Raw genomic sequence first — 108,303 nt, 5'->3', positions numbered from 1 at the left:
AAGATTCAAGAGAGATTGCCTAAGACTGCTAGACCTAATTGCAAAACTAGTAATTTATGCCCTGAATGTTCAAAGTTGTCACTGGCAAACAGCTAGACAGAAAAGTTGGACATGCTCAGATACAAAATGTATGTTGTGCGTTTTTTTCATATTGGTTTTATATTGTACACTCCCTGTGAACTTCAGTTGTAAGCAAGTTCCTGAGAATGGAGTGAAGTATTTGAAGAACTGAGATTTTTTGTTGGAACTGGCATGAAATCAGTGAGGGATGTTAGGAATTTTAATTCAATAATATCTGGAAGGCCATAGGTTCTGCAACTTTGGCCTAAAATAAAGCAAATTTATTTGATTTTTGACACTATTGTATTTCTTAGCCTTTGCCTTCATAGGAAAATTTGGAAAAATGATTTGTTAAGAATACATAGATGGCTAAATGTATGTCTCTTTTAAAAACACACTGATAAAAACGATGCTTCTTGAGCATCACAATACTAAAAAATACTGTCATGATTTTTAGAGCAAAATCCTCTAAATAAAAGTATATAAGACTCATACATGGAACATGATATAATACAAGGGGACTTTTTAAATGCAGACTTAATTTTCAGATTCTTTTTTAAATAAATATGTACTCAAGGAATCAATGGTTACTTTCATAGTTACCATGATTTCATAATTCATGTCATTTGTGTAATTATCTCATGACAATGTTATTAAGGCTTGTACCAATCACCTATGTTCTCCATAATGAAGAATCATTTGGTGGTACTAACCAGGTAATTAAAAAGTTATGGATTTTAATTTTTTCTGTGCCAATGGAAACAATGGGGGGAAAAGTCCTCCAGAAGCTGCAAACTGAATGTTAATTTGTAAATACAATTTTTTTAAAACTGTGAAAAAGTTTTAATGTGCAGTAGAATAAATTTTATTTACAAACTTGTAAAGGATCTGGAAAAATAATGGTTCAGCTTTTTTCCTTTTGGGTTGGGAGTTGGAAATAAAGGCTTTAATCACAGGCATTAAAGATACAATTAAAAATGTAAATGGACATTAAAGGAAGGACACGCAATAATCTTGGGAACAAATCCAATAATAGTAGGGAGGAACAATAGAGGCAACAATAAGGATGCTTTCAAGATCTGAAGAATATGTTGAGAAATGGTTACTTGAAAAATGGTTATTTTTAAAGTTTTACTATTTTGAAATCTTATTTTTAAAATTAAAATATTATAAAGGTCTGATAAGATTTATTACATTCTTTTGAATTTTGAATTGTGTAATAATACTCATTCTCACACAGCCCGTCTAATGGCAATGATGTTCAGGCATAGATTGATGAGTCAGAACCAAAGCCCTATGCAGAACTATGCCAAGACTATTTGCCACTTGAAACAGACCTAGATAATATCTGTGATTCACTAAACCATAAAACTAGTCCAATACAGCATATTAGTTAACTTTGGGTAGTAAATTTGTGGGAACAAAATCAGCACTTCAATCATTAGAATCTGATTCTTTAAACTGGATACAGGTAGCCCTCAATTTAAGATCATAATCAAACCCAGAATTTATGATGCTAAGTGAGAAATCTGTTAAATGAATTTTGCCCCATTTTCTTGCCACATTTGTTAAGTGAATCACTGCAGTTGTTAAATCAGTGCACTATAGACACATTCACAAGAACCCTTATTAAACTTTGTACACATTTGTTAATTTTGATCAAATTCTCTTGGAAATTATTAGAAATATTTAGAAATTATTAATAATATTAGAAATATTTGGAGTGGCATCTACTGTCAGCATCTTCTCCAGATATTTTTATAAACAACAAAACAACAACTTATAAAAGTGGGGGAAAATACAATAATTTCTCAACTAAATTAAGAGGGGATAGTCTACATTGTCAGCACTGAAACTGATATGGGGCTTAAATTACTCTATTTAGCCTTTTTTATTCTCTATTATAGGAGGAGATATCTATGGCAACAAAAAGTCATAAGTGGTCTGGTAGTTCCTTTTCTAATTCACAAATTAAAAGCTTATGTTTTTAAACAAAATTTTGTTAATCATAAAAGTTGCTACAAGACTCCTGATTTTTCTCTCATTTATTTATTGCAAAGGGGTCATTTGCATTAAGAAATGGATTGATCTAAATGGTCACAAAAGAAAGGGACTGTTTTCAGAAAATATATTCAATCAAATTAAAATAACTGCTGAATATTGTAGAAATGCACTAGTGCCATCTCATGGGGAAAAATGGGATTGTAAATTATGTAAATATCTATGGAGATTCTCAGTCATCCAGGTCACAGGTTTGTCCCAAAGGTGTTTTCAAGAGGCAGCTGGACTTTCTGGTTTTTCTTTGAAGACATTTCGCTTCTCATCCAAGAAGCTTCTTCAGCTCTGTAAATTATGTACTTTCAGTCCCTAATACTTGTAATAAAAATACATAATGCAGCTGTTCTGTCTGTCCCCTTTTATAGTACAGTAGAATCAGTCCTGTTTTTAGCAAGATGGCAGCAAGATAGCAGGCAACCTGGGCAATGGGTGAACTTCAACTTCCAGAATTCCTCAGCCACGTCACCCACGCAAGTAAAACAAGATCTAATTTGGTGTACAGTAAGGGCTACAAAGAATTGCAGTAGAATCTGTTGCTCTTTCTCCCTACTATAAATCTAGTACCGGTATGGTTTTCAGAACTTCAGTTTGTACAGTTTGGCAAGAGGATCTTAAGACAAAATCAAAAAGGAACAATGACGTGTACTTGGCATCTACCTCAGTTTACATTTTACCAGGCAAAGACATACCAAGACCAGATTAAACTCTGTATAGCTCCTAGACATCTCTATTTTGTATGATCTTTATGCCATCCCTTCAAGGCCAGGAAACAGACATCAGATATGCACTTTACAGGGCATAACAGAATCTGAAAGTGACAAAAAAATTCTTTCTTCTTATACGAAAGTGGGGCAGCCTCACCTTTTTCATTCATTCTCTCCTTCAGGGCTAAACTGAAGGATTGTGCAAATTGTATGATGCACTGTTGCTCTACTTTCATGACAAAGGATGTGACAGATTTGAGGATTTGGCTATAATGTGCAGACAGCCATTGCACAAAACAGGAAATGATTTGTTGGTGGAACTGGGCCCGATTTCAGCGTAGATCATTCAAGTGACAGGTTCCAATGATTCTTTCCCATCACAGATCAATTTATTCTAGAGATGTGCCAGAGTAACCAATTTAGTTTCCTTGTAATAATAATAATAATAATAATAATAATAATAATAATAATAATAATAATAATAATAATAATAATTTATTAATTTTATTTCTATACCGCCCTTCTCCCGAAGGACTCAGGGCAGTGTACAGCCTATTAAAAGCACAAAGACAGACATCAATTAAAAATAATTAAAATTATTAGTTTCGGCTCAAATTTAAAACCCCCAAAATTTAAAACTCCTAATTTAAAATCATTACAGATAGCTCGGCCTGGCGGAACAGTAGGGTCTTGAGGGCACAGCGAAATACACGGAGGTCGGAGATCTTACGCATTTCCGGGGCCAGTTCATTCCACAGGGCAGGGGCTCCCACACAGAAGGCCCTCCCCCTGGGTGTCGCCAGCCGACATAACTTGGCCGATGGCACCTTGAGGAGACCCTCTCTGTGGGAGCGGACTGCCTGGTGGGAGGCTATTGATGGCAGAAGTCGGTCTTGAAGGTACCCGGGTCCTATGCCATGGAGCGCTTTAAAGGTGGTAACCAGCACCTTGAATCGCACCCGAAAGACCACTGGGAGCCAGTGCTGCTCGCGCAGGAGGGGTGTCACGTGGGCACAATGGGTTGTGCCCATAACCACCCACGCGGCCGCATTCTGGACCAGTTGGAGCCTCCGAGTGCTCTTCAAGGGGAGCCCCATGTAGGGAGCATTACAGTAGTCCAGCTGGGAGGTGACAAGGGTATGAGTTACTGTGCGCAAGGCGTCCCAGTTGTTGTTGTTGTTGTTATTATTATTATTATTATTATATTTTATTCAAATACTTATTATTTTGGAAACTCTGGATCAAGCACTCTAAAATAGATGCTTTTAACAAAACAAAACAAAAAAAAACTGGCAGAGTTTGCACCTTACACAATTATAAATGAAGGCTCTCCACTCTGAATTTTCTAGGATTTGGTTTTGTTTATTCTGCAGAAAACTCAACTCATTGCAGACTAAAATGAAATCATACAGTGCGGTCTCACATATTCGCCTACTGCAGTTCACTACAATCAAACCATAAACACAGGAACTCACTCTTAAGAGATTTAAACTTTGAATGCTCAATCTTTTCCGCCTGTTTTTCTACGTCGACAGGTATTCTGTTGCCCTTGTGGTAGGCAGCTACACAGACCTATGTTAACATGATTCTCTTATATCTGAAAACCACCGGATCCTTTTCTTAACCAATTTCAAAGCTCCCATCAAGTGAACAAATTCAGTATGTAAATAAACGAATAAAATGTACATTAGACCCGCGATCAATATAACTTAATTCTACGTGGACAAGCGTGTTTACTGAACAGGGAAATATTTAGAAACTGGTTGGATTATCCCCAAATGCAATTATTAGCGTTCTCGTTGTCATAGCTATAAACGAGACACTTATAATAAACAGAATTAGAAGAAGCCGCGAGGAATCCTGGGAAACCCATTAGGCTTTCCATTCGCTTCAGGAGAGACACGCCTCCTCAGGTTTCCCGCCCTCATTAATATTAAAGAAAGTAATGGCTCGCTCTTCCTATGAAAGGAAGAGTAGTAGGGGGGAAGAGGCGGGAACGTCACTATCCCCGCCTTCTTACGCCTCCACATACCGAGTCTGTGTGACCGTCGCCCTCCGTGACGTCATCGGTCGGGGCCGCGGCCTTTTGCACAAGGGGGAGGGAAACTTGGGAGTAGGATGGCGGCGGGGCCGACGCGGCCCCCTCGGCCCCGGAAGGAGCCGCAGCCGCTGGTCATTCCCCGGAGTGCCGCAGAGGAGCAGCGCCTCAAGCTAGAGAGGCTAATGAGAAATCCGGTGAGGGGGCGGGGTATGTGTTGGTGGGCGTGGCTACCTGCCCCTTGGCTTTCCCCAGCTTTTTGGCGGTTGAGAAATGAGACCTGGCTGCTTTCATTCCCTCAGCTGAGGGCACTTGGGTCCTTGTTACAATCATCAAACTAGAGGGCTGAAGAGGGAGATTTCTCCCCGTCATCCAAATCAGTCCTGGGGTTTTTTTCCTCAAGTTTGTGGCTTGACATCCTCTCCTTCAGCTACTTCTATTACGTCCCTGAGTAGAGGAGTTAAGCTTCCCCTTCCTCAGCATAAAGATTAGGGAGCTCAACCAATCTCATTGTACATATGTTGTGCACTGACAATAAAGATTTGAATTAGTGTCACTGATCCTGATCGTTTCGCTGCTGGTTGGTGGAATATAGGATTGGATCTATCAAGGCAGTCTGATGTTTATGCATTCCAGTATTGTGATACTTTGGTTCCACAATGTGTAGTCAAGCATGGAATATCTACATAAGTTAAAATCAGTCGTGATTTCTCTCCACTGTTAGAATCTGTATGCAATTTAATTACAGCTCTAAATAATGACTCCCATTGGAAGCATCAGAGTGTTGCTTATTTTTCACTGCAGGATAAAACAGTTCCAATTCCTGAAAAGCTGAATGAATGGGCACCCCGCCCACCTCCAGAATTCGTCAGAGATGTTATGGGTAAGTTGTGGGGGGGTCTTTTAAGTAGTTTCTTGGGTTTTGTTCGTTACTTTTAGAGAAAAGGAGGAAAAACAGGAGTTTTGAAGAGTAAAATTGATGGTGTCAAGGACAAGTTTGAAACTTGTTTCAGAGGCAATTTTTGGTCCAATTTGGCACTTTGATATTAGCCTTAACAAACTCTTCAAATTCCTCTGATCCATGGATGTTATTGTAGTGAGATATTTACAACTCTGAATCCCCTGATTCTTAAATAATGTTTCAATTTTATAACTGTAAATGGAGAGATTTTGAACAGTGACTTATACCTCTGTTTGTTGTGAGATATTGCAGAGAAAATCTGAGATTTTGGTGGCCAGGGATGTGAATTTATAGTATGATTTTAACAAGGAGCTGCTTTCTCAAAATCTTGCCCTTTACTTAAAAGCAAAGGTAAAGTAACTCTTATGGCATAGATAATGAGAAATGCCTGCACTGTGCACAATCAAAGATATTTGCTGAATAAGATGACTGGGGCTTTGCTTTGCATGATTTACTTGAATGCTTCACGTAATTGATCTTCATATCTAACAAATTTAGGATAAGTTATACAAAATAATTTATAAAATGTGTGAGTTTACATTATTTAATGGACAGTCCTCTACTTGTAACAAACTTAAAACTTTTTCCATTCATCCTTGGGAATATTAACAGTCTTTGTCAAGACAAAGGGTGTTATTACACCAAACCAAGGAACATAACTGATCACATTTGCCCTTTTTAGCTAGAGGAGGGAAATTCATATTAGCAAAATGAAAAATAACTCTCATATTTGCATTTGTATTTAATTTTTCATAAAGTAGCATATGCTTCATAGAAGATCTCATATGAAAAGGTCATAAGGTTCACATGACTGTTTTATTCAGTCTCTAAGTAATTTCAAATTCATAATATGTAATGAATTCATTTTTCTAAGTTGCCATTGGGATTACTGTAGGTGACAATGAATATGGGAACATGTACCATTGGCAGTGGGGTCTAGCAAGTAGAGTGATCATACAAGTGAGCCTAGCCAGGATTTTATTTTTTTTTCTCCTGAATTTTGAGCTCTTTTATTTTCAATTATACTTGGTCTGTTATATTGGGGTTATATTGAAATGTTCATGTATTTCCTATGCCAAAATGGTGTTAAACCACATCACTGATTCTTGGCAGTTAGATTTGGGGTAAGCTATGTGGAATGAAATAATTTTCATTGTTTCAGATCCAACTTGTTTCTTCTAAACGGTAACAACTTTTCAAAGATTTAAAGAGAGACTTTACCGAACTCAGCTATTTGGGACTCTTAAACTGTTGGAGATTAAGATGGAATATTTTGCTTCAGCCCTATATATTTTTGCCTTTTCTTTTTCGACAGGTTCCAGTGCTGGGGCTGGAAGTGGGGAATTTCATGTCTATCGACATCTTCGGCGGCGGGAATATCAGAGGCAAGATTTTATGGATGCCATGGCTGAGAAGGTAAAATGACTTTCCCTCAAAAGCTTTGATATTGATTACCTCGAGAATCCTTGCTGTTCTGTAAACTACAAAAAGGTCTACTTTCTCCCCTCTCTCCCCTTCCCTCTTTGATTCTCTCCAAGAACAAAATATTAAATACTGATGCAGGTGTTTGTACGTTTTCTTTCTCTTTCATTTTCCTTTGTTTGCTCTTTTCTTCCCATCAGAAAACTTTACTAATATTTTTTTTCCTTTTAGCCCATTTTTCCTTCCCTTCAATATGTATTAAACTTATATTTACAAGCTAGTTGTTTCCTGGGTACTCATCTTCTGAGTGTGCAGAAAAATATAGTTTCTTATTTTTGGATGACCATGTTGTTAAATAACACATGTGGCGTTCTATTCCCAATACATCCAGCTATGTGTCTGGGAAGTCCAGAACCAGGACATGAATCAATAACATTTGTATATTCAAAGATACTTTAGGCAAATCCATTTAGCATTATGGTAAATAAGGTGGCTTTTTGGAAATGTGAATTTTTGGTAAATTGTATAAATATACTTTCTTTTTTTTTTTTTAATTGAAAAGTTTTACAGAAAAAAAGAATTTCCCCCCCCCAATATTCCCCCCACCCTTTCCCACCCTCCCCCCAGACTTCCCAGAGCAAAATACAAGGTATTTCAGTTAATAATCATAAGCTAAATTAACCTACCTATCCTCAGACTACTAACTCCCCCCCTGAAACCTTAACTCCACTATAGATAACATAATACTTCTAATACTTAACATTCATTCATAAGCAATTTGATATTTTCTTGTCTGATACTTATTTTGAATATAATCAATCCATCTTCTCCATTCCGATATGTATATTTCTTGTGTATAGTCCTTCAAATACACTGAGATTTTCGCCATTTCTGCTAAATTCGTTACTTTCAGTATCCACTCTTCAATAGTAGGCAAAGAGTCCTTCTTCCAGTATTGCACTACCAACAACCGAGCTGCTGATATTAAGTTCAAAATCAATTTAGTCTCTAATACTGTACAATCCGTCGTTATACCCAGTAGAAACAATTGAGGAGTAAATTTCAATCTTCTTTTCAAAATGTTCTGCATCACCCACCAAATTTTTATCCAAAATGCCTTGATTTTCTTACAAGTCCACCATATATGATAATAGGTTGCATCATCACATTCACATCTCCAACATTTAGCTTGCAAATTCGAGTACATACATGATAATTTTTTAGGATCTAAGTGCCATCTATAAAACATTTTATAAAAATTCTCTCTCAAATTTTGTGCTTGCGTAAATTTAACATTTCTAACCCAAATCTTTTCCCACATTTCCATCATCACTGGTTCCTGAAAGTTTTGTGCCCATTTTATCATACAATCCTTAACCAATTCCGTTTCTGAATCTATTTCCAATAAAGCATTATACAACCTTTTAATATGCATCTGACTTTGATCTCTAATCTGTTTCACCAGATTTTCCTCATTTTGCGTAACACCAATTTTTTGATCTTCCCTCCATCTATCTTGAAGCTGACCGTACTGAAACCAAGTGTAAATTATTCCTTCTTCTTTTAATACATCTAAAGATTTCAGTTGCAGCATACCCCTTTCCAAAAGAAGAAGCTCTTTATACGTAATCACCTCTGTTTTTTGCTCTATACTTATATTTTCTATTGCATGTCTGGGATTTGCCCATACGGGTATCTTATAATTTAGCTTATATTGATACTTTTTCCAGACCCTCGATTTCTTTTTTGTGGTGAGTTTAGGCCATTAACATTCCAAGATAGGAATTTAGTTGCCATCTTTAGCCTTTCGAAGCCTCATGAGCATCAGCTGAAGATTCTCCTCCACCTTAGTCTTTGGCCTAGCGCCCCCCCCTCCCCCCCGCTTCTGTTTTCTGGACTTCTTGAGATAAATCTTGAGATTGTTGCATTTTTGATTGTTGTTCTTGAAGTTTATAAGTTGATCGGGTCAGTCGTTGTGCTTACGGCTCTCCCTTCTTAGATGGTTCCAAAGTTGGGGGTAGGCCCCCAAGATCCAGATCTTCTTCCATGATAGTTCGTCCAGCTGCAACCTCCGCATAAGTTTGTATCTGCTTTCCATCTTTTTTTTTCTTTTTTTTTTATTGAAAAAGTTTTCAAATACAAATTTTTTCTCCCATTTTTCTCCCCCCCTCCTCCCTAACCCCCCCTCACCACCCATCCCCCCCTGTGACTTCTTCACAACAAAAACCTAATTCATAACAGATTATATAATATTTTACCATCCCCTTACTCCCTCCTCTAAATACTGACCCTTACTTGCTAATAATATTAATATTATTACTTCCCCCTTTTACCATACATTTCAAAATGACATTCTACTATAACATTGTATAATAACTTCTAATTTAGCATAATATTATTATAACTCCCAATTTAGCAATAATCTGCCCTTTTTCTCCTCCCCCATACTTATATCTGTATATTAATACAACATTTCAAAACAACCTTCCACTTTAAAACTATATAATAAATCCTACTTTAACATTTGATCTTTTGTGTATATTAATATAATATTTCAAAGCAGCCTTCCCCATAAATCCTAATTTTACATTTATTCAACTCTATCCATTTCCTCCACTCCCCTAAATATATCACTTAAACATCCCTTTTCTTAAACTAAACAATCAGTAAACTAACCTATTTCCACCCACTTTCCTACAAAATTGCCATGCACAACAATTCTTAGTATCTTTAATCCACTGCCCGCCCTGCTAAAAAAAAAAATATTCCATTATATAGAAAAAATCAATGACTTTAAATTTATAATCTTATCTAGATCCGTTCCAGTCGGGTTTCAGGTCTGGGCACAGCACAGAAACGGCATTGGTCGCGTTGGTTGATGATCTCTGGAGGGCTCGGGACAGGGGTTGTTCCTCTGTTCTGGTCCTGTTAGACCTCTCAGCGGCTTTTGATACCATCGACCATGGTATCATGCTGCACCGGCTGGAAGAGTTGGGGGTGGGAGGCACCGTGTTGCGGTGGTTCTCCTCCTTTCTCTCTGACCGGTCGCAGTTTGTGTTGGCAGAGGGGCAGAGGTCGACCTCGAGGCCTCTCATTTGTGGAGTGCCGCAGGGATCGGTCCTCTCGCCTCTCCTGTTCAACATTTATGTGAAGCCACTGGGTGAGATCATCCGTGGCTTTGGGGTGAGATACCACCAGTACGCTGATGACACCCAGCTGTACATCTCCACCCCAGGCCACCCCAACGATGCCCTTGAAGTGATGTCCCAGTGCCTGGAGGCTGTACGGATCTGGATGGGGAGGAACAGGCTCAAGCTCAACCCTTCCAAGACTGAGTGGCTGTGGCTCCCGGCATCCCGATATAGTCAGTTGACTCCATCACTGACTATTGGGGGCGAGTCATTGGCCCCCACAGAGAGGGCTCGCAATCTGGGAGTCCTCCTGGATATGCAGCTGTCCTTGGAGGAACATCGGACGGCTGTAACCAGGGGGACCTTTTGTCAGGTTCGCCTGATTCGCCAGTTGCGGCCCTTTCTTGATCGGGATTCCCTGTGCACAGTCACTCACGCCCTCGTCACCTCTCGCCTTGACTATTGCAACGCTCTCTACATGGGGCTCCCCTTGAGGAGCACCCGGAGGCTCCAGCTGGTCCAGAACGCAGCAGCGCGGGTAGTGACGGGAGCAGCATGGCGCTCCCATGTAACACCGCTCCTGCGCGAGCTGCACTGGCTCCCAGTTGTCTTCCGGGTGCGCTTCAAGGTGTTGGTTATCACCTTTAAAGCGCTCCATGGCATAGGGCCTAGCTATCTTCGAGACCGCCTGCTGCTACCAACGACCTCCCATCGACCCGTGCGCTCCCACAGAGAGGGCCTCCTCGGGGTGCCATCAGCCAGACAATGTAGGCTGGTGACCCCCAGGGGGAGAGCCTTCTCTGTGGGGGCACCTACCCTCTGGAATCAGCTCCCCCCAGAGATAAGGAGAATCCAAGACCTCAGTGCCTTCCGTCGCGCCCTTAAAACCCATTTATTTAAACAAGCCGGGCTGGCTTAAGATGAAATTTTTAACTGTTTTTTAAATGTTTTAAACGTTTTTAATTGGTAAATGAGTTTTAATTGGGCCAAATTTATATATCTTCTAATTGTTTTTAATATTTGTTCTGCATGTTTTTTAATCTGGCTGTACACCACCCTGAGTCCTCAGGGAGAAGGGTGGTATAGAAATCCAATATAAAATAAAATAAATAAAAAATAATCCATATAATATCTTCTTTGATGTCTTTCCACTGGATTGTTGAGTCCATCATCCATATTAGGGTAACATAGCATCCTGGTTGCAACAGTTTGTTCAAAATCCTCAGTCATCGTCTGCCCCCATCAGTAATGAATATCCTCATATATATATAAAAGAAGAAAACAACCACCCGAGTGACATTATAATTATATTCCATATAATTGTAATTGTGGCTTTCATCAGGATTATTAATTCCCATCATCATAATGGGTAACAACCAGATCTTCTGCGTGCCCCAGCATAGCTCTCTTGCCTTATAGCTCAAGATAAATATAATATATTTATCAATAAAAAAAAGAAATCCAGAATAGATAATTCCAATCCAACAATTTAAGGCTCTTTTCACGTCCCAAAATTACGGCATTGCAGAGGTCTGTCACTCTCCTCAGGATAATATTGACCAATACTTCGCCTCAACTATCTTTTCATATATTCATTCATTTTTTTAAAATAACTGGCTTCACTGTTGCTTAATTTAGAAATTTTTATTTTTGTGAGACCTATTTCTTTTTTTCTTTTCTTTTTGTGGGTTTGATCTCCATCCTGGTTTCCTTTCATCAAGTTGTATATCAACTGATCGGTTTTCATTCTGCTTTATGACTTGATCTTGTTGGTTTTGTTTTTGTGTCTCATATTTCTTTTTTATCAATTGTGTATCAGCTAATTGGTTTCCATACTTGTCTGTGACTTGGTGAATCATCACGTTAGAGTCCGATGCCACTTCTCTCATATTTGTAGATAATCCAGCTGAGATGTCTAAAGAATCCAAAGGCAATTTGTCCACAGCAGCCTCTATAATTCGATGTTTTCCCTTTATTTCCAACTCCTTCTGCTTATCCTTTATTGTGCCTAAAGATGTTAAGTTCATTTTCAAAATTTTTTGATAAAATTCTTCCGCTTTTTCAACAGTATTTAGTTGGTATCTTTCTCCTTGATATCTCAATATTATACCAACTGGAGCATCCCACCTGAATAGAATATTTCTTTTTTTAAGCTCAGTCACCAGAAAACCAAATTTCTTCCTTTCTGATAACATCTTGGGCGGGAGCTCTTTGTAAATCCAAATCTTTCTTCCAAACAATTGCAAAGTAGAGTTGAAGGAATTTTGCACAATATTATTTCTTATTTCTTTATCTGTAAAATAAATCACCACATCTCTAGGCAATTGCCTTTGCTTTGCAATCCAGGAATTTATTCTATAAACTCTATCAATCCTACAAAATACTTCCTCAGGTTGAACCTTTAAGATCCCAGCCAGAATTTCAGAAGATATTTTCCTTAAATCATCTCTGTTATTTTCCTGCAATCCTCAGTCTAATCGCATATTCAGTAAAATTATATTGCATCATTAAAACTTCTCTTTCAATCCGTTGTTGTATGTTTTCTGCATTATGCTTTCCATCTTTTTCTTGTTATCTTGCCAGCCAGGAATTAACCCTGTAGATTTTATCAATTCGGCTTGCCACATCTTCTGGTCTTTCTTTAATTATCTCTGCAATAGCATCAGCACAAATGTCCTTTAAATTTTCTTTGCTGTTTTCTTTCAGGCCTCTCAATCTCAAAGCAAACTCCATGGACCTGTATTGTAACATTACCAATTCATCATCCACTTTCTCTGTTTTGGTCATGACATCTCCCATTTTGCTTTCCAAATTTAAATTGGCTTCATTAATTTCTTCCACTTTCTCATCCAGCTGGATAACAAGTTTTGACAATCCTGATACAGCATAAACAATATCATCTCTTATTTTATCGTGTTTTATTGCAACCACCTCTTTAATTGACTTTATATCCTCCTCCACTTTCTTTAATTTCCCTTCCACAAGTACTGTTAAGTTATTCATTGCTGTGGCTTGATTAATCATAGCTTCTTTCATTGCTGTGGCTTGATTATTCATGGCTTCTTTCATAAATTCTTTAAAATCATTAAGAGCAGCCTCCTGACTCTGTGAATCAGCCAGAAGTTGTGCTTTCTGTGTCACCACTGACACAACTGGAGAACTTCCCCCTCCTTTAGCAACTCCTGGCTTAACTTGTTTAGAAGCCATCTTTTTTTTTTCTCCTTTTAAAAAGATTTTTTTTTTCCAAAGCCACAAAGTCCCTTGAACAACTTTAAAATGCTTGTAATTTATAGTCTCTAATTTATCAGGCAAAATAGTCTTTTGTCCACAAGATCTCACTTCCCAGCAGCTTTAATCCACTCTCCCAGCGCAAAGTTCTCAATAAGCACTTTCGTTTCTGACTTTCACTTTCAAAACCATAACAAAGGCGCCATCTTCAGCCTCCAGCTCAAAGAAATTCAGTTTGAAACGAAGTAACTCCAGAGTTAAGCTCTGTTACTTTTAAGGCTTGTTCTCCTGTTTCCACTCTGCCTGCGCTTGTAATCAATCAGACTCACTTTTTGGTAGCAGGATCGGATCGCGGCTTCTGGCTCTGTTTACACAGAGTCGTCCCGGCTTCGGAGCTTCATGGCGGGCTGACTGGGGAGCTCTCACCCTCCAAGCCTCTGGAATTATTCCAGAGGACTTTCAGGGAGCTCTACTCTCACCCACCGGCTCTCCTCTCCTTCTTTTCCCGAAGGGGAGGTTTTTCAGCCACCAGACAACCAATTTGCACTGTCAAAGCGGCTTTTACGAAGTCACAGGGCTGGCGGTCTGAGGAGACAGTCCACGAAGCCTGCGGTGCCAACCGGAAGTCCCTGTATAAATATACTTTCATTGAATTGTTTACAATTTCAGATTTAATTTATTGCATCTATTTCTTTTAGCAAAAATTAGATGAAGAATATCAGAAGAAGCTTGAAAAGAATAAGATGGTTGCAGAAAAACAGACAGCCAAACGTAGAAAGAAGCGGTAAGGTCAAGCTGTTCTTGGTGGCTGATACAAAAACTCTAAAGGGCTTCTGTATTAGCCATAGCAGAACTATTTTTTAATTCCAATTTTTCCATTTAATTTAATAAATTTAATAACTAAATTTGATCTCATGTATTATCTCATTAGTTTCAGCATTGCCCTAATTGAGGGTTATATCATGAGCTTTATATCATGCTTGTCTTTTCTTTATTTTTGACCAGGAATATGAGTTTCTTAAGTTCCAAATTAAACTTGGCTCATCTCCTTCACTTAAAATTAGTAATGAAAATGAAGATGTTAGCAAAAAAAATGACGATTTAAGAACAAAAAGATTTGATGAAAAATACTGTTTTAAAATTGAGGAAAAGGTAAAATACTACATTTGGGTATTAGTATAACTAATATGAATTGTATGTTATTTCAAAACAACTATGTTAAAACATAAAATGAAATTAAGAAGGATATGCTAAGATGAGAGAAATTACTGTTGCTATTGCTGAGAATTTTTGTGATAAAATGAGTATTGCTTAGAACAGTAATGGCTAACTTTTTCCAGACCAAGTGCCCAAAGCGCAAGCACGTGTCCTAACCCCCACACATGCATGGCAGAGACCCAAAGACCAGCTGGCTGGTGGGACATGCGCACGCATGCACAGCAGAGCTCAACTGGGGCGACGGCTTGCGTGCCCACAGAGGGCACTGTGTGCCACCTCTGGCACGTGTGCCATAGGTTCGCTGTCACGGGCTTAGAATCATGTTTTTGTTTTAATACCTATTTGGACAACTGATATACCATTTAAGCAATGGCAGAAAGATACATCTTAGTTTTTAAGGGAAAAAGGCAAGGATTAAATATGAAGTGTTCTAAAATGCAAAGGAACAAGGAGGATTGGGGCTGACTGATTCAAAACGGTATTTTGCAATCTTCTCTGGTTTGGATGAAAGAGTGGATGATGCTGAGAAAAAAAAGAATTCTGAGAGAAAAAGAAAGGCATGGCTGAAGATTTTGATAGCATGGATTTCTGTGATACAATAAAGTTAAATTTAATGTAGCTTTTAAAAATCACTATAATAGAAGTGTCTTGTTGAGAATATGGAAAATCCAAATTGTGTCCGAAAATGCCTTTATCAGTCTCAGTCTAAGAAGGTTTTTATAGGAAAGAGCTGGCAAAGTGAGATAGTTAACCTAGTGAGAGTTGTTACAAGAGCAAGGTGAAAATAAGACGAAATCAAGAAATCAATTGACTACGGAAGAATTTATTTTTCAATGATTTTATATGCACTTAAAGAGAAAGATTTAAGGTAGATAACAAGACGTTTGGAATTGAACAGCACAAGACATAAGTTGAACTTGGTACAGATGATGATCATGAAATTGAAGTGGAAGATAATGTTGAAATGAGCTAAGAACTTTGGACATGATATATTGATGGAACAATGGGAAAATATGTGGCTGAAAGGATTGAAATTTATATTATGCTATCATTTAAAAGAGATGATACAAATTATGTGATGCAATTCATATATTTATCTGTAGGTGGCCACAGATCTTTCCAAGCTACTGGAAACAGCAGTTTATTTATAGCCCAGTTTTCCCAGTCCAGCATCATGTAAAGAATAAGATGAATAAGATAAACCCAATATTTTGGATTTTGAGCCAGAGTAAAAGAGATGGAAAATATTTAAGAGCTATTTTCATCTATTTCAATTAAATAGGAATTTCTTTGCAAATTAAAGGTTATATTTAAACCTTACATCTTTATTAAGATTGGAGTAAAAAAAACTGCAAAGTGTGAAAAGAGTTGTCCATTTAATCAGTATTTAATTTCTCTTTTGCTTTTTTTGCAGTCAGAAATTGAAAGAGAAGAAATTGCTGGCAAAGAAAAATAAAGTTGAGCAAAAGAATGAAGATGCAGGTAACTCAAAAAGTTGTAATCTTGAGGTCAGCCTAAAAGAAAATGTATTTTGTCAATCCCAGAAAGCTCATTTCTGTCCAATTCAGCAGAAATTGTATGTCTGCAGGAACAACATGCCACATAAATTAGTGTGGGTGTCTTTTAAAGTGGCCTTCCCCAGCCAAGAGCCCTGTTCAGGTAGTCCTCGATTTAGGACTGTAATGGAGTCTGCCCAATACAGTTGCAAGTGGTGATAGTCATTAAGCAAGATTGCCTCACTTAACAATACTCCACTCATTGCTCTCCCTGATGTGGTTGTTAAACGCAGCAGGAATGACGGAGGCTGGGGAGGCATAGCACAGGCCCAGGTCTGCATTCCCGGGCCTCCCAAGGCCTCCTGCACTTCCTAACGCACCTCATGATCCACTTCCTGCCCTTCAGGGTCCTATGAGCCTGCTCCCCGTTCCCCTATTGGGTCCCTGCTGGCCTTGGGCCTGCTTCCCACTCCACTGGGCCCCAAACCCTCCTTGCTTACCTTTTATAGATCTCCAGAGCTCAGGAGGTTGGGTTAAGGTAAGGAGGGCAGGCCTTTATGTTGTTGAGCCACATGGTATAATCCTGGAAGCTATTTTCCAAGAAGCTGCATTAAATTCTGGCTATCTGAAAAATGGGGCCGTTTCTAGAATTGAACCCTGTGGGCCAACAACAAAATTGCTTGCTTTGTGTTGGTAATGTAAGCTCTTGGCATTCCACAGTGTCAGAACGCAGCAGAACTCCCATTAGTGAAGCAAAGCAAGGCATTCTATTGTTGGACTGCATGGTGCACCTCCATTTTCTGAATGGCCACAATTCACTGCAGCCTGGTAGTTGCTTCCATTTCTCCCAGTGAGGGAAAGAAGACAAAGTGATCATGGAAATATAATTCCATTAAGGTCGTAAGAACTGCAGTTCATGTTTGCAGCTTGAAGCAGCGGAAGAAAAAGATTTTCCATAATATGAAAAGTAGGCTGTTCATTCACACAAGAAGAACATATTTACATGATGTTGTCTGGTGGTAGAGCTAGGGAGATAGGAGGTTCCCCTCCCTCTGTGGATACAGCAAGGGGGAAAAGAACAGTTCTTTATTAACTCATTCTTCCCTAACCTGATGCCCTTGGAAGAGATAGGACTAACTCCCAGAAGCCAAGCTGCCAGGAAGGGGAGGGAGATTGACTACATCCAAGCCTGCCAACTTGAGGAAGAAAGACTAATCCAATTTGAGGAAGACTGGGGACTAGATCTAAGAAGTCTGCAGAGATTTCCAGTATTTTTACATCATCATCATCATCATCATCATCATCATTATTATTATTATTATTATTATTATTACTACTACTATTATAATTATTATTATTAGTTAATCTTTAGTGAGATTCACAGCCTTTGAGACTGATTAATAGCTCAGCAGCTCGAGTCCTAACCAAGGACCTAGGAACTGTTAAGGTATCATTGCGGGATGTAAGCTGTTCCGAGTAAGGTGGTGGTGGTGGTGGTGGTGGTGGTGGTGGTGGTGGTGGTGGTGGTGGTGGTAGTGGTGGTTATTATTATTAATTAAATTTCTACTCTTCCCATCTTAAATAAGTGATTCTGGATGGTTTACAGCAACATAATAAAACCAGAAGCCTAAATGGTTAACGAGGTAGTCAAGCCACTGCCACCTCCAGGGTGGCATCATAATCTTAGACTAACATAAAAAGAACAGCCTTTTCTTCTTTCAGATGCTATCTGTTTCTGAATGTTCTGCTTGGTTCTGATAGTAATGAATGCCAGTATATTAAACTTCCATAACTTTAATCAGACCTTCTTTTCTCTTATACTTGCGTTTGTAGCTGCGGATTCTGATCATTCCCCCAAACAGCAGACCAGTGAAGATGAAACTTCCGAGGAAGAAGAGAAAGATGACGGGAAGGAACCCAACTTTGTGATGAAGAGATGATGGTCTTGCTGCTGCTCTACTGTAGTTAATAGCCAGCTAGCATTGAGCTAAAACTGAATTGAACAAGAGGGGTTTTCTGCTCTTTTGGACTTCATTGTGGCACTGTTGATATGGCCATAACAGTCCCATGGAATATCATTGCTGGATCCAAATCTATTGAAAGTTGATTTCAAACTTTCTTGTATAACTGCTGTGCAGGGTTTCAGGGAAAAGTGTCAGCATCATGTAACTCTAATTCCTCTGCTATTGCTCCAAAGTGACATTTCTTCATCAGCTTATGTCTGTAAGCAGATCTTCTCCTGAGAGACTTAAATATACAAAATGGAAAATGTGGCTGGACTTGACTTTGACGCAGGAAATAGTCTCTATTTCCTGGAGGAAAAAAAGTTAATTTTTTGAGGAGTCTCTATTAAATTAGCCTTTATTCCTTGCATTTCTGCTGCAAGATAAGATTTCCCAACAACTAAGAAGATCTAGTGTTTCACTTCAAAAGTGTGTTGTTCATTTTTATTATAAACATTTCTGAATAAAAGAGGACATCCAAGTGTTTTTGTTTTCCTGCCTCTGAAGGATACACACTGTGCATTTGGACTTTTCATCCATGAATTTGCCTGCCAAAAACATAAAGCCATTTAAGATAAATAGATCTTCCATATTCACTGCACTATACATTTCAGCACCGTTAAGTAACAGTTCATGAGTTTCCTAGGGTTATTTGGCTGATCAGTGTGGGAAAAAAGATACTCAAACATTTCATTCTCAGTTTTTAATTTTGGTATAATCTTTAAATGGGTCTTCCGTCTTGAAATACAGTTGCCACATTCCTATGCAGTGGTAAATCAACTATGTTTATATACACGGTCTGCCACAGTGGTGAAATCCTATTTTTTTTTCTACCAGTTCTGTGGGCATGGCTTGGTGGACGTGGTGTGGCAGGGGAAGGATACTGCAAAATCTCCATTCCCACCCCACTCCTGGGGTCACCTGGAGGTGGTATTTGTCAGTTCTCCAAACTCAAAATTTCCGCTACTGATTCTCCAGAACCTGCTGGATTTCATCCCTGGTCTGCCAAAATCAAAAATTGTGTTTTCACCTATTGTGTGAATTTTGCAGCTGAAGCCTATGCAAAAATAGGAACTTCTCTGTGACTCCCATTTTACTTGATTTGTCTACAAAATTGTAATATAAAAAAGTGATACTGATAAAAAAGTCTAATAAAGACTTTAACTTTGCAACAGAACACGTCCTAGTATAATTGATTCCTGTCTGATGAAATTGTTTTGTGACTCAGGTGTGTGTTGGTGTAGAAACTGATTACCAGGAAGTTAAAATCCTTTCTGCACTGAAGAGAGAAATCAAATGCCTTTCTGCAACCTTCAGTTTATAGGCCAACTATGCCTAAGTTGAATGTTGGTTATAGTTTGTATATAAATAAATCTGTTCAAGCCAGAACTGGGTTCCTTTGAGACAGAATTAGCTATGAACCTTTAGGGACAGGTTCTGTGGAAAAAGCAAAATAAATGGTATTACTTGGGAACAGAGATCTTTGGGGACCAATTCATGCCAATTTTAGAATAGTTGTGCATTTCTCCAAAAAAATAAGACTGTGTGTTGTTGAAATTGGATTAAATAAATGTTGACTGGTTTGAGGGAGGGAATGTTATTGTTTCAGGTTTAATTTTAGGTCAGAGTCCATTTTTTAAATTCAAAATGAGACCGTTTCCCACATGCTCCGATTAATATAAGGCCCGTATCTTTAGAAAGCAAGTGGCAAACCACCACTTTTCTGAGAAAAAGGGACAGAATTTGCTGGTTAAGGCAGTGAAGGGGGAAAAAAACCTGCCTGTCCACTGAGAAAAAGGACAGATAATCGAAAAACTCAAAAATATTCAGGTCCAACTGGTGAAAAGAACCGACTCAAAACGAACTTATTTCCCAGTTTAGTTTATCTATCTATCTATCTATCTATCTATCTATCTATCTATCTATCTATCTATCTATCTATCTATCTATCTATCTATCTAGTGTGTGTGTGTGTGTGTGTGTGTGTGTATGTATGTATGTATGTATGTATGTATGTGCAATGCAGAGTTAGAGTGTGCGGCCCCTTCGGCCATCTCATTTCCCCCGAACGGTTCAGCGGGAGAAAAGTCTTACGCCGGAGAAGGAAAAGCGAGCGAATCCCTCCGTCACATGTTTGCTACTATCGCGAGGTCACGTGACAAGGCCTTGCCGTTGCCTTGGCAGCACCGCAGGCGACGACACTGGCGTTCCTGCAGCCGCCGCCGCCGCAGCTGCCCGTCGTCCATGGGGTAAGTCGGCGGGGGGGCTGGTGGAGGTGGGTGCCTACTTTGCATATTCGCATATTCATAGGTGCACAAAGAGGTAGGTAAGAGCGGGTGGGAGGCTCTGTCCGCCACGACGCAAAAAAAAAGTGAGGCTTTGGCAAGGCGTGGGAGGGTTCGGAAGAGCTTCCTCCCCTTTGCACCGAGGTCCTCCTGTTCGCTGGACACGTTTAACCAGCTGAAGCAAAGGCTTGGCAGGCGGCAAAATGTGCTGAAACTTGGATGAGCATTGAGCCTGCTTCTGTGTTTCCTGGCTTAGTGGGTGCCGCGAATCCAGAACCCACTTGTGTTCAGTGTATTGTGTGGACAGAGGTTAACCTAGAAACCGTGTTTTGCAAACGGAGTCATAAAATCTGAACTGTAAGCTTGTATCTAGAGGTCGGCCTGCAAGGAACGTTATTTCTACTGCAATGCAACAAATAATTTGATAAATAAAATTTGATAAATAAATAATTGATAATAAAGTACCGTAAAATTATTATTTTTTTAATAAACTGCCTTGCCTGCAAGAATCTACATACCGATAGATATCACAACCGCCTACTTTACTTTCTGGGAATACTTTTCACTGCCTCCACAATTTGTTAATAAGTAAAGGCATTTCCGCAGTATTATTAATCTGCTATTGAATTCATTTTCTGGGCTTGCTGAAGACAGTTAAGTAGACTGGATTTACTTTTACAGAAGATATTAAAGTACTGGGAACTTAACAAAAGTTAACACTCACCAAACTTAATATATGGTGCAAATATAGCTGTAGCTCTTTAAAAGATGGGGTGCAGGGGGAGAAGTTACATTGTAGTGTTATAGTGGATTCCTACATTAGGCAGAGGGTTGGACTAGATGATCACTAATGTCCCTTTCAACCCTTATCTCCCATAATTCTATAAAACCATTCTACTCCCCAAAATCTGAAATATATACTGTATGTTTGCAGGAGTAGAGGAACACAGTTTGTGTATTTTGTGGCAGCAATCCAATTTTTCCTGTCTTGATTGTGTGTTTTGAAGGATTCAGATCAAATTCTTTTCAACCCTATGGGAAAAAGTGGGTTTGAATTTGACAGGGCTCTGGCTTATTGCCAACATACTGCCATTTACTTCCACCTCTGACTTCACCATAAAGTTGTAAGCTTCTGTTTTGGTTTATCTAATCTCTAAGACTGCATTGCTGTATACATATGAACATATTTTTCTGTCATTTTTAAGGGCCAGCAATATACCGTGCTCTTTTATAAAGTTTTATAGGGAAAAGGAGCGGTCCATATATGCTAAAAGCTTACTATCTGAAATTGGCAATGAGGAAGCAATATTGAGTGGGGAATGTTAAGAATATTCAGCATTTGCAGTAGGAGCCAGCTGAGGGCCAGCATCAAAAATGGACTTGAAAGAAAGAAGCAGCTCCCAGTGGCAGGAAGTATCTGGAGTGAGTATCTTTTAAAAGCTAGAAGCACAGGAGCCCCTCTCTTCGTGGTATAGGGTGTGCACGCGCGTGTGCCTGGAAGATCTCAGATCAGCCTAACACAATGCAGATGTGAGCTCCGTTTGAGAATTATGGATTTCAATAGGTAAGTGTTTAATACTTAAGATGAGATGCTCAGATATTTTCTGCTGAAATCTCTAAAAATCATGTTTTAGCTGGATCAGGCTGCCCCCAAAGGGTTTCTGATAAAATATATTGGGCGATATTAGCTGCTGAGAGAGGATGGAGTAGTTATCCAATCCAGATTGGGGAAAGCTGCTGTAATTTTAATGGAAAAGAATATATTTTCTGGCAGGGGTGTGCATGGAATATGTGCATGTATATGTGTGTCTGTGCATATGTTTTCTCTATCTTTTACTGAGTATGTACCGTATTATTAGTCTTCCAATTCAACTTCAACATGTGCTTGTAAGCATTGCATTAAATATTCTCTCTCTTTGTTTTCTTGTTTGCTGGCTTTTGGGTGGCATAAAAGTGAGAGAATAGCCATGAGATTTATTCCTAGGCAGGTCAGTATAGACTTAGGATGCCTGATTTGTAAGGCACATCATATTTTCTGCATGAAATCAGCATGTTGTGAGAATGTTTGCACACAAGCAAGATGCCCCACCCAGAAGTGCTCTGGTATTGACAGAATAAGGAGTCCAACGCAAGAATTTACAACACAGGGACAGATAGCTAAAAGCAGAAGGTAATATTAATCACAATAACTCCACCAGGGAAAGGTGGAAACAGAAGAATCTATTTGTCACTTGATTATTTGCATCTGTCTAGTGGAGTAATTTCCATAGCTATATGTGGGCAGCATATTGATTGGTGTATTCCTAGCAAGAAAAAACAGTGCTCCGTTTCAGATTGATTGATTATGTGCCATCGTCCATGGTGACTCCTGGCGACTGCATAGATTTTCTCCATGATAGTCTTCCCTAACCTGGTCTTTCAAGTCTCCCAATGGAGCACTCATCACCATTGTAATTGAGTCCACCCACATTGCTGCTGGTCGTTGTCTTATTCTCTTTCCTTCCACCTTTCTCAGCCTCGGAGCCTTCTCCAGAAAGCTGGCTCTTCACATAATGTGTCCAAAGCAGGACACATGTGTGCCTTAAATAAGAACTCTTGAGTTGATGTGTTTGATGATCCGTTGGTTTCTTTTCTGGACTGTCCACAGTATTCTCGGGAGTGAGACACTGGAATAAACAAATTTCTTTGCCTGAAGGGAAGTGGAGTTACAAATTTTCAGTGGGGGTACATGATGGTGGCAAAATAATGCAGAATTCTCTTCTTGGTCACCTAATGGTCAGTTATTTGCAGTCCAGCTATGTAAATCCTGGAATAGTTACCTCAATTGAATAAATATATTGTGTCAAAAGAAAAATAATCCTGCACATGTGAAGCATCCTATGAAGATATTAGAATAAGACTGACAGTCTAACAGATTGGGCATACTGCAGATCCTGTCAGCCACAGAGTGATGACTGGTAGGAACTAGAAAATGGGCTTTTTCTGCTGCAGCCTCTGCCTAATGGAATATTCTCCCTTTAGGGATTAAAATGGTCCCAACCCTGTTGGCTTTTCCCAAAGTTTTAAAAACCTGACTATGTACCAGGGCCTGGGGCTCGGAAAGCATTAAAGGCCCTGTTATTTGACTTTACTATTAGTTCACAGCTGCTGTTTATTCATTTTGTGGATATTTTTTATTGTTTTATTGTTTTTTTTTTTCACTGTTTTATAATTTTAGAATTGTAAGCTGCCCAGAATCACTTGGTTCAGTTGGGTGGCTAGAGAAATGAAATAAATAGTCCTCAACATTTGCTCCGAAATAAAAAAGGAATTGGTCTCCGATGGCAAGTGTGAGTGTGAAGACAGGGGAGGGAAAAGCTTTCTCATGTGGTGGTAAATGCTTTCAGATAAGAAACCCATTGAGTATCCTTGGAGAAATGCCACCTTTTAGTCTCTCCTTTCCTTCTTTTCAGTAATTGTGCAAATTGGGAGGGTGTTAGAAAAAATTTACTTTGAGGAAATAATAACACAGCATTATCTGTTTCTCAAGCTTGGCAGGGTTGAGATATGTGGACTCCAATTCCCAGAATTCCGCAACTGGGAAAGGTTGGGTAATGAAGATGTTTTCTTCCATTCTTTGTGTGAACCTTTACACCATGTTCCCCTTCTGCCTTTAAAGCAGAGATATCAACTACAACCATACCCAGCTTCAAGTGCTTTGGTGTTCTCAAAATGCTTTCCATCTCTAGAGAGGCTTGTTGGCGTGACTTGTGGCAAAACCAAATGGACTCTCCCAGGCAAAACTCATGAAGCCAGAGACCCAGAGGTGAAATGCTCCTGGTTTGGACTGGATCACCCAATCCGGTAGTGATGGCGATGGGTGATTTGGAGAACCAGTAGCAAAAATCCCTGCCCCACCCCCCTTGCCCAACTGAGCCGCATGATCATCAGAGGCTGGTTTTTTTACTTTTAAAAGCATTTTTTCTACAACCTCTTCGGCCGAAAAAATGCTTTTAAAAGTAAAAAAAAAAGCCTCTGATGATCGTGCGGCTCAGCTGGGATCGTCAGAGGCTTTTAAAAGCATTTTTTCTACAACCTCTTCGGCCAAACAGGTTGTAGAAAAAAAAATGCCTTTAAAAGCCTCTGGTGATCCCAGCTGAGCTGCCTAATCGTCAGAGGCTTTTAAAAGCATTTTTTTCTGCAAAAAATGCTTTTAAAAGTTAAAAGGAAAAAAAAAAGTGGCCACGCCCACCCAGTCACATTACCCCTCCCACCAAGCCACGCCCACAGAACCGGTAGTAACAAATTTTAAATTTCAGCCCTGCAGAGACCTACCTCAACTGCTACATCCTCAAGATCTCATTAAGCTGTTATTGCAAGTTATTTTGCAGTTAGGAAGAAATGATTGGCTTCTCAATCTCTCTTCTTTCTCTCTCCCAAAGGTTTAAAATCTGTATTTGGAAAGTCAATAAAGAGGAAGGAATGTTTCCATTCAATATAATTATGGTCCAAGAATTAATGCCAATGTTATTGAATTTGATTATTAATGCAGCCCATGGACAGAATCTAAATTATCTGAGTTGTAATAAATTTAAGGCAAGTGGGTATAAACTGCTTGAACTAGGCATGCCTATCTCCAATATGTGGGCAAGACCAAGATAAAGAGATAGTTGCATACGACAGTGGTGAATATTGACGTAGATTGTAGATGTAGAAGATTGTGGTATTTAATTGACCTTAAATTTAATTTATATAGAATCAATTACATGCAATAAATAAGATTTCTTTTCATGTATTTATGAATCTCTCTTTTCAAACATGTTAAAATTTTAAATTTTGGAAAGGCTCTAAAGGCCTCCCACCAAAGTTGTTGGGAAGAACATGTAGTCCTGTGGCTGCAGATTGGACTTGGTCTGTAAAGAATTAGGACAGGTTATATTGGGTTTTTTTTTTTAATTGCTCCTGAAAGAGGAGAGAAAGTTAGTGATTGGCCTAATCTTTAAAGGCAAGAAGCTAGGAGATAGGACAATATTATTAATACAATTGAAGGTTGTTATTAGCACCTATAATTCCTCCAAATATATGTACTTGTTAAATCAGCTTAGTGGCCTCCTTAAGTGATAGACTGATGAAGATTCTTTTGCTGGGCTTCCTGTCAGTTGAGAGGACCCCATTATAAAATGTTAACACATTGTGTTATGCTGTTACAGATATTTTAAGAAGAGATTGGACAACCACTTGTCTGAAATGGTGTAAGCCAAGGTTTCCTGCTTTTGAGAGGGGCGGGGTTGAACTCCAAGGTCCCTTCCCAATCTTATTCGGTTATTCTGTTTGTTTCTCTGAAAAAAACTGAACTAGTATCTCAAGGGATAATGTTGCCCCACAATTGGTCAAAGAGGTACAGAAACATTTTGGTGCCAAGACACCTAATCACGTATGGGATTGTAGCAATCCTGTAATTGGAAATTACACTTTTGAGTATTCATTTCCAACCGAAACATAGCCTGCAAATTAAGTACAGTAAATAAAAATATCTTGCCCAATGCAGATAATTACAGCATCTATTTCTTATAGGTACTATAAGAACTATGTTGAAATCATAGTAAAAGGTTACATTCTGGATTTCTTTTAACAGCATAGAGCACGGGTGTCAAACTCAATGTTTTTTGCCTTTGCAGAGCCGGGGTGGGCGTCAGTGGTGGGTTTCAAATTTTTTTCCTACCGGTTCTGTGGGTGTGGCTTGGTGAGCGTGGTGTGGCTTGGTGGGCATGTCTTGGTGGGCATGGCAGAGGAAGGATATTGTAAAAGGACTAAAGCACTGTAATTAACATCTTGCTGCTTGCAAATCTCACCAGGCTCAAGGTTGATTCAGCCTTCCATCCTTTCAAAGATAGGTAAAATGAGGACCCAGATTGTGGGGGCAATAAGCTGACTTTGAATAAATATACAAAAGTATGAAGGCTATTCTTAAAGCATTGTAAGCCGCCCTGAGTCACCGGAGAAGGGCGGCATATAAATTAAAGCAAAAAAAAAAAAAATCTCCATTCCCTCCCCACTCCAGGGGAAGGTTACTGCAAAATCCCCATTTCCTCCCGATCAGTTGTGACTCGGGAGGCAGAGAATAGATGGGTCGAGGCCAGTCACAGGTGGTATTTACCGGTTCTCCGAACTACTCAAAATTTCCACTACCGGTTCTCCAGAACTGGTCAGAACCTGCTGAAACCCACCTCCGGTGGGCGTGCTTGCATGTGATGCATCCAGTCTACTGGCCACCAGTTTGACACCACTAGCATAGAGGAATGATGGACTGAAAGTGGATGATATTCATCAGTTCCCTTCTCACAGTCCATTTTTGTTGGCATTTTGACTGTGCAGGGCTGAAGGACTAAGTTTACACGTATAGGCAGTCTCCTTTATCGACTGTTCACTGTTCAATTACTGTTTCATCCCATATAAATGGGATTAAAACCATAACTTCGTGACCAGTCTATAAACCAAAGGAAAGCTGAAATAAAAATGTGATGTTTCATTTAGCAATTGCCTTGCTTAATGACTAAATTGCTAGTCCCAATTGTCATTAATAAAGGGACTAACTGTGTCCCCTTGACATCTCATTTCATGTATTGTTAGATTGCAGAATCTGGAGCACTATCATACTTGTATAATTTTTAAATAAGTGAGATTTGTCAAAGTATTCAGTGGCTGCCATAGGAGCCTGGCTGTTCTGTAGCATTTTAATTGATACTACTACAGTGTCAGTTACAGGTTCACCAATCACAAAAAGGAACTGGAATTTCTGTCATAGGTCATTGCATGATAAGTTGAGTCAGCATGGAATCAACCTGATTTAACAAATATTTTTACCTCAGTCGTAAATCAAGTCACCTTGCAGTCGTAAATCAATTCATATGGTTTTAAGTACAAATTCACTTTCCTCAGTGGCGTTTTTAACAAGAAACTGACAAAAAAAATGGCAATTCACAATTACATGACTGTGAGCCACAGGTTGTAAATGTGAGCCAATTGTCAAGCATCCTAATTACGATCACGTGACTGTAGGGGGAGGTTAGTGCAGTGTTTTGTGACAGTTGGAAATGCTTTACAGACCTTGAAGTCCGAGGCTATTATTTATTCGAACTGTCATTAGACAAATGGTCAGAAGTTGAGGACTGGAAGTATTAGAAATGAGGAAAGGCAGGGGGCAATTACAAAATCAAGTCCATTTCTCTTGTGGCTCCCAGTTTATTAAACAATCTTTCTGGGAATGGAAATACTTACATTGTATATTGTTGCTTTCTTTGTTGTTGTTGTTAGTTGTGAAGTCGTGTCCGACCCATCGTTGTCCCCCCCATGGACAACGTTCCTCCAGGCCTTCCTGTCCTCTACCATCCTCTGGAGTCCATCCAGTTGCTTTCTTTAGGGCACCACATATCTTCCTATCTGGTCCATCAACTTCTGATTTAGATGTTGGCAGCTGCTGGTTATATTCTAACAGGGAGCTATTGAATTTTCCAGATTACTGTAGTTCAGTTCTTTGAATCTTCAACTACTAAGCAAACCAGACTTTCCCTGTATACTAAGCCATGTATTGAGCAAATGCAAACACCAGCCCTTTAATAGATCTAGTTGTGTATTCTCTGTGAGTGTGGCTGTAAAATGTAGGCGGTCCTTGTGGTTGATTTCCATTTCTCTTTGTTTAAAACGAGAAGAGAAAGTGACACAACAGTAAGATGCAGAACCATAGTCAGCAGAGTATATCAGTGACCTAGAAACTGTGCTTGCAGCCTTGCAAGCTGCCAGAAGATCGTGGCACATCAGTCACTTGTTGTTGTTTGAATGGTGTGATGCACACTCAGAACAGTGGCTTGGGTAGTATAGCAGGTAAGCTCCAAATCAACCAGTAAAAAAGTGGCTTGCAATGAGCCTGGCTCTCAGTCAGCCTTTTGGGTGCTGCAAGGATCTGTTTTATATTAGCATTTGACATTATTGTCTTTATTGTCCGTTGGATCCAGATGTGGTCAAACGCCAAGTACAACATTCACTGGAATCAATGGAAATTTCTTAAGACAAAAATTGCCGACATCCCATTTGATTGATTTCTGACAATATAAATGGATCCAACCAGGTGGTTTATTTGGGTGAAATGTTTTAAATTTTCTTTAGTTGAATAAATAAATGCATGGCCTAAGACTGACTGCCGGCTGCCAGCAATTCGGCAGTTCAAATCTCACCAGGCTCAAAGTTGACTCAGCCTTCCATCCTTCCGAGGTGGGTAAATGAGGACCCAGATTGTTGGGGGCCATATGCTGACTCTGTAAAACTGCTTAGAGAGGGCTGTGAAGCGGTATATCAGTCTAAGTGCTATTGCTGTAAGTGGCCTGTGACTGAGTACAAGGTTATTCTTGCACAGTGGCCTCTTAAGTAAGAAAAAAACAGTCATAATTCTAAGTTGGAAATGCAGATAGGATTTTTTTTTTTTTTTGCATCTCCTCTGGGAATGCTTTTTCATATTCTGCAAAATCAGTCGCAGTGCATCCTTCCAGTTATTGAAATCCTAACTGTCCTGTAAAAATAATTGATTTATTGTGAACAATTTAATTTTGTATAATAAAAACTATACTTTTTACTGTATGTTTTGTTTCCCTAAAATGCTGTTCTTCAGAGGTTTTTGCCTTTATTTTCTCAGGCGAGAGAGACAGACAGACAGACCAAGTTCCTTCTTTTCCTTTCGCTTCTCTCCATCCCTTTTTAGGAAACAATTGGAGAATGTTAACAACTTCTGTTTTCTTTGAGGATTTACTAATTTAGAACCTTTAGGTCAAATATTGATATATTTAGGACCAAACATCACATTTTTAAATATTCAACAGTACACAGTGATGCAAGATGGAGATCAATAGTCTTTGTTCTAGAATTGTATTGCTAGGCGATTTGAGATTTTCCATAGCTGGAATAAAATGGAGAAGAAGAACAGCGCTGGAGAGTTTTACCCAGAAATCTGAGGTTTTAATAAGCTGTCTCTGTTTCTCTTTTATGGCTCTTTCCTGCCTCACTTTCTGTTTTCAGAGTAAATTATGCAAGAGTGCATAATTTCACTCAGAGCCGTGTTTACATCCTGTAGGGCTTGCAAAAAATGTGAGTGTGTTTGGCTGCTCTATGTGACTCAGGAACCATGAAAGAAAAAAGGGTATAGTTGACAAGGAACGAGACACAGCTGCAAAGAATCAGATGAAAGGTAAGATAGCCAGGGAGGTTGAGAGAGATTGTGAAGTTCTGAGCAGAAAAATTGCTGCCTTTTTTTTTTGTGTGTGGATTGCTTCTGTGTTAGATCATGACCATTGCTGGATCTGACCACTAAAGCCAGATAAGAAAACATGCTTCACTTAACCATAAACTCTTGGGAAAACTGTAATTTCCCATTACTTTGGAAGTCTGGTCACCAAAGTTTGGATTCCACATTCTCAAAATATATATTAAATAGAATAACAGAGTTGGAAGGGACCGTGGAGGTCTTCTAGTCCAACGCTCTGCTTAGGCAGGAAACCCTACACCACTTCAGACAAATGGTTATCCAGCATTGGAACTACAGGTAATCCTTGATTTACGAGCACAGTTGAACCCAAATTTTCTGTTAAGCAAGCCAGTTGTTCCGGAGACTCAGGGCGGCTTACAATGCATTAAGCAATAGCCGTCATACTTTTGTATATACCTGCTTAGTAGGGCTTTCGGGCCCCCCCCCAAGCGGTGTTCTTTTATATACAAAGTCAGCTTATTGCCCCCACAATCCGGGTCCTCATTTTACCTACCTTGGAAGGATGGAAGGCTGAATCAACCTTGAGCCTGGTGAGATTTGAACTTGCAGTAATTGCAGGCAGCTGGCAGCTAAGGGCTATTTAACAGCACTTTAGTCCACTGCACCACCAAGGCTGCACATGAACCCTAAGACAGTGCAGTTGTCATAAATACATGCTAGTTGTGAAGGGCCTGAATTTGATCCTGTGACCATGGGGATGCTACAACAGTTGTAAGTGTGAAAAACAGTTGTAGCCATTGTAACTTCCAACTTTTTGTAAGTCAAGGACCCATCCTTTCTCTGCTGTGATTTCTTTTCATGGAGATGGAGAAATTAAAATCACAAATGGCTACTAACTTGACCCTTGGTGAAACTGGGGAATGGAGTCAAGATGCCGAAACACCAAGCCCCAAGTGGGTGGGGGAAATCTCAGCAGGCAGGAGATGGAAGGAGATAGGAATTTCCCTTAATGGGAATACCCCATCCTGTAATTTCAAAGAAATTACAAAACAGTCTTTGCCAAATTTCCTGTGAAGCCTAAATTAAGCCATTAAGTTAATCAGCTCAGCTTTCCAAGCCTCCTAGGAACTCTGCAACATTGTGGTGGCACTATATATCTCAGATCAGTTCAGGTGACAAACTCGGTACTATAGCTTAATCTTCTTTTCCTTCTTGTGCCATGTCCGTCATCGGACGTTGGCGATCATGTTGGCAATCCTATTTTTGTCAACAGTCGTAGCTTAATGGAGAACTTAATTAAGTGAAGATAATCATTTATCAAGTAATCATTTATAATCATTTATCAGGTAATCATAATCATTTATCAGGGATACGGTGGCTCAGTGGCTAAGACGCTGAGCTTGTCGATCAAAAGGTCGGCAGTTCAGTAGTTCGAATCCCTAGTGCCGCGTAATGGGGTGAGCTCCCGTTACTTGTCCCAGCTTCTGCCAACCTAGCAGTTCGAAAGCACGTAAAAAATGCAAGTAGAAAAATAGGGACCACCTTTGGTGGGAAGGTAACAGCGTTCCATGCGCCTTTGGCATTTAGTCATGCCAGCCACATGACCACAGAGACGTCTTTGGATAGCGCTGGCTCTTCGGCTTTGAAACGAAGATGAGCATCACCCCCTAGAGTCAGGAACGACTAGCATATATGTGCGAGGGGAACCTTTACCTTTACCTTTAATCATTTATCAGGCTGGAGTACCACCTGAAATAAAAGATACAGGATTTATGTTTTGCTCTGAATTGTTACTTGCTTTTTTCTCTCTTTCAACCGGAAATATCTTTTGGTTTCTGACGAAGTTATGAGTTTATCTTTCATCCTGTTCTTTGTTCTCAAGCTCCCAATTTGCATTGTTGATTTGGTTTTTCTTACACGTACAAAATTCAAATTTCAGGAAATTGTGGTGGAAGAACTTGGAATATATACAATGCTTGCTTTTAAACACTTTTTACAAATATGAAGTTACACTATTATTTTGCAAAATGTATTGTGTATTACTTTATTTGTCCATAAAACTATATTTTGTGCATAATAGCAAAAAATGTACTTGAAGGCAATAATTATGGCCTTATTGTTTAAATTTAATATACTATTGTTTGATGCCAATGAAACTGCAAATCTATCATCTTTTATGCTTGTTTAGACGAAGTAGACAGGCCAAAAGGTAAATTTGAAAACAGAAGAAGTAAGTATTATATTAAACGACACGAACCCAAAAAAATTATCAATCAAGCAGCTTCAACAAGCATTACTTTCTTGGAAAGAAGCTAAAGTGGGTGGGGAGGGACCAAGGCACAAAATGTACATTTTGCTATATCAGTCATTGCTGAATGTAATAAGCATTGTTGTATAATCCATTTTAAAAAAAATACAACATATCTGTTGAAAAGGTGCTTGATACTAGTATGTAAATACAGATAATCCTCAACGTACGACCACACTTGAGCCCAAAATTTATTTTGCTAAGTGAAGCAATTGTTAAGTGAGTTTTGCCCCATTTCACAACTTTTCTTGCCACATTTGTTAAGTGAATCGCTGCAGTTGTTAAATTAATAACACAGGTGTTAGATGAATTTGGCTTCTCCGTTGACTTTGCTTGACAGAAGGTCACAAAAGAGATCACATGACTTTGGGACACTGCAACCATCATACATGTGAGTCAGTTGTCAAGCATCTGTAAATCATGTGACCATGGGGATGCTGCAATGGTCATAAGTGTGAAAAATGGTCATAAGTAACTTTTTTCAGTGCCGTTGTAACTTTGAACGGACACTAAATGAACTGTTAGAAGTCAAGGACTACCTGGATGCTATTCAGCTAGCCTAATTACAATATTCTTATGCGCTTTTTCCATTACTTCACTTTTCTATCAACTAACTTGTGCAATTTCATCTTTTGCTTCATTTTTCTTCCCAGGGCTTCAAACGGCTGTAAGCTACATAAGTTTTATGCAGTGTTTTTGTTGCATCATTTTAACTGACTCTAATTCCGAAGAGGAGTGACAAACAATGACTATGCTACAGTATTGTTAAAGAGCAATACTGGAAATTGCCTTTGAGAACAATGGCTATATTCAGAAAAAGTCAAATTTTACTTAACAATAATTCCTATTCCTACATGCCTCAGAGGCGCCTTCTTTCAGAATATTGCTGATTTTGCAAATTAACAGCATTTTAATAGTACACATATGTTTTGATAACTACATATTGGTCAGCTTTGCTCTCTCATCAGGGGTGCATTCACTTGTATTCCTTTTATCCTACATTTTCAGCAGTTTCTTTTCATTTGGTTTTAAAGCTCGCCATTTCAAGGTATGCAGATTGACTTTTCCTTGCCAGCCTAGGCCCATTCCTAAGTATTAATTTTAATCCTGTAATTGTCATGCCAACTGACCTCTTTTCCATATTTCCCTTCTATGTTACTTTAGTTTTTAGTTTTGCTTTTTTCTGCCTCCTGCAGCTGAAATGCTTGTGCTGCATTAAAATGCACTAATCAGTACATTTCTGCAGGTTGCATTGGGAATTCATTAAATAAATGCTTTTATTTAATCACTTGCAATCAGTGAATATATATCTGTGTGTGTATACAAATTAGTATATGTAAAGTAAATGTAGGAACACTAATTCTCCTTGCCTAAATCATTGTGTAGGTGTTTGGTCAACCCTAGCTTATAATTTATTTATAAACAGTTGCTAATGGTTGGATTTTTAAAAATTTCTGTAGCTTGACTTTCATCATGAGTTCCGAGTTAAATGTCCCGGTAGACCCTCCTTCTTCTACCTGTTGTGCTGAGCCCACCGGCAAAGGCATGGATTACCGGGACTGGGTCCGTCGTAGTTACCTGGAGCTGGTCACCTCCAATCATCACTCTGTTCAGGCCCTTTCATGGAGGAAATTATACTTGAGTCGAGCCAAGTTGAAAGCTTCCAGCCGGACCTCTGCCCTCCTCTCTGGATTTGCCATGGTATGTTTTTATAGCTGCTAGACTATCACGAGTTTTCAGATCTGTGATCTGCGATTATTACTGTGGAACTGAGTTCCTTGAGATCTTCACTGGGTTCTCTAATACAGGTAGACCTTGACTTACAACCATAACTGAGCCCAAAGTTTCTGTTGCTGAGTGAGATATTTGTTAAGTGAGTTCTGCCCCATTTAACTGCCTTTCTTGCCACAAGTGAATCTGGCTTCCCCATTGATTTTGCTGGTCAGAAGCTTGCAAAAGGTGATCACATGACCCCAGGACACTGCAACCGTCATAAATATGAGTCCGTTGCCAAGCATCTGAATTTTGATCACGTGACCATTGGGATGCTGCAGCGGTTGTAAATGTGAAAAACGGGATAACGTCACTTTTTTCAGCGCTGTTGTAACTTTGAATGGTCACTAAACAAACTGTTGTAAGTTGAGGACTACCTGTATTCAGATGTAACAAAGCTAACCTGCGATCAGAAGTATCCAGAGGAGCATTAAAAGTTTGCAATATAAGCATAAAGCCAATCTTTTCATGCAGAATTATGATAAGCAAATGCTCATTTTTAAATGATAAATGAGCTTCTCCATTCCATTGCTTTCACATCCTGTTTGTCAATTTTCTTTTCAGTAAAAAGTACAAAGCGTGCATGTCCAGTTCCTTTGTGGGAGGTACTTTTAAAACTCTCTAAGAACTGTCACATAGATGTAGATTTAGGGTATACTGTATTCTGGGCTCTCTTTTCACTGCATGTGCTCAGAAGCTATACAATTGTTTGGATTCATTTGTATTGGTTCCTTTTGTGCAGCAAGTTGTACTTGGTGGCTTAAACGGCCACTTTCATGATTCCTGTTACATCGGAGGTGGCAACTTATAAACTATGTGACTTCCCAGCCTTCAGAATCCTGAAGCTGTCTGGTATCACAGCACTAACATTTACCAGCAGAGATAATTTCTTGATTTTAGAAAAGATATAAAGATAAAAATAGATGTTATTTATCATAGTTACATGGCTGCCCACCTCATAAAATGTGACTCTGGGTGGCGAAGGAAGGAAAAGAAGGAAGGAAGGAAGGAAATAAATTTTGGCTTTGCACCATTTAATATGCTTAGTGACATCATTGTGTTATTACCTTATGGATTGGGGGGGAAATGCAACCCTTAGGTGCAAAAAACTTATGCCATTGTTCTACACCTTACCTTGCCTTGCCATCAGGGGTGAAATCCAGCAGGTTCTGACAGGTTCTGGAGAACTGGTAGTGGAAATTTTGAGCAGTTCAGAGAACCAGTAGCGGAAATTTCCCTCCCCAGGAGTGGGGAGGGAATGGGAATTTTGCAGTATCCTTCCCCTGCCACACCCACCAAGCCACACCATGCCCACCAAGCCAGGCCCACAGAACCGGTAGTAAAAAATTGGATTTCACCACTGCTTTGCCATGCCGTGCCATGTTTAGGAACCTTCCTTCCCGAAACATAAAACCATGTTAGCAACAGAGTCATGGATTAAAACAAATTTCAATACAATTAGGTTTAAAGTGTAGGAATCTGCAATCTGCATATGTGCAGGGATTTTCCTATCTTGGATGGCAAACCTCAGATAAGGAAGGTTACTTGCATGTAAGCGCCAGGAAATTATATTAGAAGATAAGACCCTAATTCTGTAAACAAGAGGAACAGGAGGAGAGGAAGTGGGATGTGTGTTAGATTTTAATGATAGCCAAATATTAGAAGTGCTTAAGCCAGCAGTAATGATTAATCTATGATTTAAGTTACCTGGAAGATTCTGTGAGCCAATGATATTCTGCCAAGTATGCTGTAACTTGAAAGTAACAAACTATATAATGTCACTATGTAAGACAATAAAGTTACCACATACATCCTCAACCTTTGTGTGTGTGTGGTCTCTACAATTTAAAGGTACTTAAAAAGATAGCATTAAGAAGAATAGAATAGAATAGAATAGAATAGAATAGAATAGAATAGAATAGAATAGAATAGAATAGAATAGAATAGAATAGAATAGAATAGAATTCTTTATTGGCCAAGTGTGATTGGACACACAAGGAATTTGTCTTGGTGCATATGCTCTCAGTGTACATAAAAGAAAAGATACATTCATCAAGAATGTATACAACACTTAATGATAGTCATAGGGTACAAATAAGCAATCAGGAAACAATATCAATATAAATTGTAAGGATACAAGCAACAAAATTACATAAGTGGATGACTTCTTTTCATTTGACTGCTTTCACTTCTATCCTGGCAACATGCTTATGTAATTGGTTATCTCCAATGGAACTCCAATCTAAACCCAATCAAATTGACTGGTTATGTGCCATCAGATAAGTGTTGATCTCTTAGCAACTAGGTAGATACATTTTCTCCATGATGATCTGTCCTTAACCTGGTCTTTCAGGTCAAGCAAATAGTCACCTCTTAATATGTTATTTTGCAGGTGGCAATGGTTGAAGTCCAGCTTGAGATGCAGTACCAGTATCCCCAAATGCTGCTGATTGCCTTTAGTGCTTGCACCACCATTTTAGTTGCTGTCCATCTCTTTGCTCTACTTATCAGCACTTGCATCTTGCCTAACGTGGAAGCAGTGAGTAACATCCACAACCTGAACTCCATCAGTGAGTCTCCCCACGAACGTATGCATCCATACATAGAGTTGGCATGGGGGTTTTCCACTGTCTTGGGCATCCTTCTCTTCCTTGCCGAGGTTGTCCTCCTATGCTGGATCAAATTTCTGCCAGTGGACTCTGTGTTGAGAAATGATAGTACTGTTATCCAGAAGACCAGCCAGCATACAGGCTGGCATGCAGCCCTCGTCTCTACTATAATTATGGTTCCTGTGGGGATCATCTTCGTTGTCTTCACCATCCATTTCTACCGGTCGCTTGTCCGCCACAAAACAGAACGCCACAACCGAGAGATTGAAGAGCTCCACAAACTGAAAGTGCAGCTAGATGGGCATGACAGGGGTTTGCAAGTTGTGTGACAAACAGATGCTTTTTTGTTCCTAAATTCATGTTCAGCTGAGGGTTTTTTTAGCAGCAGAAGAAAGGCATGATAGGCTGTTTAGAATCCTATCTTTCTCTGATGCCAAAAATTTGGCTGCTTTTCATTGAGGCCCAGATCAACTTCCCTTTGGTTCTTCATACTACAACCAACATAACCATGTTTATAAAATTGAAGGCTACTTACATTTGGGCAGTTATTCTTTCCACTTCCATAACTTGAAAACGGTCTATATAGCTGGGTGGTTGTGATGCATTTTAATTGCTGCTACTTGTAGTATTTTTTGAGGAAATGCATGGAGTAAGGAAAAACTCTGTTTGCCACTGCTCTCTCTTACTGGCAAGGTTTACAAGCATGACTTTGGGAGTGAGTTTGTACATCATCACATGCAAATAGACGCTATGGAAATTGTGAAATGTGTCTGCTTTGCGATTTCACACCCAGGAAGTATTTCTGGATTACCGACAAGGATAGATTCAGTTTGAGCCAATAATTTTTACTCTGCCTGCCTTTTTCTTTCTTTCTTTATTATTTCATATTGCTTCTATAAAGTATTTTTTTCCCCATTGAAAAAAGAAAAAAACAGCTCTTAGCCCAGAAATCCCCATGTTTTTGGTTAATGAGAATTTTTGGGAAACTACTGCGGTACTTTTTTCTCTAAATGCTAATTATAAAAGAAAGATTTAAAAGAGGAATATACAGTATGTTAAATTTAGAAATCTCTCTTGATTGCACAACAGAATTGTATGCGTAAGGTTGTAATTTTAAAACATCACAGCCCTGGTGACACAATTTGTTACGTTGCAGAAGACCTCCAAGCTGATACCATTCTCCAATATCAGAAGACAGCTGGAATGTGAAGTACAAATTCTGATTGATGCGCAAAGTTATTTTATGATATAGAAATACTGTAGTAGTGTCATGATGTGGATAGTATTTGGAAAAGGCCTTTTTGCAAGTCCAAGAATCCGTGTTCAAACCACAGTTCTATATGTTCAAAGAATTCTAGCTCAGCAAAATGTGGATTATTTCATTTAGCTCTATTTAGTCTGGGAAAATTAAATTTTACCTTATGCATTTTAATTTAATAATAAGAGTTGATCCTATGAATAAACAGGCATCTTTCAAAACATGTGCCCTACTATTTACATGAGACATCAATGTCCTATTTCACAGATCTTACAGTATATATAATCAAAAATTACTGTATTTTGCAAATAAGAGAATAATTGTATGATGAATTACAAATACATTTCCCCAAACTTTTTTCTTACGCAAAATTAGGGATACTTTGAAAAGGAAAAATAGAATATAATCATATAATATAATCTCTGCTGGTAAATTGTTCAAAGGTAATACCTCATCCCTTATTTTCAGTGGTTTGCTTGCCAGATATATTTCTTTTAGTATAATTAATATATATATATATACATATATTCATTGTATGTGCATTTTCTGCAAAAGACATGCTAGTTGCGAATCTACATAAAGTACCAGTTATTGAATACTTCAAAACAACTGCTGTACTCCTTTTTTAAAAAATCTCTTAAGTCATTAATAATTTAAATAATATATGTATTGGAGATGGTCTGAGTATTTGTGTATCTTCAAATTAGGCCTAAATCACAAGTCTGATATATAGCTGGTAATTGAGACTCTCTGAAAACTGCAGTACAACAAATAGATTATGTGCAGTATTTACATGGCAGTAGAAGAGCCATATATTCCTGTAGTTTAAAAGAAAGTTTCTTAGGAGCAGTTGATTGGATCTGGATTAAGTTTCACTTTAGTTTTATTACAATAATTGGGACAAGCTAGCCACAATTTAATCTCATGTCCTTTGATATCAGCAGGGCTAAAATCTAGCACAATCTATTCTATATGCTGTCTAGTGTAATCAGCAAACTAACTGTAAACTCCAATTTAGGTTTGAGTCAAATATTGCCCAAGATCATGGCTATCAAGTCTATTTTTAATTTTTTTTTACATGTGACTCAATTCAGATGGAATAAGATGAAAAGAAAAAAATAAAAATACTGTACAGTATTGTCTACGGAGATTCTCAATCATCCAGGTCATGGTTGTCCCGAAGATGCTTTTTTCCCTCAAGAGCTGAAGAAGCTTCTTGGATGAGAAGCGAAACGTCTTCAAAGAAAAACCAGAAAGTCCAGTTGCCTCTTGGAAAAAAGCACCTTTGGGACTATACAGTATTTGATTTTCTATTCCTAGCACAGAGGGGAAAAGGAAGGAAGGACACTGGCTTATATCCTGGTAAACTATGGTTTATTAAATATCAACAACTCTGCGCATGCTCCAAGATGGCGACCCGGCTCTAGGTTCGCTGTGATAGAGATGGGGTATCCTGGCTTGTGAGGGTCTCCGGGGGGGTCGTTTGACCATCTGGGACCCCCTGCCCGGCAGGCGTGCTTCTAGCCGGTCGATTGAGAGCTTTTCGGGCTCTCTAAGGTGCCGATAACAGCGTGGCACCGACGTCCCGACGCTCCGACGAACAGCTGTTCCGAGGCCGCCATGTGAAGGGCGGCGTGTGTGATCCATGGGCGGCGGCGGGTAGCGGCGGTGACGGAGGAACAGAAACGGCCAGCCTTCGGCTATGTTTGGATGGTTGGTGCGACGGCTGCGGTGGGGGCGCTGGCGTCGCGGACTGCACCCCCCCCGCGTCAGAATAGTGGAGGCAGATGCCGGGGGGAAGGAAGCGGACGTCGAAGGAGGTGAGGGCGAATGGAAGATGTTGGTGCCTGTGATGATGCCAGCGCCTCCGCCGACGCCGTTGTAGCAGCCATTGGGACAGCTGGAGTCGTGTAGCCGAAGAAGAATGCGAGGGGGGAGCCTCCATTTCTGAATTTTAAACTTTGGCAACTTTGGGCCGCCAGGGGGCTCTGGGGTAATTCCCAAACTTTAGCCCCATGGCGAGGCCTCCTTTATAACCATCTCGGGGGGCTAGGACTGGGCATATAGGATGGTCGGAAGACCTGGAAGACTCGAGGGGGGGGGGTCAATGAGGGTGGAGGGGCTGTTGGAGTTACTGCGCAGCCCTGGTTAACCCTCTCCCCCCTCCCCTCCCCTCCCGTCCTAGTTGGGCCATTATCAGGCCCTAAGATTAACATGCTTGCCCTGCCAGTTCCTGCTCGATGGAGGTGGCTCCCACTTATTTTCCTCTATTTGCTTGCCTGTATTATCCATCTATACGCTACCTGCATGAATATTGTGGACAGCTTATTTTCTTCTAGAGACCTTGGACCTGGCTCTGTTTGTTATCTAGCACGCTGGCTGTATGAAAAATGGCAGTTTACAGGAGGACGAACGGAGCCGGTTTCTATCATTGTTTCACTACCGATGGGATGTACCATCTTCCCCATGGCGAATCGGCCAACCATCGTGAGAGGCTGGTTGGACGATTACCCTCGAATTGGTTGGAACATTGGACTCCCCCACTGCCGTGAGAGGACAGTGGAGACTCTTCCGTTTATGGTCAACCTGCCTTTTTCAGGACAATTTGGACTATCATGGAGCCCTGGGCCATACCTTATCACTACCTCAGAGCTTAGATGTACCTAAGGGCACAGCTTCTTGCATTGCGAGACTCCCCCCTCTCGCAAGCCTGGCCCTCCACGTTATCGAGGGCCTACCTCAATGACGGGTCTTGGAACCCAGAGAGGTGGCATGCGGCGAAGAGGGGGTTGAGGGGTTTTTTATGTAAATTTTTGGAAAAAATCTTAAGGGGTCCCAGGGGGGGGGGAGGCAAAATTGGAACTAGGGTAGTGGGTTTGGGGGATAACCCACCAAGGGGAAGGTCAGGCCTGGCCACTATATGCGGCCGTACGGATCTGGATGGGGAGAAACCGGCTCAGACTCAACCCATCCAAGACCGAGTGGCTGTGGTTTCCGACGTCCCGATATAGTCAGCTGGTGCCATCGCTGACTATTGGGGGCGAAGCATTGGCCCCCACGGAGAGGGCTCGCAACTTGGGTGTCCTCCTGGATTCACGGCTGTCTTTAGAAGAGCACTTGACGGCCGTGACCGGGAGGATTTTTCATCAGGTTCGCCTGATTCGCCAGTTGCGCCCCTTTCTGGATCGGGACTCGTTACGCACGGTCACTCATGCCCTCGTCACCTCCCGTCTGGACTATTGTAATGCTCTCTACATGGGGCTCCCCTTGAGGAGCACTCGGAGGCTCCAACTGGCGCAGAGTGCGGCCGCGCGGGTGGTGATGGGAGCGACGTGGCGCTCCCATGTAACGCCCCTCCTGCGCGAGCTGCACTGGCTCCCGGTGGTCTTCCGAGTGCGCTTCAAGGTTTTGGTTATCACCTTTAGAGCGCTCCATGGCCTAGGACCTGGTTATCTACGGGACCGCCTGCTACCACCAATAGCCTCCCACCGACCAGTACGCTCCCATAGAGAGGGGCTCCTCCGGGTGCCGTCGGCCAAACAATGTCGACTGGCGGCCCCCAGGGGGAGAGCCTTCTCTGTGGGGGCACCTACTATCTGGAACGAGCTCCCCCCCGAGATACGGAGGATTCCGGATCTGCGCACCTTCCGTCGCACGCTTAAGACGTTTCTATTCCAGCAAGCCGGCCTGACTTAAACTTCTCCGTTTTTAAATGGGAATTTTAAATTCGGTTTTAAATTATTGGGGTTTTAAATTTGGTTCAGCCAAATTTATTTAATTTGTTTTATCTCTATTTTAAATTTTGTATTTATATGTTTTATTTTTATGGCTGTTCACCGCCCTGAGTCCTTCGGGAGTAGGGCGGTATACAAATTCAATAAATAAAATAAAAAAAATAATAAACATATTTAATATTTAATGTTTTAATTTTTAAATGTTTTTATAATGGTTTTTTTAAATGCATTTAAAAGAGATCGCCTTCTGCTACCGATAGCCTCCCACCGGCCAATACGTTCCCACAGAGAGGGACTCCTCAGAGTGCGTCGGTCAAACAATGCCGACTGGCGACCCCCAGGGGGAGAGCCTTCTCTGTGGGGGCACCTGCCCTCTGGAATGAATTGCCCCCGGAGATACGGATGATCCCTGACCTGTGCGCCTTTTGCTGTGCCCTCAAGACCTTATTGTTTCAACAAGCTGGGCTGGCCTAAACTTGAATTTTAATGGTTGTTTTAGTTTTTAATAAGACTGGGGCCAAATTATTTAATGTATTTTTAAATTGCTTTTAAATTTTTTGCATATATGTGTTTTAGTGTTGGCTGTGCACCGCCCTGAGTCCCGCGGGAGAAGGGCGGTATAAAAATTTAAATAAATAAATGAATAAATTGTAAGCCGCCCTGAGTCTTCGGAGAAAGGCGGCATATAAATTGAAATAATAATAATAATAATAATAATAATAATAATAACAACAACAACAACAACAACAACAACAACAACATATTCTTTAATTCTGTATAGCACATTTAATGAATTAATTTGACCTACTCTAAATGCCACAGGTTCGGTTCTTTTGCAGTAGAGGTCATGAACCCCCGGGCCGTGAACCAGTTCCGGTCCGTGGCTTTTTGGGAACTAGAGCCATGCAATCGGCGGGCAAGTGCACAAAGCTTTATTTGCACGTCTGCAGGATTAGGTTGCACATGCACAACTATCCCCTCTCCTCCTGCTGCTGCTGCCAGTCCATGGACCCAAAAAGGTTGGGAACCGCTATTTTACAGAGTGTATACAGTAGCTAGAAGAATATTTTTAAAAGCTTAAAGAAAGAAGCCAACTAAGATGTAGAAGTGGAATGGAATTTTTATCTTGTTCTCGGGTTTCTATATTGACCAGAGATTGTACTAGATTCTGGTTACTACTTGAAGCAAAAAAAAAACCAACCCTTTGTTTTCTCCTTTTACAGAGATGTATTTTTTGCCATTTGTTTAAGGAATTCCTGAACGTTTATGAAAAGAAAGTTTGTTTGATTATAGTTTGTTCCACTGAAGTCTTAAGCATTATTAAGACTTTTAACACAACAACACAAGACACCAAAACCTTTATTACCATCATTTTTATTTTATTTTCACAAATCCAGATCATCATCACTAAGGATTGCCAAATGTTTGAGAAGGCTTTTCAAACTGTAAAATATAAAACTGTAAAAAAGCTTTTCTATGGCTTCACTAAAAAAATGAAGCCACCAATTTTATCTTCTGTGTCCATCTCTCCTCCATTCTCCAGTCTTATTTACTACATGATCTAGAGTTGCATTCTTACAGTATAACATATTATTAGACAGATGTTCCATATTAATTTATGCAACCGTTCCAGAAACGCACAACTTAAGGCAAAGAATCTCTTGCAGAACCCTCTTATAGCATTGTATGCAAACTTGGAGCAGGATTACAAAAATGCAGGATGAAGCTAGGAGATAAACTGAACTAGAATCCCAGCAAAGTGAACTGTAGATTCAGGAAACAACATTTAGGGAAAGGATGAACACATCTTAAAATTGCTATGGTAACCATCTCCTTGTCCAAAAACAGCTGATCTTACCAGCATCCAGACTCCCAATTTTCCAGCTTCGTTGCTCCGACAATCCACACATGGGTAATCACTTCATGCTTAGCTCGAGACTGAGTGTTTAAACTTTTTCCGTTGGTCTGGCCACACCCTCTTCAGTCTTTTTTCACTCAGTCTGCTGAAGAGACTGGTGTTGGATTTCTCTGTCAATTTCAGAGAATTAATTTGAATTATTTCTGTTGGTCTGTAGTTTTGTTTTTATTTTTGGACTGTACTTAATTGAATCTTGCTGTTTGAGCTCTGTTTTAGCGAATTTCAGGTAGGCTGCGCAACGTGAAGGTGTGGGGGATTGGAGCGCTGTTCCCTCGGCTGTTGGCGGTGTGTTTAACATGTCTGGCCTCCAGCTCACTTACACTAGCCGATAATTTAAGGAAAGCAGCTTGCTGGAGGCTGCTTCTTGAGGCACCTTCGTGCGATTTACTTGCTGCTGGTGGTGTGCCGGTTTCCGGCTTGTCGGCTCAACCGCCACTATCTCACAGCCCTATCTTAACAAGCGGCGTCAGAGTCCCTGCCTGAGGAATCGGGTCACACTCCATTAACAGGAACCAGCTTCACGGCGCTGTGGAAGGCGAATTAAGCCTTTGTGCCATTTTTTACTATCATTGGCAGACCGCGGCAGCGCTGAGGAGCTGTTTTCCTGCTCGCACCCCCCATTTTGTTTCCCTGTCAAGCCACAGCAGCGAATTTGAAAGCTTCAGACTTTCCAGCCTGTTTGAACTGCCTGAGGCTCATGGACTTAATTTGAAGCTGAGCCTAGTGAAGCAGCAGGTTTTGAGGGGCTCTGCCTTTCCACCGCCTGGTTCCTGCTATTGCTTGACATTGTTGGTTCTTCGGTGACATCACTTGCAGACACCGCCATTTTGCATATCGTGAGGACAGGTTTGCCTTTGTTAAAGTTCATTTGACTGTTGACTTCCTTTGCGATTTTTCAAGCGGTTGGACCTTATTAGGTTCCCTTCAAAAAAGAAAAAAATTATTTTCTTGATCAGGACTAGTGACTTGATCTTTCTTAAAATTCTTAAAATACTTAAACTTGTACTATTGCTGGGGACCTGAGGTTATGGCAGATTCTGCACTATCATCCGATATTGAATGTGAGCCTGCACCCCCCACAATGCATAACACGAAGCACTCAGCTTCTCAAAGTGCTAAAACACCGGCCAAAAGTAAAGTGGCCAAGGATAAGGTCAAATCTTCCAGTAAGGCCACCAGGGGTGATAAAGATGCAGAAAGGCATCACAAGGCGTTGGAACGCCAATTTGATGAAGTCAGGAGACAGCCTGATGTGTTTTCTGCTCAACCTGAAGTGACCAATTTGACACCTGGACAGGTGATCTCGGATCAGCCACTGTTTGGGGGTTTACCCAATGACGCTCCCTCTACATCTTCAATGGGACAATGTACGGGTGGTCCAAGTCATTCTGGGATAGTTCACCAGTTGCCTGAAGCCACCTTCACACCTACCTCTGCAGGTCTTCGAGCAGACGATGGTCAGCAGTCTACGCCAAATTTAGATGTTCAATCTGTAATTTCAGAGGGCCAATACAGGATTATAATACTACAGCATATCCTTCTGAACATGATCCTTCTCATGCGGAGGGTTCTATTTTAAATGATGATGATTATGGCCAGCTTGAGCAGTCTGAGGATGAAGGGATGGATCCTGACGTACCAGCTTTTGTTGGTTTATTTCGTCCTTCTGTAATTAGATCGCTTCTACATAAAGCTAAGTTAGCTACTAATATGGGCGTGGAAGACAGTTCTTCTTCCCGAGATCCAAACCCTTCTAATCTCTATGGTGGTCTCTTTAGATTACCCAAAGCTGCACAAGACTTTATACCATGTCCACCTTTGTTTTCTGACGTAATTCAGAAACTGTGGACCCAACCTGGTTCTCTTGTGGGAACTAATGCCCATGATAGAAAGATGTATTGTGCCGCTCCTGATCTGGACAATCTGTTAAAATTGCTGGCAGTAGATGCTCCAGTCGTTAGTCTGACCTCTTCGGCTATCTTGTCTAATGACATCATGGAGGGCCTTAGGATGGAAGATCGGAAGTCAGAGTTGTCTCTCAGAAAGGTTCATCAAGCGGCCACTTGGGCTATCCGGGCGGCTTCTTCTGCTTTTTTCTTCAATAGAGCATCTCTCATTTGGCTCAGACAATTGCAAAGCCGCTTGCCTCCTGAGGCAGCACACTTACACCAGGATATTAATAAGGTGGTCACCGCCACTGAATATTCGGCAGATGCATCATTAAATGCGGTGAAATTTGCTTCCAGGGCTTTAGCGTCAGCTGTAACATCGCGCCGACTTTTGTGGCTTCGCCACTGGAAAGCAGATAACAAATCTAAATGGAAACTTGTGTCTGCCCCATACAAAGGGTCACAGCTCTTCAGGGAGGCTTTAGATCCAGCTTTAGTAGAAGGATGTGACAAACGGAAGGTCCTTTTTTCCTCCCAAAGGAGACCGGACCGCAGATTCGCACCTTATTCATACCGTCAGCCCTTTTGTTATGATTCCGGACCCGGAGGGTCCTATTATCAACGATCTTACCCACGGGGATTTAACCAACAATCTGACCCTGCAATGTTCCGGGACCATGGCAGATGCCAGGCCCAGTCCAAAAGATACTTCAGGGATACTGGTAACCGGTCCTTCCGCCATGGCAAGTGACTCCCAGACACAATCCCCAATTGGCGGCTGTCTTCAACAATTTTACCGCCAATGGGACTCCGGATCAGTGGATGCTTGGATTCGACGAACTGTAGAATTTGGTCTGACTTTGGAATTCCTCTCCAAACCACCAAACAGATATATTCCGTGCCCGGTTCCTCGTCTCCACGTAAAGAAACTTATGGAGGACGAGATTCGACATCTTTTACATATCAGAGCTATCGAACCGGTGCCACAGAACGAGGAAGGGATGGGGTTTTACTCCATCCTCTTTCTAGTTCAGGGGGTTGGAGAGGGATATTAAATCTCAAACAATTAAATCAATTTATATTGTACAGGCGATTCAGGATGCAATCGCTCAGATCAATTCTGGCATCAGTAAGACAGGGGGACCTGCTACAGTCAGTGGACCTGAAGGAGGCGTATTTGCATGTGCCAATTCATCCAAGACATTGGAAGTTTCTAAGATTTGTGTATGCAAATCATCATTACCAATACCGGGCCATGCCGTTCGGACTTTCATCGGCACCGAGGACGTTCACGAAATTGATTGCAGCAGTAGCAGCATCCGTCCACCTTGTACCAAGTCGATTACTTTGCTATCTGGATGACATCTTAATTCTGTTGTCCAGTCCATGGGCACTGCAGCAGGCACTGACCGACGCCGACACGGTGATTTGTACCTTTCAACACTATGGGTTCACGATCAATCTACAAAAGAGCCACCTGCATCCCACCACGCAAATTATCCACCTAGGAGTGGTGATAGATTCACTCAAGGGCCAAGTGTTTCTTTCGCCAGAGCGTCAACACAGTATACAGGAGATTGTGTCATCGATCTTATCACAAAGATTAGTTCCGCTGCTTCTCCTTTCCCAATTGTTGGGGAAGATGGTCTCCGTTCTATCGATTGTCCATGGGCTTGTTACCATTCTTGCCTATTACAGTGGTTCCTGTTACCATTCCAGAGACGGGGACGCAGCACTTCCCTGTCCAAAGTGCAGATACCATCTCAAGTCTGTCTGTCTCTCCGATGGTGGACATCATCGGCCTTACTGAAGAGGTGTTTCTTTCAGGAATCCGGCCGCATCACGCTAATGACTAATGCGAGTCTTCACAGATGGGGCACACATCTCCTATTGCAGGTGTCACAAGGTCTGTGGTCTCTGGCGGAACATCGACAAAGCATGAATTGGTTGGAACTATGGGCAGTGAGACTTGCACTTCGTCATTTCCAGGCCCAGATTTCCGGTCGCCATGTCTTGATACTAACAGACAATATAGTTACAAAGGCCCATATAAACTGACAGGGGTCACCCGGTCCAAACAACTTATGGAGGAAGCGGAATGTTTACTGAACTGGGCAGAGAGGCACACTCTTTCCGTGACAGCGCAACACATTTTGGGGTCATTGAATCTTCAAGCAGACTGGCTGAGCAGGAGCCATCTCGACTCATCCGAGTGGAGGCTTCATCCTCAGATGTTTCTAGAATTGTCTCTGATATTCGGGAACCCAATTCTCGACCTGTTCGCTCAACCAGAAAATGCGCAACTACCAAGATTCTTTTCAAGATTCCCATCTCCGGGGGCGGAAGGATGCAATGTCCTTCGTTGCACATGGCCTCGAGGCCTTCTATATGCGTATCCACCTATTCCTCTCATACCACAAGTTCTTTGGAAACTGCACCGAGAATGCAGAAATCCTTCTAGTCGCGCCTCACTGGCCGCTTCAGGCATGGTTCGCCGATCTCATAAATTTGTCAGTGTCTCGTCCCTGGAAGATTCCTCCGGAGAAGGTGTCTCTCAGCCAGCGGGGTCGTCTGTCATCCGGAGCCTGAGTGGCTCAGGTTGACTGTCTGGCATTTGAGAGGGTCCTTTTGCAGAGGGACAATCTTTCAGGGAAAGTTATAGATACCATGCAGGCTTCCAGGAGACCTTCAACAACTCGAATTTACAATGCTTCGTGGCATATTTTCTGCCAGTGGTGTTCCAGGGCTTATGTTGAGCCAACATCAGCATCCGTGTCCGACATGCTCAACTTCTTACAATCTGGACTGGACAAGAGATTAGCACCCTCAACCCTCCGTCGCCAAGTGGCAGCACTATCTACGGTACTTACCTGTGATACTTACGGGACTTTGTCACATCACCCATGGATTGGTTCCTTCCTCAGGGGTGCTAATAATCTTCTTCCGCCCATAGTTCATCGATATCCAACATGGGATCTCACGTTGGTACTACAAGCGTTAACTGATGCACCTTTCAAACCCATGGGATCCGTCAGTCTTAAATTCTTGTCGTTAAAGCTTGTATTTCTATTGGCGGTGACATCTGCACGCCGGGTTTCTGAGCTGTTAACACTCTCCATTCAAAGTGACCTTTGCATCTTTCATACCAATCATGTAGTACTTTGTTTGGATCCAGCATTTTTGCCTAAAATCAATTCCTACTTTCACCGAGCTCAAGAGCTCATCTTACCAGATTTTTGCCCTGATCCTCACAATCCAACTGAAGCAAGGTGGCACACGCTGGATGTACGCAGAGCGCTCCGGGGCTATATTGCACGGACGGCTTCCTTCCGAAGAACGGAGGCGTTGTTAGTTTCATTTAACCCATCATCTATGGGACAAAAAAGTCTCGCCCACTATAGTTGGCAGGTGGCTGAGGGCATGTATTTCTAAAGTTTATGAATTGGCAGCCAAGCCCTTGCCAGGGAAGATTTTGCCGCATTCTACTCGAAGTGCAGCCACTTTGGCCGCTTGGGCTACCCAAGCATCAGTAGAGGACATCTGCAGGGTGGCTTCCTGGTCATCTTTATCTTCTTTTGTAAGGCATTACAAATTAGATATTTATGCCTCAGCCAAGGCATCATTTGGGAGACGTGTTTTACAACGTGTAATTTCTGCCCAGGACCAGGGGAGCAGTCAGGCCCCCGCCCAGTGTGTATAAGCTTGGGTATAACCCATGTGTGGATTGTCAGAGCAGGGAAGCTGGAAAATGGACGTTGGCTTACCTGAACGTCCCTTTTCAGCTTGCTACGATGACAATCCAACCCTCCCTATGGCCTGTCTGCTCCGGGGCCGGGGTGGTTCTTTGTGCTTCTTCTACAGGTTGTGGGTGATGGTTCCTCCTTGGATTGTACGGCCGGTTGTATGTTCCTTTGGATGGTGATTCTACGCGCTCTATTGCACACGCCTTCGTGAAAAAGACTGAAGAGGGCATGGCCAGACCAACGGAAAAAGTTTAAACACTCAGTCTCGAACTAAGCATGAAGTGATTACCCATGTGTGGATTGTCGTTGCAGCGAGCTGAAAAGGGACGTTCAGGTAAGCCAACATTCATTTCACTCTTATTGATCACTCTTTTTGATCATTAATTTGCCCATTTTGGCCTTCTAGCATCTCAAATTTGTATGCCTAATGTGCAGCCTCAACTCTGGATCCATTGGAATATGTTTTGCATACTGCAGCCACATCGTGCAAATGACATCAGCAAATTAACCTCATTAACCACAGTTATATCCAGTCCTCCCAAGGAGTCCTTCATGACTGACTTCCTGCAGATCCTCCTGGCTTCCTACTTTTGTGGTTTTGCCATGTTTTATCTGCTAGTATACAGGTAGTCCTCGACTTACAACCACAATTAAGGCCAGAATTTACGTTGCTAAGTGAGAAATGTGTTAAATGAGTTTTGTCTCATTTTACCACTTGACACATTCGTTAAGTGAATCTGGCTTCCCCATTGACTTTGCTCGTCAGGTGGTCACGAAAGATGATCACATGACTCCAGGACACTGCAGCCGTCATAAATATGAACCAGTTGCCAAGCATCCAAATGTAAATGACATGACCATGGGGATGCTGCAATGGTCATAAATCACTTTTTCAGTGGTGGCATAACTTCGGTCACTAAATGAACTGTTTTAAGTCAAGGACTACCTGTGCAAGGATTAGTCATGACCTATTTAGCTTTGCAATTTTAAGGAAACATGGAAGATGGGTTTTGTTAATTTACTGCAATATGGTACTATAAGTGTGTTATGCTAATGGGATATATTCGCTGAATAATATAAAAACAGTAATAATGGAAAATAGGTCCATTCCCCAACAAGGTAAACTGGGAAAGTGAATAAGTTACATTATATTTTGTATATAATAACAGCTAAAATTAGGCTACATTTAGGAATAACCAGTCTGTATCAGAAAAACCACAACTATACTATACAATAATTTCATCATCTATCAAAGACATGCACTTATAAAAGCCTTGTTAATTATAGAAATACAGATGCTACCTTTTTCATGAAGATATTTTACTGTAGTTAAGAAATAATCAAACCATAGAGGAGGGATTTTTCAATCTTTGTAGTGCTAAATGAATTGTTGGAAAAGTTTCAACAAGATAGAATGTTTTATTATATATGGTAGTTACGCTAAAAAACTCACTGAAGTACTAAAAAGAAATACACCAAAACATTCAGAAAATTCTTAATAAAATTTGAATTAAAACAACAAATATTTTCACTTATGATTCCAGAGAACATAAGTGAAAGGTATCATAATTTATTAACATATAGCTCAACAGTCAATCAGTCAACAAATCAATCTGACACAATATTGGGGGGGGGGGAATCTGGCTGTCAGTACAAGATTGGAAATCTAAAATTGAAGAATATGCAGCCATTAAAAGTACATTTATGCATCAGAAATCTAATGAAATTCAAACAAGAATGGTTCCCTTATATACAGCAGCTCATGGAGCAATTGAAGCTAAGACGTACATACACATATACAGGTAGTCCTGGACTTAACAACCATTTGTTTAGTTACCATTCAAAGTTACAACAGCATTGAAAAAAGTGACTTATGACTGTTTTTCACATGACTGTTGGCAGCATCCCCATGGTCATGTGATCAGAATTTGGGCGCTTGGCAATTGGCTCATATTTATGACAGTTGCAGTGTTCTAGGGTCATGTGATCACCTTTTGTGATCTTCTGGCAAGCAGAATCAATGGGGAAGCCAGATTCCTATAACAATTATGGTGCTAACCCAAAACTGCAATGATTTACTGAACAACTGTAGCAAGTAAGTCGTTAAATGGGGCAAATTCACCTAACAATTGTCTCATTTAGCAACATAAATTTTGGGCTGAATTGTGGTTGTAAGTTGAGGATTACCTGTATATATAACTACACATTCAAAATACCTTAAGTATGCACACAGGTAGTTCTCAATTTACAACCCTTTCTTTAGTGACCATTCAAAGTTACAAAGTTACACTGAAAAAAGTTGAGTTATGACCATTTTTCACACCTGTGACTGTTGCAGAATCCTCACACGATCAAAATTCGGACACTTGGCACCCAGCATATTGCAATGTCTCAGGATCATGCAATCATTTTTTGAAACCTTCTGACATGTAAGGTCAATGGAGAAGCCAGTGTCCATTTAATAACCATGTTACTAACTCATCAATGTAGTGATTCCCTTAACAAATGTGGCAAGGAAGGTCACAGAATGAGGCAAAATTCACTTAACCATTGCCTTGCTTATCAACAGAAATTTTGGGTTCAATTGTGGTCATACGATATATGCATGTATGTATCTTTGTTTTGCCTGCATGTTTAACTAATTAAAACAAGGATTTAAAAAAACTTCATCAGATTTTTAGATTACAACCTTTTCCACAAAAAACAATATTTTCATTGCATTTATATTGTTGGGAATAGCAGTAGCAACCGCACGTATTTATATACCAGCACTTCAGTGCTTTACAGCACTCTCTAAGCAATTTACAATTTCCAATCTGAGTCCTTGGAAGAATGGAAGGCTGAGTCAACCTTGAGTCGGTAAGGATTGAACTCCTCACAGTCAGCAGAATTAGCCTGCAATACTGCATTCTAACCACTGTGCCACCATGGAAATGAAATTGCTTCATTTTTTATTTTTGGACAAAGAAAATGGATTTACAATTAAGATCAGCTACGGAAGACATTAATGAATTGTGACATCAATTTATTCATATTTATAAAACTAGTTAGAAAAGGATGAGGATTGTTGGGAGCCAGTTTACTGTATGCAGCGGATCCCAACCTTTCCAGCTTGGCGGCCTGGTGGGCGGAGCAAAGGGGATGGTTCTGTGTGAGTAGCAGGCATGCACATGAATGTGCGCAGTTCCATCTGTGCAAACGATAGGCACCATGCCTACCATTCACACAAATGAAGCTTAGTACATGAATGCAAGTGCCCACCCACTCGTGCAGCCCAATTCTGAACGGGCCGAGGCGCGATAATGGGCTACGGCTCGGGGGTTGGGAACTCTGCTATAGTGGTTAAGGCAGCAAATTAGAAACTAGGAAACAGTTCTTTTCCTGCTGGTACAAAGCCAGCTGGATAACCTGAGCCAATCACTCATTTTCAGCCCTAAGAAGAAGGCAATGGGAAACTCTTTCAAAAATCTTGCCAAGAAAACTGCAGCGACTAGTCCAGGCAGTCAGTAGAAGTCAGTAGAAGAACACAAAAAAATATATTTGTGGTTTTATTTCTTTGTTCAGCTTTTTTCCCCTCCATTTTCTAATCATGATTTTTAAATTTCTTTTTAAATAAATCTATACAAGGATATCTGTGATATAGAGATTGGAAGGTAAAGATAAAAAATGAATGCTCTGGTATTTATGCATATGTGAATTCACCAGTCTTTAAAAATCAGTTTAGATACTGATCATCATCTTGATGATAAATAATGATTAATAGATATTTTATTGGACTATATCAAGGATGACATCTTTGGACAAATGCCATAATTGCGAGGAGGATTAAAAACTCTGTTTTTAATTTATTTCTCTTATATTAAAGTTTGAGTTTGAGTTTGAGTTAAATAAAGAGAGAAATGAATGTATACCCACCCTTAAAACTAATAATTTTAACAGGGTTAGGGATAAGAAATTTAACACTTTTAATTAATACATCTGACCATATAAGCTATGGCCCTCCAGATGATGAATTACAACTCTCAACAGCCCCAGTTAGTCAGCTAAGGATGAGGATTGTGGGTCCTGTACCACAACTTTGACACACAAGCCACAGACTATGCGCTGCAAGCAGACTTTCAAAGGAAATCTTCTGATTCCAAAGAAGAGGCATGTATTCTCTTCACTGTTAACATAAATTAATTAAATTAAGTAACATCTGGAGAGCCACGGTGTAGATTAAAAAATTTAGTAAGATTTCTAGAACATAACTCTGAGAAGCACCCTTGTAAGATTAATGAATGATGTATACCTTCACTCTGGGGAGGAAAAAAAGGCAGCAGGTTTATGAAAGCCCTGAACGTTAATATCCAGCAGCCAAAGAAAAGCCTCAATGCTTTCCCCTCGGGGGGTTTATACAGGTGAACCCTTGAATGTTAGAGCAATGTCCAAGAGATTGTTACCCAGCTCTTCCTGTTCTCCTCCGAGACCAAACTCGGCAGTCAATTCTCTGAAGGTGACACATACGCGACGGCTTTTAATATGGTTGCGATAAATGGCATGCTTCCACTGGTAGCGAGCAGGTCCGCTGAGAACGACGAGTGATCTCTGAGGTAGGTAAATCGCAACCAGGATTTCTCTGAGTGGGACTAATTTTGTGGGTGAACAATCAGTGCTTTCTAGTCTTTCTAGAAGACGGCAATCATTAATCTGATACTCTTGAGAAACATCAGGAGATTTAGACCTGTGCCTCTGCTTGTTTTCGTGAAGAACTAGAGGAAATAACTGGAGATTGTCCTCTGAGTCGCAGGACATGGAAAGTACGGTATCTGAGAGCAAGTTTAAACTCACCAGCCTTTCTCCCCATAGCCACCAGTCATCCCAATGTGGGTCAATAGCAGATCCCCTCTCAGGAGCATAATCTAAATTGCACTGCTCAACAGGAGAAAAACTTTCAAGAACTGGATATTTTCTCATTCGTGCCACGATCTCCTTGCTGAAGCTGGGCAATCCAGAAAAATTGCCAGCTTTCAGTTTCTGCTTCTTGAAGTTCACTTTGGGGCCGTAGTCCTATTAAAAAAGAACAAAGAATATTTGAGGAGGGTTAACTTAAAAGATGAAGACAGAGAGCAATGAAATCCCCAATTCAGACTGCATCTCTAAAAAAAATGCAGGTTTAGACTGCTGATTTTAGTCCACCACCTGCAATAACAGGGTAAGAATATTAATTTATAGATTCTAGTTGAGATTGACAAACAGTCAAACAGTGCTGCTTCCTGAACAACAAACTCTTGGCTATTATTTTAATTAAAATTATATACTGTTTAGCTAAGACAAATTTTGAAAACAAATCTGTTTAAAATATTTGGTTTCTGCATACACTGCATACACATATTATCTTAAAAGAGGTATCTCCTCCTATAAGTGATCTTCAAAACAAAATCTACCATAAATATGCAGGAAAACTCAATTTCAATATAAGAATTTATATTGTTTTGCATCTGACATAAAAAGCGTTGAGCAGTCTAAAATGTCAGAACGTCACACTATAAATGACTTTTGGCCAATATGGCAGTGTCAAACATCAACATATTCCAGAAGGGTTTTTATCCTGGTGATTAATTGTGCTTTAATTGCTACTGAAATTGATACCTGAGACATATTTCCTGTTTAACAACTGAAGAATATTTATTGATTGCTTAGCTGGTTGGTACCCAAGAAATTCTTGCCCTCAATTTGCTTTCTTAAGCAAACAACCATCAACAACCAGGAAAACAACAAATGCATCTTGAAACAAAACGAACTAGGATTTGTTTCTCATTCAAGGCACAAATAACCAAACTCCAATTATCATACTTTGGACACATTATGTGAAGATTTAATTCTCTAGAGAACTCTATATTTGGGGGGAAAGCTGGAAGTAGAGAGTGACCAGGAGCAAGTTCGATGGACTGAGTTACAATGGTGATAAGTGATAGGTAAAAGAATCACATTCAGGAGATATTGTCACGGAGAAAATCTATATGGTTGTGATGAGTTAACACTGACTTGGTTGCACATAATCAAATTGTAACTCTAGTTCTATTTCCTATTTAAATATTTGCTTTTTTTGAGTAGCTTTGGAACTACAAGGAAACATTATTCATTGCTTTTTTGTAGTGGTTGGGGTTTTCTTTCCAACCCCTTTGCTCTTTCTTTTCTCAATTAACTTTAATATAGCTAATTTTAATAGGTCAAATAGCAATAAAAAAAGACTTGCTTAAGCATGTCTAGAGATTTTCTGACAATGAGATTTGAATTATTAACTTTTAGCTCAGTTTTGTTTCCCTTTTTTTTCTCCTCAGTGCAACTACTCCTTCACCTAAAAAATTATCATTCTAGCTTTTCTCCCTTTCACTGCTGTTTCTGTTGAAAGATGGCCAAGTATATATATACTTATGTTCTTCTGTATGAGGTGATTTGCATAACACATTGCATCACAAACTGACATGATAGCAGTGTTCCAATATCTAAGGGGCTGCCTGAAAGAAGAAGGGGGTCAACTTATTCTCCAAAGCATCAGAAGGCAAGACAAGTAACAATGGATGAAAACTAATCAAGAAACAACCTAGAACTAAGGAGAAATTTCCTGACAGTTAAAACAATCTGTGGAACTTCTCTCCTCTCCTCTCTTTTTCCCTTCCTCTCTCTCTACTCCTTCCCCTCTCCTGTTGTTTTCAGTTCAATCTAAAGTGGTATTCGAGCAGCTCCAATTTCCTAATTATCTTTATTCTCGTTTCAATTTCTTATTCAATTATTATTTATTTTTATTTCATCATTTGCATACATTTTTATAATATCTCACTTTTTTCCCTTTTACTTCCCCCTCCCCTTTCTCCTTTTACTTGACATCATCTGGGTATCTATTTTTCTAATTGTTTTCTCCCATCTATTCTCTATTTTATCTCTATGTCCTTATTCATGTTTCTTTTCTAACCAATCATAAAATTTATCCCATGTCTTGAAATATATCGACTCCTCTTTATCTTTTATTCTCAATGTTAATCTATTCATTTCTGCACATTCTAAAATTTTCTTTATAATTTCTCTTCCAACGGAATTTTATCTGCTTTCCAGTTTTGTGGAAATACAATTCTAGCCGGTTATTATATGAATAATCAAATATGTATCTTCTTTGCTATAATCCTCTGGTAAAATTCCCAATAAGAATATCTCTGGTTTTAACTCTATATGTTGCTGCATCATTCCCTCTAACCACGTTTGTATTTTCACCCAATATTGTTTTGTTTCTTTACACAACCACCACATATGACAGTATGATCCCGGCAATTGATGACATTTCCAACACTTAGCTGTTTTATCTTTAAACATCTTAGCTAATCTTTCTGATGGCATATGCCATCTATAAAACATCTTATACAGGTTTTCTTTATAAGCTGTTGCCATTGTTAATTTATAATTTCTTTCCCAAAGTTCTTGCCATTTGTCCAATTCTATGGTGTATCCAAAATTCTTTGCCCATGCTATCGTTTCTTTTACTTCTTCATCTTCTAGTCTAATACGCAATAAATAATTATAATTTCTTAATCATTTTCTCACCTGTTCCTGTCAATATTTCATCCAGTTCTGATTTCCCCAAGTTAAAGCCATATTGTCTAAGATCTGCTTCATATCTTGATTGTATTTGCAGTCTTGTATACCAATCTATCTCAATCCCTGTTCTCCCCGATTTGTTAAAATGTCTTTATATCTAACAATATTCCCCATGTTCAAAATATTTGGGTATGTCACCGCTTCTATTGTAGAAAGCCACATTGGAATATTCAAATAATGTTTTTCTTTCACTCTCTCCCACACTGATAGCAAACCATTTCTTACATAATGTCTTTGGAAATATCCATGTATCCTTTGTTTCCTGTACCATAAAAAGGCATGCCAACCCAGTTGTAAATCATGACCCTCCAATGTCAATAGTCTTGTATTCCTTAATAAAATCCATTCTTTAATCCATGTTAACGCTGTTGCTTGATAATACAATTCCCAATTCAGAACGCCAAACCCACCTCTAATTCTTGCATCTTGTAGCATTTTTATGTTAATCCTTGCTCTCTTTCCTTGCCACACATATTTCCATGTTATTTTCTTCAACTCTTCAAAATATTTTTTCTCCAGTTTTATTGGTATAGTTTGAAATAAAAATAATATTTTTGGTAATACATTCATTTTTATTAATTCCCATGCTATTCTTCCCATTAGTGATAATTGCAAGTTTCTCCATTTCTCCAGGTCTATTTCAATTTGTTTTTTCAGTTTGTGATAATTGTCTTCCTTGAGTGTTGCACATCTTGATGTCAGATAGATGCCCAAATATTTCACTTTCTTCACAATTTGAATGTCCAGTTTCTCCATCTCCTTTTGCTTTTCTCTCATATTTTTGACTAATATTTTTGTCATAAGACAAAAATTGATTTATTGATTTATTGATTTAATTTATTGATTTTCAGACCTGCTACTTTCCCATATTCTTCTATTTGTTCTAATAGTTTTGCCGCTGTCTCTATTGGGTCTTCCATGATAAACACCAAATCATCCGCAAATGCTTGTAGTTTGTATTATTCTTTTTTAATTCTCATTCCTTTTATTTCCTTTTCCTGCCTCACTTTTCTACTTAAAATCTCTAACATTAATATAAATAATAATGGAGATAAAGGGCATCCTTGTCTTGTTCCTTTTCTAATATGTATTTTCTCTGTCATTTCACCATTTACCATCACCTTTGGTGCTTGGTCTCTATATATAGTTTGGATCATATTTATAAATCTGTCTCCAAAATCCATCATTTTCAACTGTTTTATCATAAATTGCCAATTCACGTTGTCAAACGCCTTTTGTGCATCTAAAAATAACAACACTGTTTCTCTGAGTGTAGTTCATAATATTCTAATGCGTTTAATATAGTTTGAATATTGTCTCTAATTTGTCTTTTTGGTAAGAAGCCATTTTGATCCAAATGTATAAACTCATTTAGTAATTTTTTTAATCTTTCAGCCATGATCGATGCAAAAATCTTATAATCCGCATTTAATAAAGATACCAATCTATAATTCTTTATCTGTTGCAGATCTGCCTCTTCTTTTGGTATTAAAGTTATATATGCCTCCATCCATGAATTTTAGCTTTAAGTAATAGTTCATTGAATACTTGCAGCATCACATTGCTTAGTACATCTTGTAGGGTTTTATATACCTCTGCTGGTAATCCATCTGGGCCTGGTGTCTTCCCATTTTTCTGTCTTTTAATTCCCTCCATTAATTCCATCATAGATATTCTTTCTTCTAATAATTTTTTGAACTTTTCTGGAATTCTAGGCAGTTCCGTTTTCTTCAAATATTGTTCTATCGTATCTTCTACTGTTTCTTGTTGATACAGTCCACTGTAGTATTTCTCAATTATCTTCTTTTCCTCACTTCTATAACATATCTTTCCATCTTGATCTATTAATTGACTTATTAATTTCTTTCTCTTTTTTCATTTTATATGCTAACGATCGTCCTGGTTTATTTGCATTTTCAAAAAAAAATTGCTTTGTAGCTTTTATTCTATTCGCCAATTCTTCATTTTCCATTAAATTCATCTTATGTTTTTTTTCAAATCCAACAGATTTTTAATCTTTTAATCTTTTATTTTTTTGTAGTTCCATCTCTAATCTCTTATATTCTTCCTCTAAATTTTTGTGCATTTGTCTATTTTATTTCGTTTTCCTAAATATGTTATTGCCAATCCTCTAATATATGCTTTACTGGTATCCCACACGTTTTGTAAGGATATATCTTCTTTCTTATTCTCTTAAAAAAAAAAAGTCAATTCTTTTTCCATATATTGTTGGAAATTTTTTTCATTTAGTAATTTTTTATTTAATATCCATCTCATTTTTCTTTTTTTCCCTTTCCATGTCATTATTATTGGATTGGGTCTGCCCATACATTTATTCCAATATCAATTTCTTGTATTTTAGCTATTAATTCTGTTGACATCCACATCATGTCTATTCTTGACCACGATAGATGTCTATTTGAGTAGAATGTGTACTGCTTTTCTTTTGGATGACTTCGCCTCCAAGCATCTTGTAGACTTAATTCATCTATCATTATGGAAAAAGTTTTTGGCAACGTTTTTATCATCTTATTTAATTTTGTAGGTTTATAATCCAACTCGTCTATTATTGCATTGAAATCCCCTATTATACATCTCTTCATATTCATATTCTATTTTTTAATGTAATTTCCCATAATATTCTTCTTGATTATCATTTGGAGCATATATTGCCACTAACATTTTTTTTTTATTCAAAGTTATTTCAGCCATTAATATCCTTCCTTCCTCATCTTCAAAAATCTGTTTGGATTGAATTGTTTTTTTAATATATAATGCTACCCCTCTTTTACTTTGACTGGCAAGTGTTGTATATAGTATTCCTAATTTCTTTTGCTCCAATAGATACTTATGCTGTTTCTTAATATGAACTTCTTGTAGACATATAATCTCTAATTTTAATTTTTCTAATTTGTTAAATATCCTTCTTCTTTTAATTACTGAATTTAGTCCATTGTATTCACTGATATTACTTTTACTTCTTCTTCCATTTTTACTTGTTTATTTAGTAGATCTAGTCACTCTTGTTTCACTTTGTTCTTTTATCTCTTTTGCTTTTGCCCCTCTCAATGCTCTTTCCTCTTGTTCCTTGGTTATCTCCTTTAGTTGTTCTCTTTTCTCTTCCTGATAGCTTGCCCCTTCTTCTTCTCTCTCTTTCACTTCTTCTTGTTGTTCTAACCCCAACGATGCCCTTGAAGTGATCCTTTACCTGGAGGCTGTGCGGGCCTGGATGGGGAGAAACAGGCTCCGACTCAACCCTTCCAAGACTGAGTGGCTGTGGCTTTCGGCGTCCCGATATAGCCAGCTGGTGCCATCGCTGGTTATTGGGGGCAAATCACTGGCCCACACGGAGAGGGCTCGCAATTTGGGCGTCCTCCTGGATGCACCGCTGTCTTTAGAAGAGCATATGACGGCCATGGCCAGGGGGGCTTTTTATCAGGTCCGCCTGATACGCCAGTTGCGTCCCTTTCTGGATCGGGACTCCCTATGCACGGTCACTCAGGCACTCGTCACTTCCCGCCTGGACTACTGCAATGCTCTCTACATGGGGCTCCCCTTGGGGTGCACCCGGAGGCTCCAGTTGGTCCAGAATGTGGCCACACGGGATTATGGGAGCGACAGGGCGCTCCCATGTGACATCCCTCCTGCGCGAGCTGCACTGGCTTCCGGTGGTCTTCCGGGTGCACTTCAAGGTGTTGGTGATCACCTTTAAAGCGCTCCATGGCTTAGGGCCGGGGTATCTATGAGACCGCCTTCTGCCGCCAATAGCCTCCCACCGGCCAGTTCACTCACACAGAGAGGGCCTCCTCAGGGTGCCGTCGGCCAGACAATGTCAGCTGGCGACCCCCAGGGGGAGAGCCTTCTCTGTGACGGTACCTGCCCTCTGGAATGACCTTCCCCCAGAGATACGCACGATACCAGACCTCTGGACTTTTCGTCGGGCCCTGAAAACACATCTATTTCATCTAGCTGGGCTGGCTTGATCCCATCCTTTTGGTTTTAATTTGAAATTGGTTTTAACTGGGTTGTTTTAAATTGAGGGCCGAAATTATTTAATTTCTTTTAAACTGCTTTTAAATTTTATATGTTATGTTTTATCTTCACCACCTGAGTCCTGTTGGAGACGGGCGGTATAAAAAATAAAATAAAATAAAATAATAAATAAATATTGCCGATAAAATACTCGGCCTTTTCTATTGTATCCAATCTGTGCCTTTGTTCTTGTAAATTCACCAAGATTCCTTCTGGTATCAACCATCTAAAACTCACTCCTTTTTTAATCAAATGTTTTGTCAAAAATTGGTATTCTTTTCTTAGATCTCTCACTCTTCTTGGAGCTTGTTTCAATGCCACTATATCTCTACCTTTATATTGTATCGTTGTGTTCCTCATGAGTTGCAAGATCTCTGTTCTCAGCGTTTTTTTGGTAAATCTAACATGTATTTCTCTAGGTAGATTATTCCTCACCGCATATCTTGTATATACTCTGTAAATTTCGTCTAGCTCATTAATTATCTTTTCTGGACTTTCTTTCATGGCTTCCACTAATATTTCAGCATTTTTTTTCTGGTAGATTCTCTCCTTTTTCTTCCTCTATATTTTAGAATCTTAAGTAAAAATCTGCCTTGTTGAAAGAAGAAAGGGAAAAGGAGAGGAAGAAGAGGGAGGGGAAAGAGGAGTAGAGGAGAAGGTTAGAAGGGGGGAAGAAGAGAGGAGTGGGGGAAGAGAAGGGGAAGTAGGAAAGAGAAGGAGAGGAAGAACGAAGGAAGTAGGAGGAGAAACAAGGAAGAGAAGGGGAGGAGGAGAAGAAAGGTTGGAGTAAAGGTAAAGGGTAAAAGAGCAGCCCCGAAAAAGTAAAAATGAAAAATGAAAGTTAAAAGATGAATGAAAAATGATGGAAATGACTGTACATGTAAATGTGTTTATAAAAAATAAAAATAAAAACTTTATAAAAAATACAATCTGTGGAACGACTTGCCTCCAGAAGTTGTAGATTCTCCAACACTGGAAGCTTTCAAGAAGAGACTGGGCTGCCATTTGTCAGAAATGGTGTAGGGTCTCCTGCTTGGGTGGGGGGTTGGACTAGAAGACCTACAAGGTCCCTTCCAACTCTGTTAATCTGTTCAACCATCTATTACGCAAATACAGCCTATGGTGTGTTCATAACTCATTTTCTCATGTAAACCAAGAAAACTGGATTGAGTAAACCTGATAAAATAAACCAAGTACTTATCATGACCAAAATAGAATGAAAGTGGTTGCACCAGAGGTGCTACTAACATTTCTCTGTTGCTTTAACTTTTTATTTTGGAAAAAAAAAATCACAGGGAAAGAGAATGAAAGGAAGAACTCACATACTAAATAAATATATCCAAAGATAAACACTGAAAGATGACCCCGTCCCTACCTCCCAAACTAAGGAGGAATTCAAACTTTGAGACAAGACCTGTTTTCTTCGGCCAGATTGTGATGGCTTCCATGTGCTCCGATCCATTAGCTCCACCATTTGATATTCCTCATTTGTGTTTATAAAGTCTTCCAGCAAAAAAACTCCTGGAAACTGGAAAGCCCAGCCTTCAAATTCTGATTGTTTCTCTCCCACAGCGAAGCCGGTCAGTGGGCAGTAAACAAAGTTTGCAGTTTTCTGAGGAGAAAATGAAAATGTGAGAGGGGAAACTAGTAGCTGAATCTGATCGCCACGTTTGCTATTTGTCAAATGTTCTAGTTTGCAGAAATGCAGCCTTCTAATCACTTGCTTAAATATGCTTTTAGGCAGAATTCCTGCATGTTGTATTAAAGCTAGTTCTTTACTTACAACAGGTCTCTTAGCGACCATTCAAAGTTATAACACAGCACAGCCCCAAAAGCTACTTATGACCCAATTTCAAAGTTACATCAGCTGCAGCACCACCACAATCCTTTGCCCTTATGGCCAACCCAGGGATGCTGTAGCGCTCACCCCGTATCCCACTCCACTGGGTTCCTGCAGTCACTTATCTACCCAAACCTCCAGCTTCCTTCCCACCCAGCAACCAAGGGGAAATCAGGCCTCTGGAAGGGAGATTAGGCTGTCTGGAGCTTGCAAGCCTCCAGTTTCTTTCCCGCTCAGAGACTTTCAGGAGTCAGCCTGCTCCAGAGCCCAATAACACCCAATTTACCTTTCTGTTTTTTGAAGCTTCAGAGAGAGGCCCTCAGACTCAGCCCTGATTACAGGATCTTATACCTAGCCTTCTGACAACACAGGTGTTAATTATCCTTCCCCTGGAGTGGGGTGGAATGGAGATGATGTTGTATCCTTCCCTTGCCATGCCTACCAAGCCATACCCACTAAGACACACCACGCCCACCAAGCCACACCCACAGAACCGGTAGTAAAAAAAAAATTGGAATTCACCACTGCTGCAGAGACACTGGGTGGGAAGAGGCTGCAGAGACCCTGAGGGGCAGGAAGTGGAGTATGGGTGCATCAAGGGATGGGGTTAGCCTTGGGAGGTCCAGGGCAGGCAATCCCTACCCTGAAGCAACCTGCACAGGTAGTCTTCAACTTACAACAGTTCTTTTAGTGACCGTTCAAACTGAAAAAAGTGACTGATGACTGTTTTTCACATTTACGACTGCTGCAGCATTCCCATGGTCACATGATCAAAATTCAGACGCTTGGCAACTGCCTCATATTTATCATGGTTGCAGTGTCCCGGGATCATCTAATCCCCTTTTGTGACCTTCTGACAAGCAAAGTCAATGGGGAAGCCAGATTCACTTAACAACCGTGCTACTAATTTAACAATGGCAGTGATTCACTTAACAATGGTGGCAAGAAAGGTTGTAAAATGGGGCAAATTCACTTAACAAATGTATCACTTAGCAATTGGGCTCAATTGTGGTCGTAAGTCAAGAACTACCTGTACTCTACTTAACATTATTAAGTGCACTAATTTAAGAGTTGCATCAGGGAGAGTAGGGGTCGTTAAGTGAGGCAATGTTTAATGGCTAAGGCAATATGTGACAAATAGGCAGGCTCCATCATGGTCATATCTTGAGGACTACCTATAGTTGGTATTAGATTTTGAAGATGGGGCTTTGGTCATTTGGCTTTATGCCATTGTTTTGTTGAATATATTCTAAATGCTTTAAGATAACCAGTTTCCTATTCTTTTAAAATGCACATAAATGTACTGTATAATTAATCTCTTATTTTCACAATGTTTCTTTTAGCAGAATTCAAGAGACGATGTTATAATGGTGTAATTTATACCCCATGAGTAAAGATGTAATTTTGAGAAAATCAAGAATTATGTTCCATTGAATCAGACTATAGGGACAAATGAACAAATTAAGAATAATAATAAACAGCATATTTAAAATTAACAGGTATTTAAACTATTGGTTCAGTATTTTAAACTATTGGTTCAGTATTTTAAACAGTGGAATCACAGCTTACAAATATTTTCCGGGGCAGGACAAAAATAAAGTTATTATCATTAAATATAACAGAACTCCTTGTTCTGTCCTTTACCTTCTGACAAACAATGTACTTGGCAAAAGAGGAGAAGATTTTGTTAGACCTCTCACCTTTGGCAGAATAAGATTTCCAGTAAATGTAAGGGTATTTAAGATATCCCATTGTCACGATCATGTGCCTCATTAAAAGTTTGTCATTTGTCACAGAAAAGCCTCATTCATATCCTCTGCCAGTTCAAGCAGTCTACACTAAGCTCCCACAATAATATATATTCAAATGCCATTATATTTTTTTTGCGAGGTTCTTTGCTAGCTTGCAAATCCTTGGATTTAGATGCCACTTGGATAGAGAGTCTGGTGAGATGACTTGGGTAACATCCTGCAAGATTAAATGTGATTACAAGTAGCCCTCAACTTACAATTATAATTAGGACCCAGAACTCCTTAATGCGGTCATTAAGTGAGTCATCACATGATCACATCCAATTTTATGGCTTTTTTCATTAAGCAAACCACACAGTCATTAAGTGAATCTAGTTTCCCCATTGCTTGTCAGAAACTGGCTGGGAAGGACACAATGGCAATCCTGTGAACCTGGGATGCTGCAGCCATAAACACAAACTGGTTGCCAAGTACGTAAATCAGGATTATGTGACCGTGTGGATGCTGACAGTCATAAGTGTAAGGATTGATCATAAGTCACTTTTTTCATCACTTCAAACAGTTGCTAAATAAATGGTTGTAAGTTGAGGGCTACCTGTATTCTGAATGTGGAAAAGACATTAGATTTCTAGCCACAGAATCCTAGAGAAAAAGGATTGTGTTGTTTCCTTTTAACTGAGATTCAGGACTAGGCATGGCACAAAAACAGTATCAGTTGCCTTAAAATCTGGATGGAGTGTTATCTATTCTCATTTTACGGGCCTGGCCTTTGGTTCTTCCCATTATGTGTTATTCAAGTTTTCTCTCTCTTTCTGCTCTTTAACATCTGCCTGAAGCTTCTAAAAAGCTAAAATTTTTCAGTTTGGGATTGGGTATAACCATTATGCTAATAAAACTAACCATACCCAGACCTGACTCAGCTCTTAACAGCACTGTAAAGAGTTGGGCTGATCACAACAAACGAAATTAAAGCCCATGGGGCAGAATAGATCATCATAAGTGAGTATCTGGCTCACTCCCATATCCTAAATTTGCTCTGGATGGGGTTGTAACTCCCCTTGAAAAAGCAGTTTTGTGATGTGGAGGTCCTGTCTGCTCTCAATAAATCAAATCTTTATTACAGAGACCAGTATAATACCTTGGTCTTTTATTCTTTGAATAGTGGGATGATGATACTGCGGCCAAGTATCGGACTCTTTAACAGCAATCAGAACTTGAAATGATAAATCCAAAGAACCAGCCTCTCTCAGTTCAAATTAGCAACCTTTATTAAGTGAAAGTGACAACACAAGGATTCCAATCAATACTATTATCTTCAATTGAGATGTCTATATAGAAGCAATCCTAAGCAGCTAGAATCAGCTTTTCTTTCTCATTTTTTTAATGTAAAGGAAATGACACTTCTCTCTTTTGCAAAAGAGGGACAGCTTATACCAGTAAATGGTGGTAGAAATAGCTACCAGCTTCCTTATTATTGTGTGAACAAGTTGAGTATTTATGAGATTCTCAATCATTCAGATCATGGTTATTCAAAGGTGCATTTTCCAAAAGGCAACTGGATTTTTTTTCTTCTTTGAAAACATTTTGCTTCTCGCCCAAAAACCTTATTTAGTTCTAATAGAAGGATTTAAATTCTTTGCAGTCATCTGGTTAGCTCTCTGAAAGCTTTTTGCCCTAGCAAAAGGAACAGGAGAAAATAGACTATCTGTATCAGAATCCTGCTAAATTCATCATATTGATCCTGACACTATGTCATGTGAATATACACATACACACAGGGTTTGTTTTGGTGGTGGTGGTGGTGGTTGTTTTTGTAGGATGAAACAAATTCATGTCAACCTTTCTTGAAGTTTATTAATAAAAATATTCTTTTCCATGAATTGTCCAAAATGCTTAACTATTTCAATACTATTTTAGTTATGTTCCCAATTATTGCAGATGATCCACAACTGAAATAACTTGATCATATTTTAAAGTTTTCTGGATTTGAATACATATAATTATAGTCTAGATAAACTCATCGAAAGAAATAACTTTTTATGTTCCCTCACCTTATGTTGTAAATGTCTTTTTGTTATAAAAAACAAATGCCTAAGAAGTTTGAGCTTCTGGACTGAGTTCACACAATTTGCCAAAGCATAAATAAAAAACTAGGCTAGGATCATAGGTAACATTTGGGGGGAACGGAAGGGAGAAAAAGAATGGGTAAGGCAATATTGGAAAGTAGATTCATCTATATTGGACAGACTTTTCTGGATGTTAATTGGAGTCTGGGAAAGTTTCTTTGGAAGATTTCCATCTCTCCTCCATTGCTCAAAATTTGCCTGCCTGAAATGGCCACATATCCTTTTGAGCTTTCCTGATATAACAGTAAAAATGGATTTGTAAAAGATACAATGTTTAAAAATACAACGGCAACCTGAAGAGGGAACTTCTCCCCGCTGTAGCAAACGCGGCTTAGGATTCTTCCTCCCTTTCCTTGAGAGACGAGCACTCTGCACATCCTCAGAGGCGCTCTCACGCCGAAGCTTGGGCGACGACCACCACCTCCTTCCCCCCTCCCACCCTCCAATTCCCACCCCCTTCTCCACCCCTTCTCTGAGGCCGCGTGGGTTACCTGCGGGGGCGGGGCGGCCTCGCAGAGCAGGCAAGAGCGGATCCCCTTGCACCCGCAACCCCCGGCCTCTCCGAAGCCGCCTCCATCTCCTGCTGCTGCTGCTGCTGCTCCTCCTCCTCCTCCTCGCCTTTTAGCAGCCTCCATCCTACCCGACCCCGGTAGCTTTTGCCGCCGTCGGGCCCCCCCTCCGCGCTTCCGGTTCGCCGAGCCCCGGCGGTGGCAGCAGAAGCAGCACCAGAAGGTTCTGGCGCCCGCCTGAGGTAAGGCTCAGGCCGAGCACGGCGAGAGATGGGCTGGCGCGGAGCCCGGGGGCGTGGGGACAAGGGCCGCCAGCCGATGGGGGCGTTAAGCGAGCGCGCGCCCGGCGGGAAATATTGAGGCGAGCCGCCTCCCTCTCCAGACTTTTCTCCTCAAGGCCCTACCGGCCGCCTTGACTCTGGAGGAGCGATGTTGTGGCGGGAAACTCGTCTTCCCAGCAGCGCTTTGCGCGGCTTATCTGTAAGAAAGGCATCCTCGCCTCCTGCCGGGGCGTGATGGGAATTGTGGTCTCGAGGCCGGTCGAGCATTTAAAGATGCCGCTGCTCCTGCCTTTACCCTCCCCTTCTCCAGTTTTCCTCATTGCCGCCACACGGCGCCTCTTTCTCTCCGGCCTCGGATTTTTTTTATATATATATATATATAAAATCTGTCCCTCCGTAGTGATGTGATGTGTAATTTTGTTTACGTGTTGGTAGATATCGGTCTATCTGAGGAGAGAGGGGTTGTTGTTTTTTATTGTTCAGTAGGGGGTTTAGGAAGCCGAGGCGGCAACCAGACCCTCAAAGCCTGCTCGTCTTCCTTTTGAAACAATAACCCCCTTTTTGAAAAAGACACATGCAGTTTTTCCCTCTTCCATCTCACTTCAGACTGAGGTTTTTTGCCTCAGAGATAAGACTCCGGCTCGATATTTTTTTTTCCTTTTCAGCATCTCCCTGCTGTTCCCCACCTCAGGCATATCATTGTGGTTGAAAACTGCTCTTAAAAAATAAGCTTACTTCTCCAAGATTCTTAGGCATGTTCTATTTTTTCCCATACCTTTGAAACTGCCTATGCTCTGATTTGGTTCGTTTCAATAATAATACACACAAAGAAAGCACTGTTTATTGGGAACAGGATGAGTCAAAGGTGCTCATCATTTGACACAAATCATCTACTATAAATGACTTGGAAATCAAAATAACCAATTATGATGATAATGCTTCCCAAAGCTGGAAAAGCTCCCCCATTTTAACCCAAATTCTATTCATTCCCTGCCTTTTGATGCTTTTCTGGTATGTCCAGAAGGGCTATCCAGATTTGTAAGAATGTTAGAGCTGAGATTAATTTTTTTTAAAGGTCCATAATACAGGGATAGTGCTATATAATATATGCATGTATAAATTATGTGTTTCAGCCATGAATTTCTGAAAAACTATATAAGGTAATGTAAAGGGGGTAAGCAAAATTAAAATCGAAGAGGTGGGAGGGACTGTTAAGACCATTAACATCAAATCCTTGTTCAGTTTAGGAATTTGAATTAAAATATTTCAGAACTATGGCCCTTCAGTCTCTTTCTGTAAACATTGTGTCATGGAAACCCACCATTTTTGGACGATAAATATTTTTATTATCAAACTCTCTTACATTGTTTTTCCTGACATTTAAAGATTCTTACTCCATGTTTTTGCACTATGAAGTGTTTTAAGTTCTGACCAACTGTTGATCCACCTTCTTCGTTCTATTTCTTCATAATTGCTATCAGATCTCCTTTCAGTTGTTTTCTGTTGGGAATAAACATACAGTACAGATTTCCCTCAGATATAAAACTAAATTTTTAGTCCTTTGATCCTTCTTGTTGTGTTTCTATTTGTTTCTGTGAATCTTCTTAAAATATAGTATCTGCAACTGGACACTGTACATGAAGTAGAGTCTGAGGAAGGCAGAATATAGTTGCTTTGGCAACTACTGCTTCTGTTGCTGCATTCTGAATTGCATTTCCCTTTGGAGCTGTATCATGTTGATTCATATATAGTTACAATTAACATTCCCAAATCATTTCCGTATGTTCTAGTATGAAGTCAAGAGATCATGTATGTGTGTATTTTATTTCTTTTTTGTAAGTGAAGAAATTTGTATTCATCTTTATTAATTTTCATTCTAGTTTGAACCCACTTTTATAGCCTATTATTCATTTTGAATTATGCTTCTTCTGCATTAGTTCTCTCATTCAATTTTGTGTTAGTTATTGTAGATTCTTCTGGTTCCTTAAATGATGGATATATATATATCCATCCTTAAATGATGGATATATATATCCTGCTGTGGAAAAGAGGTGTAATATTTTTTCAGAAACTTGTTTCCTCAGTCATAACTCTGAACAACTGCCAGTTAAAGAAAAACATTTGTCTCTATGCTATAAAGATAATGAAATATTGAAAAATGTTGTTAGAAAATTAAAGAAAGCATCTTAGAAGCTTTAGGAAGATCTTTATATATGTTAGCAAAAGTATGGCTTCTGAAATTGGAAGGAATTAGGACAGAGTTGGGATGATATCTGTTTATAGAGATTAGAATAAAATTCGAATTTAATGATCCTGAGCTCTGTGACAAGTATTTTTCTGCTTGAGTTGTATTTCTCTGCGGCCTGATTTCAGTTTAAATTTCAGTCACAGGTATAGCTTCAGATGTTGATCTGGGTCCAGATTGCCTGTATATCACTACTTTCTTTAATAAAGTGTGGAAAATAATCATGTGTAAATAGAATATTCCATCCCTCATCATATTGTACTTTTATTTACTTTAATTTAAAAAATGGATATTAATTGTAAAAATAACAGGTTGAAAAGCAAAATTCAACATTGTTTCCTTCTGTTATTGCCACCAAATATGAAAAAAAATGATCCAATCTGATATTGCATTTCCAGCCATTTTTACAAAATGCAATATCTATTTTGGCACTCAACACTGTGTAATATACCACCAATAGAACATCTTATGCCATTTTTCTCTAGGTGTAATATTGATGGCATATTATCTGTTTTTCCTTTGTTATCCCCATGGTTGCATATTTTTGATCTGTTTTGGATTCTGCATTCATTGAACTACATAATCTTTGACTTGTTCATTTTCTGAATCTTATTTATTTATTTATTTATTTATTTATTTATTTATTTATTTTATTGGATTTATATACCGTCCTACTCCTGAAGGACTCAGGGCGGTGAACAGCCAAAAAGATAAAACACACAAACTACAAAATTTAAAAGACAATATAAAAACCCATTAGATAATTTGGCCCAAAACAAATTAAAACACCCCTAATATTTTAAAACAAATTTATAATTTACAATTTAAAAGGGAAGTTAGGCCAGGCCAGCCTGCTGAAATAAAAAGGTCTTGAGGGAAGGTGTGTAAATCCAGGATCGTCCGTATCTCCAGGGGGAGCTCATTCCAGATGGCAGGTGCCCTCACAGAGAAGGCTCTCCCCCTGGGGGCTGCCAGTCGACACTGTTTGGCCGACGGCACCCTGAGGAGCCCCTCTCTATGTGAGCGTACTGGCCGGTGAGAGGCTACTGGTGGCAGAAGGCGGTCCCGTAAGTACCCAGGTCCTAAGCCATGGAGCACTCTAAAGGTGGTAACCAAAACCTTGAAGCACACCCGGAAGACCACCAGGAGCCAGTGCAGCTCGCGCAGGAGAGGTGTTACATGGGAATGCCACATCGCTCCCATAACCACCTGCGCGGCCGCACTCTGAACCAGTTGGAGCCTCCGGGTGCTCCTCAAGGGGAGCCCCATGTAGAGAGCATTACAGTAGTCCAGGCGGGAAGTGATGAGGGCATGAGTGACCATGCGTAAGGAGTCCCGATCCAGAGAGGGACGCAACTGGCGAATCAGGCGGATCTGATAAAAAGTCCTCCCGGCCACAGCTGTCAAATGCTCTTCTAAAGACAGCCGTGAATCCAGGAGGACACCCAAGTTGCGAGCCCTCTCTGTGGGGGCCAATGACTCGCCCCCAATAGTCAGTGATGGCACCAACTGACTATATCGGGACGCCGGAAACCACAGCCACTCGGTCTTGGATGGGTTGAGCCTGAGTCTGTTTCTCCCCATCCAGATCCGTACGGCCTCCAGGCACCGGGACATCACTTCAAGGGCATCATTGGGGTGGTCCGGGGTGGAGATGTACAGCTGAGTATCATTAGCGTACTGATGGTACTTCACTCCGAAACCACGGATGATCTCACCCAGTGGCTTCACATAAATGTTGAACAGAAGGGGCGAGAGGACCGACCCTTGTGGCACCCCACATATAAGGTGCCTCAGGGTCGACTTCTGCCCCCCTGCCAACATAGACTGCAACCGGTCGGAGAGAAAGGAGGAGAACCACCGCAACACGGTGCCCCCCACCCCCAACTCTTCCAACTGGTGCAGCATGATACCATGGTTGATGGTATCAAAAGCCGCTGAGAGGTCTAATAGGACCAGGACAGAGGAGCAACCCCTGTCCGGAGCCCTCCAGAGATCATCAACCAACGCGACCAATGCCGTTTCCGTGCTGTACCCAGGCCTGAAGCCCGACTGGAATGGATCCAGATAAACCGTCATCATCAATATCATCAACAATTTATAGATAAGAAGATCCAATATATTATCTAAATTTTGTGTAGTAAGCTTTTTAATTCAGGAAAATCTCTAAGTATCCTACCTAGAGCTGCCTATATTCAATTTCAGATAAAAAAGTAAAAAATCTTACACTCATTAATATTGACATTCTAAATTGTAAATAATAATTGATATACCTCTTTTTATCAACAATACTCTGTTACCTAAACATTAGAGTGTTAATTTTCAATCAATATTGCACAAATGTCACTGTACTGAAACAATATAATATATTATGATTTACAAGAACATAAGAAAAATAAAAAATGATAGGAAAAACTATACATAAATGTATATGTGTGTTTATATTCCTTGATTTACTACCATTCATTCAGCAACCATTTTAAATTGCAGTGGTGCTGAACAAAGAGACTTATTACCTGTGCCCAAAGTTACAGCTATTGCAGCACCTCCAGTGTCATGGGTGCTTGGCAGTCTACCTGTATTTATGACTGCAAGGGCACTGCAGCTCCCACCACCACCTATCTCTTCTCCTATCTCAGCCACCCACTTGGGCCACCTGTGCATGTGAAGCTGCTATGGTCAGAAGGCTCCAGACTGCTACCTATCCTGCCAGGCCCAGGAGGCCTTGGTCTACTCCATCCTACCAGATCCAGGAGACCTCAGCCCCTGGCCTGACAAAGCCCAAGTGGTCTTGGCCCACTTCCTGCCTCACTAGCACAAAGCACCCCACTTCAGCATTTTTCTCTTCTACTGCCAGGCACGCTCAGCCTATGCGGAGTGCAGTTTTCTTACCAAAGCTACCTTGCACCATTCTTCAAGCATGACCTGGAGAAGGAGATTCCAAAGCACCATAAAAACGGAGTCCATTCTTCAAGCATGACCTGGAGAAGGAGATTCCAAAGCACCATAAAAACGGAGTCCACTTGGAGTTCAGGAAAAGAAAAGAAAGAAAAAATAAAATAATAGTAAAGAAAAAGTGTTCTCCTTTAATTGTAATCTTTAGTTCCTTATGGTTTCCTCTAATGTCCAATCTTCAAAGTTCCATCCTGTAATTTTTTTTTAGAGATTCAAAACAAAAACATTTTCCTGTAAGAAGAATTCTTATGATTTCAAATCCACCTTTGTACTTTCCAAAATCAATGTTCTAATCTTATTAAACAGATTATTTTTAAATTAAAATAATTTTTTAAAAATAAAATATTATTATTAAAAACATAATAACTTAGGTCTTCTAATTTGTAATTAAAGCTTTTTTCACTAAGAATTGAAGAAAATTCACAGTGTTGTAAAACGCCTTAATCCAAAGATTCCTAATAACTGAAAAGCAGTTAACAAGCCATTTCTGAAGGTGATTAGAAAAGAAAGTATAGGAACCAGTATCCTTTTGAAAGGTGTCAACTGCAGTATGAGCAAAAATGGATTTCTCTTGTCTCCCATAACTCTAAACTTACTGGAGACCACTAACTTGCAGTCTCCTCACAAGGAGTATTATATTTTCCACATTTGAAAAATACAATGGAAGGAATTGAATACAATTTCAAAATGGAAAAAGTTGAAACTGATCTGTTAGGAAGAATCACAGCAGTAAAACTGAATGTTTTGCAAGGCCCAACTTTTTGATTCAAATAATCCCTAAAAAGAATTGAGGAAAAGACCCTAAATGATTGATTTCATATGGTCTAATAAAAGACCCAAAATATGGTTTATGATTTTAGAAGACTCAAAACAACAGGGTTGACTAACAATATCCAAATGTAAGTTATGTAACTAAACTACTTGATTAATTTAGGTACAGATTGGATTATGTTTTAATCGGTTTGTGATTTCTTAACTTCTGGGCCAAATTTATATATATTTTTAACTGTTTTTTAATATTTGTATTTTATGTTCTTATTTTGGCTGTACACCGCCCTGAGTCCTCAGGGAGAAGGGCGGTATATAAATTGGAAATAAAATAAAATAAAAATAAATAAATAAATAAAAATTTATTGTTGGATTGCTTCTATAGAAGAAGGAAGACTTCCAGATAGGTTGTACAAATCTTCAGTCTGAGGTATGCAGAAAAATGCAATGTATAATAGACCATTATTATACCATAAGTATTGTTTTGAAAGTATGGAATAAGCATACTCCATAAACATAGGGACCTACACATTCCTCACTTAATGATGGCTTCTTGAACTTCTATAGATAAGTGGTGTGATCATATGAAATTGTGCTTTATGCCTGTGTCACTTAGCAATGGAAATTCCAGTCCCAATTACCTTCGTAAAGACTACCTGTAAATTAAAACTCTCTTCCAAGAGAACATTGTTAAATCTCATTAATTAGTACATTAATAGATTGATCAGAATTTCTTAGAAAATTTTATATGATATTGTAGAAAACCTATCAGGTTATACAGATTTCTTCAATTTCAGTGTTTATATATATTTTTTATTTCCTTTTCAGTATTGTCACTGGTTTGTAAAGAGCTTATTTTTTTTCTGTGAATTTATAAACTGCCTTGTGTTTTCATACTGTTCTAATGTTAATATTTACTACATAATCTGGAATAATGTTTAAGAAAATGATTTATTTTCTGTTGTTGAAACATATCTGTTACCATCCCAATTAATCATAAGAATTTTGTCTTGTTCTTTTCATAATTGATACCCAACAGTTTATCTAGTTTATTACCTTTTTCAAAATATTTTTGTTTGGCAAAGCTCAGCTTCTTATAAGTGTCATTTACTTCTGTTAATATGTGTATAGATAGCTTTAATCTTTCGTTCTAAAACAAATCTTAGTTCTAGCTTCAGTTCAATGATAAGTTGTTGGTTTGGTTTGTATACCAGTAGTTTTATATTTGATGTTATTGAAATAGTTTCCTCATAAATGCTTTATTTGAATTCCAAACTGTAAATAACCATCAGAAGTTGAATTAGTTTAGATATTCTTTAATCTGTATTGATCCTTCAGTTTAATATTCTCTTTTAGCAATAATAATAAACACTCCACCACTTGAAGAATCCTCTGTGTAATCTTACAGTTATCGGATTATGATCAGCATAGGTAAGAGATCCAATTTCCATATCTATATGTTTGGTTGGGAATGAATTAGAACATGTCACTCTTTGAACAACTTCTAGGAATAGAAGAATAATATGTATATTCCTTTACTCAAGGGTATTTGTGGCTCTCTGCATCTGAGAGGGACAATAATGATATGTAATATATAATAATTTTGGACATTTGCCAGATATCTTTTTTTGTAATCCAGAATTGTCTAAATTCAAAGAGAATGTTCCAAAAACTAGAACATCTTTTTCTGAAATTTCAAGAAGTGATTGATTTTTTTCATATGATTTTGTTTGTTATCATTTGGACCATAAATTGAGGCAATTGATGTTTTCCCTTGTTCAATCATTAATTGCTTCTAGCTCAACTTGCAGGACTGCAATAAAATGACAGAGACCCAAAGGACCAGTTCTAGGAGGTTCTTATTGATAAATAATTAGCAATAGCCCTTAGAGTTATATACCACTTCACAGTGCTTTACAGCCCTGTCTAAGCAGTTTACAGAGTAAGCATATTTTCCCCAATAATCTGGGTACTCATTTTACCAACCTCAAAAGGATGGAAGGCTGAGTCAACCTTGAGCCAGTGAGAATCGAACTGCAGGCAGTTGGTACTTAGCAGAAGTAGCCGGCAGTACTTCATTTTAACCATTGCGCCACCATGGCTCAGTGTATCCTTTCAGATTGTAAATACAATTCTTCTACAGTATTTATGGGTATTTGGAGTACAGGTTTCATGTTATGCCAAACTGCATCTAAAGTGAATCAGGATCCATCAATACTAACAACTTTTTTCCTAGAAGTGCCCATAAAGGTGCAGGGTGAGGTGAGATATACCTGAGGAAAAGTCTAGTTGAAAACAAAAAGATCACTACTTGTTTCATGGAGATGGAAGCCCTTTTGTAAATCAGTGCTCCAGCAAATAACAACATCATGTTATTTCAAAATTCATAACAGCCCAGATTTAGTACTTTTGGTCATCCTTCAGTTTCATGGACATCTGTGAGAGATGTCCATGATAGATATAGGGATAACTGTTAACTTCATGAACCTGTCCTTGTTGAGGTTACAACATCTGTATCCTTTTGATGCATAGTCCACAAAACTGTCAACTAATGGGTGGCATGATGGTGTGAGGTTAAAGCAAACTTTATAGACAATCAACTTGTAAAATTGGAGAGGAGCAAACAATTAGCCTGAACATTTAAGCAGGCTGAAAATGTTCTCTTCATAATCAATTCCAAAAGCTTCAAACTTAAAATAGTTGAACTGCTATTGTACAAAGGCAACAAACAAGATACAGGTGTTATCATCACCTAACGAATATGTAGAGTCTGTCTAGTGTGGTTAAGGCATCAGTGGAGAAACCAGGAAACAATGAGTTCTAGGCCCTCTTGAAGTTCAAAGTCAGCTGGGTGAACTTGGGTCAGTCAGTCAGGAGGCAACAGCAACCTGTTTTTGAAATCTTGCCAAGGAAACTGCAGGGACTTATCCAGGCAGTAGCCAGGAGTCAACAGTGACTTGAAGGCACAAACCCCCAAAGTTCCAATAGCAGAGACTATATGTAGCTCATGGTTGAACTGTGGAGCCCTTGTTGATATAGAGATACAAAAATGTGCTGATATATTGATATAAAGAAGAATGAATGAACTTAATGGAGGGGAGTACTTAGAACAATTAAAAAGGAGAATTCTAGTTTTGCTGTGGTAAATTCATTCCAAAAGCCTTCATAAAATAGAAGATAATAACCCTTAGGCTTAGGCATAGTTTTTATCTGGTGTTCTGATATTGTCCAGTAACAGTCTCAGTGGTAATTTCAACTTACATTCAACCAGTAACTGCATATAACAAACTTTATTAATTTAAACCGTAAGTTTACAAGAAAAAACAAATACAGTACTTTAGGGAGTGGGGGATTTAACATTAAAGGATTCTGAGACAAGGAAAACAGCAGTAATATTAACTGAGAAATATTATTCTCTGTATCTTTCTCAAATATGAAAGCTTACATCCCAAACCTTTGAATAAGTGTATAATTTGTGTGTGGTGTTATTAAATAGTGTGATGTTACAGGTTGCTCAGAGTAAGGGCAGATGGCACAACAGATGATTAATAGTTTATTCTCTCACTCAACTTCTGCAGTGCCAAGTCCATTCCAGTGACTTGAAAGAAATTTAATGGCTGACCAGCTGCAATGGATTTAACAGAATTTATTATTTTTACATATTTTGTTAGAACTATGAACTTCTAATAGTCATCTAAACCATATAACAGGACTTTTCTTTTTCCAGATTGGAGATACACACTATTAATCATATAAGCATGCACCAAAGAGGCAGATGCCTGACAAAAAAGTAGCAGTTGTATCAGCATAAACAGGGAGTGCAGCTGCAACAGTCTATAGCAGAATTCAAATTGATAGTAGATTCTTTCTAAAACCCATATTTGAGTTAGTGTGGCTTGGACACTGAGAAGAATATCAAAAAGACGTCATTATGTACATTAATTATGGAAAGGTATTTGATTGCCCTTCTCATTAAGTAGAGAGAACTACAGAGTCATTTGAGTCCTGGACTAACCAATTCCATTTATATAAGAAAAGTGTTCAGAATTAAATTTCCCAAGGTTGGGCCTGCTAATAAAGCTTATTTCAGGATAACAACTGTAGATTCAACTGCTTCAGTCCACAGAAAGGTTCTTTCGTGAACAGTTAAAATCATACAGCAGTTTGGCAGGTTGACATAAGTGAGTATCCATAATGTACAATAACCATACATATCAGAAAAGAGAAAAATTGTAAGGATGTGATTGGATGAAGAATCTGCAATAGCACCTGATGCAAGATGAAGAAATACAACATTGGCCAGAGAAAATTTCATGGCCAAGATATTTTATTTTGTCTAAACAAAATTGCAATATAGATTTAGATTTTAGAAAATTTTGCTAAATGCAGCAAGAAGATACACAAAGTCCTATTTGCACACTTCTTGTGAAGGTGAAGCAAGGAGATGTAGTGAATAAGAACTGAACCGCTAGGAAAAGTAAAATTCTGACTATCTCTTTTAAGAACTTGAGAGAAAAAAGAGAGTCTTGTGGCAAATATATTGAAAGTCTTTGTAAGTAGTCCTCATTTAGCAACTGGCTTGTTTTATCAATCTTTCATAGTTATGATGGTGATGAAAAAGTAACTTTACAACCAGTCCTGACATTTACAGGTCTGTAAAGCAAAAGACAGCTGAAGCAAGCATACCTGCATTTTCACTTAGTCACCACTTTGCTTAATGATTGAATTGTCATCCCAATTATGGTTACTAAACAAGGATTACCTGTAAAAGTAAATAGAAACTGGCTGTCAGATATCAAAGAGTCTGTTAGCACCTTTTCAGACTAACAAACTTTATGAAAAGGCATAAACTTTTAAGCTATACAGTAAGTAATTTATAATTCACTTTGTCAGATGCATAGGCCACAGTATCAAACAAAGGTTCAGACACAGGGCTGCCAGCCATGGTCTTTAAATGTTGCTGAATTTTGCTACAAAAACAACAGCCACAGTGTCTCTATTTTCAACACATGTAAATACAAAGTGTTTTTCAAAAATGGTTTCGTGCTCTCTAAACCATCAATCTGAGAGTCACCTTTATTTTCTTTACTCTGATCAAAATAACTTTGGACATTTTCTCTGGTGTAAATTTTATATATGGCTAATAAAAGTCATTTCTTTGCTTTAGTTAGGCTGGCTCTCAGTCAGGTGTCATGGACAAAGATAAGAATGAACAAGTTTGAGAACTTGATTTATATCAGACCGCCTGAATTTATCAGTTGGACTCTTCCATTTAGAAGCTCATTTACACATAGACCTCACTTAATGATGGTAATTAGGTCCGGAAACTCTGTTGCTAAACAATGCAATCATGAGGTGTGACATACAACACTGGCAACTTGTAATGGCAGTTTTGGCACTTCTGATTGCCATCATTAAGCAAATTTTCTATAGTTATTAAGTGAGAAGGTCACATGACCGTAACTTGGCAATTTCCTTCTGGCTTTCCCATTGACTTTGCTTGTGGGAATCCAGCAGGAAAGGTTGCAAATGGCAATGACAAAACCATGGGACACTGACAATTGGAAATGTGGGACTGTTACCAAGTGTCTAAATCATGATTGCATGACTATGGGGTGCTGCAATAGCCACAATTTTGAGGACGAGCCATAAGTCTAACTTGTTCAGACCCATGGTAACTTTGAATTATCACTGAACAAATGGTCATTAATTGAGAACCATCTGTAATCGGGTTTTATTTAGGGATCAAGACAGGTTGATCATTGAACAGGCAGAAACAAGTGAAGATAAGTGCTTCTTCAGATAATCAGGCCATATGACACAAAGTGCTTTAAAGGTGAAAACAAGAACCTTGAATTGTACATAGAAATAAACTGGTAATCACTGCAGCTTATGGAGCAGCAGGGTCACATGAGCATAGACACCACTGCCAACGCTACTTGTGCTACTGCATTCTGGACCAGTTGATGGTCTTCAAGGCAGCTCCATGTAGAGCACATTACAATAATCCAATCTTGAACTGATCAGGGCATACACAACTGTCCAAAGAGCCTACTGGTCCAGAAATGGAATAGCTAGCAAACCAGATGTGCCTATGCAACAACCCTCTTGGTCAAAGTTACTGACAAAAACAGTCTAAGAGGTCCCCCAGATTATGAATGGGGAAGTGCTACCCCGCTAATAGTTAACATGTAGTATCTCCAAATCCAGAGGACCCCAGATATAGTCACTCGGTCTTGTCAAGATTCAGCCTGTTTCTCCCCATCAAGATCCACACAGGCCCCAAGCCCTGGATTTCAGCAGCAGCAGCCAGTCTACGTGATGTTGAGGTGTACAGCTGGGTATCATCAGCATATTGGTGGTGCCTGACTCCAAACTGACAAATAACCTCACCCAGAAGTTTCATGGTAAACAGAAGGTAAACAGAAGGGGAGAGAGCATGAAACCCTGTGGCACCCCACAAGTGATGGCCGATGGGCACAGTCTCTCTCCATCTTCCAACGACTTATTTCAAGCTTCATCTTTCCACATATACAATCATTTTTTCAAGTAACTGTTTGTGGTCAGATATTTATTTCCTCTTTATGATAAAATTACATCCTGCAAAATCTTTTTTAAAAAAGAAGCATGAGGCAGCATGTAAATAGATCGCAGGAGGCTTCAAAATACTGAAGTGCAATCAGTCACACTTATAAAAAATGAATTAGAAGGATTCATGAAAATAAATGACACTGGAGGCAGTATTTACATTGCCTCCTAGATAAATAAATCCATGAAAATAGTAATGCTTTTTAAAGATCATTACATTAAGTTTGGTGTATGCTAAAGGAGGTTTCTACTGATGCTGAGGATCCCTGCTGGGAGACAAGTCTGGCTTGTATGGAGCACATTTTCAACATGGAAATAAGTTATGTGTGTAATAAAGAACTCTGGTGTTTTTATGTATCAGACATTTTAGTTTTTGACTTGAATAACTGGGACTTCCGTTCTTTCTGGCTGTGCAACTTGTCTAAAATGGGGAAGATACAGCTGATCTAAAATAAGTAGTTTTTTAAATAATACTACTTTAATAATATTAATAAAAAAGTATTGTTCAGTTTCATAAAATGCCAACTGAATATCCAAGTAACATCAAATGATAATATTAAGTGAGGAAATCCACCTGCCAGATTTGTCTCCCAGCATTTCTTTTTAGGTCTTCAACCCCCCCCCCAGCTTACCCTTTAAGTGTCTGCAAAATTTAAGGGATCCACTTCCCCTTTATCCACCCCAGCAACAATATCTATTAAAAGGGACAGAAAATTTGATAACACCTATTCCATTTTTTAAAATCTTTCCCTGATCATTAAACAAATTGGCTGGCTGAATTTTTGCTTTGCCAAGGAGCACACTGCAGTACTAAGTGTGGTTATGGTTTAAAATTAATGGGGCAAGGAAGAAATAATTATCTTCTTCCATACTTCTGTGACAATTGGGAGTAATGCTGAAAAGGAAGTAATATGCACTTCATTTCAGTCTATTTTCCCAAGATTGGATAAGATGTTCTGCTCCTGAAGTGAAGGTTGTTTATCTTTCTCTGGGATATGCTCTTTGGAATATATATTTTTTCCTTCTGGCTACTGCTTTGCTTTGAAGCCCTAATGTAAGCAGATGTTTATGGCCTAAGAAAATGAGACTGAATGAATTCCGAAGGATTGAAAGAACTCATGAACAAGGCTTAATACTGACCATAAGTAATATTGAAAGAAATCTTAATAAGTGAAGGATTACCCTTCCCTGTTTCATATGGGAGGGGGACAGTAAACAACAACTGTATGATGGTCTTTACCAGATTTGAGTATAAACAGAGCCAGAGGTGCCTGAAGAAAATTTAGCCTCCAAGTTGGCTGAATTGCTGGTACAGAACATTTGATAAATTCATCATGATTTTGCTATGCCTGGCATAATATACCCAAGACTCCAACTGAAGATAGCCTAGAAGCCCATAATAACAAATTTAATTCACTGGAGAATGATTGATTTGTTTATTTATTGGAATTTGTCAAACAAAAATGAATTTGCTATGCAGAATGGTTTACTATGCAGTCAGCAAGTACTAAAATCCAACAAGCATTAGTAAGCTGAAAAAAACTAGAATACTGAAATGCCTTAATTTAGAGCTTATCTGACTGAATGTAAATTCACATTTTTAAGGGGGGGGGGATGTGAATGAAATGTTCAGCCCTTATAAATGCTCAGAAGCAATCCCAGGAGGGAGGGGGAGGAAAAACCTCCATTTACAGGTAACAAACCCTAAAGCAGTTCAGAAAGATTCTCAGTTTAGCACAGTACCAAAATGCCTGCCAAGCATACTATGATCACCAAATGACCTAGAATAAATGGTTAAATAGGTTTTTTTTTTTTTAAATGAGCCATCTAATTGAGAGATCTGAAGTTGAAAAGCCTATAAAAAAATAAAGGAACTGGCATAAAGCATTTTAAGAAAGGCAGGAATAATCAAAGTAAAGTAACTTGTCACAATACTTCTGAGGTAGAAAGGCGGTCAGAATTTCAGGAAAATATAGCTAATAGGAGACCAACTGCTGGAGTAGACACCTTGTTTCACATGGGATTATTTTTCTAAAATAACATTTTAAAGTGAAAATCCCAAAATTAAATAAAGTGTTTGACAGATCTTAGTATCTTAAACTGGCATGTATAAATAAATACAGAAGATTAAGTACAGAAGAGACACAAGCCACATTTCTTAGAGTGCCTGTAACCAGCATTTCAGTCCAGTATTACTAAAGAAGATAAGGAAATAGAATGCCTATATTACAACTGTACCCCTGGCTGAGCAATTATTTCCTTGATCTGCAACATTGGGATGATATTTAAACAATTCTCTTGTTATTCTTTTTACCAGCAACATTTCAGGAAGATTAAATATACTCTTGGATCTGCTGAATATTGGAAGGAGTTAAGTATGTCTAAAATAACTACAGAACTTCTGTTGGAAAGAGCAGTGCCCAAATCTACAAGGCTACGAAAGATCAAAACACTGAAGTAAGTGCATGTATGTGTACATAGAACTCCACAAATCTGACTTTTAAGAACAAAAACCATACAGTATTACTCCTGGTCCCTTTTTTTCTCAATCTTCACAGCAAATTCAGTTGTGATTTTGCCCTCTTTCTCTTTTCTCCCCAAAACTACAGCTACAAAGTGCATAGAATTAACCTAAATCACCCGTAAAAAATTGAACACATTATTATTATTTAATTTTGTTGTTGGATATTAATCTTTGTATGCCACCCAGAATCATTGTTGTGAGATGGGCTGCCAGATAAATTATATGAATCAATGAATGAATGAATCAGTGAATGACTGAATAGTAGTATCAATAGCAATCATGACAACTTTCAATTTGAAGTTGATCCTATACTCTGTAACAAGAGTGTACTCAACAACAACAATTCAGCTTTGCTGAATCTAACCATCCCCATCTTTTCCCAGAATAATTAGTGGGATGATTTTAAAAAATGAATATTTTAAGAACTATTTTGATCCTGCTCCTATTCCTGAAATTACTCTGAAAAGCAACTTTAAATAATAAAATATAGGTAATAATATAGACTGCTCAAAAAAAAAAAGGGAACACAAGCAGAAGACATCCGAGATCTGAATGAATGAAATAGCCTTATTAAATTCTTTGTTCGTTACGTACAGTAGTTTTGGGTTCCCTTTAGTTGAGCAGTGTTTAAATTACTGTATGTAAAGAACAAAGTATTTAATAAAGCAATTTCATTCATTCAGATCTCGGATGTCTTCTGCTTGTGTTCCCTTTATTTTTTTGAGCAGTATATTATGTGAACAGTGAATTATTAAGGTAATGGTGGAGTTTAAACATTTTAATTAAATTAAATTTAGGATAGTATTCTCTTTAATTGTAAATTAATTGATGTAACCTAATAGTCTGTGCAAGTCAGTACAAGTAATCCTTGCTTAACAACCACTTATTCAATAAACTTTTAAAGTTATGACGATGCTTGCACATAACACCATCACTTTATCCCTGTGGTCACAGGATCATAATTTGGGCACATGATGACTGGACTGCATTTCCAAACGTTGCAGCATCCTGTGATTACATGATCACTATTTATGACCTTCCCCACCAGCTTCTGATAAGCAAAGTCAATGGGAAAGCTGTAGGAAATTGTGAAATGCAGTCATGTAGAATGCTTACTTAACAACCTGTGTGGTCCTAGTTTAATGATTGCTGCAAAAATGCTATTGTAAGTCATCATAGTAATGACTACAGCAATTTGCTCTGGTGCTTCTGGTCTCAGTTAAGGTAATTAAATGAGGATTGCCTGTTTATGTATTTCATCTCAGAGAGTCTGATGTTTCCATTTTTGGGGATTTTTAACATACAACGTAGAATGTTCCAAAATGTGGATGGGATGATTATCAGTAATATATGGAATCATTTCCTCCTCCAGCCTGTCCAAGTTGCAAATAACCACAGAAGATTTGGAGCCACAGTTATTCTCTCATCTCCGCCATCTCCAGGAACTTGATCTTTCTGACAATCTCTTGGAACGGCTTCCTGACAATCTCAGTTTGCCAAACCTCCGCATCCTAAATTGTAACAACAATCACTTGGAAGATGTGACAGCCTTGCAGCAGTTTCCACAGCTGGAGGAGCTCACCTATACCAACAATGTATATCTGACAGTGAGTATATCTGGCAGCCAGTAGAAGTTTTGGGCCTTGTAACTACTTCTTGGAGCACTGCTGTCCTCATACAGCTGAAGAGTTGCAATAAGAGCTATAATTGTAATGCCTTCATGTCCCAGAATAAAGTAAGTTCTGCTTATTTTGACATTGTTGAACATTCTCTAGTCTCGTCATCTATCTTCAGTGAACTGTATGGTTCATTTAAGTTAATTTGATGCTGCAGTTACTCATCATCTATTCATAACAGTCTTGCCATCACATTACAGAGTTGTAGCTCAAAATGTAAAGAAAGGAAAAATTGGGATTTAGTATATTTGATTTCAAACAAATGAAAGTATATGTACAGATCTTTAAATGCAACTCAACTCAAATATATGTACAGATCTTTAAATGCAATTCAACTCAACCTCAATCCTAATTGATTTTCAGTTGTATTTGCTCAGATGCGTTGCGTCTAAATATATGACTAAGGTGAAAAGTTGACCTCCCGTACTGCTTCCCCATTCCCTTTGGAAGTGAAAGAAGAAAAGGGTTGAAATGTCCACTTCCAGTTTTAGCTGAACTGCCTTCTCAAAATCCATTAACTTACTTTTTGTGAAATATTATTTACTGATTTCAGCATGTAAATGAAGTTAAAACAACTAAATACTTTTACCATTTTATAAGAACAGTTGCTATATTCTTTAAAAAGACTCGAAAATCTTTCAGAGAAAGTTTTGAAATATCCACCACTAGCTAATCCGAGAGCCTTTGATGAGTATACATTTAAATAGATAATATATATAAAAGTTTGATAGAAACAAGTTCTAACAGATTTTGGTCCATTTTGTTATTTTTCATTTTTATTTATGAAACTTATTTGCTGCCCATCTCGCAGTTCAGAAGGCTCTTAGGATTCTGTAGAAAACATATTTATCATTGAAACAGAAATCTGCATGGAGGAGAGTCGTTTAAATCATCTCTTTTAGATTGATCCTACCTTCTTAACAATCCTGAAGTTTTTTCACTAACTAATTAATTGATTCAGATTAACTGGATCATTGTAAATTCAGGGTGCTGAATCTAAGGTGCTCTAGACAGCAATAGATGGCAGTGTTGAACTGAGTTGGACTGTAGGAACTTTTATCACATGAAAATTTTGCTTGCAAGGATTCTTTTAAGACAAGACTACTCTTTTTCTCTCTAGCCCAGTGATGATTATAAGGCTATATTTCTTTTGCAAAATCTCCGTCAGTTGAATGGCAAAGACATCACCAAGCTGGCCAATCATGTGAGAGTCGTCAACAGTCGAGAGCTGACTAATAGAGTAAGTGACAAAGTATGAATAATTTCTTAGCTGGTAATCAAAAATTGCACAGCATTTTTCAAAGTGTTAGAGGAAATTAGTGAAGTGAAAGTGCTTTCCTTTTTTATAAACATGAAGCTTTTAGTTGAAAGAGTTAAGAAAATGTTGACTGGTGATTTTATTAAAGCAGACTACCTGTACTCTGATAAGATGAGAACAAGTTCAAATCTATGAAAAGTGTCATGTAGTTTTCATTATCTGACATGTCACTCATAAATCCAGAACCAAAATTTGTCACAAGAAGGATGAAGGGCTTGCACAAAGTTGCCTGTTCGAGTTGCTATTTCATCTAGCTGCCTTCCACAAGTGCCTTTAAGCTTATTCCTTCCTCTCTTGTTTTTATAATCAAAATACAATAACAATGTTTGGGAATTTTTTAATAGAAACTTTGCAATACAAAAGCAGCACGACTGGCTGAAATGGCAAAATTGACCACTTTGGTGAAAAACAAAAAATTGTCTACTCTAATTCTATTAGGAAACCACTTTGGGACTTCTTGCTCGAAAAGGATTGAAATAAAACTCTGATTTGGCATCTGATATTAGATCTCTTTTTATAGAAACATTATGCATTGTTCTTGCTTTTGTTTGTTATGTATGTTTTACATATTATGCTTTTATTTTTGTTTAAACTTCGAGTAAGACATTTTATGGTATTATATATTTATATCTGTAGTGAAGAAATTGGAAGTTAATCTTTTTTAATGCTAATCAAAATAGAGATCTTCTAATCCAACCCCTGCTCAAGCAGGAGACCCTCTACTATACCATTTCAAGTGGATCTCCAGTGATTTTACTATTTTATAGTAAAAGCTTTAGTAAATCATTTTTATCTCTTTTTTCTTGTTAAATATTTAATTATTTTTCATGCTTTTCTTTTTTTCTAACTTTTTCTATATTTTATCAGTTTTTGAAATCCAACAGAGGGATATTTTTAAAAAAGGAGAACTAGTGGTTAAAAGATAGGATGACAAACATTAGATTAATATGGATCTAGAAAAAGCCCTACTTCCTGGGATATCAATGGCTGAGGTCAATAAAATCAAGATGGTGCTTGCAACTGTAAAATTGAAAACCCACTGCATTTTAAGATGTGGAACATCCACAATGCACATTTAGAAAAGATGGAATCTTGATCCTATGGCTGTAGCTGCTATCTTGATTTTTATTTTTTTTGTGCCCCTGTGGATGCCTCTATTTCTTTCTTGCTACCTCATCGGCTGGACACAACTTGAACAGAGTATGTTAGCTAAAGATTTCTAACATTGCATCATGGGAAGTTTTGTACGGGACCATGTATGGCTTCCCAGATCACTTCATCATATGTCTGCCTTTTTCCTAGGTCTCTGCTCATTGGGGAAAAAAATTTCGAAACCAGATGCCTAAAACACTGTCTTCTGAACAACTGAAGCCAATTAGAAAAAAGTTCATCAAGTCTGCACAAGCTCATGTAGCATATGGTCCCAGCTCACTCAGCGATTTCACACGTTGGAGGGTAAATTCAGACTATGAATTGTTGGCATTCTTGTCACATGGATATGTAGAATTTTGATCAGTAGATGACGTTTAGAAAAAAGTAGGGCAGCAAAGCCAGAGTGTTTAATAACTTTGTGAGACATAACCTTCACACATGAAATCAAGAGACCATTAACTAGTGGTAAGCCAGAACAAAGCTTAGAGTAGTTAAAGTCAGCATTTAGTGTTAAGAGTTAGGCAAGACAGGGCTTTTTTGAAGTCTACACACCTTAAAGTTGCTGAGGTTGAGAGACACTATTCTAAATTCCTTTCCTATTATAACAATTTGACAAGTCTGTATTCTCTTATTTTAGGTGAAAATGATTGCTGAGGAATTCCTTACTTCGTTGATTAATGAGGAACATAAGCCTGCTACCGAAACAGCAGCAGAATCAACAGATGAGCAAGAGGAGGAGGAGGAGGAAGAGGAGAAAGAAGAGGAGGAAGAAGAAGAAAAAGAAGAAATTAAAAAAAATACCACGGATGCTGACAACAAAGTTACTGCTAAGGTCAGAACTCAAGAGACTTCTTTGTTGGACCACCTCAGTCAAATTCAGAGATCTTCTATCATTAGTTCTGGATAGGAATATGTTGCCCCATGTGGAACTGCTAAGAGTTTGGGAGACTTCCTGTCCTTGAACCATTTAAACCATTTTTGCCAATGCGAGCAGTACAATAAAATATCCTCCCTTTTAATGTCCCCTTTTAATAATGTTTCCATCATTTAGAAAACAAAACAATTCCCGTCAAATAAAGGGAAAACTGTTTGGAAGTATTACTTCACACATTATGCTAAACCACTCTGTTAGAAAACATGGCTTAATGCAGTAAGTGAAGCTAATCTATATGTTTTATGCCAGGAAAGGATTTTGTGCATATTTTAGCATTGAAAATTCATTCTGGGAGGAAGGTTATAGCATTTTTTTTTTCAGTGCTGTGTAAGAGAAATATTTTTGCAGTCACCAAAATGGAATTTTACAGCAAAATGGGATGGCTAGAAGTTCCCTGAAGGTGGGCTCCAGCATGAGTCTGAAAGCTCAGAAGACAAAACTTCTGTCCTGATGACTGACCCAAATTGGATCCATGGAATTTTATTATATATTTATCAAATTTTAAAACCACTCATCTCCCTCATAGAGTGAGACAGCAGGGCATTTACAGATAAAATATCATATTATAAAAACAGTGTATAAAATGTAAAATTTAAAAAGGCAAGAGTGAATTAAGAATCTGTGAAAGTTAAAAGACAGGGGGAAGGATTTTTCAAATATTAACCAGCCTCACAGCTGCGAGCTTCTATATGAGCCCTAAACAAAGCCACAGAACCATGTTTTTACTCTTTTTTTCTGGAAGGCCAAGAGAATGGGGGGCCCTCACCTCCAGGGAGAGAAAGTTCCATAGCTGGGAGATGGGGAGGAACAGCTAAGAAGACTCTCTTCCTGGATTCTGCCAGTTGGAATTCTTTAACTGACAAGTCTGCAACATACCCTCTCTGCCTGACTGGGTGGGACAGGCTGATATAATGGAACAAAAATGGTTCTAAAGATAACCTGGCCCATGCCATGTAGGGCTTTAAAGGTCATAACTAACACCTCGAACCGAGAAGTAAACTGGCACCCAATGCAGCTTGCGCAGTAAAAGTGTTGCATGAACCGTTCTTGGATGCCTAAGATTGCCTGTAAGGCTGCATTCTATACCAGCTGAAGCTTCTGGATACTTTTCAAGGCTGGCCCCATGTACAGCACACTGCAATAGTCTGGTGGGTTATGAATGGATTATTTTCCATTAATGTCAATAGGAAATGTAATAATGGATGGTGCTCTCTCAGATGTGAAAATAATATTCATCTGATTGGTGGACATTGTAGATTTAAGAAGTCCAGGCAAATTTCTCTGTTGGGAAAGTTACCTTGCACAATTGAGATTATTTTGACAGCATCATGTTGAACCTTGCTGATCTTTATTTTTACTAGGGCCCAGTAACTCCCAGCAAAAGGAAAGGGGCTCGTTCCAAAGGAAGAGCAAAGAGCAAGAGATCCCATTCTCAAAGCAGCTCCAAGGAAGAAGCATCACCCAGCCCCAAGAAGCTCAGCCGCTTGCAGGATGAGCCCAGTACTGAGGCCACAAGAGCCTCTCGCCCACAGGCCAAGGAATCCCAGACCACTCAGGATCCTGATGGAGCCCATCGGAATGGAGGGCGGCTTCCAAAAGCACAAAGCCACAAAAAGGTCACTCAGCAGAAAGAGGAGCACAAAGAGGAAGAGGATGAAAGAGATGTTTGCAGCACTCCAGTGAAGGACTTGGAATGTGAGGTAACCCATTTCCTTCCACTGTCAAAGACACATAAATATATAAACTCTGTGAGTCAGTTAAATAGTTATATAATGATGTGGCAAAGGGCTACTTTAAAAAGCTTGACTTTAAAACGTGACTCTTTGTGTACCTACATTGATTTTAACTCCATCCAGAAAACCTCTGTTTGGGACATTTTGTGTTCAAAGCTTTCTGCCTTCTTACAGGAGACAATCACCCTGGAACCGGTCCATTTTCTACAATGTCACAGTAAGGCCAACAACAGGGATGACTTCAAGACCCAATTATGGGCCTGTGTTTTTGAGCCACCATTAGATTGTGGAACGAGAAAAGGTGAGAATGGTCTAGTGGCCTGGGTTGTCCTAGAAGAAAAATGCCAGTCAATAAATCAGATCACAGTGTTCTGCAGGAACTCTCTTTCTTCTTGTGAATTCTGAATTTTTATGCAAATTTTCCATAATTTTTACATGTTTGTTTTCTCCAGCAAGTTGCTTATTTGTATTTCAAATATGAAGGTGACTGCTATACAGGAGCTGCTGTTTTTCAGTACACTCATAATTCAAGGTATGCCAGTTGTAAAGAAGTTGTAAAGTAGTAAAGAAGTTGCAGTTACCATGTGGTGATCAGGCTGGTGCCCACTCCTAATTTAATAAAAATACAAAGAGACAGGAGCAAATTAGGACTTTGGTGACTTTGGCGAAGGGCCTAATCCTACTCATATGTTTGAAGTATCAGGCTTTTTTGGGGAACTTTATTCTTGCAGTACAGATAGTCTCACTTAACTACAATTGGGATTGGCAACTCCATCGTTAAGTCATTAAGTGAGATGTCATATGACTGCAACTTATAATTTCACTGCAAACTTCTCTATTGACTCTGCTTGTCAAACTGGTTGCAAAGCATGCAAAGGGGAATCATGTGTAAACATACACTTGTTACAAAATGCTTGAATCATGGGACCATGGGGATGCTGCATGGGTTGTAAATGCAAGGACTGGTTGTGGAATTACTTTTTTAGCACTGTCATAACTTCAGACAGTCACTAACAGGGCAGTCATTAAGTGAAGTCTACCTGTATGAAGAAGAAACTAGCCTACTAAATGGAGTGTAGTAATCCTTGATTCACACTTACAAAAGTATTATATAGATAATAGGTATGGAATATACACATTGTATGTATTTAAATATCTGTTTCACTTTTACAGCAATTGAAAACAGGAGGCTTATGATGACAAGAGGATTACAGTCATTGTGCTTTTATCTTTCAGACCCTGTGGTGAGCTCTTCTAGGACAGCAGCAACCTGTGGCGGAGATTCTGTTTGTTTGGTTGACTGTGAAACAGGCATTGTTTTGAAAAAGTACAAAGTGACTGGGGAGGTAAGGGAAACAGTTTCTCTCAACTTTCTGTTTTTTATTTAGTGGGACATTGATCAAAAGTTTTATTAGTCTAGTGATGTCTCCTGATGCCTTCCATGACTTAATACTGGTGCTGTGTTGAATTTTGTTCTTCAAAATACCTTAATTCTATTACTATAAAGCTTTCTGTTAAATTGAAATTTGTCAGGGGAGGTCATCAGAAGAGTGGTAGGATGCTGCTAAATTATAATCAAAAAATCTTTAAAAAGCTAATGCAGGCAAACTGTTATGGCAAATTCACATGCGGTTTTTAACAGGTTTGCATATAAATTAGAATGTTTGGACTTCCAGGGGAAAAAAATAGCAAACTGAAGATGACTTCGCTAAAGATAGACTGAATGACTGCGGCAGAATGAAGAATCAGCAAGTAGACAAGTTCTTCATAATTCCTCTCTGGACGAGGAGAGGACTTATGATTGGCCACAAGTGCTCCAGATAGTTGCTCCTTGTGAAGAGACTGCAAAACAACAGTCTTTGGAAAATGTAACCATCTTGCTCAAATTATGATGGTTGTGAAAGGTCACTAAATTCACATACTTCATTTTCTAATCACTTTTGGAAATTGCTTGTAAATTCTTCAACTATTAGGAACCATGCTTTGGATAGATAAGTGTGAAAACATTAGATGAGTTTCCTTCAATCCTTAGTGAAAGGAAGATGTTAAAATACAAGTTTAAAGATTTTTTTAAAAAATGTTTTTCAATAAACAGCAAAAGAGTGATTAGAAGTTTAAATTTGGAAAGTTACAAATGGAATAAGTATACAATTATAGAATGAAGCAAAATATTTTAACATTGGACATATTAAAGAATATTTTTGAATAATAGATTTGAGCATCTGTCATTAGACTGTTTCAAAAAGTTCTTCCTGCCAAGACCAAGGTTGAGTTGAAAGTGAATTTCTGCAAGAATGAAACGGAAAAATATGCTACACTGAACATACAAAATAATCCAGTTGATGTTTTAATAATTAAAAGGGAAATACGTATAACAAACCAACTCAAATGGCAAGTGTTTGTTTATAAAGAGATGAGAGGTGGGGAAAAAGAGATTATTTGTTATACAGTATTTTAAGAGAAGATAATCTACTAAAACTGTTTATATGTCTGATGAAGGGAGAAATAATTTATTTATATATTTCTTTTCCTTTACTACATTTTTAATTTTCTTTCTTATTGTTTTTTCTTTTATTTTTTTATGCACTTCTATTTTTTTTTCTTTTTGGTTTAGTTTTTTAAATCATTGTAAGGGCAATTTTTCATAAAACTACTATTTAAAAGATTGTTTGGTGCCCTTGGTTGTCTTTATCCAAGTCTACCCAAACTACTAGTCTTGCATGGCTTCTTCTTCACCGATACCTTGCCTTTTTCACTAGGAGTTTTATACTGTCGCATGGACAACTCTGACAATGGTAACAAGTGATGGGAGAAAGAAAAAACACAACGTTTTGGCTGCTGCTGGGAGAAGAGGAATCGTAAAGCTAATTCATGTGACTGCCGATTACTGTTATGGAGAAATCAAGGCTCACAAGAAACCCATTGCTACTGCTTGTTTTAGTCCAACCTGTGAAACACATCTTTTCAGTAAGACACCTTATGTTCTCCAATCACTCATTTCTTCTCAGCATTTTTCGAGTCAAGGCAAGAGCAGACTGCCTAGTTTGGTCTGCGAGTACAAAGATAACAAGCTAAATCTCAGGTTGTTATCTTTGAAACTAGCTGCAATATTCTGGGATTCTGAGTTTGAAGGAGGTGGGTCTTATTTTCCTAATTTGTTATTTGGAAACCTGTCTTTTTATTTCATTGCATCTCTTCCTCTGTCTTCTCTGCCTCCCAACAGCTGCCTCCTATGACAAAAAAATATGTGCATGGGACATTGGAATTCCAGACTGTGACTATAACTTCCAAGAAAGGTAATGATACAGGATTCCGCCTTTCACATCTGCAAAGGGGTGTTTGCATTAATACTAGAAGAGAGGAACTGAAATGTATTTCATTTGTTAGGCAGCTGATGGTACTGGAGACCATTTCCACACCTTTACGTATTGCCCTAGTACCCTCTTGCCCAGATCGGTTCTTGGTGGCTGGTTGCGAACAGGGTTGCTTCGCCTGGGATATTAGACTGGATGATAAGCCTCAGAAAAACAGGTGAGTAGAAGTGTCTTCCTGGGGAAAATCTAACTGTGTGGCTGCTAAGAATCTATACCAATTTTATAGCATGTAATCAGCTCATGCCTTGTTTTGGAAAGATAAATTACAAGTAATTTTATTTATTTATTTTTATTTTATTAAATTTCTATACCGCCCTTCTCCCGAAGGACTCAGGGCAGTGTACAGCCAGAAAAATTCAAGTAATCCTTGAATTACAACAGTGAGCCTGGCAATTGTAGTCATAAATTGTAACAGTCACAAAGCATGTTATCACATCAGCAAACCTGATCTCATGACTTCTTTTGTGAGAGTTGTTAAGCAAACGTCATGGCCATAAAGTGAACTCATTGTTCACTATGGGGCATTTTCCCCCCAGTGTTTAGTGGTTGTAATTGGGATACTACACCTTTCATCAAAAGAAAACGATATCTCTTTTTTGCATATTCTGTATAAATAATTGGCAATTTTTTTGATAAGGGATCTCTTTGATTTCAAACTGCCCTTTACAGGATGTTTTAGCTGAGCAAAATATTTTAAAAATAGGCAAAAATAAAAAGAGAAGTTAAAACTGAAACTGGCTTTTAAAATTGGAGTTGGAAAAAATAAGCAGCATTTTTTCGGAAAACTCTAAAAACTGCATTTTTTTTGCTACTTCTGCAAGCCATCTGTGGATGGCAAACCAGTTACGATATAATTCTAACTTGTAGTTAGTTATGCCAAATTTACTTATTTCTAAATTCTCCTTACATGCAAAAACAATTAACAAGCAATGCTAATATTATTTAATTTATTTTAAATTGCTTTTAAATTTTGTATTTTGTGTTTTTACCTTGGCTGTTCACCTCCCTGAGTCCTTCAGGGGAAGGACGGTATATAAATTTAAAAATAAAATAAATAAATAAATAATATCACATGAATGTTTCCAGTTGTCTACTATTTTTCTATCAAGTCTTATTCAAGTCTTAAGATATATTTTTTCTTCATCTAAATTAATGGTTTATATAGTTAGAGTTTCATGGACTGATTCCAGTGTTCAGCCACTGAACTGTGGTCCAACTTCTGTCAAGATTTACAGTAGACACAACTACAGCCTATGCCTTTTGAAGATGTCCACCTGTTATAAAGGATTAAAACCAATATATTTAATATTAGAGCATTTGCTTACTGTAGGTTAAAGTTACAGTAATTGCTCAATAGATTGATTCTTATTGTATTTTCTAATATTTCAGAGCTTTTGAAGTTGAATTTCAGTTTCCAGATGATGAAGGGAATGACACGTCTTCTCACCGGGTGGATGGTCTAGCCTTTCTGAATGAAGACATTGTGGGTAAGAAATAAGCATTATGATATGTCTAAGTAAATTAGGGAAATTCATCAGAGCATCTTTTCCTTTTTTTGCATACTCATTTTTTACAATGAGTCTGTCTCGGGGAAAAGAGCAACACATACTCTCAAAATATCTTTTGGCTTAACATGTACATTTAGAAAACATTTGGTGGAAGAGGATGAAATGGAAAAACTAAGAGATTAGTATTCCCTCAGAGCTGCTGATCTATCTACATTTACATAGAGTAACAGCAGAGAAGGGAAATGTTACAGTTCTGTGTTATTTCAGTCTGTTTTTCTAGAGATGATAAGGAGGCTTTGTCCAAACAAGGCTTGCGTGGAGTTTTTTCCAGGCTGTTCCATGCTTAGTCCAAACATAGACAATTCTAAAGTCCATACTATCCATTAGAACTCTTCTATCTTGGTATATTTTAATTTAGAATAATAAATTATACCTGACAGGGACCTATTATTTTATGCTGCACACAAAGGTTCCCCAGCCATGGGAATTTCCAGGAGTGTGGACTTCAACTCCCAGAATTTTCATCAATGGTGATGGAATTCTGGGAGTTGAAGTCCATACTCCTGGAAATTCCCAAAGTTAGAAAACATTCCCAAAGTTAGAAAACATTGGACCAAAGCCACTGAATTCAATTAATTGATGTCAATGGCATTTTACAGGATGTGTTGTAAGTTATGAGATCATGGGTATAGCTGTATTATTAGGGGCTTTATTTTAAGATTGCACCATAATTGCCAGAAAATAAATTGTAATGCCATTGATATTGCACATTTTTACTGAGCCTGCTGTGACAATTGCCTTAATGACGATTGACTTAAACAGTAGCCAATATGGGGAGAAATGCTGATCTAGCAGCAGACCCATTGGTTAGCAAGGGTCCTAGTGGTTTTTGTTTCCCTCTTCAGTCACCAAGAGTTCAAAGAGAGCATCTATAAACCTCTGGAGCTGGAGTCGCTCTTTCAAACAAGGCAAAGGTGGGCGGAGGACAGTGCAGGCTGTCATTCTGGCTGAACTGGAATGGTCTTCAACAGATCTTCCTTACCTCACTCTCAGTACCTGCCCAAGTAAGTAATGGTATCGTGTTTGAATAGCCATGGATATAGATTCCATTCATGTCTCTGGCACAAACATGTCCTCTGCCACTATTTTAGTCTATTATAGCTGCTATTGCTTCTGTTGTCCCCTCAGATAAGCTTGACCAGTTGGGTTGGCAATTTGGGAATGCTCTTAACTCATCATCAAGTGTGTTGTATTTTATGAAATGCTACAGTTCCAGATTAATATAGGCTTACCTTTGGGGCAGTAGATGATGTTAGCTCCCTGGTTTCAATCCCCAACATGCCAGACAAGCACTGGGGAAGAGGTGGAGTAAGAATATAGTTGGTAGGAAGGGTGGATGTTGGTTAGTGAACTGAGAAGGAGCCGCCAGCAAGATGAGTTTCAGATGTGGAATTCAAGCCTGGCCTAGAAGCATTTGGACAATTTGGTGATACTTGCTTTACTTTTGCAGCAGAAGAATATGTGTTCTGTGGTGATGAGAAAGGAAGCATCTGGATGTATGACCTCAGCAACCATTTGTCAGCTCTTTGTGCCACCAAGGAAGATTGCCCAACCGAGAGAATAGGGCCTTCCCAGGTATTGAAGGATGTAGAGTCTGAGTCACAATGATCCAATGTTGGTTGATTCGAATTGTAATAACAAACAAGTATTTTCATTTCATTTATTCGATTTTGAGGTCACCCAAAAATGTTCTGGGCAGCTTACAATTTATTTATTTATTGAATTTATAAATTAATTTTATAAACTTAAAATTTTAAGAGCACACGGTAAACCTCAGTTTATGACAGTAGTTGGCATCAAAATTTCCATTGCTAAGCAATGCGGTTGTAAAGCATGATGGTGTTAACAATTCCTGCAGTCCTGATTTCCATCATTAACTGAATCCCATGGTTGTTAAATGAGGCAACTTCCTGCCAGGTTTTTACAACCAAGTTAAGTTTGCAAGCAGGCTGCCTGGCAGGTAAGTGGCTGCTCCAGGGTGGAAAGGGCTATGAGGAAGGCACATTGAGGCTCAGGGAGGGTGCAAGGGGTGTATGCAAATGGTTAGCATGGCACAAGTGCAGAAGGGTTAGAGGAGAGTGCATGGGTGTGGGAGATTTACCCCAGTGACTTGCAACCTTGCCTGCTGGCTTCCTGGTTAACTTTCTGGGGAACCTCCTAAATGAAGATCATATGATCCTGGGGCACTGCAATCAGTCATAAATGTGATTGTCAAGTACAGAGATTATAATCATGTGTCCATAGGGATGCTGGGTGGCTGGAATTCCGAGGCCCAATTGTAATCCCCATTCGTTTAGCATCGTCATAACTTCAAATGATCATTGCACACGTGCTAGCCTTGCATTAATTGAAATTTGGGTTACATTAAACACAACCTGGCATCAATTTACAATTTGCAGTAAAATAATATTGCATTATTTAAACTTGTACTAATTGTGATCTACCTATCTCATTAGTAGGCCTTATCTCCTTAGCCACCATTCCTACCATTCAGGCTTCATCAGCTGCTGGCCCTGCCATCCCAAATCAGCATCATTTATCTACAATGCAGCGTGCTATACTTCGTTTGGTTGAATGAATGATGATCCTCTAAACATAAAAATACCTTCCCCTCCCCCTCTGAAAGAAAATTAAAATTCATTCCCTGTACAGCCTTTTGCTATGAATTAGATATAGAAGAAAAGGCAGAACCTGAGGCGGAGTCAAGAGAGGACCACAAAAAGTCCAAACCCCCTCCCCCTGAATTCTCTTGACTCTTAACTAGCACCAATTTAGTGCTGACCATCAGTTGAGTAGATTCCTGTACAAAGGCATGAGCAATAAATCTTCTTAACTGGAACTTAATATATGGTCCTGATTCTTTGCACCTGACAGAGGGACGGATATGAGAAGATCTCAGCACAGGGATACGTTTCAGCTTAAATCAAAAACTATCAATCTTACTAGCTTTAAGATGTATGGACTTCAACTCCCTGAATTCCCCAGCCAACATCTGAGATTGACAAACCTTTATGTGCCCATATACAGTATATAAATTTGTCAGGATTAATAGAGAAAACTCTTAGCCTTTGACAAACATCCGTTGCAATTTTAAAGAAAATAGCTGATCTGAACATTTTACAGTGCAATAAAATAATTTTGTGAATCTCATGAGTTTCTGGATAAATTCACTCTCTTTTCCCACATAGATTCTAAAGTGGCCGGAATTGAAGGCAAATGGCGAGTTGCTGACAGATGTCTTGGTGAACAACGTGGTCACAGATCCCACTTTTACATATCTAGTCGCGCTGACAGATGTCAACATTGCCGCAATATGGAAGAAAGTCTAGCTGGGTTGGCAACCCAGAAGGAGCAATCCCATTTTTTCAACCACATTTCAGTAGTGCAGTATTTGTGACTGTTCTGAGAATAATCAGGGTGGGTTAGGGATAGGGATGGGAGTTGGTGGGATGAAATTCATATATATATATATCTCTCTCAATGCAAGAAAATCAACCAAAGGTATTGGCTGGAACTACATGAAGTTGTTGCCAATGCCGACATCTCTTAACTGTGACTTTGCTTTATTTGTGTCTTAAGTGTATTTGTTTTATAGGACAGTATTTAATAAAACTTGATACAACATAATTGAAGCACTTTTTAAAAAATATGTTAAATATATTTACTTAGGCCCCTATCTTGAAGGATCTTGGGGAAAGCTACCTATCCAACTTTGCATTGTGCAGGCAGGACTGTTGAACTCACTGAAAAGAAATACTCTTAATTGTAAAGTAGTGTGGACTTGTATGTACAAGGATAATTTCATTCAGGCAGTTGCATAAAGAAAGATTCCCCTTAGAGCAAGCTGCAAAAAGGGGGAAGCATGAGAACCTCCTTGAGTAAAACTATTATTTCATAAGGTGCAAACATAAGTAAAATTTAATTTCATAATTCTTCATCATCTGACTCTTGATGTAATTAACTTTGTCTACTTGGCCTACTCTTAGGGAACAATGGCAGTTCTGCAATGCATTCCCTACTCCTTTCTGTTATATACAATTGCCTCTGGGAATACCCTGAGGCACAGAAAATATGTGCTTGGGAAAGCATATTGTGTCAACTTCAAGTGGCTACCAAGAGAGAAGGCTGAAGCACCATTTTTTTAAAATTAGTGATGGAATATTTTATCATTCTTCCCACATTTGCAGAACATAATCAGTACTATTATCTAAACTGGAAAAGGGCACCTTATACTCAATACAGCTGTTTAATTTGGATGACTAGGTGATCTTTTCTTCTGGGAAAGGGTTCTGAGTAGATACATTTCCCCTTAGCAATCACCATTTTAATAAGAATTTTCTTCTAACTTTTGCCTTCAACAGAAAGGCAAGTGGTAAGTGCAAGAATTAAATATACATAAAATAAACTTTAGCCAGCAGTAGAAGAAGAAAAAACTTAAGCCTCATTCAGTTCAGAGATGCATAAAGAGTGAATCTCTGGTACTGCATGTAGTAGAGAATGCTACATTTTAAAATGTTCAGCAAACTAGAGTACATGAAGGAGGCAACCAAAATACTTGCACGTAAAACAATATAGGATTTAATTCAAGAGACAGTCACACTCTACACAGGCGCAGTGGTTAGAGTGCAGTACTGCAGGCTATTTCTGCTGACTGCAATTTGGCAGTTCAAATCTCACCAAACTCAGCCTTCCATCCTTCCGAGGTCAGTAAAATGAGGACCCAGATTGTTGGGGGCCATATGCTGACTCTGTAAACTGCTTGGAAAGGGCAGTAAAGCACTGTGAAGCGGTATATAAGTCTTAAGTGCTATTGCTACTTCTCTACCATTACGGAAACTGAAAACTGCCCCATTCTTTACTTAAAACTTCAGTAGGATATTGTACATAGACATACAGTTTGCCTGCATAATTTAAAAAGAGCAGTATCTTAACAGGCAAAGAAAAATTATACCAAGGCACATCTTGAGAAAGCCAAGTAAAAACAACTATGCTTCTGAAAGAAAATCAAGAGGTATTTCTAACTGAAATGGAAAGCACACAGTATATTGTCAGTTTTAAATTAGGAGGGAATTTCAACAACTATTTTACCATATTTTTGCTGAAGGTATGAATCACTTCAAAAGAAGCAACAATTAAGAAGTATAATTTATTAGCCATCACATAAGCCAACTTGAACTTTCATGTAAATGACCTATATTGAAATTTCTTAGAGGTTATGAAGTAGCAAAGTAATCATAAATACATTTCTTGTAGACTACTACATTGAAAAATGAATTTTATTTACAAATATATTTGATATACATAACCATTACTCAATTCCTTCTTGTTTGTCTTTGATGGCAACCTAAGAGAAAAATAAACACATGGTAACTGAAAAATAAAAATAAATAAATAAAAATCTCGACAATTTTATTTAAGGTCTGATTATAAAAGTAGTAAGGAAAGTTTCCCTTGTTGCAGAAAGGAGCTGCCATTATTCCAAGTCTATCTGAACTTCAAAATGCACGAGCTCAACCTAACCAGACAAAATGTATTTATTCATAGCCCACCTTTATTATTTTTACAAATAATAAGCCATTTAATTATCCACCATCATTAATGGCACATTGGTGAAATTATCAAAGAAGGTGCAACATTTTCTTATACTTGAGATTTTTCTCATACTTCGCAGAAAACCAAGACATCTGAAAAGTCAACACAACTGTTTCATCTCTCTTTCTCTGTACCTAATTATTCATGGTAAGCCCCAGAAACACAATTTGATGGAAATGTCAGAAAGGACATTAGAGGTGGGAATAGATGATGGATCTTGGAGCCTATTCAGATCAAAAGGTACTACCGGCAATTTTCTTGATGCCTTATTCTCTAGCAATTTCATACTTGAATATTTTACGGGTGACAATTCCCTGATTCTGCCTTCCTACAAGGCTTAACCTGCCTCAATCCCAAAAGTTTCAAATTTCAGCACCAAAATCCATCTTGCTATTATAAGGGTAGATGCATAATTAAAGCCCCCAATGAAACTTAACAGAACTGAAATATCTCACCTAATTCACAGACATAGCTTTAGGTTTCATCATTCTGCCTTTGGCAAACAGCTCTCAGCCCCCCAAATCATGTGATTGTTAGGATCTGCTGACTTACCCGGAATCTCTCCTCAAGGAGAGAAAGCTCACTGATGAGATCTGTGATTGCGTTGGTAAAAGCTTCTTGAGGGCTGTAATCGGGGGTTGTCTGAACACGAATTATTATTTTATGTTCAAGGGGATGGGGGACTTTGTATCCTGCAAATAACACTTGAGGATCTTTCAACAATTGCCTGGGGGAAAACAGACAAAATTTTATTGTTAACATTATAACTGATGCTGGATGACTAAGGGCCAATCAATCTCACTGTTCATTTCAAGACAACATTTCAAGACCATATACATGGTCTGTATATATTCTGGGGTTTTACAAGCAAATTTGTTAGGGATACTGAAAAACTTCACTATTTTTTCTCTGTTTTCTTGGTAGTTGACCAATTTAATTGCATTCTTTCGTCAGCTTTATTTTGCAAGAACAAAAATCATTGCTACTCACGACTTGATTATATTCCCAAGAGTGTGGTCTTCTTTGTTGATTGTAAACAGACAAGCATTTGGCACTTTTGTGTCCTTATTTATTGTAATCCTTCAATGAGAAAGACCAGGGGAGGAAAAAAAAAGGGGGGTGGGGTCACATTAACACCAGCTTGTGCAGTCTTCTCTTATAGATAATCATGCAATAATGTTACAACTGTTTTATGTAAACCTAGATTATGTTAATCCAGCCTAAATAGTTCATGCTATGACCAAAACTTTCAAGGATTCTGGCAGGAACTTTTGAAAACCTGCATAGACAAGTTAGAAACTAATCACGGTCCTTTTCAATGGAAAACCTAATTCTAACTCTCTTTACTATAAGTACATAAAGCTACCTTGACACAAAATTGAAGTTGTTTTATAAAGCCATTTCAGAGTGGAAGCAGCATTTAGAGCCTGTCAAAAACATTTTATTCATTAGATAAATATCTGTTTTTCAATTTTTTCCCAATTACTGCCATTTTTTGGACAGGGTCCATGTATTCCTTCTTCCAATTTTCTCTGCAACCTTGCTTGTGTGATAGACTGGACTAAGAAAGGAACTGGCTCCCAGAAAACTTCCATGGATCAGTGGGGATTAGAATCCAGGTCTCCTCCAGTATTTTAATCACTATATCTTTTTAAAATAAAGATAACAGAGAAAATAATAGACACAGTGCTTGGATGCAAAGATGTTTGTTTATATTTCTAGCCCAATTTCCTACTTGAAAATATTCTAATTATTTATTCGTGGGCAAACAAAATCCAGCAAGTCCTAAAACCTGGTGAAAATCAATCAGTACATACCAAGCTATATTACGCAAATTATAAACCAAAACATACACAACAGATATCTTTACAAAATTTGAATAGTTCTGCCAAATATATAACAAAAGGAGGAAACTGGGAAAATATGCAAAATATACATTCACAAATCATCCAGAAACTGAGGGCCACACAACTGTAAATTGGGTTTTGTTATACTGTATTTTCTTTTACAGTTTATCATAACCCTATAATGTAGAATGGAATGCAGACATTTTCTACCTTAGCAATCAAATTTCTGTAACTTTCTAACTGCAAGATAAGAACTTTCTCAGGCAGAGGTAACAAATGGATATTCAGCTTTATGTACTATTTCAACTGACTGCCAACTGTTATCATTTTACAACAGACTCAAAGAGACTGCAACTTCTTTTCCCATGCTAACTTTTTTTTTCTTACTTTTAAAACTATGCTCATTCAAATGGGCATGCTTAATATTATGGGATGTTTAGCAAACTGTTAATCTTTCCGATGTAATTGGATAGGATGATTTTTTTCCATCCAACCAACTTTTCTTTTGTATTGCTTTCTGCTGTACTAAGTGTATAAAAGATATTCCAAGGATTTGTCCCAGGTTTCTCTTGGTCTCTTGTATTTCATAGAAACCCACCCACCCCCATTTTGTCAGAATACTCTAATAAATTGTCCCAAAGGTGCTTTTTTTTTTTTTTCAAGAGGCAACTGGGCTTTCTGAATAAAAAGTATCTTTGGGACAATCATGACCTGGATGACTGAGAATCTCCCTAGACTCTAATAAATTGTATTAAATGATCTTCGGACTGAGTTGCTTATTGAAGAAGAGTGTGCTGAGGCAGAATCTGAAGCCCATTTGGCTATCAAAGCTAATGGATGAAATAAACAGGAAGGAATGAAATAAGTATGGAAAATATTTTGCATATACAAATCTCCCAGAGGCAATATACCAGAACACAGAATAAGAGAGTTGGAAGGGACCTTGGAGGTCATCTAGTCCAAGTGAATAGGTTGGTGAGCTCTTAGGATTTGCACATGTATTTCCAAAGCCGAGTATGTCTAGTCAGGTGGCAGCATATGGCTAAGCTTAACTGCTCACAAAAATAAATAAATAAATGGGGTTGGACCTGATTAGGATTTGGATAAGATATACACTGCTCAAAAAAATAAAGGGAACACAAGCAGAAGACATCCGAGATCTGAATGAATGAAATAGCCTTATTAAAAACTTTGTTCGTTACATACAGTAGTTTTGTGTTCCCTTTAGTTGTTTGAGCAGTGTATAAACTACTGTATGTAAAGAACAAAGTTTTTAATAAGACTATTTCATTCATTCAGATCTCGGATGTCTTCTGCTTGTGTTCCCTTTACTTTTTTGAGCAGTATATATTTTAGGGTGGCCGGTTAGTCTGGCAAGTAAAAGGAAACAAACATTCAGAAAGTATTCAATGTAGAAAACATATGGATTGTTTTAAAAACATCATAAACGTATCTTTTCTTTTAGCTACTCTGAGAGCATATGCACTGAGACAAATTCCTTGTGGGTCTAATCACATTTGGCCAATTAAAAAAAAAATCTGTATTATAATTCTATTCTATATTATCAATATAGATGCCACTCATGAAATCAACAGGAGATGAGATCAATCGGGATCTTTTTTTCTAAAATCTAGCATGAGCCTATTTCACAGGCATTGGGTTTTTTTTTTCAAGATCTTGAGGAATTGAAGAAATTAAAATTCAATTAAGAAATGGCAAACAAGTAAAGCTGAGGGCTTCTTCTGGCAAAAACTCGCCCTCGTATTTCTACCCCTTCTAAGGGTAGGCGGTTGATTTGAGCCGCCTTTAAGTTTTTAAATAAATGAAGAAAATCTTTCTTTTAGGACAGAGGTCTTCAAACTTGGCAGCTTTAAGACTTGTGGACTTCAACTCCCAGAATTCTCCAGCCAGCTCTGCTGGCTGGAGAATTCTGGGAGTTGAAGTCCACAAGTCTTAAAGCTGCCAAGTTTGGGGATCCCTGTTTTAGGAGTTCAAGGCATCACGAATAGCCCCCCCCCGCCCCATTTGCTCTCTCCATCCCCCTCACCCTATGCAGGGGTTTGAGACACGGGGGGCTAGCATAGACCTCCCCCCCTCCTAACCAGGAGGGTCGATTTTGGCTGCCTCCCCTCCCCCCGCGCGCCCCTTTCCACTCTCCCACTGACTTTTTCTCCCCTTCGAAGAGTAAAAAGGACTCGAAGGCCGGAGGGGCATTCATTCTCCCCACTTGATTCTCGCCGCCGACGGTTTCTTCAGCAAAACAGCCGCTTCCGGGAGAGAAATATATTTCCGGGGGGGGGGTCAAATTTCTACGACTACTTCCGGGTTCAGGTTCCTTCTGCCAATCCGACGACCGTGCATCACCCAGCGGCAAGGAGGACGAAATGCTCCATAGCGTCTCCAAGCAGCAATTGGCTTTTTTCTCCCAAGAGGCTGCGCTTTAGCACCCCCTAGTGGGAGTTTGGGAGCCTCTTTTTTTTTTTTTTTAATTTGATTTATATGCCGCCCTTCTCCGGAGACTCAGGGCGGCTTACAATGCGTTAAGCAATAGCCTTCATACTTTTGTATATTTATACAAAGTCAGCTTATTGGGTCCTGGGTCCTCATTTAACCTACCTTAGAAAAGGATGGAAGGCTGAGTCAACCTTGAGCCTGGCAAGATTCGAACTTACTACTTGCAGACAGCTGGAGTTAAATTACAATGCCTTAGTCTGCTGAGCTATCCAGGCTCCTTTGGTGGGGAGTAGTGGTTAAGGCACCAGAAATTAACCGGGAGACCATGAATTCGAATCCTACTGTAGGTGGGTTGTCATCGGGCCAGTCTTACCTTTTCAGCCCTACTGTAGGAAGTTAGCACCCACCCCTTTCCTAGAGGAATGAAATATTTGGGGAAATATTAAAAAGGCAGAATATTATGTTTCCCTGGATGAGAAATGGAGAAGCATGTTTTAAAGACGAAGCAGCTCCCAGCTTCCTGCCCCCACCCTTTGTCAATGGGCCAGAGGCAGAAACTCAATCTTTGTCAATGGACCATCATCTGCAGCACAATAGGATCCAACTAGCAACAGAAACTAACACAATAGGACCCATCTAGCAGCAGAAACTCACCACATGGCACCTGGGAAGATTACATCAGCCAGCAAGGCTAGCTAAGACCCCCACCCCCTGGGAATCTGACAACCAATCAGGATACTCTTTCGGGGCCCCAGGAGGTTCAAAGCCAGAGAGGGTATAAAACCTGGAGACTCGCAGCATCTCCGGCCCTTTTTCTGTTCAAGAACTCAAACCATGTGATCCTGTCCACCATTAAACCATCTTTCTAAGCAGTTGCCATGTTTCCAGTGTCTTTTTCCCCACTTGGAGCTGAACCCAGAAGGATATTTCTTCCTACACTAGAAAGGAAGCAATGCAAAGCTACATCAGAAATCCTACTAAGAAAATTTGTCTTGGCAGTATCCTCCAAAGGAATACTCTGAAGTAAGGGAAGGAAGAGCATCCCTTGCTATATGGAGAGTCAGAATAACAGAGCTGGAAGCAGGGGTGAAATTCGGCAGGTTCTGACTAGTTCTGGAGAACCAGTAGCGGAAATTTTGGGTAGTTCGGAGAACCGGCAAATACCACCTCTGGCTGGTCCAGAGTGGGATGGGAATGGAGATTTTGCAATATCCTTCCCCCAGGAGTGTGGAGGGAATGGAGATTTTGCAGTATCCTTCTCCTGCCGTGCCATGCCAAGCCACACCCACCAAGCCACACCACACCCACCAAGCCACACCCACAGAACCGGTAGTAAAAAAATTTGGATTTCACTACTGGCTGGAAGGGATCCTATAGGTCATTTAGTTCTAGTCCAACCCCCCCCACCTGCCCAAGCAGGAGACCCTATACCATGTCGGACAGAAATGGTCCCTTCTTGAAAGCCTCCAGTGATGAAGCTCCCACAACTTCTGAAGGCAACTTCTGTTCCATGGGTTGATTGTTCTCATTGTCAAGAAAAATTCTCCTTATTTCTAGGTTGAAGCTCTCCTTTATCAGTTTCCATCCATTGTTCCTTGTCTGGCCATCAGGTGCTTTGGAAAATAGCTTGACCCCCTTCCTTTCTGTGGCAGCCACTCAGATATTGGAACACTGCTATCATCTCCCCCCTGGTCCTTCTCTTCACTAGATTAGCCATGCCCAGTTCCTGTAATCGTTCTTTATATGTTTTAGCCTCCAGTCCCTTAATCACCTTGGTTGCTGTTCTCTGCAGTCCTTCTAGAGTCTCAACATCTTTTTCTATTATGTGCTGACCAAAACTGGATGTAGTATTCCAAGTGTGGCCTCACCAAGGCTTTATAGAGTGGCATTAGTACCTCGCTTGATCTTGATTGAATCTCTGTTAATGCAATTTAGGAATGCATTTGCTTTTTTGGCTGCCGCCGCACACTGTTGGCTCATATTTAATTGGTTGTTCACTAAGACGCCAAGATCCCTCTCACAGTCACTGCTATTAAGCCTGGTATCACCCAATCTATATGTATACTTTTGGTTTTTGTTGCCTAAGTGCAAGATTTTACTTTTCTCTACATTGAATTTCATTTTATTAGATAGGACTCAATGTTCAAGTCTGTCAAGATCCATCTGGATCATGAGCCTATTATCTAGGGTTGGCTATTCCTGCCATTTTAGAATCATCTGCAAATTTGATAAATTCCCCTTCTATTCCCTCATCTAAGTTATTTATGAAGATATTGAAGAGTACTGGGCCTAAGACTGAACCTTGTGGTACCCCACTGCTTCCTTCCTTCCATGTAGATATAGTACTATTAAGAACTACTTGTTGAGTATGGTTTGTCAGCCAGTTACAAATCCATCTGATGGTGATGCTATCTATCCCACTTTTTTCTAGCTTACCAAGAAGTAGGTTGTGGTCTACTTTGTCAAATGTCTTGCTGAAATCTAAATATACTATGTCCACAGTATTTTGCTGCTCCACTAATTTAGTCACTATGTCGAAGAATGAAATGATTGGTTTGGCACGATCTGTTTTTAACAAACCCATGCTTCATTCATTGGCACCCTTCAGTCTCAAGAGACTATGGTATCGTGCTCTGGAAAGAGGTCCTAAAACAGCATCTAGTGTGACTAAAAAGGCCAATTCAAGAGTGGCAATCCCTTCCACACTGAGGGCAGATACATTCTGTCCCCTGCCCAGCCCCCAGATTTCACTGGTTTCGGGATTGCCTCTTTGCCTCAGCCTGCCGAACAAGTGTTCGAATTGGAGAAGGCCATGCTGCATCTTTAGCCTCCAAGCTGAATGATTGGAGATCAAGGTTTCCCAGTTGTTAATGTCCATTCCCAGGACCTTTAGGTCCTTCTTGCAGATATCCTTATATCACAGCTGTGGTCTCCCTCTGAGGCGCTTTCCCTGCACTAATTCTCCATACAGGAGATCTTTCGGAATCCGACCATCAGCCATTCTCATGACATGCCCCAGCCAGCGTAGACGTCGCTGTTTCAATAGTGTATACATGCTAGAAATTCCAGCACGTTCCAAGACTGGGCTATTTGGAACTTTGTCCTGCCAGGTGATGCCAAGAATTCGTCGGAGACAGCGCATATGAAAGGTGTTAAACTTTCTCTCCTGCCGTGCGTAAAGGGTCGAAGACTCACTGCAGTACAAGAGTGTGCTCAGGACTCAGGCTCTATAGACCGGGATCTTTGAATGTTCCATCAGCTTATTAAGCCATACTCTCTTTGTAAGTCTGGAAAATGTGGTGGCTGCTTTACCAATACATTTATTCAGCTCAGTATCTAAAGAGAGAGTGTCAGAGATAGTTGAACCAAGGTACACAAAGTCATGGACGACCTCCAGTTCTTGTGCAGAGATTGTAATACAGGGAGATGAATCCACGTCCTGACGCATGACTTATGTTAATTTCTTGTGTAAATTAACTTGTGTTAATTTGCTAATTTCTATTATTACTATACTCATTTCTAGATGTTGGCAGATCTATTTTTTTTTAATTATCTTTTCCAAATATTGATGTTAGGCTGCTTTGTCTGTAGTTTCCTGGGTCTGTTTTTTCTCCCTTTTTTGAAAATGGGAACCACATCAGCTCTTTTCCAGTCCTCTGGTAGTTCCCCAGTGCTCCACGACTTTTGAAAGATGTGGAACAGTGGGATAGGAGATAACATAGGATTTATTGCTGGGTAGCTAGTTTCCCTCACATGGCAGCTATTTTTGTGAATAGTTCAGCAGACATTTGCAAAGACGCCCAAAACATGTTTTTAAAATTCCAAAAGTGCCTATCAGCCTCAAAGGTTGGTGATGCCTGAGCATTTACCATGAGGTAACCAGCAGCTTTCACAACACACTGCAATAGCAAAATGACCACATCAGTGATGGGTTGCTACTGGTTTGCCCCAGGTTGGGCGAACCGGTGGTGGCGGCAGGAGGCTCCGCCCACCCGCCCAGACGCTTCTGCACATGTGCAGAAGTTGTGCACGAGCGAAACGGTAACAAACTAAATTGAAACTACTACTGCCACATGTACAAGGTGACATTATCACCATAGTGCCCTTCTTTTTTACTTGTATCCCAGAGTATGACATAAATCTGTTGCCACATTTGTGTGATGACATCACATAGAATTTGCCATTTGCAATCCCACCCGCTCCTATGGACATCCATGCAAATATTTGGCACTTAGTATAGTTGGTTCTCAAGGGTTATGTTTGGTGATTTTGCCTGCACTTTGTACGGACAAGTATAATGAAATATGGAACTATTGATTATTAATTTAATTAGCGA

The 108,303-nt window shown here is 39.1% G+C and overlaps 5 protein-coding genes across 6 annotated transcripts; 3 read left to right on the top strand and 2 right to left on the bottom strand.

The window, feature by feature from the left end:
- Window positions 1–4,908: 4,908 nt before the first annotated feature.
- Window positions 4,909–18,800, top strand: PRKRIP1 (PRKR interacting protein 1). The gene is made up of 6 exons (XM_070945769.1): window positions 4,909–5,057; window positions 5,665–5,743; window positions 7,137–7,237; window positions 14,301–14,386; window positions 16,235–16,302; window positions 18,150–18,800. Exons 1-6 carry the CDS (start codon window positions 4,941–4,943, stop codon window positions 18,254–18,256), a joined length of 558 nt encoding a protein of 185 aa, XP_070801870.1. The 5' UTR covers window positions 4,909–4,940; the 3' UTR covers window positions 18,257–18,800.
- Window positions 18,801–20,506: 1,706 nt separating this feature from the next.
- Window positions 20,507–38,126, top strand: ORAI2 (ORAI calcium release-activated calcium modulator 2). Its single transcript, XM_070945757.1, has 3 exons — window positions 20,507–20,568; window positions 33,605–33,845; window positions 36,310–38,126. The coding sequence occupies exons 1-3, from the start codon at window positions 20,564–20,566 to the stop codon at window positions 36,853–36,855; spliced, it is 792 nt and encodes a 263-aa protein (XP_070801858.1). The 5' UTR covers window positions 20,507–20,563; the 3' UTR covers window positions 36,856–38,126.
- Window positions 38,127–53,308: 15,182 nt separating this feature from the next.
- ALKBH4 (alkB homolog 4, lysine demethylase) lies at window positions 53,309–67,084 on the bottom strand. The gene is made up of 3 exons (XM_070932082.1): window positions 66,941–67,084; window positions 62,147–62,344; window positions 53,309–54,117 (listed from the first exon to the last, which is right to left on the bottom strand). The coding sequence occupies exons 1-3, from the start codon at window positions 67,082–67,084 to the stop codon at window positions 53,461–53,463; spliced, it is 999 nt and encodes a 332-aa protein (XP_070788183.1). The 3' UTR covers window positions 53,309–53,460.
- On the top strand, window positions 67,084–97,701 carry LRWD1 (leucine rich repeats and WD repeat domain containing 1). 2 transcript variants are annotated; one of them, XM_070932080.1, is made up of 17 exons: window positions 67,084–67,200; window positions 74,564–74,638; window positions 82,113–82,252; window positions 83,692–83,926; window positions 85,116–85,235; window positions 86,616–86,768; window positions 87,103–87,297; window positions 88,761–89,099; window positions 89,307–89,433; window positions 90,369–90,478; window positions 91,892–92,099; window positions 92,356–92,428; window positions 92,520–92,663; window positions 93,896–93,993; window positions 94,920–95,078; window positions 95,525–95,649; window positions 97,263–97,701. In XM_070932080.1, exons 3-17 carry the CDS (start codon window positions 82,173–82,175, stop codon window positions 97,401–97,403), a joined length of 2,307 nt encoding a protein of 768 aa, XP_070788181.1. In that variant the 5' UTR covers window positions 67,084–67,200; window positions 74,564–74,638; window positions 82,113–82,172; the 3' UTR covers window positions 97,404–97,701. The 2 variants fall into 2 exon arrangements, with proteins under 2 accessions (XP_070788181.1, XP_070788182.1); XM_070932081.1 differs by lacking the exon at window positions 74,564–74,638.
- Window positions 97,702–99,336: 1,635 nt separating this feature from the next.
- On the bottom strand, window positions 99,337–103,779 carry POLR2J (RNA polymerase II subunit J). Its single transcript, XM_070932083.1, has 4 exons — window positions 103,679–103,779; window positions 100,657–100,746; window positions 100,219–100,393; window positions 99,337–99,418 (listed from the first exon to the last, which is right to left on the bottom strand). Exons 1-4 carry the CDS (start codon window positions 103,729–103,731, stop codon window positions 99,383–99,385), a joined length of 354 nt encoding a protein of 117 aa, XP_070788184.1. The 5' UTR covers window positions 103,732–103,779; the 3' UTR covers window positions 99,337–99,382.
- Between the last annotated feature and the right edge of the window lie 4,524 nt (window positions 103,780–108,303).

The sequence above is a fragment of the Pituophis catenifer genome, unplaced genomic scaffold, assembly GCF_029215685.1.
Source record: "Pituophis catenifer annectens isolate HBS135680 unplaced genomic scaffold, rPitCat1.0.hap2 SCAF_1, whole genome shotgun sequence".
Taxonomy (NCBI): Eukaryota; Metazoa; Chordata; class Lepidosauria; order Squamata; family Colubridae; genus Pituophis; species Pituophis catenifer.
This window is presented reverse-complemented; position numbering and strand designations above follow the sequence as displayed.

Excerpts from the sequence above, each read along its gene's own strand:
- PRKRIP1 (XM_070945769.1), top strand. The coding sequence starts at position 4,941 with ATGGCGGCGGGGCCGACGCGGCCCCCTCGGCCCCGGAAGGAGCCGCAG. Across the intron at positions 7,238-14,300 it reads TGGATGCCATGGCTGAGAAG|CAAAAATTAGATGAAGAATA; the intron begins GTAAAATGACTT and ends TATTTCTTTTAG. Across the intron at positions 16,303-18,149 it reads GCAAAAGAATGAAGATGCAG|CTGCGGATTCTGATCATTCC; the intron begins GTAACTCAAAAA and ends TTGCGTTTGTAG.
- ALKBH4 (XM_070932082.1), bottom strand. The coding sequence starts at position 67,084 with ATGGAGGCTGCTAAAAGGCGAGGAGGAGGAGGAGGAGCAGCAGCAGCA. Across the intron at positions 62,345-66,940 it reads AGGCCGCCCCGCCCCCGCAG|AAAACTGCAAACTTTGTTTA; the intron begins GTAACCCACGCG and ends TTTTCTCCTCAG. Across the intron at positions 54,118-62,146 it reads AATCTGGCCGAAGAAAACAG|GACTACGGCCCCAAAGTGAA; the intron begins GTCTTGTCTCAA and ends CTTTTTTAATAG.
- ORAI2 (XM_070945757.1), top strand. Across the intron at positions 33,846-36,309 it reads TCCTCTCTGGATTTGCCATG|GTGGCAATGGTTGAAGTCCA; the intron begins GTATGTTTTTAT and ends GTTATTTTGCAG.
- LRWD1 (XM_070932081.1), top strand. The coding sequence starts at position 82,173 with ATGTCTAAAATAACTACAGAACTTCTGTTGGAAAGAGCAGTGCCCAAA. Across the intron at positions 87,298-88,760 it reads ACAACAAAGTTACTGCTAAG|GGCCCAGTAACTCCCAGCAA; the intron begins GTCAGAACTCAA and ends TATTTTTACTAG. Across the intron at positions 92,429-92,519 it reads GACTATAACTTCCAAGAAAG|GCAGCTGATGGTACTGGAGA; the intron begins GTAATGATACAG and ends TTCATTTGTTAG.
- POLR2J (XM_070932083.1), bottom strand. The coding sequence starts at position 103,731 with ATGAATGCCCCTCCGGCCTTCGAGTCCTTTTTACTCTTCGAAGGGGAG. Across the intron at positions 100,747-103,678 it reads CTCTTCGAAGGGGAGAAAAA|GATTACAATAAATAAGGACA; the intron begins GTCAGTGGGAGA and ends TTCTCATTGAAG. Across the intron at positions 100,394-100,656 it reads CTTGGGAATATAATCAAGTC|GCAATTGTTGAAAGATCCTC; the intron begins GTGAGTAGCAAT and ends GTTTTCCCCCAG.